General features: G+C 38.8%; 7 protein-coding genes across 7 annotated transcripts; 4 read left to right on the top strand and 3 right to left on the bottom strand.

Moving 5' to 3' along the window:
- Window positions 1–843: 843 nt before the first annotated feature.
- Window positions 844–14,831, bottom strand: LOC145228302 (NACHT, LRR and PYD domains-containing protein 3-like). Its single transcript, XM_080093320.1, has 16 exons — window positions 14,598–14,831; window positions 13,725–14,023; window positions 12,251–13,085; window positions 10,986–11,319; window positions 10,585–10,766; window positions 9,657–9,782; window positions 8,966–9,160; window positions 8,328–8,426; window positions 7,253–7,327; window positions 4,471–6,239; window positions 4,008–4,166; window positions 3,712–3,870; window positions 3,178–3,339; window positions 2,602–2,763; window positions 1,836–1,988; window positions 844–1,389 (listed from the first exon to the last, which is right to left on the bottom strand). Exons 4-16 carry the CDS (start codon window positions 10,997–10,999, stop codon window positions 1,327–1,329), a joined length of 3,318 nt encoding a protein of 1,105 aa, XP_079949446.1. The 5' UTR covers window positions 11,000–11,319; window positions 12,251–13,085; window positions 13,725–14,023; window positions 14,598–14,831; the 3' UTR covers window positions 844–1,326.
- Window positions 14,832–14,907: 76 nt separating this feature from the next.
- Window positions 14,908–22,745, top strand: LOC145228305 (cytochrome P450 20A1-like). Its single transcript, XM_080093324.1, has 12 exons — window positions 14,908–15,173; window positions 15,239–15,288; window positions 15,551–15,720; window positions 16,156–16,301; window positions 17,030–17,197; window positions 18,417–18,483; window positions 19,272–19,457; window positions 20,499–20,616; window positions 20,793–20,904; window positions 21,157–21,221; window positions 21,894–21,995; window positions 22,216–22,745. Exons 1-12 carry the CDS (start codon window positions 15,081–15,083, stop codon window positions 22,403–22,405), a joined length of 1,467 nt encoding a protein of 488 aa, XP_079949450.1. The 5' UTR covers window positions 14,908–15,080; the 3' UTR covers window positions 22,406–22,745.
- A 452-nt stretch (window positions 22,746–23,197) lies between these two features.
- On the bottom strand, window positions 23,198–30,589 carry LOC145228306 (trifunctional enzyme subunit beta, mitochondrial-like). The gene is made up of 13 exons (XM_080093325.1): window positions 30,415–30,589; window positions 29,839–29,974; window positions 29,194–29,308; window positions 28,851–28,968; window positions 28,373–28,494; window positions 28,025–28,099; window positions 27,003–27,183; window positions 26,455–26,579; window positions 25,930–26,009; window positions 25,250–25,385; window positions 24,697–24,771; window positions 24,216–24,380; window positions 23,198–23,399 (listed from the first exon to the last, which is right to left on the bottom strand). Exons 1-13 carry the CDS (start codon window positions 30,473–30,475, stop codon window positions 23,361–23,363), a joined length of 1,428 nt encoding a protein of 475 aa, XP_079949451.1. The 5' UTR covers window positions 30,476–30,589; the 3' UTR covers window positions 23,198–23,360.
- A 444-nt stretch (window positions 30,590–31,033) lies between these two features.
- On the top strand, window positions 31,034–47,383 carry LOC145228118 (trifunctional enzyme subunit alpha, mitochondrial-like). The gene is made up of 20 exons (XM_080093111.1): window positions 31,034–31,194; window positions 31,375–31,416; window positions 31,478–31,545; window positions 32,303–32,436; window positions 32,674–32,812; window positions 33,358–33,445; window positions 34,086–34,220; window positions 34,834–34,959; window positions 35,769–35,890; window positions 36,391–36,557; window positions 36,912–37,082; window positions 37,460–37,595; window positions 38,803–38,889; window positions 40,646–40,786; window positions 41,755–41,904; window positions 42,329–42,443; window positions 43,079–43,190; window positions 43,715–43,805; window positions 44,484–44,538; window positions 46,928–47,383. Exons 1-20 carry the CDS (start codon window positions 31,119–31,121, stop codon window positions 47,074–47,076), a joined length of 2,304 nt encoding a protein of 767 aa, XP_079949237.1. The 5' UTR covers window positions 31,034–31,118; the 3' UTR covers window positions 47,077–47,383.
- Window positions 47,384–50,695: 3,312 nt separating this feature from the next.
- On the bottom strand, window positions 50,696–53,823 carry LOC145228119 (uncharacterized). Its single transcript, XM_080093112.1, has 3 exons — window positions 53,648–53,823; window positions 52,588–52,872; window positions 50,696–52,448 (listed from the first exon to the last, which is right to left on the bottom strand). Exons 1-3 carry the CDS (start codon window positions 53,690–53,692, stop codon window positions 51,096–51,098), a joined length of 1,683 nt encoding a protein of 560 aa, XP_079949238.1. The 5' UTR covers window positions 53,693–53,823; the 3' UTR covers window positions 50,696–51,095.
- A 42-nt stretch (window positions 53,824–53,865) lies between these two features.
- On the top strand, window positions 53,866–70,946 carry LOC145228120 (cytochrome P450 4F12-like). Its single transcript, XM_080093113.1, has 13 exons — window positions 53,866–54,042; window positions 55,504–55,700; window positions 62,449–62,674; window positions 63,228–63,372; window positions 63,651–63,786; window positions 64,837–64,995; window positions 65,453–65,612; window positions 66,084–66,203; window positions 67,395–67,482; window positions 68,385–68,487; window positions 69,268–69,481; window positions 69,889–69,971; window positions 70,614–70,946. Exons 3-13 carry the CDS (start codon window positions 62,483–62,485, stop codon window positions 70,783–70,785), a joined length of 1,572 nt encoding a protein of 523 aa, XP_079949239.1. The 5' UTR covers window positions 53,866–54,042; window positions 55,504–55,700; window positions 62,449–62,482; the 3' UTR covers window positions 70,786–70,946.
- A 2,632-nt stretch (window positions 70,947–73,578) lies between these two features.
- On the top strand, window positions 73,579–92,293 carry LOC145230217 (serine/threonine-protein kinase greatwall-like). The gene is made up of 21 exons (XM_080095601.1): window positions 73,579–73,949; window positions 74,687–74,824; window positions 75,390–75,529; window positions 76,249–76,337; window positions 78,581–78,693; window positions 79,690–79,863; window positions 81,147–81,276; window positions 81,728–81,898; window positions 82,290–82,447; window positions 83,574–83,733; window positions 84,314–84,417; window positions 84,843–85,290; window positions 85,805–85,882; window positions 87,586–87,706; window positions 89,314–89,403; window positions 89,683–90,136; window positions 90,210–90,317; window positions 90,406–90,715; window positions 90,784–90,945; window positions 91,456–91,557; window positions 91,737–92,293. Exons 1-21 carry the CDS (start codon window positions 73,794–73,796, stop codon window positions 91,901–91,903), a joined length of 3,573 nt encoding a protein of 1,190 aa, XP_079951727.1. The 5' UTR covers window positions 73,579–73,793; the 3' UTR covers window positions 91,904–92,293.
- The last annotated feature ends 13,861 nt before the right edge of the window (window positions 92,294–106,154 follow it).

Below are 106,154 nucleotides of genomic sequence, written 5' to 3'. Positions count from 1 at the left end.
GACTTTGCAACCCTGTTACTCTGTATCTAAGGGGCAATTTGCTCTGGCCACTTGTTTAGACAAATAAATGTTTGGCCAAACAGAATGCAGTTGGTGTTATCCCATTTAATCTATTATTTTGCTGTAAAGATAAACTATGACACTTTTTGTGAATGTTTTCAGGTCCATTATAAATCAAAGCGAAGCAAAATCCACCGTCAGTCGATTCAAACAATGTGGCAACTCTCGAAAACAATTTTAACATTCACTTCGTGTCAGGAGATTGTGGAAAAAAGTTCACTTTTTAACAGATGACAGGCCTGCCACTTATCTCAATGTTATCACTGTGCTTTTAGTGGTTTGTGCAATCGCTGTGACTGAAATCATGATTGTGATATTACTTGTTTTCCTCGCATGATAATATTTTGCATCTCCTCGCTGCTGGTGGATTTAAACTCTACGCAACAGGCCATGAATCAGTTGGTGCTACTCTCTGGTTCATTATTTTTATGAATTGTTGAAAAATTATACTTGTAACTTCAAGATGTTATACCTTTCAACCATAAAGAAATTTTTTATGTTGTTGACATTGATGAAAAGAAGGGGAATGCTCAAGGTCAGTTTTCCTGAACAACTGGTCGACATAATTTCAAAAACTGTGACATATTCGGCTACATTGATCTGTTGTGTGTTTTGGTCCAAGCAAGTTATAAATAACAAAAGTAACTATTTAAATCTACTTTATTGGCACAAAAAGCCACAAACTAAAGATAAATGCATTAGACATACATATGTGCTGTTGGCATGGTGACAGTTGACTTTAATTGAGTTCAGTCATGCCAGGAAAATACATCCACAAAAATAGAAAACTTAGTTGGTTTTATTTGTGCTCTTCAAGCTGCAGGTGTCGAAAGAACCCGATTTCAAAGCAAAGAAACAAAACATGCAAACGCAGAAATAATATGCAATTAGAAAAAAATCAAGAGGATTTGGTTTGTAAACAACAAATATACAAGTATTTTTCAAAAATTAATGGCGGGCAACAAAATATCGGGGAAAACAAAACTAAAGATAAATGCATTAGTCATACACTTGTGCTGTTGGCATGGTGACAGTTGGCTACTTTAGTTAGATTATGTCATGCCAGGATAAAACTTAGTTGGTTTTATTTGTGCTTTTTAAGCTGCAGGTGTCAAAAGAACCTGAGGTTGCCCCTGATTTTTTTGTGGTCAACAGAATAGCAGATTTGCGGGGGATAAAGTTAACATTTTGCCACATAAGGTACAGTAGAAATTTGAAACATGGCATCATGACTTTGTCAGTAAATTCAGTTGAAGTGGTGAAAGTTTAACTTATTACACAGCGCTTCTTTGGCTTTTGTCTGTCTGGAAGACCCCAAATGTGGCGATCCTGAAAAGTAACAATATATTTTAACACTTACATACCACCAAGTTCAGTGCAAAATAATCTTATGTTCGTTATTTATGATTGTTCATCCAAAATTACATATTGTAGTGATTTCAAGAGTGACAGATATAGGTTATAGCAAGAATACATTTGATCCATTACCAAAAACAACAAATTCTGTGTTTTAATTCCAGTAAAAAATTTTCAGTAATGAATTTGTTTTTTAAACTTCAGTACAGAAGCAGAAACATATTCTTGTTTAATGGCATGCAGCCAAATGCCTTGTTCAAGACTACGTCTATGCATTGAACAAGAAAATATCTTGTTTATTACCTAATAATAATATAATCCTTTCGATTACGGTACTGCAGTAGTTTTCTTGCAAAATGATTGTTATGTTTTCTCACTTTGCACTTGTGAAAGAAAACAAATGAATAAATTCAACTCACAAGTTTGCGGTTGGCTTTTTGCAAAGCTTCTGCCCCAACTAGTGTGATATCACAATCTGTAACATGAAGGTTTTTAACTTTCTTCAAACAAGTGGCCAGAGCAATTGCCCCCTCATCACCAAACTTGTTGTTATTGAGACTCAAATAAAACATCTGTAAACATAAAAAAGTTTTATCAGTTTTTTTAGCTTGTTGAGGTAAATGTCGCTTGTGAGATGCAAATTACACAACATGTTTTTTTACAATCTTAAAAACAAAACAACAAATGTTGCTATTGAAACAGCATGTTTCACACTAAAATACTGGCTTGTTTGTTTCTGGTTAGGATTTTTAAAACTGTGAATTTTGTACCTAAATGCAACAAATAATGTGTAAAAAAGGAAAAAGTAAGATAAAAAAGTGTTAACCTGGAACAAAGTAAATATTATTCGGGATTGAATAAAAAATGCATTGTGACTGTTTCAACTCAACTACTGCATATGTAGGCTATGGTAAATCAGGGCCGAAAATAAAAAAATTTGAACTGTGAAATATACTTAGTCACATTAGGTTCTCACATTAAGCAGTGTTAAAAAATTTGTGAATATAAACTTCCAAACCTAAATAATTTACAAAACATTTTTACTGCAACATTAGTTGAGTGGTCAATATAATCCCTATAGTGGTGAGGTTAGTGGTTTAAACCCAGCTTGGACATTTTTAAGTCACCTCACAGAAACAAACACCTAAAAATTCTGTTGTGTTCAAATATAAGTTTGCAACTCACTGAGTGGTCCATGTTGAGGATGGCAGTAATCAATGCTCGCAAGCAAGTGATGGTCAAATTGCAATCATTCAACCACAGTTCACGGATGTTGTAAACACAAGATGACACATGATTGACACCAATCAACTCAATGTTGTTTTCTCCCAGAATGAGTGAATTCATCTGTAAACAAATCAGAATGAAAGTTGAAGTGAAAGGTACAAAGATAAGGAAAAGCAACACAAGTGTTTTTTGTGAAATTTGCAAACTTCCAGTTTTCCACATGTTATGACACAGTAACATGATGTAAGCTTATGTTACTGGATTCTTTTGTAACCTTTGTGTAACCAGGTTTAGTCAATCACTGATTATTAGTGAAAAAAAGTTTTGCCAATAAACTCTGCCTTGTGATTTAATATTTTACCAAATAGTACAGTCCTGTGTGTATGTGCAACATCTTGTTAATCACAATTAAAAAAAACAAATTTAGCAGAAAAGCCTGCAACAGTTAATAAAAAATAAACTTATTATCAGCAAAGCCTTTATTTTGCTGAGGATTGAAAAAGTAACAAAATAGTTTGGGCATTAGTAGCTTACTGGTTTTTGCTGCTTGCTGATTTCATGGCACAGTTGTTCAAGACCATCACCTGTGACTGAACATTGTTTCAACCACATCCTATCAAGTTTATGGATGCCCGGTGCAAAACTGTCCAAAGCTTTCTTGGATATCACATTATAACTCAAGTTCAGCAAACTCATCTACAAAACACCAACATGCATCTGTTACCTGGAATATATCTGTAACATTTTATTTGTGTTGAAATACTTTAAATAGACAATGGTTGAACAATGCCAATTGTTATTGCATGACACTCACAATTGTTTTTCATTGTCTTTGTCACAACAGTACTGTCATGTAACAAACATAATACATAGATATTAGGAGCTAAATTATTATATTTCAAACAAGTTGAAAGTTACAAACAATAAACTGATAAATTTTGGAAAACTTTATGTTGATTATGTTGTGATAAAAATTACTTGTTTTTAACTATTTTACAACTTATTACATAAAACCCAACAAATTTCTATAATAGTTTGGATGTTAAAAAGTAAAAACAACAAACTTACAATTGTATCTCGCTTTGCTGTGGCTTCAGCTATTGCAATGAAATCATCTTCTTGCAAGTTGCATTGTACAAGCTGTAATACCTGCATCAAGTGGATGGATTTGACCAGATACTTCCCAACACCATTGAGGTTGTTGTAAGACAAGTCAAGAAAACGCAACTGTAAGACACAAATATAAAATTATTTGGTAAAACACTATTGTCATGTATCTTTGCATCTTGAATACATTAAATCATTGCTCAGATGGAAAAACAAAATTCAGCCATCAATATCCTGCAAACTACAAAATTACATACATGGATGTTGTGTTGTGTGATGACACCAACCAGATTTTCCACCATAGGAATTGTGAAACCACAAGTCTGTAGTTTCAGTTCAGTCATGCCGGGAAGAAGCTCCAAGATAATCTCAAAATCCACTGATAAGTCAACTTTCTCCAAATGCAACTTTGGGATCTGACAAAAAATATTTAAGTGCATTAGGCTGATAACGATAAAAACAGGCCAAAACTAAAGCACAAACTATGCCCTTTCTTTTAATATTGTTTTAGCATATTTACTACTGCTAGGTTTTTGCAGCTGTGTCCTGTGCTTTAGTTATACATAATGATAATATCATGTTATGTGTGGTGCATATAAGCAACATGCAATGTACAAAATTACTGCTTTATATTAATATTCTCTGAAATCACAACAACATTACTGTTGCCTATACATTATAATAAAACATTTTTAAGTCAAAAAAAATTAAATGTTTTACTGTGTGTGTGGATTGCTGAATGGTGCTCAGTAATGTATGTAGACCCCGTCCAGTAAAAGTGGATGGATTAAGCCAATGCCCCACATTAAGTATGTGAGATTCTTCAGCAGCTGATAGGACATGATAGAAACTCATTACTTGGTGGGGAAGAAAATCTCCTGATAGTAACAATGGGTTGGGAAGGGAATTGGCAACAGCCTTGGTTAAATCATCATCTTTGGCCTCATTTGCCCAACTGCATATGTTGGAAAGTGTCGAATCTTTTTCTCTTGATTCAAACTTGTTTAATTGTAAAGCTGATTCTATGATGTCATCATAATATTCCGCTGCAGTAACAGGAATATCAGAAGGTAACTCACTCAAAAGTGGTAAAAGCTTCCTGGCTTGTGTTTTTACAAATTTTTCCTTATTTTTTATCTCCTGGGCATCTGAAAATAATATTTTCAGTTTTTCTTGAACTTTTTGATGACAGAATCCAAATAGAAAGCGGACAACCACCTCCCAGGAACTTTGTTGAAATATCTGTTGAATCTTGGAAGAGAATTCCTCATATGATGCAAACACCATGAGATGAAGTGCAGCCAAAAACTCCTGCCATGTGGCATGAATGAAGAAAAATGTTTTTTCCCCATCCAAAACCAACATACCATGTTGATGTTTAGCATAAGCACACATGAATGGCTCAATAGATTTCATTTCTATGCCATGTGTCACAAAATCTTGGCTGGGAAATGAAAACTGACGATGTTCAACTGCATTAAAAGCCAGTTTGGTTAGTTGCTTTAAATGCTTCCTATCGGTGTGAAATTTTGGGTTTTTCTGCCATTGCTTAAGTTGATTCAGAAATACATCAGAAATTGACAAAACTGGTTTGTTTGACTCCAGGTTGTCAACAAAGTATGGAATGATCAAACTTGCAAAGATTGGAATAAACAACAATGCAGATACATTGGGTTGTTTTTCCAACTCATCTTGGACATCCTTTTGTTGCTCTTCAGTTTTTGAATACTGTTTGCAAAGAAGATTCTGAGATTCTATGCTCAGACCTAAAACTTGTAGCAAAAATACTGGCTTGCATTCTGGGTTAAAGTTTAGAAAAGCATTTGGTCGGGAAGCAATCAACTTTTTCGCATTGGGAAGTAAGCGACAGTTCAGCAGATTCATCAGGATATGGTAAGCTTTTTCCTTTTCATAAAGTGACATGCCATGTGGGTGTTTGGAAAAATCACCTGTTATTTCTGCTTCATCAAGCCCATCAATAACAATCAGTGTGTCTGAAGATTTGTTAATTTCATCTAAAATCGCATCATCTGTTTCTGGTTTGAATTTGTAGCCATGATCAGTGGACACAAGAAGGAACTTTAAAAGATTGCATTTCTCCATGAAGTCAACATCACGTATGGAAATATAGAACACAAATGAATGTGGATGTGACTCAATCCAATGCTTTAAAACAAATTTGCAATATGTGGTTTTTCCTATTCCAGCAATTCCTGTTAGACCGGCCACATTTTGCTGCTGTTTGTTGGTTGTTTCATGTGATGATTTTGCTTTCTCATCATACGAACGTGGTGCTTCATCAAATAAACTTTCTGGCGGTATATTCTTTTTGTCAGTTTGTTTTTTGAACAACCAGCTGCTTGTATTTCCAAATTCTTCTTCACTCACATTCTCTTGTTTTGTTGCTTGCAGAGGGACGCGGTTTGTTATGTCAGCTATTGCTTTAGCAAATTTCAGGCAAAGTTCTTTGAAAGATTGTTTTTCCAAGTCTGAAATTGTTTGAAACACAGTCAGTTACTATCGGTGGATTCTGTTTTTATCTTATCATGACACCAACATTTTATTAATGTATATGTTATGGAACTTGTGTTCTTCTGTTATAATTTATTTTTGTTTTGTGTTGAGGTTAAAATCATACCAAAGTGCAAAAGTAGTTGCAACATTTCACCAGCAGTAGCAACGTGTTGCTGCAGTTTTTTGGAATGATTAGCTTTCAAAAGTCTTGAAAGATGTAATTGGATTTTGAGCGGTTTGGAGTTGAAAGTGTACAGTTTTAAAACTCGAAGATATATGCCTGACATTATGTTGATGATAAAATTTGACACTTGTATCTATTTATGTGGCTGCATTGTGTTTCATTTTAATGTCAGTTAGCAGAACAACACCTGATCACATTATGAATGTTAGTTCCATAAAAATATGACGCTGATTTGTTGAAAGGTAAATTTTCACAGTTTTCACCACTTGATTGTGCTGGTAGTCAATCGCAACAGCATTGTTTTTGTGCTCAGTCGACATAAAAGTGCTGTTTAACAATTTTTAAGCATCAAAATCACATCAGAGCAAGTAATACTGTTTTTAAACAATGATAAGTGGCTCTGTGATTTTCCTTTGTTGTCTTTCCTGACTAACGCTGGAAATTTAGACAAATTTGGTTGTTGGAAAATATAACTTTAAAATTCTCAATTTTAATGGAAAATGGTAACAGAGAGCTCACAACACTTTTTAGCTCATGATCCTTGTAACCCATTGCATTCATTAAATGCTTAAAAATCACATTAGCAATAGCTATGTCATAAACTTATTTAGTTTTGGGCCTTAAAGTAGTTCATTCATTTATTTTAGTTTAGTTGATTTGGTATGATTTTAACCATTTATCCACAACATGAATAATAGTGAAACCAATAAATATATTATTACACGATTTTTATTTTTAAAAAAGTTTTTCTACTCTTCTGGATCAATTTAGTTGAAAAATAAATGCCTAAAAAGGAAGTACAACCTGATATTGTCTCTTTCCAGTCAGATTCAGATGAACTTTGTGAATCTGATTCATCATCACTTGAACATGAGTCGGCTAAAATTAAAAACAACTTCCAAGTAACACTGTGTTTTACCTTTAAACCAAATCAAGCTGGCATTTTTAGCATTCATATGTAAGGATAGGCTGTGGTGGGATTAAACCCACAATAGGAGCTTATCTGTGCTTGGGCTTTTACAACTTAGATACGCAGGCTCTGCAATCACTTTCATAATTTGCCTAGAGTGTCTGTAATTACTACTTGACCACTGTGGCCAACCTGTATATGCTACATTACCACCGTGGCCAGCCTGTATATACCACGTGACTACTGTGGCCGACCTGTATATACTGCATTACCACTGTGGCCAACCTGTATATACTGCATGACTGCTGTTGCCAACATGTATATACTGCATGACTGCTGTGGCCAAACTGTACCTACTGCATGGCCATTGTGGACAACCTGTATATACTGCATTACCACTGTGGCCAACTTGTATATACTCCATGACTGCTGTGGCCAACCTGTATGTTCTGCATGGCCACTGTGGCCAACCAGCATATACTGCATTACCACTGTGGCCAAACTGTTTTTACTACATGACTGCTGTGGCCAACTTGTATATACTGCATGACTGCTGTGACCGACCTGTATATACTGCGTGACTGCTGTGGCCAATCTGTATATACTGCATTACCACTGTGGCCAAACTGTATATACTACATGACTGCTGTGGCCAATCTGTATATACTGCATGACTGCTGTGACCGACCTATATATACTGCATGACTGCTGTGGCCAATCTGTAAATACTGCATGACTGCTGTGGCCAACCTTTATATACTGCATGACTGCTGTGGCCAACCTGTATATACTGGTCACAGTGGTCAAGTAGTATTAACATACACCCCGTTGCCTGTTTCAGTTGTACTTTGCCAAAAATATGCTTCGTTATATGTGTTAATTCATTACAACACCCCTTGCAGACTTAGTCTGTTCTGTATAACTTACCCACAAATATCATGAGGATTTCACAAGTACAAATGAACCAACCTTTAGTTGAAGATCCAGCTGCTTTCAATTCTAGTTTGGAAAGGTCAGGAGCAACAAGCTCAATGTTTTTTAGAGCTTTTGCAACTTTGTTTACAGAACCTGAAATAAAACATAGTTAGTTTCTTGTGTGTTATTGACTTTGGCTAAAATAAGCAATTACATTTTGTATTTTTTCTCGAAGCAACCGAACAACAACCACAGGAAAAGTAGTTTTAACTGGTTTAAAAAAGGGTTTTAAAGTTAACAATTATTACTATGTTTTTTTTGCTTTTACCAAGTTGCAATCATGCGGAATAAAAGTTAAATCCCTGTTAAAGATGTTTCCACCAATTGGGCTTAGACTAAAGACTATTAAAAGCTAAACAGGTAGCAGCTCTAAGCATTATCCGGTCCTCACTGTTTCGACCTATAATGTCTAATTAGTTTAGCAGCTATGGTTAATGCCTAGTTGTGGCATCAAACAGATTTAATCATGGCATGATGTTTCTCCCAACAAACTGGAGTGTGGCTAGATGGCTACATTGGCCAGTTTGACCTATGTCTTGCCATCAGCTGTACTGATGAGACAATATAGGTAAAATGCTTTTATATTCACATGTGATGCTGTGAAAACTGAAAAAGTCAATATCAAATCTTACTGAGTTTGTTTGCTTTCATCCAAGTTAAGACCATGTGATATCGTTGTTCTTTAATGTTTCCCTCATAGTCGTGTTCGATTTGAGTGATTTGATCCTCGTTTAGTTGAAACTTTTGTCGAACGATGTTTGCTTTAAAAAAGTCACCACTTGGATATTGACGCAAGAAATCATATATGAACCATGCTCGGTTGCGATCTGAAATGGAAATATAAAGAAATAATAGATTTTTTAAAGTATTGCCCACACTAGCAAAAGTAAATGTAATCATGGCTTTACAGTGTAAATATACTGCAAATGCTCGTGCCAATCCAATAAAAAGTTTAAAAATTCTTCACAATACCTTACATTGCACTACCCAACAAAGCATGAAACTCTCATGTACTTAATTCAGTATAGCAGATTTTTAAAAAAAATACGTTTTGAGGGCCTGTGGGTGAACCAGTGGGTGATTCTTTAGGTAAGGGGACCCATAATTAGCTACCAGACCTTTTAAAATCTTTTAAACTACAGTTTCAGCATTGCGTTGTGTCATTTTTGGGGGGTTTTCTCCTACACATAATGTAATGCAGTTTATGGTTTAATTTAAATAAAATCTCCACATGCTTATCTAGCAGTCAAGCCTCTTCTGGTTAAGAATAATTGATTTACTTTTTTTATGGTTCAAAACACACTTTAAATAGTTCCAACTTACTTCGGACAACAGATTTCTTGACCCAGTTGTAAGCCAAAATTTGATCAACTTTTTCATTTCGTTGGGAAGTGAATATCTCTTCTGCTGCCATTTTTTCCAGTCCAATAATAAGTCTACCCTGTTCATCTGTTTACACAAAACATAAGGAATCAAATATTGGATTTGAAAAAGTAATACATAAGTTGTTTCTGCCAGGCATAATATCAATTTTAGATAGCTTTTCTGGCAATTGTATTTATGCACCGATGATACAACTTTTATTATCAGGCACTGTTCTATGTGCATTCAGTGTTTTTTACTGTCATGGAGGTGACCTGTATGGAACGTTGAAACATCGGTGCATAAACACAATTTCCAGGAGAGCTCTATAAACTTGATGTCTTTATTCCACTTCCACACAAACAGGTAATTCATATGCGCCGAACACGGGTATAATGCCGCATTATTGTCTCACAAAAACTGAAGTGTCAGCATTTGTAACTCCTTCAAGCAGTTTCGTAATTTAAAGACAATAGAACAATAACAGTGTTGTTGCAAAGAGCAGTACCAGCGCCGACAGATGACAGTCCGACGGGAGCTGCTGTCAGGATATTAATTCGTCAACACCATGATATACAAGTTTAGCCTATGTGAACTACATTAAGCCCAGTGCTGCCACTTTAAGCCCAGTGCTGCCACACTTGTACTGTTCCTATGGTCTTTACAAACGTTAAAAAAACTATCTAGATTTTATAACCACATCTAGATCCCAAATTTTACATCTAGGCTTAACCAAAACTATCTAGATCTAGCTATAAAATATCTAGAGTGGCAGCCCTGATTAAGCGTATACAGTATCTTTGTAAAGGTATTTGGTATGTCATTAAATGATGTCATGTAACATGGCATACCCGGTAACATTCAGGGTCGGCACCTGTGAGATGATTACCTTGCAATTTGATCCAGTATGGATTTAACCTCACTTCATTTTTACTGACACATTGCTCCACAGTGTGATCTGAAAACCCAAGTTTTCTGAGATATTCAGGCCAATTGGCTTGTCGAATTTGTTTTCTTATGTTTTTGATACTTTCTTCAGCTGCTTGATCATCAGAAACTGATGGTGGTTCACTAAAAAACAAAAATTAGTTTCCAGAATGTTCATAGTCCTTCTCAAAAGGCAACTATTACGTGGTAGAAATTTTAACCTACAAGCTTGTGCAAAGATGCTTACAGTATTTACAAATTAATCAAACATTTACTGTTAGTTTAATTTTCCAAATCACTGTAAACACATTTCACCAAATCACTATAAACACGTTACAAATATACATGTATTTAAACATTTACCTTGCTTTTGACATATTTACTTGAGTAATGTTGCAGCATGAAGTGAACTACGTTTGTAGTGCATAGCAGCACTAACAAAGTATTCTTTCTACAAGGAAATACTCTTGATCAGTTTAGTTGATGAATATTACTTCCAGCCTAAGCATCACAACAATGACGGTGGAAACTTTTTTCGAGATCAGACTTGCATCGAATTACAGGAAGTACTAAGTGACTGATTAAGGTGGGGTTAAATGCAGCAACAGCTAACACTATCTTATATGTCATCAAGGAAATTGAGTTTTGCCCATCAGCTAAAGAGGTCTGCTATCCAGCAAAGTGTGGGATTGAAAACCTGCATTAAAATATGCAATTTAATAAAAATGATGAATTGTAGCCAGTGAATGCCGTTTTCATTGCACAAACTAAAGTTCGAACACAAATATAAAGTCCCAATATTACTACAAATTGATTACTCTTATTGCAAATTATTATTTTTCAGAGCAATGCTGTTAACCATGTCTTAGCAAAGCCAGTTCTTCTTTACTTTTTATTGAGATCACTTTTCACATTAACAACATGTACACAGCAAGACAACAAATGATATTGTGACAATTTTGGTTGAAAACAGTTTAACTTGCCAATAACACCAACACATTAAAATAAATAAGACAAGAGTTATAGATTGCAGTGATGTTATGCCATTAAAACTTGTAGTGTAGAAGTTCAATAATTTCAGCATAATTTGAAACCAAAACAACAACTTTTTAAAATTGAAAATTGCTCTTATGTTGCGTGGTTTGTTAGTTTCATCAGAAACAGTGAATAACACAATATAAATTACTTTGAATTAAGTTTTGATTTAGTTTACTTAGAAAAACAAAGCATGGCCACCCTATTGTTGTTACATAAATAACACAATATTTTCGTCAAAAGAACATTAGATTTAAGCCACAGGAACTTTTGTAGTGCAAGAACATCCACTGTGTGTTTTGTATTTAAATAACACTGAAGCTTTCTATTTTTTGAATATATAGTTTTTAATATTAAATAATTAATTAATTCTGTAACTAATTTTATCCTAGTCTATAGAGCTCTTCTGGCAAAAGTATGTTAAATACTTTTGCCAGAAGAGCTCTATAGACTTGATACCATGCCTGGCAGCAACAGCTTATTTAACTTTATCCTAATATAACCCTAATGATATAAAAAGCAGTGCCACTATTCTTTATACTGTAGGTTTAAAATGAAGTCAAGTTAGGCAATCCAACAAAAATAAAACTCACATGCTACAATATGTCTAGCACAGAGTTCATATCCTTCCAGGGGGCATGAGCTGTATTCCAGGGGACACAGGTGTAGGCTCACTATAAACATCCACCAAAAGTAAGTGAGCTATTTTCTTTAAAAATGCTCATAACTCAGTGTCTAGTTCAGATGCTGTTGGTCCATATTGAGGTTTAGTTTGGGCCAAAAACTGATCCTGATAGATCATGGAATTTATAATGTGGTTGAGTTTGCTACATGCATATTTTGGGCAGGGGGGGATTAGGTCCTACGGAGTTTTTTATAGAAGGCCATGAGATCCGAAAGTAACTTTTTAGGGGACCATGGTGCATAAAAGGTTAAGAGCCGCTGGTCTAGAGTAATAATTAAATAGGTGATAATTGCTGATATTGCTAAGAGAACATTTGGTTTTTAAACTGAACATAAGTTGCAATAGTTGTAAAGCAGAAAAATAGTTTGTTAGATGACGGATACATGTGCTACAATTACATCCTGTTATGAGAAATGAAATCACAAGACAGTAACTTTGGAGCATTGTGAGTAAACACAACTATGTTCATGTCAACTGTTTCAACCATCACATGTATTGTTTAGTGAAACAAGAGTTGGTGGTTCAAATCCCAATTCAGTAACTAAAGTTGTGCAGCAGTTAAAACAACTTATATTTAGGGCAACTGATTTGTCACATGCAACACATTTCAACTGCCTAAACACAAATGTAAGTAAAGAAAGTTTACACAAGTGCTTAATATATATCTTTGTATCTAAATCTGGTGTAACCAAACCCCAAGCACAATGGAACTTGAAATCATATCTCACGATCAGCTGCTTTACCTAAGATAAAATATGTATTAAACAAAAGTATTTTGAGCTAAAACAGTCGCCAAACAAAAAATGTGGATTACTGAGAAACAATGACAAAACACAAAATTACATTTTTCAGAAACATGATGAAATCTATGTTTAAATTTTGAAAAAATCAGTGATAAGAGCTTAAAATTTTGCTTAAAGATGTGGTTCAGGCAAAGGTTAAAAAACACTTGTAGAAAAAGCTGTAAGACAAATTGCTATAATTTGATTTAAACTTGGTTATTTAAGATATTTAAAGCAACAGCAAAACTTATTATGACCCAGCATATACTTAACTTTTGATGACTATAAATATTTAGATTTAATAAAATTACTGTTTGTAATTTCAGGTCCGTTACACACTTAATTGTTTAATTTTGCGAGCAGCAAAAACCACACAGCTATTAAATACTCTATCCTATTATTATCTAACACAGTCATTTGCAAACTTACAGGGATATAAAACATAAAAAAACACTTCACATTTTTATGTCTAGGATAAACAAATCTGTACCAAAATGAACTGATTTTGTTGCAACTGTTTAACAAGTTTGTTTTGTGTAAGACAAACACTTGCTACTTCTTATTGTTAATGAAAACCCCACAACAATTAACTATTATTACCTCATCAATTGTACAAAGTTGAAATTCTTTAACTTCGCCGTCAATGACCTTCGGAACAAAATCAACTGGAATTTCAAGGTCAAAACAATACTGGATGTCTGGTTGGATTCCTCTGTTATCTTCGTAAATGTAACTGATCAAACCGACCGACACAACTTTATCACTTTATCAGTTCCAGAGGCAAGCCAGCTTCTTCCTGGCATTCTTTAACGATTGTCTCTTTGATACCGAGCCCACATCCAATCCCCCCTGCCACCATATTGTCGAGTTTGCCAGGAAATGTCGCTTTGGTGTCAGACCTAAAATCAAAATAATAATCTTTGTTTGTCAAGCAATATTTGCAAGTAGTATTAATTGATCAAAAGCATTTTTATTCTGCCTGCTCCAGACAAGAGATCAGTGATTTATTTTGAAAGCTCTCAACAATGGCTGAAGCAACATTTATACATGCAGGCTGCAGAACAAAGGTTTTTTAAAAATAAAACCTGTTGCAGTAACAGAAGTTACAGAACTGTTTGCGTGATAAAACATCTGTGATCACGTCAAAAGCTTAGTGTAAGGATTTGTGAGATGTCACTAAGACTCTCCTTTGAGGAGTAATATCTTCAACCCCCCAGAAATATCAAAAACTGCTCCTTTTTCCAAACAAAAATAAAAGAGAAAAATAATTTACATTTTGATTTGTGTGGCCTGTAGTTGAAACCCAAGAACCACATTTTTGCATCTGTTGCTTACAGTTGTACCAGACGACTTTTTCTAAATTATGTTGACACCTCTTAACACACAAACTGTTGGGTGGTTATTGGAAAAAATAAAAACAAAAACCATGAACAACCATAACCTCATTAGTGGTACAAAGTTTAAATTCTTTACCTTTGCTAGTTGCATCACTTCTGGGGACAAAATTCACGGGAATTCGTAGCAACTTAAAATAATAAAAAACAGTGCTCAATGTGTACAATAACTGACTAGGTGATTTTTGTTTCGTGTAAAGTAAATTTTCCATTTTGCTTCATATCAGATTAAGATTTTATTTAGGGGGTGAACCTGTGGTAAAACCCCTAAGTGGTATTTACCAATAATTGCATTTCGCTCATTCGAATTTATGGAGCATACGTCACGCTCACGCCGTCATTTTGTTTGAGTGTATTTTTTTCGCGAAAAACGTCATTTTGTTTGAGTGTATTTTTTTCGCGAAAAAGGCACAATTGCACCAAAATACTGACTAAGAAATTTAACTTTTTATGGTCAGGTCAAAACTCAGTTTAGAATCAATACTTATGCTTGGTGATTTGGTGTCCAAAACTTTAAAATCTGTCTTAGATTTCCACCTTGCATATAAGCCCACTGATCAGTATGTTAGATGTTCATATAAGCGTCACTGGAGTTGCAATACTCGCCATTATTTTGCTGCTGGTTCTTATTGGTCTTCTCTTTTACTTGTATCCTGTGAGTATGTTTTGTTTATATCTTGCATGTTAGCCATCAGTTTAGTTACTTTATATTATTTTTAGGGTTCAACAAGGCTTACAACTATTCCTGGACCTGATGCTTCAGATGCAAAGTAAGAATAATTTTCCTGGACATTTGCTTTGTTGCATTCATTTAAAGTTCGTTGTTGGGAGTTTTATCCTGCTGAAAGCATAATTTTGACTTTTGCAAATCTTTGTACTCTCAACTTGTAGAAGCAATCAAATTAAGATTAGGACTTCTTCGAATGCAAGATGACCAGATTTTTTTTTCAAATTTTTTTCCAGATTTTTTTCAAGTTGTAGCTTTTGTTATGGTATCATTAGTTTGAGATTAGGTTTATCTTTTATCTGCAGGGAAGGTAACCTGAGTGACCTTGAAAGGTCAGGCTCCTTACACGAATATTTACGAGAGCTTCACTGTGAATTCGGAGATGTGGTCGCGTTTCGACTGGGACCCAAACTTGTTGTGTCGACTTGCGACTTAAAGCACTTTGCACCCAGATCACAAGTATTTGAAATACCAGGTAAGTGAAATAATAAATGTTTTTGCAATTTTCTCGAGAACCCATGTATTGTTTAGTGTCCTTAACTGTTTTACAAAACCTTTCCATCATGACAATGTGATGAAGTGACAATGCAAATGAATTTGACTTGGCTTTGCATGTCATTATTATTTTACTCAAAGTGGAACATACATATGGATTATTGTTCTACATATCAGAGCTCCATGATTCTAATAGTTTTAATGCAGCAAACAGTATTTATTCACTATCATCTAACAATACACTATTGAGCAATGGAAGGTTTTAAAGTGTGCCACAAAATTCAGTTTAAAGAGCACAACTATTATCTCTTGTTGTATAGCCCAATGCCAAAGTGATGTGGAGCATGACAACCTAAAACCCCATTTTAATCTTATACTATTTGATAGCAGTTGATTAATTGTTTTTGTTGCAAAGGTTTTTTGTTTGACGATTGGAAACTTCTCGTCGGTGATCAGAGTTTTTTGTTTGCAACTGGATTAAATGTTTTCAAAAGGAGGGATTTTTTGGAATATAAAGTGAAATCTGTGGCAAGAGAAGAACATGCCAAAACCTTTAGATCAGTAAGTTTTCTTTATTTTTGCATATCATTTTAACTACCAGTTACTTTAGGCTTCAACTTTATTCTGGTAATGTTATTATCAAAACAGACTTGTTCATTTTTTGAAGTTAAAAGAAACCTGATTCACATGAGTTACATTTTCACAATTGGCATCGGGTAACAGTTTAGTCAGTTTCATTACATAAATTATGATTGCACAACAGAGCTCAAATCAGGCCGGTTTTAAAATGCCACTTGCAATGTGTGCTTAGTAATGTTAAATTCTTGAACAGGGGTCGCCAATCTTATGAACGCCGCAATCATTTTACTTGTTGTGTCAAAATGGTAATACCTTTGTATGCCAACACTTTTATGTGTAATAATTAAAGTAATTCGTAAGCACACAAGAAAATTCAGTGTAAAAACCACTAAATCTGTCACTATATTTTATTTGTTTGATAAAAAACAAATGCATTTCGCTATAAAAAGCATCATCAGTGTCTAAAAACAAAATAAAAAGCGGGTTAAAAGCAAAAAATGCAAAAAACACACATCCCCAGACCAACCGCAAAAAACCTTTCCTCTGTCTTACAGGACTGCAAATGCAGACCGGCAGGTATGGCGCTACGTTGTAAGCACAACGATATAAAGAATGTTTACTTTTTGGGTAAAATTCAATTTTCAGATTCAGATAAGTTAGGGTGGGAATTCTTTATGATACTATCCTAACTAGTGTGCTTTATTCTTTAGTTGTCTAAAGAACTTGTCCAAAAGTGGGTGAAACTGCCTGAAGGAGAGCACATTCCCTTGACTCAGCACATGCGAGGTTTAGCAATGAAAGGAGTCTGCTCCATGATGTTCGGTGATCACTTCAGTAGCAACGAGCAAATTATCAAACTGCATAAAACATGGGAGTTGGTAAGTCCACACCAAAATCTATTTGTGAAAAAATATTACTTTTTAACTTTAGTTATCTCTCGATGCAATAATAGCTGTTTTTTTTGAAAAAACATTGGACTGCATAAACATGTTATTAGGGTGTGGTATCCATTTTTTCATATAGGTTTGTCATCATTAGGTCAATGAACACAATCTTTAGGACTTCATAAAGACTCACTTACAAATTTTGAAAGAACACTGCAAACAGTTAATATGAACATACATACATAACTGGGATCAGCCCTGGAGCATCTATGCCAGGGGTGCACAACCTGCGGCTGTACGGCGGCATGCGGCCAAATAAATAAGTTTGTGTGGCCAGGAATATGTTTGTTAAAATATATGTATTGGCAGCATGACGTAAATAAAACTCTTTTGCTAAATATTTTGATTTTCAAACTGCTCTAAAAAGATTTTGTGAGACTGTAAAGAGTATTACCAGCTTAGTAGCCCTATACATTAGACTTTTTATACGCTTATTGTGTGCAAACAATGTTAAAAACAGGCACCACTTGTGTCACAATATAGATTGTGACTTCATAAATAGCTAAGAGTGGTCGTCATACTGTTCAGCTCAATCTGTGCATCACGTTAGAAATTAATCTGGGCTTTTTGGTCCCCATTAGGTGGTTTATATATGTGAGAAAAAACTATTTTTCACATAAGCAATTTTAAAACAAAATCTAGAAGGTAGTTGGTGGCCGCTTGTAAAATAATGTCCTGCAATTCGGTCGTCAGAGCAAAAAGGTTGTACACCCTTGATCTATGCAGACCAGCAATCAAATCAAAATCACAGTATGCCAGGCCCTAATAAAGGCATGATACTGAATCAAGCCGCTCCCAAGCATTGGCAAGGCACAGGCTTGAAAAATCTAACCTATGAGGGATTCGAACCCATGATTGAAGTCTTTTCCTGAACTCGTCTATTAACTTAACTACACAGGCTCAGTGGTGAACCCGCCGAAAGGCGAATCACAGTCACAATGTAATTTAAAACTTGTACATTGCAAGCATAAAGCTTTTCTCCAGTGGTATTTGTAAACATTTTACCATGTCTATCTGTTTAACCACCTGCTTTCCCAAGTTTTTGTATCTCTCACTTACCTTTTAATGTTCTATGTTAAATTTGCTCCCATAATCAAGCAATGCTACAAAGCATAACATTTTAACTAAATTTAATATCTATTTAAATTTTCAGTGCTGGACTGAGGTTTTGGCAATTAGCAAAAAAGAACCAACGAAAGAAAGTAAAGAAATCAAGAAAGGTAGTAAAAGTAATATTGTTGCAGAGTTTTAGGAACATATTACATCATGCTTAACAATTTTCATTCTTATGTCTTCATATTTGCTAAATATCCACATCGTTTGGTGTGTTCTCTTCCTTACGACTCTTGAAACTATGTGGCTTGAAGGTTTTTTTCCTGTCAAACCCCACCCTTTTTCCTAACACGGGTGGTTAGATTCGAGGGCCCCCTCAACTGGTTCTACTAACGTCCCCACAGTCATGTACAATGTGCCAAACTCACTTTCTTAAGAGCCCCAGTCACATAGCGCCTTTTAATACGGTGTAGCTGCAGCTCATTTAATCATGATCCACTAATTGTGCTATCCACAAAGGACTTGGGAACTGCCATGTTGCATTATTACAAAGCTTATATAGACAAAGCCTGCTTTTCGTATTTACTTCATTCTAATCCAATGTTGTGAAGTAAATAAAATCCATTCTTTATTGTAAGCCATATGTGGTTCAGAAATAAGTTTATGTAATGTATGCAGGCAAAATAATATTAAATGTGAATAACACAAAACACAAGTGGTGAAAAAAACAGCATGATATTAAAAAGTGTGCCTATACATATGCCAACCAACAAGCAATCTGAAACAAGCGTTTTCTAGCTTAAACTAGTTGCGGCAACCATTGAAAAACAACAGTAAAAGGCCATAGTATGGTTTTTATTCCTTTAAAATACTTAAATCAGTCTGTGTTTTTTGTTTGCAATGTTACACAGACTATAAATTTAAGTTCTAAGCAAAAACAAAAACTGTTTTCCAGCTGTGAAAGAACTGAGAGAAATTTTTCAAGATGCAATCGACTCTCAATGGAAGAAACAAAAAAGGTCATCTTCCCTAAGCATCATCGATGGTCTGCTTGCTGCGTCAAATGACATTCTCAGCGAAGAACAAATGCTCGCTGATGTTATCACAAGCTTTTCCATTGGAATCCAAATCACTACGGCAGGTGTGTGAAACATTTAAGCACAAGTATTTGTTATTATCAACAAAAATTTTTGCTCTTCTAGCAGTTTATCATAAAGTAACCGACAGAGTATTGTTCTTCTAGCAGTTTTATCAAAAGGAAAATACATTTTAGTGTACCGACGAGTATTGTTCAGTTTTTAATATAAATAACCGACGTTTCACGTCCCATAGAAGATGTTTTTCATTAGGATTATGGCATATCTTGCAAGACAAATTTCTAATATGGCGACTTTTGCATCAAAGCACACAAAAACAGCGATAACTAATATGTGCAGCTACAAACTGACACCAACAGAGTGAAAAAACATAGTTAAATGGTGTAAAAGTGACCAATAATTTATCTACATTAGAATCTCTTTTAACAATCATTGTGTTGGTGCATAAATGGATGTTCCAGGACTGCTGGAAGAGCATTGCTTGTTTGTTTATTATTATGCCTGGCAGGACCAGCTCAATCGTTTTATTGTTTCATTCAAGACACCCTCATTTTGGTAACAACACCCTACAAATTACAAACATATTTTCAGTTGGCACAAACCTATGTTAACAATTGCTGCTTTCCTGCAGTTTACATACAAAGTAACCAATGTTTTGTTTGATGATTTGTTTAAGAAGTGTTTAGACTTTAATACATAGTCCAGTTAGATAAAGGCTTTGAATTTGACAATCTAGAACAAATGTTGCTCACTGTTTATATAGTTAATCTTCATTTTTTTTATCCTCCCAAAAAGCAGAGCAATAAATTTTTGTTGCCCTTTATGGTTTCATCAAGTTAAAATTTTTTTGAAAAGGCTAAAGCGACCTTGGTTAAATAGGTGTTGTCTTTTTATTAGGGGTGGTCCGATAATACTGTACTGTCGTCAATATCCTATTCCATGTGCGGTAACATTAGTCATCCAATACTTAGGCGTATCTGACCAAATAATGACACTTTCATACACAAGTAACCATTCTTTCGCCTGTCCTTTGGGTATCAGGCCAACTTTATTTTTTATAACAACAGCTGTTGTTTTATTTTTAGTGTTATCCTGGATGATGTATTTTATTGCAACAAACGAAAAGACACAGAAAAAACTGCAACAAAATCTTTCTGATGTAAAATCACTGGATTTGATGCCAGACACAATTTTTGACAACAGGTCAGTTTCTAACCTTAACAAGTTTTCCTTAACTACATCATCACATTGTCTTTATTGTTTCTGTCTTCAATGATCAATACATTGATGATTAATACATTGATTAATTGTCACTACACATGTCATGAAGTCAATTGTGGTACTGGATAATGCAGATTTAAATGTTTTCTGATCTGCAGGTTTATGAAAGCTGTACTGAAAGAATCTGTTCGCTGTAGCGAAATGTTTTCAATGGTTGCCCGGCAACAAGACATGGACACTACAATTGATGAGCATGTAGTTGAAAAAAATGTGAGCTACTTGTATTAAATTGAACAAAAAAAAGATTTTGTCAGCAATGCATTGTGTCAATCTTTGTTTAATACAATTGTAAAGTTTTTGCCTTTCATTAGTTGAATGTGGTATCTTCTTTATTGTCATAGTGTTTTAACGGAAATTAACGCAAAATGCTTGACTGAAAAGAATTCTCTCAATGAGCAACAGCAAATTTGACATGACTCATTATATTTTTGTATCAGAAAACAGAACTTCTTCATTTTTTAGACTCCAGTTATTGAAGCAGTTTCTGTTGCAATGAAGCTTGAAAAATTATGGACCAGTCCTTGTCTGTAAGTTGTTTGCCATTAATACACACATAGCAGGGGTGCCATGAGCCCGCTTAGCTGACCCTAAGGCTGCTTAACCCATCTATAGCCTGCATAATCCACAGACAGTGCATGCTCTTTCGACATATAAGGTCTATAAGGTCGAAACAGTGTGCACTGTCTGCAGCTTATCATTTATTGGATCTATGCTTTTACATTGATAATGTGACACTAGCCGTCTTCATTTTGGTTTCCAAGCAGTTGTTGGCCATTGTGAGCCAGTTTTATCTGTTGTTAGCCCAGTTGTGGCATTGCACAGACTAGGTGAAGCATGGGTCTTTACTCTGTTGCTCCCAACAAACTGGAGTGGCGTTGGATGGCTACACTAGCCAATACGGCCGATCTCTCAACACCAGCCGCACTGATGAGAACCTATAGGTCGAAACAGTGTGCACTGTCTGCAGCTTATCAATTATTGGCTTATTGCATGGACAAAGTTCATTTGTTACATTATTCAGATTCTGACCATGTGGTTGTTCCAAAAAAATGCTGACAATGTCATTCTTTCTAACTCAATTTGTTAAAAACAAATTTTGTTTAGTTAGCCTTTATTTTACAATTTCTGAAGAAACTAAAAAGTCTATTACCCTTGACTTATGTGTTCTGTTGCCAACTTATAGTTTGTTGTATTTTTAGTTTTGACCCATCTCGGTATCTTCAGAAGGACACAGATTTGCCCGACCCTCTCACATTTATACCCTTTGCATTTGCTGGAAGCAGAAGACAACCACAAGAAAGGTTTGTGACAGTCTGTGAAGAGTTAAGTATTTTAAGACAATAAAAGAGTTATCCTTACATTTCAAGACTAATTTTCCATTTTCATTTTATCAGGGCGCCCCAAAATTTTTATGTTTCATGACACACCCTTGTGTAAAAACTTTTAGAAACACTGGGTTGGAGAATTTAACACAAACTGGACTTAATTCAGTTTAACAGTTGCAATTTTAATGCTTTACAGCCTCGTGTATCATCTTGCTGCCATCACTGCTGCTTCGGTGTTTTCTGATCTGAGCGTCTCATTGGCCGGAAGCGAGTCGGACTTTCTCGAACCCAGCTACGAAAGCTTTGTTGCCATGCCGACAAAGGACGAAATCTGGATTGCTGTTTCGAAACGAAGTCAGAATGTTGAATCGTTGGGAACAGGCTGAAGAGGCCATATTTTTATGGGGTCAGGATTATGTGTTAAACCTGCATAATATCTAGCTTTTCTAAACATACAAAGTAAATAACAAAAAATATTTGTTCTTTTTAAATTAAGAGCATAACTTTGCAGATTTGGTAAATTTACCTACTTTTGTTATTCCATGGTTTATACCAAAATGAAGCATAAAACATATCAAAACGTATAGAATTGATTATCAACAAGTCAGCTTATATTACGGTGGTATGTTGTTTCGATGATGTCTGTTTTTTGCTTTGAGTTTCTTTATTTCTGACTATAATGAATTTGTTGGTGCAATGATGGAGAGATTACAGAAATCAACTCTTTCTGACAGTGGTTATTAAGCACAATGCTTTCCATGAGTTAAACTTCCCCTGATATGGAGTCCTGCTGGTTGAGACAATACCAAAATATATCTACCATTGAAGTGTAATTGTTTAAAACACATTTTAGTTTTTTAGGTAAATCCTAATTATTAGTGGGTGTGTGAATCTAAAAACACTACTGTAAAGATAAATTCATAACTGGGATCAGCCCTGAAGCGTCTAGCCAGACCAGTGGTCATGGCACACTCATATATAAATCACAGAATGTCAAGCCCATTGAAGACTTAGATTTTTCTGGCCTATGTCTTGCCATGTGGGAATGCTTGGGAGACCATCCGATTCAGTATAACACCGTCAACGGGCCAGGCGTACTGTGAATACCACTGTAATTCAGTTTACAAAATGTCCTTTTACCAAATGATTTTGGAACACTGCTATCCAAGACCAAACAGTTTTGCATGGAACGCTTAATTTATTTTGTGAAACTTCGCAAAACAACATCTGCAAATTGAGTACAGTACCTTATTAGACACTGTATCAATTTTACAAGAGCGCTATGCTCGGCAAAAAAATTTACACAAAATTTGAAAAAAAATCGCTTTGTTTGTGGATGCATCAGTTGTCTGGGTGTCTTTCCATAATCATGGCGTGTCCCTGAAAACAAGTTTAATAAATACAGTATGTTTGCTACAAGTAGATCACTACAGGTGCTGGCTTCCATTATTCTTTCAGATTTAACCTTAACTGGTTTTTGAGCCGGTTTTAACTACTGGGCATACAAGCTAACAGTTTTTTGAAAACAGATGACAATCATAGTAATAGCCTAACAGGGCATAAGCAATTATAATGCCAACATGTATTGTTTAAGTTTAGGTCTTTGGAAGGTGCCACAAACTTGCAACAGATTTCGGGGACCTTGTTATCACCTAATGGTAATGACATGGCCTGTCAAGATTTTGTGTGTACCGTGTTTACTCGATTGTAGGCTACGGCTTATATTGTTTTTTACTGGCTGTTTGTGCGGCTTTAATCGGGGGTGGCTTACAATCGTGGGCAGCTTACATTTTAATTTTATACCGATATTATTTCTACACTCCAACTTTTTAATTGATTTTGGGTTTAAAATTTGTATGCGTGTACAGATTACAGATTATATACATTCTGTTGGGTACAGTTATCAACATAAGTAACAAACTTGGGAAAAGCAATATATTATGTTACAACAGAAACATGTATTATGAAACAATTGTACCTAAATTCCAGCGTGCGGCTTACAATCGAGTAAATATGGTAACAGTGGTTTGTACAAGCTGATCTAAACATTACCCAGAAAACACAAGTGTCAGAGAAGTTTAAAATATATCAAAAAGTGCCTAAATACAGACTTTTGAATCGTGAATCACCTCGCATGCCAACCTATTGCCTAGGGTTTCTGGCTCTTGTCTTACAATAATATGAAAGCCTACTTACAATTCCACCAGCAGCGCATGCAGCAAGCAATGCATATTTTCCGTCTTCTGCCTTCAATCTGTTTGCTGCCGTCGTCACCAAGCGACAGCCAGTAGCTCCGAATGGATGCCCTATGGACAAAGATCCTCCCCATAAATTGAACTTGTCCATAGGGGGCGCCCCAACCTTGAAATAGATTTTTTAATAATTTTGGCTTCTAATTTAGGAAGTGGTGGGATTCAATTTTTTGTCAGCTGGTTCTGTTCCAAAAGTCAAATTTTTCAGCCGGTTCTGTTACAAAAAGTCCATTGACAATAACCAGTAATGCTCACCGGTTCGCTGATCTTATAAAATTTTCGTAACGAGGGCATGAAAAAAACATTTTTCAAGTTAAGCCACAGAGGTTTTCTTTACATAAGTATGAACCAAACGATAAAATAAATCAGATTTTTTACAAGGACTAGACCTTGTACCCTTTATCTCAAATTGAAATCATTTGTACCTTCTTTGGTCGGTTCATGTGTTTTTGAGCAAAATAGTCAGATTCCATAGCAGTAAGATTTGCCAAAATTTGACCCTGGGGGAAAAAAACAAGATTACTAAAGAATGTCTGTAAAACAAATTTGAAACAATTTAATCAAGGTTTACCACAAAACTACAATTTCTGTTTTGTTTTACTGTTATACCATACTGTGTTTTCAACATATGGCAAGCTTTAAGGTTCACTCAGTGTCATTTTTTAGTTTTTTTCTATTTCATTTTACATGATTTAAACCAGTGGTTCTCAAACTCTGTTTTCGGGGCTGCATGCGGCTCCCAACTACTTATATTGTGGCTCGCACCAGACCTGAGAAAATCACCAAACATTGCTATTTTAGCTTTCAAAGTCATAATCTTTATAGATTTTTTCAAAGTTTCGTTTTTTTGCGGCTCCCTACACACTTAAAAGAATACCATTTGACCCCGACAATAAAAAAGTTTGAGAACCACTGATTTAACCTGTTTGATTATATTAAATTGGTTCACGGACTCAAAATAAACAAAGCACTACTTACAGCAAATGCTTCATGAAATTCAAACACGTCAATATCAGCCAATGAGAGACCGGCCTTCTCTAGGACAGTGGGTGTGGCATAGGCGGGGCCCAGAAGCAGTTGGTCTTTAGGATCTTGGGACACATATGTGTAATTCCTAATCAAATGAAAATAAGGATTAGTAATACCAGATTGAAAAGCATTTTGTTGAATGTCTGTATTTATTATTCATAGGTTGATTCAAACAATTTTAAATCAGCTATTTCGACCAAATAGAAAAATGTACTTTTTTTAATTCAAATTGTACTTGGTTGACAATTTCTAGCATTTGAATAAGAAAAACACAGAGTGTAACATAACAATGCTTATACAACACTGTTGTTATTATGATATGTTAACGAAGGCAATTTATAAGATGAATGAGAAGCAGTAACAAACATTGAAAATAGGTGTAGTGTAATACTCTTGAACAATGCCATTGACTTGTTGTTTTTCCACAAAAAAAACTTAGTAATTCGGAACACTATGTACAGATCTGTTCATAAGTTTAATGATGACAAAAACAGCCATAAAGATGTGGCCTTCATATCACTGATAGTGGCTTGAGCATTTCGTTAAACATCTGAACCATAAAACATGTTGCTTTTTATGTCTATTTGGGCCGTTATTTTCATCCGTAAACTCTGTAATGATTTAGTTACCTCAAGTAAGCCTTTGGTTTATATCCCATCTGCTTGGCTTTGCCCTCTTCCATCAAAAGAACAGCACTTGCTCCGTCGCTCTGCGTTAAAAGATAGTGTAAGTCAGATATAAACTGTGCGTATGTTGTAGCATTTTAAGTTACCAGAGACTCAGTACAGTATAAGAGTTGGAGATAAAAAGTCTGTTGTAACTATTCACTGCTTATTTAGGATATTTATATGTATATAGTTTTGCAGTTAGGTACACTATTCATAGTTTTAAAGACTCTAATTAAAAACAAGCAAGGCAATGAAATTAGAACATGACATTTCTACAGAATAGTAAAATTAAAAATGACAAACGAAATTCTCGAAATGGCATGTTTTATACAAATATTTTGGCTTGTTTGTTTTTTATTAGTTCTATAAATGATTATAGTTAGTGTGGTGCAGTATTTGTAAAGCAGTTTGTGTTATATAAGAAGGCGTGTACAGAACAAAAAAATAACTCGATTTATGTAAAGTTGTAAAACAGTTTTAACCAACCAGGAATGAAGCGTTTGCAGCCGTAATTGTTCCATGAGGTTTAATGAATGCAGGTTTGAGACGAGCCATTTTTTCCATGGGTGAAACTCTTATGCCGTTGTCCTTGGTGACTGGATTTGCAACTCCTAGTTCATAAAACATGTTAGGTATTAGAAGTTATATTCTATTATTTTCAGTATAATTGTTCAGCTGATTTGAATTGAGTGTAAGTTAAACTTACAAAGTCCAATAAATACATTTTTTATACAGATTCTTAATATCTAATGTCAAACATTGCACGACATTTTCCATCAATTTTAGCAGCTTGTTTAAGGATATAGATTTTAAAATATTGAAACCACAATCAAAATTTAGGGTGTACACATCAATAGCTCATTGTATACATTTTTTACTTGCTAAGAGATTTAAAACTTCACACAATCATGAAATATAATATTAAACACTGCACTACATTTTCCTTCAATTTTAACATTTAAGCTGTTATTTTGAAAGATGCAGTGTTCAAATATTAAACCATGTATAATGCACATATATTGTATATTTTGTACCTGGAACTTTGTACTCAATTACATCATTAAGTTTTCCTTCGTTTGTTGCATTTTGTGCGAACGTGTGCGACCTAATGGCAAATTCATCTTGTGCTTGTCGCGTAACACCGAATGCCGCAGCCAAACGGTCAGCAGAATGACCCATAACTTCATCACTTGAAAACTCAGCAATGGCTGGAAGCTAGTGCAAAAACAAAATGTTTTAAACAACTTTTCTAAATCTCACTGGATCGAGCAAGAAGTATTACCCACTAACAGTGATTTAAGCGGTTTCCCAAAATTACAAATATGGCTATTTTTTGGTATTTAAATGAAACACTTGAGGTCTCTTAAAACTACTTAGCGGTCACCCAAACCAAACCTTTTTTTGCATAATAAATCCCAAAGAGTTATCGACTGAGGAAATATTTTGGTTAATTGCAAGAAAAGCTAGGTAAGTTGAAATTGTTTTCAACCAGAATTACATTTTTCAATCGTTTTCCTACAAAAGTGGTTTTACATCACTTCAACCGCAAACAAGCTATAAAGCCTTTTGTAACTAGTTACGATGCATAGACTTAATACTGAGATCAGCCCTGAAGCGTGTATGCAGAGCAGCGATCAGTGCACAATCATATATAAGTCGTATCAAACCAGGCCCATTGAACCAAATCAAGTCGTTCTCCCAAACATTCCCTAATGGCAAGGCACAGGCTAGTAAAAATCAAGGCTGCAGTGGGATTCAAACCCATGACAGGAGCCTTTCCATGGCCTGCACTCCACCAACTGAGCTATGCAGGCTCAGCTACGCAACTTTTTGAGCCTATCAAAAAGTTGAATCACAAGCATTGTTGGCAACCAATATGTGTGAATACTTGGTGACCAGCTGATTCAGTAACGCAATCAAAAAGCATGGCATACAATAATGCCTCTTATATGTAAGTAGCATATACAGGAGGTAGTGTAAAACCCTGTACCTCAGCAAACAGCATAAGTGACACTAAGTTGATCTAAACTCAACAATTAGCAAAACAAATTTTTACCTCTGGTGTGAAATACTTGATCGGGTGGGTAAGTACAGATGCAACTTTTCCAAGTAATGCGGCAGTTGACTTGGTCTGCAAAATAGTTTGAGAGATGGTTAAGTTATAAAATCTACAGTGGTTTCCTTGAGCTTTGTGTCAAGTTATGGTGAACTATGTACAGTAAACCTTGCTTAAACCAGATTTGGTAAATCCAGATCCTCACCTAGTTTGGACAAAACTCAAAGTACAAATGATTTATAATGTGGTAAGGCTGGACCTTTGCCTAATACTGACCATTTTTGGGGGCCAATCAGGTCCGGATTAACCAAGGTTGATGGTTTTTAAATAAATTTAAGGTTTTTTCACCTTGCTTGCTTCCAGCATAAGTTTTCTCATTGTCCTGTTAAATCGAATCGGAACGTCTGACATGAAATCAACGCCACCGGCAAGTACCACGTCACATTGGCCACTGGCAATCATGTTAGCACCTTGAAAACAAATAAGGTTTTAAATCCTGTCACAACTTGAAAATGTGGTATTCATACTGAGAAGTATTTGTAAATAAAATGACATTTGTCACACAATGCTTTGGTAGTTGCTCATTGCCTATGGTTGGATAAATGTTGCAATACTTCTGATAGAATCTACACAAGGTGACACAATATTTTTTGCAAACCACAAGGACAACGTGCTGTTTTTAGAACCAGTCCTACAAGCGACTAGAAACGAGCCAACAGGCAACTGGGTTCCTGTGAGCATAAGTTTTTAGTGACCCTGACATAGATGGTGTCAGTACAACAGCAATCTGTGCCAATCTGTAAAAATCAAATGTTTAAAACTGCACCTGTTGTCATGGCTTGGTTGGATGATATGCAAGCTTGGGTCACAGTGTGAGCAGGAGTTTTATTTGAGATTCCGACACCAAGACTGGCCTCGCGAGCAATATTTGCTGTCTTGGATTCCTGAAATGAACATGTGTATGTTAACGTATGTTTTCAGAAACTTGTCATCAGAATTACAAACTAGCAAACACTAATAAATGTGACAGCACTACATAATGAATTAGGTGGCAGAATTTTGAAACACTATACACACAACTACATATATATTTATGATTACCCAATCATTTGCTATTGTTTCTAAAGGTGTGTTTGCTTCAATTATGTATTTGTTAAATATTATATCACCTGAATGACTGTTCCAACAATGACATAGTCTATGCAGTCTTTTGGCAATTGAGTTTTTTTTAACAATCCTTTGAATGCTTCCCTTTGCAAATCATGTGGCATCAGGTTTTTGTATCTGAAATGAAATGCAGATGCCAAATATACACTCAGTTCTAAAGTTTCATGGACATTTTTTTGGAGGGAATCATTTATGTCAGGGGCGTTAACCTGCAGCCTGCGGGCCCAACACGGCTGTTGATTAAAGGTTGTGCGGCCAGCAGAGACTCTTGGATTTCAAATGTACTGGCAAACAAGTCCAATTATTATATATTTTTGAGCAGATTAATGCGCCCGATGCTATTTTTCTGCGACCTGGCATTATGTGGCTAGAATCAAATGCGAATTATACTTATATTTAAGCATATATTTGGTAAGCAACAAAGTAAAATCACCTTGTGTTATATAAAGGTGTGGCGTGCAATTTAATCTTGGCAATAGTATTAGGCCACACAGTGGCAAAGGTTGCACACCCCTGGTTTATGTGACAATATTGGTTGTCAATTGTGTTAAGTATGGATTTTACCAAAATAATATAACCGGGTTAGAAAAGGATCCTATGGATCACAAAGCAATCCCAAATTTTAGCGGTAACTGACATAAACTTACTCTGTTCCTGACATGAGAAATGGAGTTCGAGCCCCTTCTACCAAAACAATGTTTTTTTGATTGGCTGATCCCAGAGTTGCTTTCTGCTTTTTTGCCACATTGTTGGTGTTTGTTACACTTAAATGGCGAACGGCAACTGTTTAAAATAAGTGGTGATATAAATAGTGGTATGATAATGCAATTCAGCTATTTTGCATCTGTGATTTTTAAGAACTACATTTTACTTCAAAGTACAAAATGGTGGGTAAACAATTACCAAGACATTTTTTTGTAAGGTCAAACATAAACTTTTCATGTGGGTATTGAATAAACCCGTTGATAAAAAAATTTCAATCATCTCTAGATGATATTTCTTATGCAAAACAATGTTGTTTAGCAAAAATAATTTTATCTTACAAATAAACATTTAAAAAGCGGTAAAAAAATCACATATAGTTGATAAAAGACAATTAAAATCTTACCAATCACAATAATTCAATATAAAACTAGCAATAAACAGATTCAGTGTTCTCAGTTCTGACAAAGAATGTGAAATACATTAAACCGGGAATCTTAAATTATTATCAAAGGTAATACCTTGTCCAAAAGCAGCAGAATGTTTAATATTGCAAAACGATTTTCCGATGTTGGCCATCATTTTTTGGAGTTAATAAATTCTAAATTAATGAAGAAAACTTAACGCACAAATTTATCTTAAAACAGAAACTAAATGTTCAAGTTTACTTTAAAACTGGTGTCGTAAAAAGTTAAAAGCCAACTAGATAATAAATCACAAATGAAAAAAAGGAATTTGATTTCCAAAGTCATTTGATCTTCGCAAGGCCAAAGTACAGTATATTGCTGCGTCATGTGAGGTCGAATTATTCGGCAGTTTTTCAAAACAAATTTTGTTTATTGTAGCAAGTTTTGCGTAGTGGTTTTTTTACGCACAAAATGAAAAAAGTAATCTAATAATTTTGTGATGGGTATTTATGTTTTAGGAATATAATAAAGCGTAAGAAAAGAAAATAATTTGGCAGACTTTGTGACGTAGCCGGCGGACTTTGATCGTAGAAGATACGCATGACTGACTTCGTCGCACTTACGAAAGTCATTGAAGTCAAATTGTAGATTTGGTTTTTACAAAACCTTAATTTACTTAAAAATATCTCAAGAATAACATTTTGAACAAGTGTTTCTGATTTACCAATGTTTTAACTCCTGTTTTACCCAATCGCTTAGTTTGGTCGTTAGAATAGATTTAGTTTAATTTTTAGGTTAATAATATTCGAAAATACAATATGTCCTTGGCCGTTCGTTGCGCAAAAATAGCGCGTCTGTCTGGAGTTTTCACAAGAACATCTACATACTGCCGCTGTAAGTATTTTTCTCACAAGTAGGTTTATGTGCACACAAAATATTTCATCAAAACAACAAAAATTTGGAGAAGAAAAATTATAAAAGTACTTCCATATTTAAAGCTGTTTTTGTCCAATACCTACCTAACTTTTTTGGCTAAATGTTTTATTAAAAGTTATTCATAAACCTAATTTTTAGATCCAGCACAAAGAATGTTGTCGACATCAGGAATTTTGCAAGGTACTGCTGAAAAAAATGTTGCATAAAAACACAAACTAACTTATATATCAACTTTTTGTAGGCAAGCACCTGAACATGGAAATTAAGGATGATATTGCTGTGTTAAGACTGGACAAAGCTGGTGCAACGGTAATTTTGATTGTCACATACAAATTTACAATTATTGTTCACATAGAAATACGGGTCACGTCTAAAACTGCAGGCCCACTTGGCCCGCTAGGCCCAGCACTTGGCACGCCCGATGCAATGGAAAAAACTGCGGGCCCACAGTGTTTATACTTGCGAGAGATGCGACAAGCACTGGATATAATGGGCCCGCCGTTTTCCCCACAGTTTTTATACTTGCGAGAAGCATGCCAATCGGGCCCGCAATTTTTTAATTGCATGAAGCTAGCCAAGTGATCCAAGTGGGCCCACAGTTTTAGACGTGACCGTAGAAATACTGCATTTTTAAGTCAAACTTCTAGAACAATTTTTGAAAATTGAATTGTAAAACTTGTTTCTTTTACACAATTATTTTCTATACTTTCTCACAAAAGATGATCGATTATTAAGGATGCTTTCCAATAATCAATAACTCTCAAATCATAAAGAATTCTGTTATGTTTTTTGGGGGGTAGACTCTGAATCCATTCGGACCAAATACTTGTCCAGATTATGAGAAGACTGTTTTGTTCTTCTGCACCGCTTACCCATAGCAATATTTTTTTTTTGAAAAAAGTTAAAATATTAAATATATTTAAGCATATCTGACATTTCATCATTGTGTTGTCACAATATCAGGCCCAAACTCAACAATAATGTCTTGTTGGTATTTAAAAATAATAAACTTATTATTTATCTAGTAGTTACAAAAACTTATTAATATTTATTTCGATTATGGCAGATGAATTCTCTGAATCAAGAGGTGTTTGAAGACTTTCAGGAAGCATTTACAGACATCCAAAAAAACAAAAGTATCAAAGGTGCCGTTCTGATTTCAGCCAAGCCTGGTTCTTTTATTGCTGGAGCTGATATAGAGTGAGTTTTGCAACACATGTTTTGTGCCCAAATGATTTTATGCGTTGATTGTTACAATTTTAATCTTAAGTTTAAAACATTAAATTACACGTTAATCACATTTAAGACAATTTTTTTTTCCATGTATGATAAAAACATTTTGCTTTCAATTTAAACAAATAAATAGGCAAATTGTTTTTGTAAAGACAGTTTTTATCAAAAGGTGAATATTCTCTTCTTAACACTTTGCTTTTAAAGGATGATTAAAGCGACCAAAAGTGCCGAAGAAGTGGTTGAGATGTCAACAAATGGCCAGAACGCATTTAATCAACTGGAAAACAGTAAAAAGCCATTTGTTGCTGCAATTCATGGTGTAGCACTGGGTGGTGGGCTTGAGGTAGGTCAGTTTGTTATATTTTATATCAACCAAGACAAAAATGCATGTTACTTGAATGTGCTGGCTTAGACCAGTACGAGGCTTAGTTCAAGTATTCATATTTTCATTGTGCTGCGTTCAACTGTATACATATATACATATAAATATAATGTCATGCTTGGTATACCACTTCACTAAAGTGAGATCTTGTAGTTTGAAAGCAGTTCAAAGAACAGTTATAAAAGCAAAAATAATCAAACCCATTCTTTTTGTAATGTGACATAAGTAAACCTTTCCATATTTATTTTTAAATTTCAAAAAGTAATTGACAAATTAACTGACTTTTTACATCTTACAATGTATTAAAATAGTCTAATAAAAAATTCTAGAAAAATTGTTTAAAATCTATAATATTAAGTGAAATCAAACCAGTTTACAATAACAAAAAGACACAACCATACATAGCTATATTAGGCAAAATTGGATTCAAATTGGATTCGATTCAATGTAATATTCTACTTTAAAAATCCCTACATACTTACATAGCATTTTTGTTGTTGTTCCAGTTTGCACTGGCGTGTCACTATCGTATTGCTACCAACCATCGCAAGACCAACCTTGGGGTACCAGAAGTGATGCTTGGAATTTTACCAGGTATTAATCTGATTTATATAGAAGCTAAATGTTCACACATATGCCAAACATTTGTGAATGGAAAGTACCAAAAAGTCGAAACTCTAGGTATATGTAAGAACTGAGCTAAAGACAATGCAAGCTGTTAAGATCCATAAGGTGTTCAGATGGTGACAATAGATTGGGCTTTTCTGGCTAAGTTATGGCCCTTTAGTTTTTTGGGAGTAACAGGCTGAAAGTCATACCTTACAAACAGTGGTGGGATTCACCCGGTTTGCACCTGTTCTATAGAACCATCTCACGAAATTTAATGAGATCAGAGAACCGGTTATCATTAGTGGTTACTGTCAATGGACTTTTTGTAACAGAACTGACTGAAAAATATAACTTTTGTGATAGAACCTGCTGACAAAAAATTTTAATCCCACCACGGCTTACAACATCTGCACAACAGTGTACGGTCTGCAGTTCACTTCATATTCTAATGGCTCAACACTTCCACAACATTACCCACACAAACAAAGTTACAACTAGTTTAAATGTAATATGAATCCTTTTTCCTTACCTACACCTACTGCTTGAAGAGTAGTAATAGTGGACATGGCATGCCTGCCGTGTATAGTAACATTCATAATATCAACATTTTAACCATACTTTTAAGGTGCCGGTGGAACAACTAGACTTCCCGCATTGGTTGGAATCTCGTCAGCTTTGGACATGGCTCTTACTGGCAAAAACATTAAAGCGAAGAAAGCAAAGAGAATGGGACTGGTTGATCAACTAGTTGAGCCTTTAGGTTGGTTACAATTGTTTATAATAGCACACATATTGTTTTTATTCATGGTTTTTCTGTCTGTATCACCCCAAAACAGTTGGACTGTAAACACCCCCATGTATAAAAAAAAACTGCAAAGACATGTATATATATATATGTTTTACAATATCAGCTTAGGGTTTCAATTTAAAAGTAAACATTTTTTTTGTAATAATCGGGTGTAGTTATTAGTTAGTGTGTAGGATAGGGGTGTACAACTTTTGTCACTGTAGGGCCAAGTACAATTACCATGATTAGATTGTGGGCCACACCTTTATATATCACAAGGCGGTTTTACTTTGTTGCATACCAAATATGCCTAACTACAGGTAAAATTTGCATTTGATTCTAGCCGCATTATTGTCAGAGCACAGTAAAATAGACCAGGCGCATTGATCTTTTTAAAAATGCATAATAATTGGACTCATTTCCAGTACATTTAAAATCCAAGATTCTCTGCAGGCCGAACAACCTTTAATTAAATGGGGGCTTTCGGGCCGCAGGTTGCCCACCCCTGGTCTAGGACTAAACCCATAATGCCTTAGGATAACTTTTACTTTGATTTTGCCGTTCAGTCACACTTGTTTGCTTACAGGTCCAGGAGTTATGGATCCTGAGATCGGAACGATGAAATATCTGGAGGAAGTGGCTATACAAGCTGCACGTGGGCTGGCTGATGGGAGTCTGAAAAAACCTGAACCCAAACGTGCAATGCCAGACAGTAAGACATGTTGCTGGTGTAAGGGCTGCAGCATATTTAAAAATTCCCACTAAACTTCTGGGTTTAAAAATGTAGCTGGTCTCCCATATGCTACAGGAGTATTTGCAGTATAGAACACCTTAGCTGGGGGACACAACTTTTTGCTGGCCACATTACAGGTTTTTATGTCACTTACAATTGCTAGTGTAACCACTGACTGAAGATCACCAGTTACAAATCTTGCGTTTTTTGTCCTATAAAGTCATTACAGACCAGTTTTTAACTGAGAACAGAAGATTTTTTATACTTATGGTCAAAAGTGTCCTAAGGGTGCTATTCATTTAGGTCAGTGGTTCTCAACTGGTGGTCCATGATGACTTTTTGGGAGATCCACAAGATGTTAATTATTTTTGGTGATAAACTCGAAACAGTTGCATATAGTTAAATGAATATTCAGTTTAAAATAGGCCTATCCAAACTATTGACCATTTATTGTTAGCTGTCAGTTATTTGATATCACTCCTCGAAATTTTGTATTGAAAGAATATATTTCAAGTCAATATACTTGTTATGGATGCTTTCTTTATCCTTATTTAACAATGGGCTTGTGGTCTATGGCTTAAATCGAGTTGAGAACCACTAAATTAGGGCATTAAACAGTGATAATGGAACTAATAATGTTAAAAAGTTGCACAAAACTGTGTTTCTTTGTCAAACAAAACTTGCCATTATGACTAGCAAACCATAGATTTTCCATACAAGAACTCAAGACAACTTTCTTATGGTGACTTCGCAGGTCCTCAGCCAACTAATAATTCTATTTTTCATAGAAATCTTATCGTGGTTGCTTCAATATGATTCTGCCCGGGAATATTTCTTCAAAAATATGGTGAAAGCAAAAGTGATGAAACAGACCAAGGGTTTATATCCCGCCCCTCTCGCTATAGCTGATGTAAGTTGCCAATAAAATGATACTAATAAATTTGGTAGTCAAAATTTCCTTTACATTTCATTCTAAATCCCAAATTAAATTACAGTTAATCGCATATTATATTTTGTTGCCTACTGAATTAAAGTTTTGATATATATAATTTAAATGCATATTTTTTTTAAATTATGTTACATTTCATTGCATATTTCATTTTTTTTTTGCATGCTGAATTATAAATGATTTTCTAATAATTGCTTACTTCATTTTTTTACTGCTGAATTCTAAATGATATTCCAGTTAAATGCATATTTCATTTTAATGCATCTTAAATTTCTTACAAAAAACTTGTGGGGCCTTGTTGGTGGTTCGTAAAAAAAACTCTTCATTTTAATCTAAACCCATTGTGTGTCAATCAACCACCTATAGGGAAACTTCCATAATATATCTGCTGAAAACTAAATTGTGCAAATTCTTTCAGGCAGTAGTAGATCTGTGTTCATCACTTCATTTGTGTCTTGCAGGTTATTAAAGAAGGGATCGCCAACGGCAAAGAGGCTGGAGCGAAAATGGAAGCAGAGACATTCGGCAGACTTTCCCAAACTAATGAATCGAAAGCTCTCATTGGTTTATATGATGGACAAACTCATTGCAAGAAAAATCGATTCGGTCAACCTCTAAGATCTCCAAAGTAAGATCAACAAACAATAAAAATACTTTTGAGCCACTTTACAGTTCGCCAAAGAAAAAACTATTGTTAGACTTATGGCTTTTTTAAGACCACAAAAAGATGTTTACATTGTAACACAGGTCAAAATTAATGTTATTGCAGTATAATGAAAATTGTTTATTGGTAAAAAAGTAAACTGCAAACAGTGTCCACTATTTCGACCTATAAGGTCTTGTCAGTGCCGCTGGTGACGAGAGATCGGCCGTATTGGCCAGTGTCCACAGGTTCTGAGATTCTAGTTGCTGGTTACATGTTTAATCTAGTAAACAAAAAGTTTTGCATTTATCTTCAATTGTAAACTTGTATTGTTTACAGGAACCTTGCAGTACTTGGTGCAGGTTTAATGGGAGCGGGAGTTGCACAGGTCAGTATGGACAAGGGATATAATGTTGTCTTGAAGGATTCCTTTAGCGCTGGACTTGCAAGAGGACAGGACCAAATCTACAAAGGATTTGACTTGGCTGCCAAAAAGAAGAAAATCACAACGTAAGTATTTGGTTCATAGATACTCCAATTTTGCCAAGTTTTGTTTTCCATTTTACTCAGTGGCCTTTTCAACAAATTTCTCACTTACAATTTAAAACATTTTCATTCCTTTCTAATACACTACATAGGAGATGCTAAACCATGCAAAAATGGCTTGAAAGTTATATTCCCAGAGCTGAAGTGTCTAATTACAAATCACACATAAAAATTAAAGTAAATTCTTTTCCTTAAGTTTAAAATTCTCCCCATGTTGGGAACCACTGCTTTAACTTGTATTCGTCTTGACAGATGTCATTTGATCAATTTTTCAGGACTGAAAACATTTACTTGTGTTTTTGAGTATAGTCACAATTTTAATGTTTATTTTTCTTGTGTAGTTTTGAAAGGGACCAAATCGTTGCTAACTTGGATGCTACTCTATCTTATGACTCACTTAAAAATGCCGACATGGTGATTGAGGCGGTTTTCGAAGACATAAAAGTGAAGCACAATGTTGTGAAGGAAACTGAGGCAGTAAGTATATGTTGCAAATGCTTTGAGCTTGTATACAATAACAGGGGAATAGCTTTTGTCATTTGTGATGAAATATATATTTACATCAGTTTAAATTGTGTAAAATAAAATGTGAGAGCAATGAAATAGAAGCTGCAAAACAAGAATATGTGCAATTTGGTCTAAATATATATTTGACCACAAATCGCAAACTTGTACATTTTTATTGCACTTGTTAACCACAGTACTGCACAGACAAGCGGTTTTCCTTGTCTCGAAGGAGTGTAGGTGGTACTTTGTCTGTCATTTTCACAAATCATCAGTTAAACCTTATAGGTCGAAACAGTGTGCACTGTCTGCAGCTTATCATTGATTGGCTCTATGCTTTTACACCAGTTAAAATTGTGTATGATATAAAGTGCAAGCAATGAAACAGGAGCCGAAATCAAGATTATATGCAATTGGGTGTAATGTTTCCGTAATATCCACTACTTTTAATCTGGTGTTAGTATTTCAATCTCATCATATTTTATGTATTAAGGCAGTGGTTCCCAACCAGGGCCCTTGGCCCCCCAGGGGGGCCACGAGCTGTGTTCCGGGGGGCCTCGGGCGTAGATTTACAAGAAACACCCACTAAAAAGTCATTTTCACTTTTAACTTTATACCCGAGTTTAATGGACTATTTCACATACTATTTGTTTACAGTGCAGTTTATCAGGCTCATTTACTCTATTAGACCTGTTTATGGGCAAAATCAATACCGCATTCCAACGCGAGATTGCCATCTACATTTTAAGGGGGCCACAGGTCCTACATGGTAACTTGAAGGGGGCCACGAGGCCAAAAAGTTACATTAAGGGGGCCATGGTCCATGAAAGGTTGGGAACCACTGTATTAAGGGGTGTGTTTTGAAATCAACAAACTGTTGGGAAGGCAATACTATTTTTTTTTTAAATAACACTGATACAGAGTTTTTTTGAGTTTTTTTTTTATTAAATGGGCTTTTCAAAGAGCTTTAAAACATTCTGCTACAAAGTTTATAGAGCTCTTCTGGCAATTGTATTTTTACTAGGACGTGGGAATAAAAGTACATTTGCCAGAATAGCTCTGTAAACATGATATTATGCCTGAAAGCAATAGCTTATGTATTCTGCTAATACTTTGTTCTGATTTTACAATTTGGTGACGACTTGTTCAAAAACTGACTTTGCTGTTTAAACTCTTGCAGGTCATTCCTGAGCATTGTGTGTTCGCTTCAAACACTTCAGCTCTGCCCATTGCAGACATCGCCAAAGCTAGCAAGAGACCCGAAAAGGTACTTTTTCGAGCTTGTACTTTTGGGCTCGCCTCCTACTTTCAGGCTGTTTGCAACCCTGAACCGAATTCCACTGTTAGTTTTTTGCACCAAGGCGGGTTTCATTTACATTTTACTTTAGACCAGGGGCGGGCAACATACGGCCCGCGGGCCGGATCCGGCCCGCGACGGGTTTTTGAGCGGCCCGCAGACAGAATCCGGTCTTACATGATAATGTGGCCTGCGGCCACAGTCTGCCGCAACCCCCACTACTTGCTTACTACGTCAAATTATAGTTGTAACGGACAGTAACGCTCCACAATAGCTAAAAAAACTTTCCCGCAGTTGTTACCATTGCACCTTCCGTCCATTGTTACGACATAACTGCCAACCTTGTGTGGGGCCTGCTTTCACGGTTTCCTTTGTTTCCACACGTGTTGCCTAATTAGTAGGGCAAGTTTTTGTTGCACTTAAATCGTGAAAAAGTTGCACTTAATTTTAACAAAAGTTGCAGTAAAAAGTTGCATTAATGCACAAGTTTTTTAATATTGTTAGGGTATGAGATACTCGAAAGGTTCCGTTGTATTACCCAACAGTTTAAGATTTGCAGGGTGTGTGCTTGTTCCGTTTCTTTCTTCGCTATTCAATCGATCATGTACACATTTGCATACATGTTTTTTAGGTTTGAAACCTACATGACAGCATTTCGCTGTCAGCTCCTGCAGAGCTGTCAAATTTGGTACTTTCCCATTTCACGGACGACCGCCGAAATTACACTTTTTTGCAAATCAAAGAGAATAGAACCATACTGGAAGTAGTTTTTTAGCATGTTTTTTAAATCACTCCTTAACATTTTGCGCAACACTTGATAAAAGTTGCATGAAAAATAGAAAAAAGTTGCAACATAAAATTCCTACAAACAGCTCATAACACCATACTACATAAATTCTCAGTATTTAGGAAGCTGTTAAAAAAAGTTGCAAAAACTTGCCCTACTAATTAGTGTTTCAGCAGTATCTAAGTCTGTGGTGTATGCATTAAATTTGTTGTGGTAAATAATTTTATGTTATATCAGTTAGATTGTTTGGACTGTATTGTAATTGTGACGTTCTTGATTGTATTTGGTTTAGAAGGTCAAAATTCCGTTTTAAATCACTGGATAAATACGCGAATCGATTCAGAAATCCGGCCCGCCAAGCACTTCATTTTCCCATATCAGGCCCGCCGACTGGAGAAGTTGCCCGCCCCTGCTTTAGACAGTGCTCAAGAAAAAGGTGCATTTGCACTTGTTACAACTCATAAGGCATCTTTATGCTGTTTTACTGAAAAGCATTTGTTATTTTTTTCAGAAATAAGCTGTCACCAACACCAACTAAAAGGTGATAGTCGATGGCGCCTATATACAATGACATTGCTAGCCTACATTATGCCTTGTTTATAAGTGGTAACTTAGAACAATTACTGTTTAGTCAAAATGTTTACAATACATTACATCCAGTGGTGGGATTCAAATTTTTTGTCAGCCGGTTCTATCACAAAGTCATATTTTTCAGCCGGTTCTGTTACAAAAAATCCATTGACAGTAACCAGTAATGCTAACCGGTTTGCTGATCTCATAAAATTTTGTGTGACGGTTCTAGAACCGGTGCGAACCGGCTGAATCCCACCCATGGGTACATCTTAATATGTGTCCTAAGCAGCCAATGTTTTTAATCAATAGTACTTTTTTAGTGTTGTGATTCTCAATACAAAATGTACATTGATAATTTATTTTCAGGTGATCGGAATGCATTACTTCTCACCGGTAGATAAAATGCAACTGCTTGAAATCATCACAACCGACAAAACGTCGAAAGACACAACAGCTGCTGCTGTACAAGTCGGTCTCAAGCAAGGAAAACTGGTCATTGTTGTAAAGGTGCGAGAAACTAACACAAATATTGTCCATTTTTACTCTTATCTCTTTTTTTACATTTTTTAGTGAATAACTGTTAGGTTGTAAGTTTTTGTTCGGTAAAACTGTTTTATCTCTTTTTTTACCAAATCACTCTAACAAACATATACTTTTTGTGTTTTTCGTTGCAGTAAATTAATCCTACTTCATATTTTCTACCTCATTATGAACTTTATGAGGATATACGTCAATATACCATAAAAACAGTGTAAAAATTCAATCATCTTTCTTGAACGTTTTCGCATGCTTTGAACCACATTAGGGATTAAATGTTTAACCTAAATTTATTCACAAATCCGTTACATTTTTCGGTTTTCAAGCTTTTTCCTGCTAATACAATAATACAGTAAACATTGGTTAATACGGTCCCGTTTGGACCAAAAAAAATCCGGTTTAGGTGAAGGTTTAGTGTAATTGATGTTATTTTCTTGTTTAACTACTAGTGATGGGACGGGTACCCGGTACTCGGTATCGATGGTATCGAACGATTTCAGTGGTATCGATACTCGTACTCGGTATCGAAATATTTTGTCTCAGTTTTCGATACCAACGTGCGAGTACCGAAGGCCGATTTACGCTATAAGAACACTGAAAACTTTGTGCCAATATATGCTTCGGACAGCACAAATTTGGGAAAAAGTTCCGCCAGGTTAGGTATTTTTTTCGCTATCGTATGGAGATTACTTTTTTCTGCATGTGTGTGTGCACGCCTGTACGCCGGCCATGGCAGATAAATTAGCAGGTGATGTACAACTAAGTACAACACTGTACTTAAGTACTCGGTAATCGTACTCGGTACTCGGTATCGAAGGTATATACATGTGGTACTCGTACTCGGTATCGGTACTCGCTTCAAAACCTGGTATCGTCCCATCACTATTAACTGCCTGGTGAGCATAAACTTCCCCTGCTTATCATATTCATTTACACAGGACGGTCCTGGTTTCTATACAACTCGTCTTCTGGCACCAACTCTCTCCGAAGTTATGCGGCTCCTGCAAGAGGGAGTTTCCCCACAGAAGCTCGACAAACTCGCTACGTCATTCGGATTTCCCGTTGGCATAGCAACGCTGCTGGATGAGGTTAGTTCCAGCGGTTGGCCGAGAAAATAAGCACGTTCAAGTTTTTGAACGTTTCAAGCAGGTTTCTAAACGAGCTTGGTGCAGTTAACCATTGCGCTTGTTACATGCACGACTTTGCAAGCTTAAAGCGGGTTTTCTAACGAGCTTCATGCAGTCAACCATTGCGCTTGTTACATGCACGACTTTGCAAGCTTAAAGCGGCTTTTCTAACGAGCTTCGCGCAGTCAACCATTGCGCTTGTTACATGCACGACTTTGCAAGCTTGAAGCGGGTTTCCTAACGAGCTTCGTGCTGTCAACCATAGCGCTTGTTACATTCACGACTTTGCAAGCTTTAATCGGGTTTCCTAACCACTATTTTGGCAAATTTTAAGTTTTTTCATTCAAACAATTCAAACTCACAAGTGTTGATGTTTGATTGACAGGTTGGAATTGACGTAGCTGTCCACGTGTCAGATTATCTTGGTGGAGTTTTCGGGGAGCGCTTTGCCGGTGGAAACGTGGAGGTTTTACGCCGCCTAGTGGACAGCGGATGTGCAGGTGAGTGATGACGTCGTTGGCATTGTGACGTCATAGCTTTCAATTTGCTTTCGTTTGGCGTAATTTTTCAAAGATTTGCATTTCTTTTGTATCTCAAGTAATCTTTTTTTGCCCAATGAAAATTTTAAATTTGTTCAAACGCATTAAAGCAAAATTTTCTCTTGACGTGTGGGAATGCTTTAGTGACGGCTGGATTTGCTACTTTAAATGTGATTCAAATAGTAAATCCTTACTGACAAATCAACATTAAATTACATAATGTTTTTACTTATAAGCTTATATTACCCAATAACCACCGCTATACCTGGTTTAAACCACAAATAAGAACAAAAATAGCGATTGCATAATGGCTAAGCTTTTAATATAGGTATGTTATTAAATCACAGAACGCCGGGCCTATTAAAGACGGTTAATCGAATCAGCCGGTCACCAAGCATTTTAGCCTACGCCTTGCCATATATGAATGCTTGTTGACCGGCTGATTCGGTATAACGCCTTGAATATGCCTGGTGTACTATGATTTATATATGAGTGTGCCATGATCGCTGGTCGACATGAAGCTTCAGGGCTGATCCCAGTTATGAATTTATGTTCATCTAAACTAGTTATTCTATTGTTATTCTTGTGTTTTCTAGGTCGAAAGTCCGGCAAAGGTTTATATGTTTACGGCAAATCCAAGAACAGATCTTTGAACGACAAAGCAACTGAAATTCTTAAAGCTTTCGCGATTGAGCCAGTTGCATCTGTGTAAGAAATTATTCTTTGCAAATTAAATCTGAATTTTTAGGATTCTTTTTTAAAAATCTAAACCTAATGATTTTATTTTATGCCCTTGCTTCTACATCTCAAGTATTTTTCGAAATAAATATATTTTTTGGAATTTTAGATTGCATTTTTTTATTTAATAATTAAACATTTGAATAACTAACTTTAAGCCTAATCTGCATTTAGGTTTAGAGAAAAAAAATTTGGCAGCACGTAATTTTTTTTAAAGGTGTTTCAAAATTGTTTTGAAACTAATTGTCTACGGTATAAGGCCACTAAAAACACTTCTACAACATTGAATTGTTCACCACTGAGCCTGTGTAGCTCAGTTGGTAGAGTGCGGGTCCAGGAAAGACTCCAGTCGTGGGTTCGAATCCCACCTCAGGCTAGACTTTTCTAGCGTACGCCTTGGCATATGGGAATGCTTGGTGACCGGCTGATTCGTTATAACCCCTTCAATGGGTCTGGCTTCGTGTGAACAATATTTTTTATCAATCTTTTCACAGTTCAAGCGACAGTGATATCCAACTTCGACTTATATCAAGATTTGTCAACGAAGCGCTGATGACTTTGCAGGAGGGAATACTAGATAACCCAGTAAGTTGAAGTTATGCTGTAAACCCTGATTCTCAAATTGTGCGCTACTAGAGATTTGTACTTTTTCCCGTAACCCGGTAACTTATGCTGTAATGATTCTGCAAGAGATTTGTTTTGTTTTGCAACATGCACTGCAGTGACCTTTGGTTATCCCGGACCCGTTTGGACCATAAAATGTGTCGGGATTAGGCGAAGATCCGGATTCACTGGATCCGATTTAACCGAAGTTTAACTGTCCAACTTTTAGAAGTTAACGACAAAATGTGTGCCCAGAAACTCATTTTGTTTCTGTTTGTCACCAAAAGCACTCCAAACCCAAAACAACAAATCGTAAATAATCTTTGTAAAACAAAATTGTTTTGAGCCTTTTTGTATGTAACAATCAAAACCTTTTTTTGACTATTTTGTTACCAAACACAATCCCACCCCTATCACTGTAGTAGCATATTGTTTTCTATCAACCATTTTTGTGTGTGTTTTATCCTGAAAAATGTGCCTCAAAATACAGTCAGTCTGTAAATCAAGCTCAAAACATTCGAAAAAACGCCGAGTAAATAAACACAATGTGTCTGTATCTCTTTAAATGTCCATCTTATTTTGCAATGATCAAGGCCTCTTAATCAATAACTGCTTTATTCGGTCGGTGGTCTTCATAAAACTCTAATTTTTCTCTTTCAGTTGGAAGGAGATATTGGAGCGGTATTCGGGCTTGGTTTTCCACCACAGTTTGGAGGTAAGTATTTTGAACTAGCAATTTTTTAGTTGTTTGTTGCTGCATTTTGTCCCCCGATGGACAGAAATACGGGATACGTTGCTTTGCTGCCTGACGCATTCGTTTGTGAAGTTTTTCTGTTTGTCCAAGTTACCAAGACCGACTTGTGATCACAAGGTTGTTGGTTCTAATCCTATCTCGGTCGCTTGTGTTTCCCTGAGCAATAAACTTGAGCGGCAACAAGTCATGATTTTTGAAAACATCAAGTAAAATTGGTTCAAAATAAAACAAAAGATGAAAAACTAGTAAAGACTAAAATAAATCCATTTATTTTGCCCACTTGCGGCGGAAAATGTATGACTTGTACTGTGAAAAATATCCACGGGATGGCGCACAGAAGCGATTTATACTCAAAAGTGTTTGGGTTCCTGTAAAAAGCGCCAACCACATTTTGTAACAATTTTCAGTTGTTGACGTATACTTACACACTATGCACGTCATAATAACATTATAATTACGTCACAAGGTCACACAAATCACATTACGTTAGAAAAGGTCGGAGCCAAAATGCAGGCAAAACGTCGCATTGCAGAAAACATGTTTTATGTAAACATTACTGCACAATTCCTAGACGAGCGATTTTTATTTCAAGTAATAACTTGATGTCGATATTCAGTGATTCTACTAGAAAGACCCCTTCCACACACACCAAACAAATGTTTATTATAAAATATGTTCAAAGTTACGACCATGAGAAAATTTTGAGCCTGGATTTTAATTGCACGTGTTTGCCTTTGACAGTGACGCACAAATACGCGGGTGGGTATTTGACGCCGTGGGTCTAGTTTCAGGAAAACAACACTTGGTCTTGTTGAATACGTGACCGTGGCCACATACTTGAGTATAGGCACGAAGTGTTGACTGACGTTAGGCTTGTTTGCGTGAAAAACCACCAGCTCTGAACCCAAGTGGTTCAACTGAATAATGAGTGTAACTGCAACACTTGCTAAAAGCACAAGGATTTTTTTAGTTGGACGCCTTAAACTGGTTTTCTAACAAGCTTTGTTCAGCCAACCAATACGATTGTTACATAAATCAACACATAAATTTTAAGCGGGTTTCTTAACCAGCTTCGTTCAGTCAACCATGGCGCTTGTCACATAAAATCAATTTGTTTTTAAAGCGGGTTTCTTAACCAGCTTCGTTCAGTCAACCATGGCGTTTGTTACATAAATTAATCTTGTTTTTAACGGGTTTCCCAACGAGCTTCGTTCAGTCAACCATTGCGCTTGTTACATAAATAACTATTAACTTTGCAAGAGGGTTTCTTAACAAGCTTCGATCATTCAGTCCAGGCGTTTATTTCATGCATAGCTTTGACTATAGCGCTTGTTACATGTACGCCTTAACCAGCTTTTTTGGGACGAGCTCAGTGCAGTCAACCATAGCGTTTTTCATGCATGGCTTCGCACGCTTAAAGCGGGTTTCCGAACCAGCTTAAACCTACCAACCTTAAAGTTCGTTTTCTTTACCATTTTGTTAGCTTTGCAATAGCATAGTGCTGTTATAAATAGCTTCAAAAGTCCAAACTTAACGCGGCTTCCGCAAGTCGGCCAACTGTCATATTTCCAAACGTCCGCTCTTTAATGAAGCTTAATGCCAAGGGGGCGGGTGGTGGGCGTTGCCAGCATGACGTCATCACGTTGTGTGCGCCAGATCACGTTTACACAAAAGAGGGCGAGTTTAGTGAATTCGATTTCAGGGATAATATTGGATTTTTTGTCGTTCTGCCTCCTGATAAATGTATCTGTTATTCAGGATGTCAAAATATCGTACTGAATATTTAGGTATTGGATTTTGAGCATTCGAAATAAGTGGAAGCGTTTGTTTTCGGGTTGAAGTGTGTTTACTTGGACAAATATATTTCACCGCAAAACCATGGTCAATAAAAAACAACTCAAAAGGGAGTAAGTAATGAAAAGGTTAAACCTCTATCTCAAACACATCAAATGTTTGTTATTGTTAATCAGCATTCTTTGTCAGAGCTATAACCGGGGTTGCCGTCGACATGGACCCCAAAATAAGGACAATCAAAACATTAAGTGTTCATACCAAACGTAACAAACGTTTTTGAACAAATCTTTGCATTTATACGAGTCATGACATATCATACGCCATATATTTTGCCAAAAACAATCAGTTCGAACAACTCCTCGTTCATAGAAATATTTCGTGCATCTCACGACAGCTCGGGTCTGGGTTTACTTCCACTTGTAGCATGGATTTGACTTGTATTTGTTGAGTATAAGACAAAATAAGGACTCAGGTCCAAAATAACGACAAATCTTAGAAATAAGGGCTGTATGGCGACCCTGGTTATAGCTTAATAACAACCATCATTTTTTTGCAGGTCCTTTCCGTTACGTTGACTTGCATGGCGCAGCGCCTCTAGTGGAAAGCATGCGCCGTTATGAGGCCGCATATGGCGCCGCCTTTACACCGTGTCAGCTGCTGCTAGATCATGCTAATGACGTCACAAAGAAGTTTCACACGTCATAGAGGTCCGGGGATTTTTTTCCAGTATCGAAAGTTTGATTTTTTTGCGTTACTCCTTGTATTTCAATAGTTTCCACCAGTTTTGTTCTGTGTGCTTTGTTGATGACGTGTTCGGATGCATTATGACGTCACTGTGGTGACGTAACGGCACGATGACGTAATTGTAAGTCGCCCTTTGTCGAAAGGTACAACAACACGAATATGAAAAGCGTTTAAAAAGTTCAAATTCTCGATGTTGATTGGCTGTAATTGACACGTGACAAATCCTTTGCGTACGAAGGGAGTCAATAAACTGTTTTTGAAATCTTTAGCCGGAAAAAGTCGATTCAATCAGAATTGTAAGTCGGGCGGGTTCGGGCTTAGGTTTGACTTTACACTCTGTTCTAGTATTTATGGGTCCCCTTCCCTGAAGGGGACACATATTGTTTTTGTCCGTATTTTTTTTTTCTTTTTTCTTTTTTTCTTTTTTTCTTTTTTTCTTTTTTTCTTTATTTCTTTATTTCTTTTTTTCCGTCTAACGCGGATTTGTTCCCACGTTTTGGTCACGAAAGAATGCTTCAAACTTTTTCAAATTTACACACATTACAGATATTGGTCTAAAGATGGTCCATGTGAATTTTGACCCCGTTTGAACCCTCGGTTCACCCACAGCCCCCCAAAACGTGAAATTTTTAGCGCGGATTTGTTCCCACGTTTTGGTCAAGAAAGAATGGTTCAAACTTTTTCAAATTTACACACATTACAGATATTGGTCTAAAGATGGTCCATGTGAATTTTGACCCCGTTTGATCCCTCGGTTCACCCACAGCACCCCAAAACGTGAAATTTTTAGCGAGGATTTGTTCCCACGTTTTGGTCACGAAAGAATGCTTCAAACTTTTTCAATTTTATACACATTACAGATATTGGTCTAAAGATGGTCCATGTGAATTTTGACCCCGTATGACCCAGAGATTCACCCGCAGGCCCCCGAAACGTAAATGTGTCTAACGCTCGTTTGGTCAAGAAAGACACTGTAGGCAGAAGTACCAAGAGAGTAACTCACTGGTTTACGATAGCGGGAGGGCTCAGCTTGACGTCGGACAGACGTTTTACGAGACATCGTTTCAGTGATTAGAAATCAGCTGTTTTGCACAGCAATGCTATGTCGTTTTATTAAGTTATCACTCACATTTTTAGTTTTGGCGAAGGTTTTACACCTATGACGTGATTTAAGCCTAATAACCGTGCTTCGGTTTTTCTATATGTCAAGAAAAACTTTGTTAATAAAAGTTAAGATGAAAAAATTAACTTGACTTTTTTGCCAAATAAATGTTTTTTTAAATGCTCGCTGTCAGGTTGGCCGCCGCATGATCACGGGTTACTTAAGGTCAACTAGTCGGTATTACAAACACAGCTCAGAACTTTCTTCATAACGTAGCGTTTTTTTAACAATCAATTTAGGAGTCAATACTCAAGGCATGTATAAATTAGGCTTAACAGTATTGTTGCACACGAATGACGGCGTGCTATTGAAAACGGTGTCAAAAGGTCAAACAGTCGTTTGGCGTGTGCACCCTGAGAGGTTACTACAGGTCAATGGTACTCATTTTGCGAAACAAAGTTAAATGAAAAACAATTTGTTATGTATACACTTGTAGCAAATTGCTTTTTAATTTAAAGTGTCTGTAACACAACTGTTACAGCTTTCTAAAAAAAATTGCCCGACCTTGGAGGACTATATCTGGGTTAAAGCAAGAGATTAGATTTAAGTCTTTGTTACGTTTTTTTAATGTTTTTGTAATTACATGAATAGTGCAAAAAGAATACGAACAATTTTTTTTATTGTTGGGTTAATGCTTTCTAAAAATTTGTCCTTAAGAATGTAAAAATCACCGCAACATTTGTTTACCGTAAATCCGCACAAACATGCGTGTGGGGACCCATTAGTTTTTGTTTACAAAAACAATCATATGTGTAGATCAAATGATGTGTATAGTAAATTGGTAAATATCGTATAGAATATATAAAATGGAAGTCTATCAGAAAGCCACTCTTCTAGTTTTTGAATAAATTTAACTAGCTAAATAGCCAGTTGTTTGACCTGACCTAATTTCAAACATCCTTAAAACGCCTTGTTCAAAACCAATTGTCTATTTTGTTTGTTCCAAACTATGTTTGTGTTCCAAACTATGTGAAGCCGAACATTTTACCGTGAGTTTTGCCTGTCTGTTAGAATTACCGATGGCCGAAAGATCGGAACAGCTATTTTATGAACCATACATGTAAATAATATATAAGCTGAGATCTTCATACACACGTACTGGGATGAGCCATGGAGCATTCGTGCAGACCAGCCATCACGGTACACTCCTATATGAATCACAGTACACCAGGCCGAGTGAAGGCGTTATACCGAATCCAAGTATTCCCCTATGGCAGTGAAACTCGTTGAGGCCATGGACCAATAGTTTAACTAAAACAATATCGTGTACCAGTCCATTGTTAAGTACAGATAAAGAACCATCCACAACAAGCATATTGACTACTCCTTCAATACATAATTTCAAAGAGTGATATCAGCCAACTAACAGCAAACAATAAATGCCCAATAACTTGGATAAGATTTTTTTTAAACTGAATATTCAATCATTATATCTGCAACTATTTCCAGTTTATCCCCAAATACAATTAACGTCCTGTGGACCACCAATTGAGAACCACTGGCAAAGCAACGGCTAGAAAAATCTAGCCTGCGGTGGGATTCGAACCCTCGATTGGAGTCTTTCCGGGACACATAACAACACATCGAAGACCATTTGATTCGGTACAACGCTGGCATGCTGTGATTTACAAAAAAATAAGCCTATCATTCTCAGTACTCTGTTTAATTACTTTTTACAAAAAATAATTTGACCCAGTACTTTGCAATTCGACAACGAAAAAGCACGTAAAATAGTTTGAACATTTTTATTTGGCCAAGTTAGGACTAACGGACGGCTGATGGTCTGAAAGGGTTGGCTCACGTTAAACAAAACCCAGACGATCAAGAATCATACTTAGGAGTGTCCTGGACTGCGCTCGCTGGTTATTTGCCTGTGTTCGTTCTAAGCAACCACACCTCTTGAAGCAAACAGTTTTTCCCGCCCAAAGCCAATCAGACAAACACTTAACACTCCAAAACGGCTTTTCATTGCTTGTTAACGATGCCGGGCAACCGTACTTGGACAATGGTGATATCGAACAAGTGCCAATACACGCCCATTAGTTAGGATGTTTGTCAGAGGGGTGGACACTTATCTTACTAACTGGAATGTGGTATAGTGGTCTGGTGATTTTATACCCACACAAAATAGCACGGATAATATCATGGTTAAGTCTATGAGAAATGGTTATATTTGGCCTGCTCCTACCATTAAGGGTAAACAACTATCTTATTTACATACCTAAAGAAATCAGCACCATCTTTTTTTAAGACAGCAAAAATAAAATTTAACAAAAAGATGTGTTTTTACTGTTACCCGCTGCCCTAAACTTGTTTAATTTCTGCAAAGATCGCTAGTTCTAGCCTTCTGAAATTTCCTAATTTTTAGTAAGTTATATCGAATCTTTCTAGACTATCTTTGTCTCAACGATCCACAAACTTTTGTACTGCTTTTGGTTTTTATATTTGCAAAAGAAGGAATAAGGCAAGGCAAAAAAATGAACGAATTGGAAACGTGAGAAATAAACAAGGCTTTGTGACGAAACAATCGCAATTGTTACGTCACAGCGCAAGCCAGGAACGGTGCAAAACTTTCCCAGTCAGGGGGAAATGAAATAATGTTGACGAACTGAAACAAGATAAGCCCCCTTTCGGGTAAGACTTTGCACCGGCCCTGAGAGGGAATGAACTCGTAAACATGTACAGTAAGGGATGGTTATACTGCTATTTTAGGGGGGCTCTCTGGGAGAGCGGTAACAGTAAGAAACGGGTTGAAACTGAAATGGAACAAGGAAAAAACGCTTTTTAAAGCGGAACACAGCGATGAAATAAAATGGCATTACGTTGATTTTGACACCGTTAACATAAGTGGGGAGAACCCAGCAGCGGTGGGGGGCAGACTGACGTAAACAGCCTGAGGTTGGGGGGTCGCACCTTCAAGTTTGGGGGCAATTTTTACTTGGCTCCTTGACACCCCGTATGGGGCAGAAAGGGGGTGCACACTGGGGGCTCTTTTCGACATCACGTCAAGGTTGAAGGCGGGCGGTGAGGGCGGTTTTGCAGCTTGTGACGTCACACGATTGATTTCCTGTTGCCAGTTAGGGATCTTCCGGTTTCCGGTGTGACGTTTCATGTGCTTGGTCAGGTGATCACTACGCATAAACCGGCGATCGCAGGACGGACACGCGAATCGCTTTTCGCCGGTGTGCGTCCTTCGGTGACGTGAAAGTTCATCGGAACGCGCGAAACATTTACCGCACCCTTCCCAGTCGCACTTGAACGGTTTCTCGCCAGTGTGTGTGCGCAGGTGCGCCTTCAAGTGGCTACTTTTGAAGTAAGTTTTTCCGCAGTTATCATAGGTACAAATGTGAGTGCGTCGCCGACCGTTTTCCGGCGACAAAACCGGTTTAGGCGATTCTGGGGCGACAGGAGCAGGCGCCAGGGTGTGAAGCTTGGGTGAGCTTGGCGGGGTAGCTTCTTTCAAATCAGGGGTGATTTTAGGGACTGGGGGGGTGTTGAATCTTGGGGCAGCTGCATCAGGTCGCATCATAAGTAAGACAGCGGTGCTGGCCTGCTGCAAGGCTTGTACGTTGCCCATAATCATAATCGGCATGGTGTGAATGTTGCTGTTGCCATGAATAGGCTGCAGCTGGGCTCCATGGGCTTGGGCGATCTTTACACCTTGAATAGAAGACGCAGGGATCATAGCGGATTCAGAGATTGTTGGCAAAGTGAACGTTGGACTCGGCATTTCAACTTTAACCTGCTTCGGATCTACACTGGTTTCACTTCGCTCGTTTTCAATTTCCATTTCGCTGGTCTCAGAGTGCTGGTCTTCGGGTTTTGGGCTCTGGTAGCCGTTGTTCGTGGGTGAGGCCGCTGGAGTGAGGTAAATTGGGGTTTCAAGGCCTGGACTGTTTGTGGAACGCGGGGCGTCCATGCTGGCTGGGGAATTACACTCGCTGGTAGGAAATGTGGGCACGTACCACCCGGGATGAGGCAATTCTTTGTCTACGCAGCAGTTGTCACGAAAGCGCCTGTGGCTCTCGGTGTGCTCGTTGCCATGCACGTCGGTAACCATGGTAGCGGTTTCCTTGCCGCTCATAGCAACGGTGGGTCGAGCGTTGGTTAGACTGGTGACTCCGTTTTGGGCGTCAACTGTTGGTGGCGGAGTGTATGGGGGCGTCAACACCTGAAAAACAGTCAAAAAGTTAGTACATGTTGTTGGATGAAAATCGTATCATTCCAGGCTATGGTTATTTTCCAACATAAATCAAATGTTTGACCAAATACCAAAAACCAAAACTTTTAACCAAATTTTGTAAACGCACCATTCTTGTTCGTTCAGCTTCATTATCCGAATTCTGCATTGCTTCAATCTCCCTCAAATTCTCTTTGTATTGTTTCCTGTATCGAAGTCTCGGCGGTAAAACTGGCTTTCGTTGTGAAGTGGCGGTCTGATGGTGCATGGATAAAAGAGCATCAGCTGCCTCACAGTCGTTACAACCGCCACATGAAGCGCTGTTGTGTCTTGATCGTGTATCAGAATCAGTGACGTCAGAGCGTTGACAATGGTGCACGAACGAGTCCATTGTGTTCGTTGATTGAAACTGTGTCTGTTAAAAAAGAAAAGCGGTTAAATACCATTACTGCAGACCTATGCAAAAAAGTACAGCTAACGCCCCGTTTGCTATCAGCCAATCAGAGCCCAGGGGCGGGGCCAGCGCTCTAACACGCAGGGTATCACGCGTCGCGGGTTAAAAAGTCACGCAGTGAGCATGCGCTTGCCGCGTGCCCCACCAATTGGGTCACGACGGCCAGAGTTCAGTTCGTCTCTCCGAGATAATAAAAGAAACAAGGCTGGGAGGAGTGAGAGGGAAGCGTTATTGCGAACGCTTAGTGATATCTCGACGTAATTGGATTTGTCCAACGCCTCTGGTTCTTTTCTTACTACGAACTGTTTTGAAACTTTGTAGACCCTCGGGGCAGAACTAATACTTGAGGAGCTATAAAAAGTTATGTAATTTTTCGAACTGGCCCAACCGCACATTAGTGGCTATTTAAAATTGTGTATTTTAAACACACTGCCATTTTCAGAATATGATAACAAAGAGTTATTTTCCAAATTAAAGTATTTTAAATGTGGCTTACTGAAATGTCCTAATCTTGAACGTTTTTAATTTATTATGATATCACAGGCAAAAATCATTTATCAAACGACATGCTAGGTTTCTTAATACCGTTTTTTCACATAATAGCATAACACTTGCTGTAATAAGTCTCCAACTTAAAAGCAAAAGCTACTACTACTCCTTCTGACTTGAAATATATTTATTGCGCAGCTAAAATGTAGAAATAAACTAAAAGTAGCAACAAAAAACAAAAGCTTACCTCGTATTCGTCAATCTTAGCTGGCGAAGATGGAAGAGATCTCATACTTTACAAAATAATAATCCTTTTTACTCTCAGCAGCAACGAGTGTAGGTTGCTTGTGACTCTTAGCTGGTCGATTAACGTTGTGTCAGCAGTTGGCTTGAGAAGCGGCACAATAACAATCTCACAAATGGGCGGTGGATCCGTTTCAGCCAATCACAGGCCACCATTGGACCAGTCGGCACAAAGAAGTTTATATCACGCTGTCGCTGCGTGATCGGCGCATGGTTACCGGCGTGTTATTCTTCTGGCATGTGCTGGCCTTGTCAGACGTGTAACAAGGAACCGGCTGATGGCCGAATGGCGAAATCCCACAAAAATAGCGATTTATTGCGACATGCTGAGAAAATTTGGTGAGTCATTGTTTAAATAATACCACATTTAAACCATATGTTCCCACACAACACCTTTAGAAGTTATTAAATTGAATTAATTTCGGGCAAAATGTAAACAACAAAAACCTTGTTTTTACTGAAATTGCTGTCATGTAGAGAACTATCTACGTTTTATAGACGTTTTTTGACTTACAGTTCAATGCACGAAGCTTTTAAAATCCCACGGTTAGAGCTGTGCTACTTACAAACGCTTTTATCACGTAAAAGGGACAGAAAAACAACACGTCGGTTCAAAAACAAACAATTCGTCAACGGTATACATTTTTTCAAATTTTTTTTTTTTAAAACTCTGATTAGGAAATAAGTTGACATTAAGCCACCGAACAAAGTTTAATAAGGCTAAAAACGCTGACAAAAGGGTCATTAGTAGGCAATGGATGGTTTACATAAGCGGCTTGGGAGATCAGCCAGGCTCTTTCGCTACTATGACCAAAGTTCAATTTATATCACGCCTTCAGCATGCGCTGGTTTCAAGCCCTGAGAACCAGGCGGGTGCATACTGCGCTAGCTCATTGCAAATAAAATTAAACACCCTGTATTTAAGAATTTGAGACTAAAACTGCTGTTTATGCACTAATACAGTTTTTTGATTTATAATTTCGATGTTTTAAAAGATTATTTTCGTTGGAAGTATATGAAAAACCCTTTTCAACGGTTTTGCAAATCATTATGCTTATTGCAAAAACACATCGTTTAACCTAAAAAAATGAAAAAGAGATATAATACATGCTTTTATTCAAAAAAATACATGCCTTTTTTAAGGTTGTAACAATAATAACAACTAAATAAGGTTTTGAAAGAATCTGTCTGCAATAAAAAGTTTATCTGTTTAGCACACTGATATTGTTTGAATAACACCCAAAATCCCCACATATTTTTTTTGTGCGACCTTGGGATTAATGGGTTGGTATTGATAGTAGGCCTATGCGTTATTACACTTGCTGGTTGGCTGGGACCAAAGTACAGAGCATGAACAAACAAACTGGTGGAAACGTGGCCTTAACCACGCCAATGTCACGCATTAAGCATCCTGTTTTGGTTGTTGCTTTGAATCAGGACTTCCTCGTGTTTTTGTATGTTTTACCTCACACAAGCAAATTGTTGACTTTCTGTTTTTGTTATATTTCAAAGCAACTCGTTGATTGTTTTTAGTGTACAAGGATTTCGCATACTCGCAAAAAAAGATGTATAATTTATGCGAAACTTAGTTATACATTTTTCTTTTCCTAAATTACGTGGTTTACTGTTTTTGATATTTTACTGTGCGTTTTTCTTTGACCACAAAACCGTAATAACGCAGAAATAGATAACCAATCCTGCTGTTGTTGTTGTTGTGTTTAATTTTATATCTTTGACAAACAACGCATAATTTCCACATCGCTTATGTCGACCCAATGACAATAAAAAATATTTTTGTAGGTCTCAAAGTGAAACCAACCATAAGGTTTGACCGCATAAGGTGACCGCATAAGGTTTGATGACGTGACCGCATAAGGTTTGATGACGTGTGCCCATCAGTCCGCAACAGGATTGTGACGTCATAAGTACGTCAGCATGTGTCTGAAGTGACCAGAAGTTTGTCTGAAATCTTATCCGCCGCCCACGTTTCAAAGAAGGTATTTATTCTATTTTTATGGTGTGCCGGGTGAAAAAAAATTAGCTTGGAGTTAAAATATCTTAACAACACTTTCGTCTTGAACGTTTTATTTTACAAGCGGTTTTTATATGGGTAAAAATTGGCAACTGTTGATTTTTCGCTGAAAAACAATCCCGTGTGACCGAGGCGCGTTTTAAAGCGGTGTTCAAACTATTGTTTCGTTTTTATCAGCAATTTTGCATCGTTTTTTTTGCGCGAAACATCATCGCTTATGTTAATTCCACTCACTTTATGCTAAACCGTGAAAATTTTTGCTGAAAATACTGAGAATACCCACCCTTGAATTATTTATTAGCCATGCATCAAATTTAGAAATATTCATGACAAAGATAGTGGTGTATAATAGTTTAAATGCCACTAAAAAAGCAAAAAGCAATAACAACGGTAAAAACAATGACATTGGCATCAATTATAATTATTTCAAAACAACCCTAAACATTTTTTCCAGTTAAAACATTTTCGTGGTAGGTTTATCCAAACTGGAAAAAACAAAAGCTTGCAACACAAATGAAGTTGTCTGAAATTTCGTTGTTACTGCCAAGGTACAGATGTCTTCGAAACCAAAGGCTGGTTAATGTGATATTACTCATTGTGACGTAACAGTGTATATCTATACCCCCTAGTCGAGGTCCATTTCTTCTTAGTCCTAATTCCCATGAGAGGTGTGTTTGCGTTGAACCATCTACTATAGATCATGGTTTCATCGAATTTCTTAGAAGAACTGCTTTTGATGTCGATTTAGATAAGAATTGCATGTAAAAAGTTTTTTACTTTCGTTTGTCTAACCTACATGCAATTTATAGTCGTGTAACTACATGTAATTTACATAATTAACATTGATATATATATATAAACTGCATTTAGAGCTTAACTTTTTTACATGGTCCTCTTAGAAGGGGTTAAAGGGGTTTAAGTTGCTAAAAAGGCCACGTAAAATTTGCGCTGAGAAAACTCAAATAAAAAAGTTTTAGTGGGGTAGGGGTTTGACTTAAAATATTCAAAGATGAACAAAGAGCCTTTTGCATTCAGTGTTATTTACCCCGATTAAGACGACTTGTATAGGACGTCGAAACGTCGGAATAAAATTACCTTTGCCAGAAGAGCTCTATGAACTTGATAAACAAAAAGCCTTAAAACATGTAACTTATGATTTTTTACACTACAAACTCAATGGTTACTATATTTAAGTCGTTGCAAAACTTCAAACCGCACCCCGGCAAGTCCGCGCTTGTGATTGGTCAGTTCAGACACGCCTCCACGACATTTCCTTTGTGACGTGTGCTACGTAACAACGTAAGTACCGCGTATTGGTCGCAATTTGAGGGGCATGGTGGTGTGTCAAAACGACAGAACATCCTACAAGTGTCATTTGTCGTTGATTGATTATTTAATTGTGAATACTTTCCTCAGCAACAGTATAGATTTCAACACTACCATTTATTTATGTTTTGACTAAAAGTGCCATCATAATTACCAAGTCAAGATATTTCAAAAATCATGTTACTTTAAAATCCTTTTTAATTTTATTAAATTTTTGACCTAGTTATATGTGAGAGGGTGGTCTATTTTTGTGAAAACTTGTTGACGCGATGTGCCGCTTTTGAAAGGCACCACGTGATCATATTGCGATGGCATTTAGTAAACAAACGCGAACAAAGACTTTCACCACGGAGCCGGTTTCATAACCTGATTCTTTGTTGCTTTACATAACCACACCAGGGGTGGTTCCTATTTTCTATTTATATTCCCACCCAACCGGAGTGTGCTCGACTCTGATTGGTCGAAACAGAAAGAAAAGTCGACTGTTAAAAAGTGCTGATTCGGCAAGCAAAGTTCTGCATGCGTGACCATTGCAAGCGAATGCCAGCATGTTTTAGACTACAAAACCGTTTTGAAAATGTTTTGTCGTCATATTTAAGGCTTGCATACAGAGGGGCATTGCGTTGTTAGACCAATTACCGGGGCATTTCAGCATAAAAATGTTTTATCCAAATGTCACTGAACGAACCAATTTCTATTTCGTATTGGTTCTTGTAACGTGATTTGTGACGTCATGTAACTTAATACGTCATGACGAACCTTTATTACGTATAGTCAACTTCCTTCACATACAAACCAGAGTTGTGAACGGGCCTAAAACTGGAGCCCGAACCCGAAAATACAAGCCCGAAACCCGGCCAGGACCCGATTAGTTTTTGAGAAACCCGTTTAGGCCCGAAAGTTTGATTGACTGGCGTAAACATTAAAGCCTTAAAAAACCAAGACAGCCAACATAATAAACAATTGGTCTTAAACAAGGCGTTTTAGGGCTGTTTGGCATTAGGTCAGGTCCAGCAACTGGCTAGTTGGCTAAAAAATTACTGACACAGAGTGTAAAGTCAGGCCCGAATCAAGCCCGTTTTTTCTAAGAAACCCGAACCCGGCCCGAAAACCCCGGCCCGACTTACAATTCTGATACAAACACCAATGTATACAACAAATTTATTTGTTTGCAGTTTATCCTATTTTGTTTTGCTTCAAGTAAAATCCAAGTTTTAATTTTACCATAAATGTTTAAAAGTAATTTGTGAGGCCTGCGAACATTAATTTAAAATCAAAAACGTAAAACATGTTTTATTACATCAATACTGTAAATGTTAAAGGTACCTAAGCTTTAACAAACCAACGCCAACGCCCCAAATAAGGAACCTATTAGAGTCCAGCGAAACACGTCGTGTTCCGAAATCGCTTGCGCATTCATTATGACGTCATATACCTTGTGAGTCCTCTTGTTGCGCAATTTGACGCGAGCTCCCAACCAATCAGAGAAGAGAACCACGCCCGCCCACAAACAGAGTGATACTTCACAAGCTGGGGCTCTTCCATGAATAAATTCAAAGATTGCCCGGCTGAATACATTCAAGGACTCTTCTCTCTCAGAATGACGTCGAATAGTTGTGTTTTTGAAGGGTTTGCGTTTTCATTTGATGCCCGTTGGTAGTTGCAAGTGAAAGTTTGTATGATGAGATTCGCTTCTCATCTGTAAGTGATACCAATGGATCTGTACTTGAAAAAAACTCTTTTTTAGTCCCATTTTGCTGGAGTTGACCCCTAATTGAAACAATACTTCATGCGTAAACACGGTCGTTGGTGCGATTTGGTTTAACACTTTGTCTTCCCTCTCACATGTCACTAAAATATTAATAAGTTTCATAAATGTAATGAATTTCTTTTCATTTGTGCTTTGTCGCGGAATTGATAATTACATAAAGGTGTTCAGTTCCACAAAACGGTTGGAAACGTTGCTGTTTAAACGAAGCGGTTCGACTTCAGAATTTGTTTTTGGGGCGATAGCATGTTGTGCACGTGACTTTCTAACTGCAAATAACGTCACAAACAACAGGTTGCCTCCCGAACAACATGAGAACTAAGCGTCAACACGGGCGGTGCATCGAAATCATCATCAACAAAAAGCGAAAAGTGAACCGCTCGCGGGGTGGGCTGTCACGTGACCTGGTACAGGAAAAAACAAGTCTCTAGCCTTCGTAGCAAACAGGCTGCCGTGTTTTTCAGCAATGCCTTCGAGGCCTGCGTAACCTTTGTTCGCAGAATTCGGTTTGCAGGCTTGATTCTTTCGACCGCCGCGCGGAATTTTGTTGTTCTCTTTTTCTCATCTTGCGCTTTTTCTTGGTTTGTTGTTGATGGTCGTAACGCTTGAAAGTCAGGCTGCACGACACACTGAATCAACATGCATGAACTGTTGGACATTTTAATCGAATCCTAATTTGATGTGGCTCTTGAGGTTTTTGGGAATAAAGTGAATGTTTTTTTACGGAACTTCAGACTTTCACTTTAAACCTTTTGTAAATTGTATTGTTAATAGTTAAGACCGAATTGAATCTGATAAGGTTTATTATGAAATTTCTGCTCTTAGTTTTTATGTTAAAGCCAGCATGGCCAAACATGTTAAATTTAAACAAGAAGCCGAAAATGAATGGTGTTGTTTTGTTAAATTTGCGGCATTGCATCTTGCCTAAAGTCCAAATCATGTCTTACAATGTCCACACAAAATTACAATTGCTTAAAAAATACATAAATGTCGAAAAACCCTTTATTTTATGTCGCAAAAACAGGCCAGTTTGATTTACAAGGAAACAGTCGGTGATGACGCGTCGATGCGTCATTTTTGTCTGAACCACGCCCCCACAGTCACGTGTCACGAAACCAGCACGTGCTGTGCACGCAGTCCAACAATGGTATCACGCCGTCGGCGCGTGATTAGTAGGTGGATGTTATACAACAGGCGGGATGCGCTCCTCCTTCTCCCTCTTTTCTCTTTCTTTCTCTTTGTTTCTTATCCTGAACTACACCTTGTTGGGTGCTGCCCTTCTCGTCTGTCCAGTCTTGCGCTGCCTTTTTGGGATAGAAACCATACAAGAACACCAGGAACAAAAAACGATGCCGTGTTTAACTTGATTTTAAATGTAATTATATTGTCGCGCTGCGTTTTAACCTGATATATCTTTTTTTAACACATTAAAATCGGCAGTTCGGCTTTAAAGGCCTTGTGGTAAAGAAATGCAATATTTAGAATAAATTACCATGCAGTAAGTCACACATCACTTGTGCAATTGACTTACAGCCGTTTGAATCGACAAGAATTGAAAAATTTTGCGACATGAGAACGCTTATAGATCGGATTACAAGCTTTAACGATCTATGGCCCAAATATTTATTTTCAATTCGTAAAATTGCAATAAGTGGGTCACCACGAGCCGTAAACTTTTTGAAATTAACAACTGTTTGACCACAAGCAATTTTGATGCGATAAACTGAAGCCACAACAAGCCTGTTACGTTTTTTACAGTAATATTGAAATTTTCTGTAGCCCAGAGGGGTTAAGGGGCCCGAAATTTAGAACCAACCTTTTTTTAAACAAAGCCCAAATTAAACTGAAAGTTGGGTGTTTGAAAATTGAAATTATGACACAAATGAGGCCGAGTATAAAGTCAGGCCTAAATCAAACCCGTTTCCCGAAAGTCCCCGTCCCACTGTGGCTTAATTATTGTATGAAAACCCGTTTTTTTGGAGAGTAAGAATTGTCTCTCGCTCACATATATATGTTCATAAAAATTGTTCAGGACGGAACTTGAAATTTGGCGCCAGGACTGGTTAATAGAGCTATAGCGTATACATTTATTAACCCTTTCGTAATGATTTTGCAATCAACGTCATGTGACTTGGGGCTTTGTGACGTTAATCAGTGAAGGACAAGCGGGTTCAAATATGACGTCACAAAATGTTGATTCCCATTTAGATTTGGCATCATGTGGTTAAATCGTGTGGTGCAAAATATGTATTGTGTAATGTGGAAAAATGTCACTTGAGTGTCAAACTGGTCTTACGACGCTCTACTGCCGCAACGTGGATAGACGTAAACTATTTGTTGGTTAAACCCTATAAGCGCTTCTTAGTTGAATTGTATGAGTTTATGTTTTTCAAATTTAAGTATTTTTCTCATCGAAGGTTTATTTAGAAACTAAGCTGTGTCATTTAAAACTCCCAAAATGTCCGAAAGCACCAACTGGAAATGCTTTACGAACTAACCTGTTCAAGTGACTAATTGTATTTTTCATGCTTGTTACACGAAATGTACTCAGCATAATTATAAAGATGTGTTTACAAACTGACAGCAAATGCGTATGTGAACAAAAACACCAGCGGGTATTCAATCATCAAAAACATAATCTTTTGAAACTGAAGTGTTGTTTCTATATGTTACACGTCACTAGTTGTTGCGTTGTAACAATTTTGACCAAATTGACGTAATATTTCCAAAGTTTTTAACCACTAGTCAGATTGCTAAAAGTTCTGGGGGAGGGGGTGGGGGGGGTCCTTTGATTTACCTACACATCTTTATCGACTTGATTTGGCTTAACAGCCATTACGCTTTATTTTTTTTACTTGTAATAAAGTTCAAGGATTATGAATTGCGGTGTTTAGATTTTAAGTAACTATGCTAAAGGGTACCGTTTCAATTTTTTTTTCTCTTTCTTGGGACACTAACACTGTAAACATAATGACACACGACACTTACAACACGCAAAGTTACGTCAGACTTTGTCACGTCACGAAAACAAGTAAAAACAGTTCTTTCCTCATAAACATCACTGATATTGTCACGTATGTAGGCTGCGGGCGCCTTGGATAAGTAAGAATAAGGTCAGCCGGTACTTTGTGTACTTTGTAATAGTTACAGCAGTTTGTACTTTTTTTAATGCAAACAAAGTTAGAAAATGTTACTGTTTGGTCGTTACAAAAATATTCATGAAATTCTTATGTACTTCAATAAATGAGCATAAATTAGTTTTTGAAGCAAACTTATGTAGTTTTGTGATACTGAGAACCTATACTCTAAATTCTAAAAGTTGCCTGAAAAACAAATTAAACACATCTCTTTCTGTTTGTTTTGGTTGTGTTAAAAGTTAAAGCCTCATTAGTTTAGATTTAGGGTTGCCTAATGATATCATTACCTTTTGTGAAAAACATTTTTTTTACCTAGATGAACATTAGAACTGTTGTTATTGTTGTTGATAGCAGCATAACTGTACAATTTCACAGTGAAAAAAAAACGCCTAGTAATAATGCGATTAAATTTTATTGTTAATCTTTCACAATTTGCTTATGAAACAAAAGTAGGACAGAAAAGAACAATCTTTTGTTTCCAGCATAGAAATAAAACGTCCATTAAACTTTTTGATCATGACCAGCCAAAGTTTTGTACTGACGAGTGGGTACTTGACCCCATCATTATTCCTTGACGCGATTCTTTGTGTCGTTTCCTATCTCATCTTTAAAGCAGCAACACCCTGGATTAAATCATACAATGCAAACAGACGATTGAGGGTCATTCCAGGACCTAAGTCTCACTGGCTCTACGGACACACAAAAACGGTAATTTTGTGTGACTACATTCATGCTTTGACAGCGGGAAATCCTTTAATACTTTTTTCAGTTAAGCCTCTCGGTCTCAAACGCATTTGTGTTGTCATTCTATGTTGGTGAACTTGTTGTTTCATGCTGGTTATGTTACCGGACTTTCAGACGTCAGTTTGGCCTTGCGAACAATCAGGGTTCGGCCAAGGTTTTAAGGCCTGTGTTTTGCAACTCCACCCTAATTTAGCTGTACGATGAAGTCTGATTTTGCTAATGTGCCACTGTCTGATATACGATTGTCCAATGTATAACTGCTGTCTAATGTACGTCTGTCTAAATTACGACTGTCTAAAGTACGACTGTCTAAAGTACGACTGTTTGTAGTATGACTGTAAGATCTACGTTTGTATAGAATGAACGGCTGTCTTTAATGTACAACTGTCTAATTTACGACAGCAGCATAAGATTGTCAGATCTTCGATTGTATATAACGTAATTTACGAATTTTAGGAATACAATGTGCAACTAATCTTTTCACTATTGTATATAATGTACGACTGTCTTTTCACAGCTTGATTACACGAGCAATGGTTTCCGCAAACGTATAGAGCTGACCTCTTCGTTTCCTAGTTTCTACCGAATAGATTTAAGTCCTTTTCTCTCAAACATTGTTCTTCATCATCCCGAGAACATCAAGGCTGTACTTGCTGACAACCGTGAGTATAAACTATAATCAAGCAGCAAAAACGAGATTATAGTTTATATTATGTGCTGTATACTTGTTGTTCTAATTTATTTCGCACTTAATAATGCCATAGTATACGTCAGGCTTATTGATGCGGTATACCCTTATAAGTATGCCGTGATCGCTGGTCTGCATCGACGCTTCAGGGCTGATCATAGTATGAATGTATTTATCTTCACTTAGGAATGTAATGGTTTTACATTCTCCTTTAGATTTAAAATTACAACTTTGTACTGTTGGTTTTTGCAGCACCTAAAGGCAATGCTTTGGCCAGGTTGCTTCGTCCCTACTTGGGTGAAACCAGTCTCATTATTTCTCACGGTGCGGTATGGCAACGACATCGGCACTTGATGAACCCAATTTTTAGTGTTCAATCCACAAAATTGTAAGTTTCTGATATTTTTTTTAACAGCTGGTACACTCTATATAAGCTGTTGCTGCCAGGAATAATATTAAGTTTATAGAGCTCTTCTGGCAAATGTAATTTTATTCCGACGTTAAAACGATAGGACGTCGAAACATCGGAATAAAATTACATTTGCCAGAAGCGCTCTATAGAGCTGATACATTCGGTATATAGAATAGGTAGAGTTGAAAATAAAAGAAGAATTGGAAATCTTGTCAGTTTTTTTGTGAATCATTTATTATTTTGTGTAATATCATTATACCTGTGGCGTTTGTGTCCGTTTGAATGTAGGTTTCTTTGAAATTGACATTCTGCTGCGGCTTGATCACAATTTTTGGAAAGGTTTTTGGACTCAATTACTTGACAAACTATTGTAACTGATTACATCTGACTGTTGGCAAGTTTGAAAACCCAGGGCCCTAAGACAATTTTACTTTACGCAAAAGACAACAATTATCAACTTTTATACCAGGACACATATTAAACCGAGAGATTTCTAGTGTATTGCGTAAAAAAAGTTTTTTTTGTATTCAGCCTTTATCGAATGCAATCTGTTATGTGAAAAGCGTTTAGTTGGGGATTGTGTATTAGCTTACAAAGTCCCACTGTTGTAGATACTTGTCACATTTGTGGAGCACTATACACTTAAAAACTAGTTTAACCAAAACATCACTGCCTTCATCGACGTCTGCACTAAGATTTAGCACACAAACTTTATACCACAGGGGTCGGCAACCTTTTTAGGCGACGCGTGCCAATTTACTTGTTGTTTCCATGTGTTAATGACCTCGCATGCCAACGTTTTTCTAAATAATAGACGTTTGTGCCAGCAGATATGAATAATAAAGAGAAAGAAAGAGTGTTTTGTGCATGCAAGGCTCAATGTTAAGTTGGCCTGTCATGAAAAAACACCTAGCGTGCCAACCTTGGCATACGTGCCAGGGGTTGCCGACCCCTGCTCTAACAGTTGTTTTTGATGGTTCAATTTTGCTGTTAATATCACTAAAACATTTTTTGATTTTTCAACAGACACCTCAAAGTCTTCAACTCAACTACGTCATACGTGATGACGTGTCTAGAAGATCACGTGACGTCATCCGAGCCGATCAACATGGTACACGTGTTTGAACATATGATCTTCAACAATTTGTGTCAAAGTATTCTCTCGCAAAAACTCCAAACATCTGGGTAAATATAACGTTGTTTATTTATCTTGTGCTGTTTGTAAATTGTGGATTAAATGTCAGTTTGTTTTTTGCGTCTGTCCGGTTGCTTGTCTATGTCTTGTTGTACATTTTGTCAGTGTTAAGGCCTGAGAGTTTTTGTATCTCTGTTGTGTTAACTTAAAACTACCTTAGACCTGCCACAAGAAATAAAATAGACTAACAAAGAGATTATCATGAAAACCTCTCAACAATTTTGGGTTTTCTGTTGTGGCCTTAGTGTAGATAAAGCTAAATTTTAACATACTTCTAACGATAATATAAAAGTATAAATAAGACTTGAACATAAACATACCAAGACAAAAAAATATATTGCGGCCTCAATGGTCAATAAACTGCTAATAAACAACAACCAATTCTCTACCAGATATGTAATGCTTCAAACAAAACAGAAACAATAAGCACATGTATTTACGTTGCAGGAGAACTTCGGCTTTTGTAACTGCAAACATGACTGCTGGTAGCATTGTCATGAAGAGACTATTCAACCCGTTCTTGTGGTCTGATTTTGTGTTCAACCTGACAGAGAACGGAAAAATCTTCCGAAGGTCCTGCGCGTTTATACGTGAAGAAGCCAACAGGGTTTGACGGATTTTATTTAATCTTGGTCCTTTGTTAACTCGAACTATTTTAAGAACCAGACTATGGTTTGTCTAATTGAAGTCGATACGGCCAAATATCGCTCACAATTCGGTTAATTGAAATATTTTCGCCATTTACTACTTGAAGTCGTTTATTTGATATCTTACTTTGAGTGGAGTATTTTCAGCTGAGTCTAACGTTTTTGTTTTAAGTACATACATTTAACTTAATACATAATCCACTCGAAATCGAGTTATTTTGCTATTGTTTCAAATCGAGTCGAGTAGTTACTCGTTTTTAATTTTGTTGGACTTTTTTCGCTTAATTGAATCAGAGTTATTTTTTACCTCTAGAAATATTTGCGTAAAAAAAGTACTCGTTTTAACTCGCTTCAATTAGAGTTGCTTTGCTTTCTTAAACGCCGTCAACTCGACTCGTATCTTTAGTCATGACTCCGGATAACTCTTTCAGCTGATCGTGCAACGAAGGATTCGAGTTAAACGCGGATCAATGTTCGGTTTAGAAGAAAACGATTTTGACGTCATAGAGGAAAAGGCTCCAGACGCGCTCGACTATCTGATGAAAAGCAGAGTAAGATTAAACAAAGGAACTAGACTACAAGGGGTCACAAGTGTGCCTGTCATATCATGGGTGGGCCGTGATACAGAATTGTAAACGGGCCAAAAATTTGAACACAAATCCGGCCCGAACCCAAATCGTTTTTGGGAAGCTTGTTGAGGCCCGAAGGTTTGAATGACAGGCCTATATACAGGGTTGCCATACCGTCCTTATTTCTAAGAGTTGTCCTTATTTTGATGGCCAATGTCTTAGAAAAATGGATTATCCTTATTTCTAAGAAATGTCTTTCTTTTCGACTTACGTCCTTATTTTGTATTCTTTGAACAAGAAGTTGCTGGAACAGTTTATTTCTGGCAAAAATACATTGCTGGGGATATGTCATAGCTTGTTTAAATGCACTGTTTAAAATGTTGGTTTGCATGGTATGAAAAATTAATTTTTCGGTTGTCCTTATTTTGGGGTCCATGTCGATGGCAACCCTGCCTATATATTAAAGCTTTGGGAAGACCAAGACAACAAACACAATAGACAATTGGTCTTAAACAAGGCGTTTTAGGGCTGTTTGACATTAGGTCAGGTCCAGCAACGAACTACTTAGCTAGTTAAACTTATGCAAAAAAATACTGACACAGAGTGTAAAGTCAGGCCCCAATCAGACATGTTTTTTTTTCAACAAACCTAAGCCCGAACCCGACCCGAAACGCCTGGCCCGACTTACAACTCAGCCGTGATTAAATTTTGAACTTAACTTTTCATGTCCGAAGCATTTCCATGAGACTAATAAACGCATTTTTTCTTTTTTAGATACATTTGTTATTATCTCAACTATACACTGAAAATAAACTTTATGCCCTCCCGTTTTTAACTCTTCAAATTTCGTTTTTAGGTTTAACAGTCCTTTATGTGCTGAAATTTTAAACATATGTTTGTGAAACTGATATGTTAATAGTAATAAACTCAACACAACCCAACTCTCATTTTAATTACGGATGCGTCAGTTTTATGTGGTTTTGCGCAAGTGGGAATTAATATCAATTTTCCTATCAATGATTGACAGGTTTACTTTGTACCGTAAAAACAAACACCACTTTGTACAAACACTTTTCTGTTTCTTTTATTGTCAAAATGATTAAAACGAACTTATTCTTAACATTAATATATGGTACATAATGACAGGAGCATTGTACGTATACTTTTTAACAGGACGAAGACGGACGTGGTTTGAGTCGACAGGAAATAATTGATGAGGTTACAACGCTTTTTGCCACCGGTCATGAAACGGCTTCTAAAGGTACGAAATACTTTTAATTTTTAAAAACTAGTATATCTCAAAAACCACTATTGTTTCTTTGGCGTAATTCCACATAGAGTCTGCGAGCGCCTTATGACGGTAAAACTACTAATACAAGAACTCACCGCACGCAAGTTTGCTAAATTCCCGTAGGTGGTGCACTTCAGTATTTTAAATGGAGTTTGTGTGAAAAATGCTTACGGGGCAGGAAATTGGCCGAAGGGTCCAGCGCGCCTGATCCACATACAGGCATAAAAAAAACCTTGATGGGGATTCGTCCCCGGAAGTGTCCTGGGTTCCAACTCCGTAAAACAATGCTAACGGATAGGTTTATTAGGGTTAGCCTGAGGTTGCATAATAACAATAAAATTAACCCAAAAACCTAGTTGTTTGTGTTAAATTTAGTCCCTAGCCTTATCCCATTATCACTGTTTTTTAAATAGCTGCGCTCATTACGCCCTCCATCGGTATTTAGCAAACCGTGTGTGCTGTGAGTTCCTGTGTTAGTATTTCTACCCCTCACGACAGTCAAAAATATTCCTTAACCTGTCATTTCTAAACTTTGAACAAATTGACCTTGTCAAATCGTTTTTGTGGTTTATGCTCTGGTATTTTTTTCTGATAAACTTGTATGTGATAAGTGGTGGGATTCAAATTTTTTGTCAGTCGGTTCTATCGCAAAAGTCATATTTTTTAGCCAGTTCTCTTACAAAAAGTCCATTGACAGTAACCAGTAATGCTAACCGGTTCGCTGATCTCATAAAATTTCGTGAGACGGTTGTATAACAGGTGCGATCCGGCTGAATCCCATCATTGGATGTTTGTTAACTGGCGTGAAATCATAATAGCGATTGAATATATTTAGTCGTTAGTTTTAATTTAAACTTTTTTGTCTGTTTTAGTTCTATCCTGGGTGGCACATCTTTTCGCTGAAAATCCTGAACACCAGGAGAAATGTCGCGAAGAAGTTTTGAGAGTTTGCGGCGATAAAAAAGAGATTGAGTGGTGAGTGTGGGAGGATTTGTGCGGAGCGGAGTAGGATGAAAAGAGCAAGCAGGCGAGAGCTGAAAAAAGTCGACAGGAGAGCAGGAAAGAGAACATAAAAAAAAATTAAGAGTTTAGGCAAAAAAATAGTATAGGATATGGTTATGAGACTTGAACGAGTTAAAAAATGACCAATACAGGGAATAACAGTAGTCAAGATACTAAACGTGCTGATGGAAAAAAGAATTAAAGAGTAAGAAATAAAAAAATAGTATGTAAAAATCAGAATGTGTAGGAGTATAAAAGAGAAAAACAAAAGAAGAGGGAGCAGAAGACACTTAAAGGTTGAGGACGGATAAACAAAAAAACTTGCGGGGTTATATGGAACAAAAATGTGTCAATTTCGGAACCCGAAGGTATTTGGGCCCACCTATAGAGTATTCCCCACGACCAGAAAGCTTTACAACAGAACCAATAGATTGCAAACCGTTGGTATGTATGTAAATCTAATGAGATTATACATTAAAAAATATATGAGCGGGAGGGTATAATATCTTTAGGTCAGTGGTGGGATTCAGATTTTTTGTCAGCCGGTTCTATCACAAACGTCAATTTTTCAGTCGGCTCTGCTACAAAAAGTCCATTCACAGTAACCAGTAATGCTAACCGGTTCGCTGATCTCATAAAATTTCGTGAGACGGTGCTATAGAACCGGTGCGAACCGGCTGAATCCCACCACTGGCTATAATACCTTTATAGGTACCTCAAAAGCCTAGTTAACTTTATATTTATGTCTTCTAGGACCGACTTGAATCAGCTCACGTACATGAACTTGTGTGTGAAAGAAACCTTGCGCCTTTACCCACCCGCTCCAGGCATCGCGAGAAAACTTGCAAAACCCGCCACGATAAGGGACTCGTATTCCGGCAGAGAGTACGAGCTTGAGCCGGGGACTGTGGTCACCCTTCTTATCTACGTGCTGCATCATCACCCAGACATATGGGAAAATCCAGAGGTACAGATTATAGTTAGGTTTAGGTGGTGAATGTTATTTCTGTGTTGTGTTCCGGTTTCCTTGTTCCCTTTGGGCTTATTCGTTTTCTACGTTTGTGTTGCAGATACCTTGCTGTATTTTTACTTTAATAAAGCCAGAGTTACATTAACTCCTCAATGGTCATCACAATTTATTGGTCATTAAATGGTCATCAATTTTTTTTAAGTAAAAACGATTTTTCACAATGGAAAAGCAGCAACGTCTTCACTGTATTGTGAATTAAATATGTGAATACGAAGATGCAAGTTACGAAATAACTAAGATTTTGAGAATATCTCCTATGTTTTGAAAAATATCTGCTATGTCGGGCTTGATATATGATGAAAAGTTGACTTTAAAAGATAGGAAAACCTTGTTTTGGTTTACAGAAGTTTGATCCGGAAAGATTTACCCCAGAGAGATCAGAAGGGCGCCACCCTCACGCATATATTCCATTCGGTACAATGCACAGGTCTGTAGAAATAAACGAATTTGTACCCTTGTTTGTTTAAGCAATTATTCCAGGGGTTGCCAACCTTACGTAGTAAAAAAACTATTTATATATTCAGCAGGTTTGTCGCTCCCACGTGCATAACTTCTGTTCAAATTTTAATTTTGAAATCCGTTTTTAAAAGTTTCAATTGTGAACTTAAAGAGCCATCGAATAACACCTTATTTCCGTTTTAGTGTCAGTTTTTGATAGTGGCTTTATTTATTTTTCTAACTTTGAGAAGTTTGTAGACCTCCATGTTTAATACCCTCTGTTTTAAATTAACTTTAAAACTCATTTTTGACATTTTTGTTCGCGAACCCATTCAATGAAGAACTAGGTATTGGTGAAACCAGAGTTGCAATACTCGTGTTGGCAACCCACGTCTAGATAAATGTTTAAAAAAACTATGTATAGAACAATGTACAGGAAATCTATGTTCCAACATTAAATCTAGGTTCATATTTTGTTGCAATGTGCAGGGATTATACAATGATCTCCACAAAAAACAGTGGTAGTAAAGAAGCTAACATCTCTGTTCCTGTTTTAATTCATAGAACTTAAAAACAGTGTAGGCTATGCTAAATAGTATGCGTTAAAACATTGTTGTTTCTTTTTTCAAAGAATATGCATTGGAAAAACATTCGGGCTTAGCGAAGTGAAAGTTGCTCTTTGTCATATCCTGCGCAAGTACAGGTTTTATAAAGATCATACAACTCCAAAGACAAAAATGAGTCCCAACATGTTTTTGGGATTTGTCAACAAGGAAATGTTTGTAAAAGTAGAACGTGTGTGAAGTGTTGTTTGTCAAGTTTAAATCAATATTTTAGATTGAATTGTCGTGTATGCAGAAGACCTATAGATGTTTAACATGTTGTTTTTCTTGCCTTAACGTTTAACTGTGTTTTTATCACCTTGTGTCAAACGCTTTATGTGTAATAAAACAATAAAACTCGTGAAAACAGAAAAGTGTGTTTTGTTGAATAATACTAAAATAATAATAAACAATTGCTTCAAATTAAAGCAAAGCTGTAAATTGCGATAATTTACTTTTAAATTGTATGAAGACTACCGGTATTTAAAAAAAATCAAAAAATACGGATCTAGACCGTAGGATAAAATTGGAAGCCATTTGCAGCGGGAAAATTTAAGGGACTGTTTTTTGTTGTTGTTTTTATCCAAAGCTTTTTGAAAGGAAACGTTGGCTAATTTGGCTTGAAGTATTTTTGTTTAGTGTTTCAGTATTAAGCATTATCTGCGAGGAAAACTCTTTATTAAGTGGTAATCAGTTAGCATTTGAAAAAGGTGAAAACAAAGACAAAAACGCTTCGGTTTGTTTAATTTGCATTATAATTGTGAAAACTTAAAACAATGGTTGCTAATTGGTATCTTATGAGAATATGAGTATCCTAAAAAAGAAACATTTCTTATTCTTAAGCGTTTTAGCAAATGTTTATATTATCAGAAGTGAATTTGTTTTAATTTTATTTTAGAAGTTTTTGCTACAGTGTTAGTGTATAGGTGGGAAACACAAACGCAAAAGTACATTGCTTATTTTGAAGCATGTGTTTAGGAGAAGACTCTGTCAGACATTTTATAGAGTAACCCTGGCGTTATGACGTTCATAACGATGAATATTAATTTCAACACATGCATATTAATAACTAAAATTTTTTTTTTTCGAATTTTGTGCTCTGAAAAGCTTTAAAAGCCTAGAATATTGTGTCAAAATTTCAGTGCCATATCTTTTTTAGTTCTAGCGCAATAGCGATTGCTCACTAGCTTCACTCTGGTGCAAGTTGGGACTGTAGGAAAATGCTTCTTGGTGGCCAAACCGCAGGAATCTATTGTACATCAAGAAAAGCCATGATTGTGATGCAATAGTAAAGCTTGTTTTATGTTAGTCTTTACTAGTTAGCGAATGTTTTCAACATTATAGCTGTATTATTATGCTATAACAGAAAAAAATATGCTTGATTATTTAATAATATAGGGTGTTTTAGGATGTATTATGCTGCACTACCAGCTATCAGTGAATCGTTCCCATTAGTTAGAAAGTTGTTACATTAAAAGAATCGTGACTGCACTAGTGTACTATATGAAACATGGGTTTTGCATTTTTCCTATAGCATTCTTTGATTTTTATAGGGCCTCGAAGTATCAAAATACTTGCAAAGGGGCCACCTGGCAAATTTTTAGAAACGTTTGGGAACCGCTGCTAGAGATTCTGGAGAAATGAATGTTTAGTTTCATCACATTAGCGTTCCTCTATTTTTTTTTTTTTTTTTTCTTGAGAGAAAGTAAAAATCTGTTTCTCGAGAATCTGGAGAGAATCGCAACTTTTTTGTAAGCTGATTTTCTAACAAAAACAAACAAAAAAATTTCTGATTGTATGTTTTTTCGCTTCTAGTAGCGATCACAAGTAGTGATTCACTAGCAAACCAGGAAAAAAAAGAAGCGACTGTGTGACTACTGCCTGGGAAAGGTAAAAGTTTAGCGGCAACGGATGCTAAAAATCGCTGTTTCGGAAGCAAAATAAGAAAGTTATGTGTCCAGTCCACTCTAGAGGCGAGTTGAAACGAAAAATACACGTAATAAGAGGTGTCACATTTACTTTTTGTTTAAGATATGTGATGTAATTTTTCTTGAAATTTTTTTATTTATTTCTCGAGAATTGAGACTTTTTTCGAGATTTTTCGAGAAGGAACTCTACATCACATGGTGTCACAATCTGACATAATAAAATACTACATATTTTTCTGCTGCTAGGTAGGATTGAGATTATAGAAGCTTTGCACAATGCAGTTCTACCGCTAAGGCCTTTTGCACCTGGTACATGTTTGTGCATGATGGCGGTGACATTACATTGCACACGCCTGACCTGCCATAAACTTTTCACAACCTGGCGCAACACTATAGTTTTTTAGACATTTTTCTATAACGCCTGACTTACCTTACATTTGTTGTTGCCAAAGAGTGGACCATATTTGCATAATTTAGTTCCCAAATGCAAAACTTGTTTCTCCCGTGGTCGGCAGCGCCACCCTGCCAACCTGTGTAAGTGTGCACCAGTGCCTGTACCTCTCCACGCAACAGCACTGTTGTGCTTTTTACCATGCTGCAATAGTTTAATCCCCAATGCTGCTTGAGGATGTTTCACAGTAACTTGTAGTGAATGGCATTCAAGGGTAACGGGACAACAGCTCGATTAAAATTAATGTTGTTTGTTACATATTGGTTAAAAGATCAGAATAATTTTTAAAAAGCACATAATGCATGATTAATGACTAACGTTGGTCCAATTCTCTGGTATGCCTGACATACCCGTGCACGGCGCCTATGATTTTGTGTGTTAAAAGCTGAACATATAATTATATTTAGGCTTGCCAATTTAAGAGTGAAAGATAAAAGGCTGCATTTTTGATGTGTTGTCCATATAACATTACAGAAAAACATAGTTAAAGGAGTTGGCATTAGTTTTTAACAGGTGACAAATTTTATTGCAAAATGTTACAAACATATCCAGAACTTCTTAAAGAAATTCAGTGTTGGTATATTTTGGTAAATATACATTAAACAATTATTTTGTTTTGTTTATGTCTTAGATTTTTAGAAGAGTATGCAAAAAACATTCTAGTGCAATGACATTGTACTCTGCATAAAGTGTTTGTTTCGTTATCGTGTTGTTAAATAGTGACTACCAAAAATATTTCATCAATGGTGGCAGCAAAGCAGTCTCATATCTAACTGTGTGCATATGGGCTCTACACTGACACCTACTGTTCAAGATCAAACATTTCAACAATGAACACTTCAACAGAAGATGCCGATGTTTCAATTCCCATCCCGAAGCCCCCTGATGTGAATGACTTCATCATTATTAAACCCATCAGTCAGGGTGCTTTCGGTCAAGTTTATTTGGGAAAACGAAAAACTGATAGTCATCTTTATGCAATTAAGGTATATATAAATGGGCTCAATTAACCTAGTTTGATATTTACTAGTGTTTGTTTTTAAATTTGTTGTCCACAGCAGCTAGTTTTTTTTTCACATAGGTTTTTTCACATCGCAATTCTAAATAACTGGGATGTTTTCCAAACTAGCAATTGGCTACGTCCATCACTATTCTTTTATATTTCATGGGGTTCAGCATGAAATATAAAAGAATAGTGATGGGACGATACCAGGTTTTGAAGCGAGTACCGATACAGAGTACGAGTACCACATGTATATACCTTCGATACCGATTACCGAGTACGATTACCGAGTACTTAAGTACAGTGTTGTACTTAGTTGTATATCACTGGCTAATTTATCTGTCATGGCCGGGGTACAGGCGTACGCACACACACATGCAGAAAAATGTAGTCTCCATACGATAGTGAAAGAAATATACGTAACCTGGCGGAACTTTTTTCCCATTTTATGCTGTCCGAAGCAAATATTGGCATAAAGTTGCCCGTATTCTTATGGTGTAAATGACCTTCGGTACTCGCCTGTTGGTATCGAAAACTGAGACAAAAAATTTCGATACCACTGAAATCGTTCGATACCATCGATACCGATTACCGAGTACCGGGTACCTGTTCCATCACTATAAAAGAACTTTGATTCACTAAAATTGTCCAAAATTTAATGCAAAAAAATGTTTTTAATTAAAATCAAACGGTGTTTAGTTACAATAATTGCTTTTTCAGGTTATGAAGAAAAGTAAAATGGTGAGGAAAAACATGACGAAAAATGTTTTGTGTGAGAGGAAAGCGATGGCCCTGAGCAAAAGTCCATTCATCGTTCATCTGTTTTACTCACTCGAGACACCTTTGGATATTTACTTGGTAATTACGAAGCATAAATACATATATATCCGATATCTGTGGGTCCCAAACTTTTTTGGGCTATCCAAATACTTCAGAAATCAGTTTTTTTTATGATACAGTTACATATATAATTACTGTTTTGGTTGCATTTTTTGTGTGTAAAAGAGGAACATTTTTTAAAAATTTGGTTTTGATAAAAAATTACTATGTCAGTTTAGAAATGTTTTGTTTGTTGGACCCAACATTCCCATTTAGCCTGAAAACGTTTGAACTAATTCATTATCAGCCAGACTACACTATACCGTGATCTATCAACTAATCTATGCAGTCACAAACATTACCTACCATTACACACCAAAGAAAATTTCTGTAAACTCATTGCACAACTGCTCAAAGCTTTGGCAATAAATGTTAAGTTATAAAGTTAAGAAGTGAATTGCCTCATTACTAAAACAGGTGACCCAAAAAAATCTCACAACTTTGGGTTGCAGCACATGTGCAATTGACAATGTTAACAATCTGGTGTTCTGTTATACATGACATTTGTGTTGATGCAGATGCAAAATGACCGACTTGTTTTTAGATTATGGAATACATCATTGGTGGCGATGTCAAGTCGTTGCTGGCAGTACTTGGCTACTTTGATCAAAGTATTGCAATTTTATATGCAGCAGAAGTCACTTTAGCACTTGAGTATCTCCACAAACATGGCATTGTACACAGGTTTGAAACTGTTTTTATTCTTACATGTTTATGTTGCACTCTGTAAATTTTTGGTTTAATACATGCTTCCTTAATTTGAAGTTAATTTGAGTACCTTCTCTCCTAATGAAAATGGACATACCATATTACTCGATTGTAAGCCACATGTTGAGGTTTAAAAAAAATAATGTAAGCCGCCCTCGATTGTAAGCCACATGCTCAGGTTTTTTTTTAAGGTTTGGTTTGGGTGACCGCTAAGTAGTTTTAAGAGACCGTTTCGGTCCCCCAAAACACCTTAAAAAAACACTGCACATGCTGGAATTTTATGTATTATTGTTTCATAATACACTTTTCTGTTGTTACATAGTATAACTATTTGCCCATATCTGTAAGTTACGTTGATAATTGTACCCAGCAGAACGTATATCGACGTATAATCTGTAGATGCATACATGTTTTGAACCCCAAATAATTTAAAACGTTGGAGTGTAGAAATTATATCGGTATAAAATAAAAATGTAAGCCACCCTCGATTGTAAGCCGCCCTTGATTATAAGCTGCACAAACGTCAGGTAAAAAACACTATAAGCTGCAGCTTATAATCGAGTAAATATGGTACACATCAAAACTATAACCTTTTGGTTGACTAATCGATTTAAGAGTGATTATGGAGTTAACTTCTTTTAGTGGTTTCAGTGACTACTTACATCGTGTTTGAAATATCAGTTCATTTTCCACAGAGATTTAAAGCCTGACAATATGCTGATCACTGCACAAGGACACATCAAACTCACAGACTTTGGTTTGTCATCTGTTTCCCTTGATCGAGGTAATATATTACATTTGTACAAAAGCATCGAGCAAATAAATGCGAAGCTGCAGACAGTGCACACTGTTTCAACCAGGGAGTCGAACCGCTTGTCATACGGGTTCAGGTTCGGTTCGCATTCACTTCGTTTTGTTTTTAAGGGTTCGGGTCCGGTTCAGGTTTTTAAAAATGTGTATTTTCGGGTTCGGGTTTTGTTCCGGTTTGGGCAAATTATCCGGTCCGAACCGGTTTGCGGTTTTTAAACTGGTTCAAACTTTCATTCGTTTCAATTTAATTCTACCTATCAACTTCCCCGCTCTTATCAAACCCCACAAGATTTTTGACAGTTTTGACCACATTTTGTTATTTTTGACACGCCCTGTAAGTGTTATCTTGCGTATTCTTAAGTACGTTATTTTGAAAAAAAACGCAAAATATAAAACAGACTGCATTGTTTACTGGTTCAGTTCCGGTTCGGGTCCAACGCCAAACAAAATATAGGGTTCAACTCCGGTTCGGGTTTTTAGAAAATCGTAATTAGCGGTTCGGGTTCGGTTCGGGTTTAATGAAATTAACCGCTCAAACCGGTTCGCGGGTTCGGGTTAAGTTCCGGTTTGACTCCCTGGTTTCAACCTATAAAGTCTTATCAGTGCAGCTGGTCACAAGAGACTGGCCGTATGAGCCAATGTAGCAATCTAACAGCATTCCAGTTTGTTGGGAGCAACAAGCTGAAAAATCATGCCTCACCTACCCACAACTGTGCATAATTGACAGATGAGACCTTGTGGGTTGAAAAATATGTGCTTTTTGATTTAAGAATAACCTAATTTTGGGTGCCAATATTTATCATTCTACCGATTATTGTTATTAGGGGTTTGCCTGGTCACTGTTGAGTTTTACAGCAATTTGACACTTAGTTGCTTTAACATGGATTTTGTTTTATTTATAGTTTTATATGTATAGCAAAGTATGAACCTGGAATAAGTTTTTTGGGGGGTATTCTGTCCTACTGCCAACTCCAGTTAGCATTTCAAACAATCTTTTTTGCCCTTGAGGTTTAAATAGGGTTGGGCATTTGACCGGTCAAATAAAATCTGGTCAATTGACCGGTCAAATACTTGTCAAATAGGTCAAATATCGGTCAAATACTATTCCCATTATTAAATTGCAATTTTAGTTAAAAGTTGGAAGTTTAATCTTCTTCTAAACCATAAGTAATGGAAATGAAGGTTTCAACTCATGTAAATTTGTTTGTGAAATAGGAAATGTTCAGTTTATATTATATTACAGACTTTTCCGACTGCATTGCATGCTTCATTTCATCAATGGCCCCATCTGTGTGTCTGTAATTTTCATTCAGTAATCACATTTGTGAACTGGATTTTCATAATATTCTATATACATCAGATTAAAGTCTAATTTTGACTGAGATTTAACTGCAAAACTCGCTTATCCTGCTTAAAATCGTAATTTATGCTGTTAAGCTGTTGTCCATTCATGACAAAAAAGGAATATACAAAAGCTTGATATGTACGTACTTTATCCCAATAAGTACTGAACAGTAACTTATCTACAAAAATCTATTCTGGGCAATTATAAGCTAAATATATAGCTACAAACAATTTTTGGATCAACTATAGAAAAAAGGACTGTGGGCCTACAAGTTTACACAGATGGTTTAAATTACTTAGATTTTTTATCTGTCAGTAATAATGTGCAACATTTGCAAAATGCCTAAGTAAATACCAATGAACTAACTTCCCCTCATGGACCTATCACACTCAAATTTATTAAGATAAAACGGTGCTGGAAGTGATCCATGTTTTTTAATTGCATTGGAAACCTTGCAAAGTTTGCCATAACGTAAATCAGATCTTAATTTCAAATGAAAAATATATCCTAATTGTTATGGGATTTTTTTCAAATGAACAAAACACATCTACATTAGCTTAAAAATCACTTATTAATACAAGAGTATGCCCTATACTGTTCTACCTGAGGGTTATTAGAAATAAATTACCCTTTTCAACAACCAAAAAGCAAGTCCAAGAAAATTTACCACATTTTATTTTTGAAATTAAAAATAGTATTTGACCGGTTAAATAAAGTGCTGTCAATTGACCGGTCAATTGACCGGTCAATTGACCGTATTTGACCGGCTTATTGTCACAGTATCAATGTAAAAGCATGTGAGCCAATAGATGATAAGCTGCAGACAGTGCACACTGTTTAAACCTGGTATAACATTGTTTCTTATTGTTTAGACTTAAACATGTCAGATGTTGTAAAAACACCTTCAGCGACATCGAAACCCAACAACAGAGAATATTTTCGAACTCCCGGTCAAGTCCTTTCCCTCATCACCAATTTTAACTTCGTAAGTAACAATTGAAATATTAGTGTTGGCAATCTTAGTAGTTGTGATGGGACGATCATAGATTTTGAAGCGAGTAACGATACCGAATATCATGTATATATACCTGACCGAGTAGCACTGACCGGTTATATTTGCAGTCATTATGCTGCAACAATGTTGTGTAAAAACCATGGGACACAGTTGCAACAGTTAATCGTATAAACTACTGATTTAAACTAGTGTTATGCACTTAAAGGGCTTCTGAGTGATGTTTTAATTCAAACAAAATCCCTGGCCAACTTTTAGTGCAAGGACTTTCTAATTTTTTGCCATGTTAATTTTTGATGATTTGCTTTTCAAACTTGCTTTTATTTTACACGTTGCATCATTTATCATGAAATGGGCATAAATGTGACTGGAAATAACGGAAATGAAGGCAGTGGTTCTCAACTTTTTTCAATTAATTCCTCACTTTACAATTTTAAACATATTCATTCCTCCCTAATATACTACATAGTAGATGTTAAACCACATAAAGATTATTTAAAGTTTGGTCTTACTCTTTTATTAACTTTACAGGTCATATACCCAGAGATAAACTGTCTATTTACAAACCACGTTTAAAAATTAAAGTAAATTCCTCCCCAGGTGAAAACCTTTGCACTAAGGCAGGGGTCGGCAACCCCTGGCATGTGTGCCATGATTGTCATGTGGTTTTTCATGACACGCCAACCGATTTTCGTGTTTATATCGAAGTAACAATTTAACTTGTTACATTGCTTGTTCATAGTTTTTATCATGCCATTGTCTGAAAATTCTGTCTTGCATGCACAAAACACTCTGCTTTCTCTTTATTATTGATATCTGCTGGCAAGAACCACTATTATTTAGAAAAATGTTGGCATGCAGGTTCATTACCACATGAAAATAACAAGTAAATTGGCATGCGCCACCGAAAAGGTTGCTGACTCCTGCACTAAGGCTTTTAGTAACAAACAATATTGTAATTAATTGCAGCAAAACTCCCCATCATCTCGACACCTGGCAAGCCCAGCCTTCACCGGTCGCCGTAGCCAAGCTCTACGACTTGGAGCCCGGAGATTTTCTTTTGATGAGCTACAATCCGGGAATAAAGGCTATCTGCCTTCAGTAAACAGTCCACTGATTGCTGGAAAAGAAAACACAGCACAGGTACACATTGCTTTGCAATAAATTAGGCCAGTGGTGGCCAAACTACGGCCCGCAGGCCGCATCCGGCCCCCAGTCCTGTTTAATCCGGCCCGCCAAACACCTTGCCTGGTTTTTTTCCAAGCACCATATTTACCACTGTGAACATATATAAACCTTTTATTAAATACAAGTGATAAACAAGATGGTGTTATTTATTGTTATTCTACTACAATAATATATATTTTAATAAAGATGGCAACCAGTTGCGACAAATTTTACGTAAATCTCATTTAATCCGGCCCTCCAGTGGCAAGACAGTTGCAAATTTGGCCCTCTGGTAAAAAAGTTTGGCCACCCCTGAATTAGGCTGATTGATAGTGGGAGAGATGGCACACAGTCATAAGATTCAGTCGGTTCGCACTGGCTTTATAGAACCATCTCACGCAATTTTATGAGATCAGCGAACCGGTTAGCATTACTGGTTACTGTCAATGGACTTTTTGTAACATAACCAGTTAAAAAATTGACTTTTGTGATAAAACCGGCTGACAAAAATTTGAATCCCACAACTGAGCACACCATTTCGAAGTCTTCAGTGCAGCTTGTGAAAAGTCATTGGCCCTTTAGGCTAATGTTGCTGTTTGGGAACATTTAGTCTACAATGATCTCAGATTGTAAAACAGTGAATTTGCCATATGTTTTCATCTTGAAACCTAATATGCCGTAAAACTTGGTGGGCGACAAGTTGCGCAATTGACTGTTACAATTTAATGAAATCAGTTAACCTAGTGTCTATGCTTTGTGATGTTATAAACAGTGGGAAACAATGTAGTATAACAAGTAGCAAACAATAAGCATAAATCACTATGTAACTACAACATGGTTTGATGTACAAATTTTCTTTTGAAACTTGAAAAATCCGAATTAGGAAATATGGAAAGAACACTTTTTCTCCGGTTTTTCTAAAATAATCTAAATAAACCGAAACTTTTTGTTAAGAAAACATTACAAATCATTTGTACCTAAAGTTTTATCTAAATTAGGGGAAGATACAGATTAACAGAGACGGGTTTACCTGAGGTTTACTGCATTCATATCTTGATATATATTGAGTTAGAAAATGCAACTAAGATTTGTGTAGTGTGATAGCCAGACATAGTCATCCAAAGGTACATATGGTCTGTGAGCTGTAAGTTTCCAGCCCCTACATTACCACTGAAACATGCAATGTTATAGTACCTAGAACTCCAATGCCCTTGACTATTTGTTTTTGACAAAACACATTAAATTCTCCATTTTTTTAGGGTTCCCAGGCTGCAATGGATGAAAACGGATTAACAGAAGCCGATAAAATTACGCCGCCTGATTCAAATATAAAAGATGAGCAAGCAATAACAGATACTCCAGCCAGAATGGTGTTGGCTCGGGAAAGAGGTTTGGATTTAAAAACTATGTAAACTGCAAAACTCGCTTGTCCAATAACAAAAGTTAATTTAACAAATTTGTCATTCAACTGGTGTAATTGTAAACAGAATACTAGTTGTTTTTTCAAGATCTTGTATTTGTGCTCACGTTTTACCCACCAGAACAGTAGGGCTTCTTCAGGGCAATGAATGAAATATTGCGAGCACACAAGCAAAAATGCGTAAAAGAGAGTGATGTGATTAAAGTGCAAGAGGTAGAGCAATGCGAAACAGGCGTTTATAAGGAGGCAATGGCGCTAAATAAAAAAAAGTAAATGGCTTCAATGCGCATAAGTGAACATGGTAGTGAGGTCGCTGCAATATATACTAAGTTTTAATTTTATGTTGGACAAAATCTTGTGTCCAACGGAAAAAAATCATAGTAACCTAAACATTTTTTTACAGTAACACTGTTTTTTCAGGCATAGGTTCAATGTCGGGGTCAATTACTTCTGTACGAGATTTGCTTTCCCCTCTTGAAGAGTCAGAAAAGCGGAGTCTTCTTATGCAAACTCCTGGAAGCCTAAAAATGTCGGGGAGTAAAATGAAAACTTGTGGGAGACATTTTGCAGCACGACATAACAATATACTGAGTAAGTTGGGCTCTGTTTTATTCCCTTTAGAAGTTTTTAGAACCCTTTTGCAAGAGATAAATCGATTATTCAGAACTAACACTCTCAAACATCAATCACATATGGTTAATTTTTTGGTAACTCACAATGCAGGGGTCATTGCATACGGCCTGCGACCGCATTTTTTAGTTTGCCAAATCGTATGTGTGCCAAAATTATGATATTCTCAAAACTTGAGTCCAACTATACAATTTAACAGTCGCATCACCAGAATTTAAGTAGGGGCATGTAAACTATGCGGCTTATCCTGCCGCAGTGAAAAATGTTTGGTAACCCCCAATGAAATGACAAATGACCCAAACGACCCCATTTTGCATGGTAACAATTTAATTACTGTGTCACTGTTTTTTAGATTACATTTCCCCTACTTGCCTCACTCCCACAATAAATGCTGTGTCGGGTGACTCATCAGTTTCTTCAGACGGGCGTCGTTCGTTTCACAAACACTTAAGTGTTGCTGCTGCCGACACATCAGGCTGCACTGAGGCTACCCAAGATGATGTATTTGAGGTGTGTTACTCTAAAAATTCATTTGGTAGTAGGAAAGCAAACAGTTAGGAATAAAATCTCTGTTGTGTTTCTTATGTCCTACTGGTAAATTAATTCTAAGAATTATACCCTGTTCTATTACCTTTCTTGCAGCGATTTCCATCTTTCATTATGTGTAAATCACAAATTGGGAAATATTTATTTCCAGGTTAAAGTCAGTTTACAATCTTATAAAGAACAAATTTATTTCACAAAAAAGCACCCTCAGTGTCTAAAAAAAGCAATAAATGGGATTGAAGATAAAAAATGCGTAAAAGGCGAAAAAAAGCACACATGTGTCTTTGCTTTTTACGTTTTTTATCTTTCATGCGTTTCTTATCTTTTATTGGGTGCTCAAAGTCGGTTTAGTCTGTTAGGTTTTCAGTTGAGGAATGGTCATGTTTGTGAAGAAACTATTAGCCTTTTCTAATTTTAATCTATTTTATTGCCCTTTATAGATGCTCTAATAGTGAAATATATTTTCTCTTTGTAAGATTGTCAACTGATTTTACTTGGATATCAAAAATTTCCCGACTTGTCTTATGCCTTACATGCACAATGCATTTGCACTGTCTGGTAACAAATCCCTTACTGACTGGCATCTACTGACCCCTGATTCTACCAACAGGTGTTTCTTATACACCCTGTATAGCTTGGAATGGACAATACAAACCTTTCCAGAAGCATTCTGAAATAGTTAATGTAATTTTTTTTATATTTTTGCATTCCATAGGCTCTATTTAAAATTTGTACCTGATTAAAGCTATTCTAGTTAAAAAAACTTGGAATAGCTAAGGATTGAAATTTCCCAGATTTTGCTATTCTAATTTCTATCTCTAAACAATATGTTTAGCTGCAGACAGTACACACTGTTTCAACCTAATAGGCCTCATCAGTACAGCTGGTGACAAGAGATCGGTCGTATGAGATAATGTAGCCTCCTTTGGCACCCCAGTTTGTAGGGAGCCGCTTACCAAAGAGACATGTCTTACCAACTGATATCTTGTCACCAGCTGCACTGATGAGACATGATAGGTCGAAACAGTGTGCACTGTCTGCAGCTTAACATCTATAGGCTTAATGCTTTTACAATATTAATGTTGTGCAGCGTAAACCATCTGGCAATATGGATAGTCCTTCAGCGATCTGTCGCAAGCAGAGACGGCATTCCTCCGGGGATGAAAAGAATTCTTCGAACATGAGTATTGATGAACAGGGCGCTTACAGACATTGTTTCTCGGAGGGTGGTGAAATTGCCCACAATTCAGGTGACTCAGCTTTCTAAGAGATAAAATCAGACCAGACATACTTAAGTTTAAAGCAGTGGTTCTCAACTTGTGGTACGTGTTACAATAGTGGCATGTCAGAGCTTTTCCGGTGGTACAGGACTTTCTGTTAAACCCATTTTTAGTCATATCTAAAAATTGCAACTGACCCAACAGTTCAGTCCTGAATTTGGGCGAAACTCTTTTCTTGGGCATTCTTTTCAATTCGCTAACCTTGCTGGTTTCCCAGATATGCCAGACTGGTCGAGAAAAATAGATTTATCTCTTGGTTTACCTACTTAAACAAGGTTTAGGTGGAATTGTCTTTTGGTGGTACGTGATCCATGTAAGATTGAGAACCACTGGGTTTAATTAAATCGGACTGGATTCAGCCCTTGCTTTAGACTCAGCCTCTCTGTGCCTAAATCACTATGTCATTGGTCATTTGGAGACTTTTTAGAAAAAAATAGCGTTTAAGCTTAAGTTTAAAACTTTAAATAAAAAATTTTGGTTCTGAAATGTAATTTTTAAGGCAGGTTTGTTGCATCACTAGTTAATCATATTTTGCTGGGCAATTTTGCAGATCATGTCAAATATCCGTTCCATCCTTCGAAACGACGCAAGGTCCAATCATGTCGACATTCAGGACTCACAACAGACATCGATAACTTGTGGCTAACTCAGCAGGTATAAATTAAAAAAATTCTGCACTTAACTAAGTTATAGGTAGAATGGGATATGTAAAGGTAATTTATTGACACTATAATATATACACATAAACAATAAACAAAACAACAAAGTACTCACTTTCCATTGGGCCCATGCAATAAAACTCTTTTCATTATCGTACAACGATTCTTATTATTACACAACAATAAATAAGGCAAATAAAAGCTATTTACAGTCGTTGTATTAAACCATTGATTTAAGCAAAGTCTATTTATTGATGTTCTAGTACCGGGGTCGCTAACCTTAACCACTTCGGGCAAGTTTCACATAGTAAAAAGAACGCTGGTAGCCACAAAGCTGTTACCAAATTTAAAATAAAATGTCATGTATGTATTAAAGGTAGAGAACCATGTCTTTAAACACAGACACTTGTTATGTTGCAGAGCAAACATGTACAACCAGTTTTTGAAAATGCCGGGCTCAAGCAAAACTTGTCACCGGAGGTCGCTCACAACCAATCGACTGTACCTCGTATTCGTTTGAACTCGGTACCAAAACCCGATCTGGGACTTTTAGAAACTTCTCAAGTCAATTTATCTTTAACATCACCACACGGAAAGTTATCAAGGTCAATGTCGTCACCTGACCTTGCACTTTCGAGTTCATCTGATCTCAAAACTCCATGCAAGGATGATTTAAGGGAAAAGGCTAAAGGTGACAATGTAGTTTCAGCCAATCACGATGCATCGTTTGCATCGTCGACCAATCAGCACTCGTTTCACCGCCATTCCACTTCATTGGAGAAAAGCATATCTGACATGGACATGAGTTTGAAGGAGCTTTCATTTGAGGACAAGATCAAACAAGGTTCAAACCACCACGACAATTCAGGTACTAAAATAGTAGGTTTATTTTAAGTTGTGTACCATATTATAATATATAATAATAGGGATGGGCCAAAACTGCAAATGTTTTCTTTGGTCGAACACTGAGCATCTCACATTAGTGCTCGGTGTTCGACCAAGCCTGCTTGGTGCATTGTGATGTCACAAACACTTTCAAATTTCACGTCAGTTTCTAGCTTGCGTTTTTTCCCCAGCTAACGCATTTTAAAAACAGCCAATCGTTTTGAAAATCTTTTAGACTAGTTTCGTAGATTAGCAGGAGGAGATAAATATGCAAATTTAATGCTCTGTCCAGTTCATGCAACTACTCCACCGAGTACCGAGCATCAAAAACATCGATTCTCAGTGCCGAGTACTCAGGTTCAAGCTTGGTACGGCTCATCCCTATAACAATACCATCAGTTTTGATATTCTGTTGCCAAACTGACTGTCCCTATTCTATTAGTATTACAAATAATTCCATCCGTTTACCACAGTCTTTCTATTTCATTCTTTTGCAGCTGACAACAGTGCCTCCGATTTTGGAAGTATTTTAAGCTCGGAAGCAGAAAGTTTATCACCCAAGCAACCTGCCACAAGTAAGTGGTTTCTGAATTCTGATAAACAATTAAGGTTTGTTCTACCCTAAGGTATCGGATGAACCTACTGTTTGTGGTTTTAAAGCGGTGTGCTTACAATGAAAAGTTACCTGCAGACAATGCACACTGTTTTGACCTACAATATCTCATCAGTGCAACTGGTGACAATATATTGGCTGTATATGCTAGTGTAGACTAGCTATTGCACTCCAGTTTGTTGGAAGTAGCAGGCTAAAGAGTCAATGTCAAATCCCATTTGTTCAACCACTTTGTAATGTGGTCCACAATGTTATGATTCATGAGAGATTTGACTCTTTTCTAGATATTAATTCATTATTTTTCCTGAGCCACTCATACAATGACAAATTAGGATCCATGTCATTAAAAATTCTAGTTTTGTTCTCTTTAGGATTATGTAGCTGTGCTAATATGCTGCAAGAGATTTTAAATCCTGTTTTAAACAATGAAATATGGATGTGCATGAAAACATTATAACCTCATAAACATGGTAGAGCTACTAACACCATAACTCACATCAGTCGCACATTTAGCTAAATTTAGATGGCATAGGAGCTGAATTATTTTTTTAGCAGGTAAAGCAGCGGTCCCCAAACTGGGGTCTGCAGACCAAATGGGGTCCGCACAGCATTTACAGAGTGTCCGCAGTCAGAATTAGTTTTCAAAGCTTTAAAGCAGCTTTAGAGGGTCCGCAATGTACAGCAATGATTGTGATTCGATAACAAAGCTTTCTCGGGTGTAATGCCTGCTTTGTATTAGTCTTTAGTTAGCGAATTTGCTTTTTCTTTTAATGGTGTGGTTTTTGTATTTTCCTATATAGTAGTCTTTGATTTTTATAGGGCCGCGAAATATCAGAATAATTACTAAGGGTCCACCAGGCAAAAATTTTAGAAAAGTTTGGGAACCGCTGAGCTAAAGAGTGGTAGGGTTGGAAAAAAAGTTTAAAAATTTGGAAAATTTAAATATTTTGCATTAAGAACTAAATTTCATTGAATCTTTATAGTTAATACCTAACCCCAACCCTAATAGCCCTAACCGTCAGCATATTTTGAGATATACCGTTTTCAATAGGATTTGTGCTCTTTCCGCCACCTATAGAAAATTAGCTAAGTATGCGGCTGACATGAGTTATGGTGTTAGTAGATTTTTCCATGAATACAGTATCAGTGCCTATTTCATAAACTTTCCTTTTCATTTAACAGATGAACACATTGAAATATTGGATGTTTTGTTAATATTTCCAAGTTAAACAAAGAGGAAAGTTTATTAAAACCTCATTTTGATGCTTATTTGTTACCGAAAACAATCTCTTAAAAAAATGACTAAGAATGTAGTTTAAACTGCCTATATAATTGACCAAAATTGTTTAAAATGTCACAAACAGGCATAAACCCAGTTATAATATATGCCGTGTTTACATGGTACAAAGTTTAAGCAAGATAATATAGTGATTTGTGCTTTTGCAAAATTTGTGCTTTCACCCCATCAAAATTTGATGTGCCCTGCCTATGTGGTGTTATAGATTTTCAAATTATTTTTTAAACAGTGATGGTATAAATATAATGTTTTTATGTGTTTTACCCAGCCTATTTTTTACACCAATCAAACTAGCCAATGAAAGCCAAATAAAGTCAGTGATTTTGCTGAGAAATTTTATGAAAAAAATCCTGTTTTTTTCCACATAGGAATTTTTCACTCCTCGCCGGAACAGACTCGGATTCATCACTCTACTCCGGCACATGATGAGTCGATTGAACTAATCAGGGGAAACGGAGATGAGTCTTTCATATCTCGTCCTCAGATGAGGTATATAATTTTGATTGTGATTTGATATTTTAATTAAGTCAAAACTTTGATTCTGATTTAACCAAGTTCCTATATATTTGGAACACTGGTGTCTTGGTTTTCAACATACTGTTAAAATCTAGAGCAGGATCTAGACTCTAGAGCAGTGGTTCTTAACCTTTTTGGTGTGGTTTCCCACTAAAGTCAACCACCAACTTCGAATTTCCCACTCTGTTATTTTTATACTGATGTTTTGTGCCCTACGTTAACGTAAAAAAAATTTCTTTTAATGAAATAATTTCGTGAAGCGATTTGGTCTGGAACTCCAAAGGTATACTACAATCTTATTTAGTTTAAATAGTGCTTCTGTGAGAGATTAAAGTTTTTGGAATATTGAAGAGTCTCCTCTACTTGCAATAGGCATTTATTGCATCACAATGAACAAAGGAAAGGCTTTTATTCGTGCACAATAGCAAAGTCATTGATACTTTAGTCTTGTCTGTGATGTAACAAACGGCCTTTGGATTTATATGTGTCTTGTAAGCCTTGCTGAAATTAATCTTACATGTTTTTGCTGAAAAATATTATTAAAGTAACTTTCAACGATTAATTCAAAGCCGGGTTCGACCCGCGGGACCGAGTTTGGTTACCTGACTTAGATAATTTCCCACCGAAAACATTAAATTTCCCACTGGTGGGAAATTTCCCACCGGTTAAGAACCACTGCTCTAGAGCATCTAGAGTAAAATCACATACATGTTTGGAGATTTCCATATTTCGTCCACATGCTTAGAGTGTCTTTATATTAGAAACACTGGTGTCTTGGTTTTTAATGTGCTGTTAAAATCTAGAGCAGGAGTATCAGTTACATTTATTATACAATCCAATGTTTTCTGGTAAATCGTTCTTATAACCGGTCCGCATTTATATTTTGTTTCGGCAATAATGTTACTAACTGTCCTATAAAGTTACATATTCCTTTAAATTAAGGTTTGCTCAAATATGTTAAACCAGGGGTGTCCAAACTTTTTTTAACAGGGGCCAAATTTTACCAGGTAAAGACGCCCGCGGGCCAACGTTTTTTCAGAATTAAGACACAAATTTACAGGATTTAAGGAAATTTTGTGATTTTGTTGAATCAGCACCTTTCTTTTTACCGGTAAATGAAGTTCCATGGAAAGCTTTTGCGTGATGTAGCGTCGCCCAAACCCAAAAACTTAATCCAAAGTTCCAAACTATGGCGGGCCATACGCAACACAATTTAAAAAAAACAGCCCCGGGCCACTTAAAATGCCGTCGGGGGCCGCATTTGGCCTGTGGGCCGCAGTTCGGACACCCCTGTGTTAAACTAACCAAGTGATAAAAAATGGTCTTTTTGATTATTATTTGTTGTTCCCAGTTTACAATCCAACATACATTTAGAAAATAGTTTAAAATTGCTTGTTCAAAATGCATTGGAAGTATGTTAGACTGGGTTTCTAAACAGTAGTGGTCAAAAAATGGAAGATAAGCAATTCCTAACAATAAAAACATTGAAGTACTGGGCTACACTCTACAACAAGCCCTAATAAATCTATAAATCGTTTGTCTGAATATTTTTGCTGATAATTCTTTGTTTTTTGCCTCAGTGATTCATCATTCCTAGATGAACAAAATAATGAAGCAGTGCGTCGTGGAACTAGTATGGAAAGTGGAATAGTGGGGCTCGATTCAACTGGGTAAGTGATACTGGCACTTGTGATCAAGTTCATAAAACCCCAACTGTTCTATGTAACCAAATCCATAATGTCAATTCAAACCATGTGTTTAGAACTACTTACAAATAAATCATCACTATTTAAGTTGTTTTATACTTTTTACTTGATCATAATCTAAAACAAAATATATTTTTTGCCATATATTTGTTTTGTTAACTGCCATTTCATTTCAAGTAATACAGGCAATTACTCATGCCTCTTAAGCTACCTGATCGTAAACCACATCATTGAACAACGCAGATTCAGTACCTCGCCAAAATCCCGAAACACATCGATTCACAAAGACCAGGCCACCGGAAGTACAACCGACCATTGCATAATGGGTAACATCTCACCGATAGCGGTCCATCCCCCCATGAAGCTCGATTACGTCACAGACACGACGATAAACAAAAGCCGGAGAATTTTGAGTCCCGTTTTGGAACACAACTTTCCCGATTCGCTCAGTCCCAAAGATCACCACCGCAAACCATCCATGCGTAACGCGGCTGGGTCACGTGCTGGACTGTCACGTGGGTCGCGTTCAGTGAGCTGGAACGACCTGACGAAGGACGATGCGGTACCGTTCACTCCTAACCCACACGACGCGTCGCTTTCGTCACTAGAGAGCGACGGAGAGCTCGAACCCGTGCCGTTCGGTTGCCATAGCAACGCGAAAGACGGCGAGAATCGTGTTAATGACGTCAGTGTGCAGGTAGAATCATGTGACAACAAGTTTGCTGCACGAGTCGCAACTTTTTTTCGACGCCATTTTGTTTCCTCTGCAGAATCACGGCAACGTCGAGGGAATTCCCCTTTCCATGATGACCTCACACGGAAACGGGGAAAACCCGTCGTTGGGTTTGTTAATTTCACGTACCCCTCACAGGCACGGGGTAAGCTCTCTTGTTTTTACGAGTTTTAAATCTTTATTCCTTCCTTGTTAACACTCAATATAATTGTTTTTTTTTAAATGTTTTTCAGACAGATTCCCAATTTTTAAACAAATGCATCACCCAATTTCGTCACAACACCCCTAAAACGGTCCCATTTCATCCCCGTACCCCCAAACAACTTCCCTTTCCCCCACATACCCCCAAACAAGCGACCCGGTTCAATTTTCAGCCCTCCCCGTCGATTCGAACGTCACTGTGCACCCCTAAAAACCGCCTGCGTCCCCTGGCTATCACCCCCACAGCTAATAGACTATTCACCCCCAAACCGACCCCACTTCGGACCCCCAGAAGTGTAAGAAGACCCAGAAAAAACTCCCAGATGGAATCGAGAATATGGGGTGAGTTTTCTGCATCAATTGACTTTGTTTCATAACAATACCACTCAGCCTAACCCACTGTCCTGCAGGTACCCCGGACTATTTGGCCCCCGAATTGTTGCTACGGCAACCCCACGGCCCAGGGGTGGATTGGTGGGCCCTCGGTGTTTGTCTCTATGAGTTTATGGTTGGTGTAACCCCATTTTCTGACGAAAGTCTCGAGAAAATTTTCTCCAATATCCTGAAAGGCGGTAAGAGCTATGGCGTTATGCATGTTTTGACTGGCAGCGTATAAGTTATAAGCTGTTTTTTTATACTTAAGCCTCAATCTGATATTTTTTGCAACGTAGGCCCAAATTAGGTCTGTATTTTGCGACATTATCACCCCACTCCAAATCGAAAAAACGGAAAGGCTATAGCCTTTGATTTTATTTTAAAATCAGGTAAAAATGTCAGATTTTCATTAGCGGTATAGATCGGTTTGAATGGTCGTCAGAAGGCAGAAAACTACTAAAAAAAAGTTTAGGGCCTGCAAGCCATACTAGCTAACACGGCCGATCTCTCGTCAGCAGCTGCACTGATGAGACCTTATAGGTTGAAACAGTGTGCACTGTCTGCAGCCTATCAAGCGGCAAATGTACTTGATTTATGGACATGTTATAATTTTGACGTCACTGACTTTTGATTGGTTGAATGCTTCTTTGTTTATTTCAAAATTTTTTACCATCCATTTTGTTGCAAATTTGTTTTTCTCGTTGTAGACATCGAGTGGCCTGAAGGAGATGAAATTCTACCAGACGACGCAGTAAAATTGATTCGTCATTTGCTAACGAAAGATTCCAACGATCGAGCAGGCTCAAAAGGTGATTTAAAATAAACTACAACTTCACATTATTTATCAGGTATAGGTACCGTGCACCGCGGTTTTTGATGCTCGGTACTCAACCAAATCTTATAATCATAATGATGGGCAAATATGTGACAACTGAACACACATTTATGAATTTAACATTTCACAAACTTATCCTTTGATTTTCCGAAGATATCCGAAGCAATCCGATGTTTTCCGATCTTCCCTGGCACGATTTGTTGTCGGTTCAACCCGAGTTCGTCCCTCAACCCGACAGTGAAACAGACACGTGCTATTTTGATCCGCGCAACAATGTACGGAAGTCAACCGCAGCACACGCGCCACATCCGTTGCCATGACGACCCGGAGAGAAATCACGTTTTACCCTTTGTTCCCATGGCAACGGTGTAAGAACCGAATTCTTAACTTTTGCTGCCAGAGCTCGACATTTTTTTACGATTTCAAATCTTTCACAACAAATGGACAAAGAGTAAATTGCTTAACATTTTCCCCACGGTTTCTACCCTTAACAGAGCCACGTCGTTTGTCTGCACTAAGGCGCTGAAATTAATCTAATTATTCTAGTATAAATCTATCTCTATGCCAGGAGTACATTGTTTCGTGTATATGTCTCCCATCTACTTGGTATCTTGCGCTAATTTGCTCTTCAACCGTTTTCCCCCTTGAACTTTTAATGTTGTTTCTGTCTTCGTTGTCCAAAATACAAAGCTCCAAATGGAACTAAACAATTGTCTGTTATTCCACGTACTTGCATCACAGGTTTTTATTTCACGAACGTGCTCTAAAAGTTCTCTACACTGGGTCGCGTGCGTTTACTTGTGAACATGTAATTGAACCCCTTTCACAATCTAAACTCTGAGCATTTTGAACCAAATGACCATAATCTCCGCAAAGCAACCAATTATTATCTAAAATCTTGGCGGTACATATATTATAATACTTTTGTGGTCGACCGCTTAAATCGCGAATTGCACTTAAATAAATGCAGTGATGTAAGCCTACATTTGAAATATCAGATCAATGTGATATTTTGACGATTTCGATTGAACGTGATTTAAACATGAGGTAGGAGGCAAAACCTGTGAAAATTGAACATTCCAGCAACAAGCCACTCAATATCGGGTAACTAAAAACATTGTTAGGCTTCAAACAGGAAAAAAGTCTATATTTATTCAAATATTGTTCATAAAAAAACGGTATGTAGAAATCTAAGTTAAACAGAAACTAAAATGGACGATACAGATTGAATTTTATCAAATATATCAATACCTAAAAGCAAAAAAAAGAAATTTTTGAAACAAAAACTCGTCAATAATGATTTTTAAACATATTGCATTTCTATTAGCACAGAATTATGATGACATTGGGTTCCTTTAATGCTCTCAAAATAGGGAAAACACCATTCGGTGCTATTACCTATCAATCAGCGGCAGAGTATGAGGCAATGAGCTGAAATAAGTCCAATTAAGATGGAGCAAAAACAGCGTTTTGTTGTTACGTCGCTCGTCTTGCTCCTCCCACTTCTCTTCTGGGTTAAGAGGAGCGCGAGGTTGCTGGAAGTCGATGTGTTTGCCATGCCAAGTCGCATTTTTGACTGTTTGGGGTGAACCCACACCACCCACAAACACAAAGTGTCGCGCAAGCGGGTGGTCTTCGACGTCCAGCCGATGCTTTCGCCGATGTTCAGCTCTCAAACCAAGGCCGGACGTCGAGGAATTCTCCCGTTTGTTGGGCGCCCTTGGTCGCGACTTGTGCTTCGGTGCTAAGTCGTCTTGACCGATGACGCCGCAAACGGAAGGACCAATGCCCGCTAGACGGTCGTGTGGGGACGATGTCTAGTTGTGGCGACGGTTTGCGTTGGGCGTGCAAGAGCGCGCGCCCGCCCGCCCGCTCAATTGCGACATCTCGTAGTCGTTACACTACCACTAAATGCCACGTCGATGCATGTCTCGTTTCCTATTATTTTCTGACGAAATAAAACGTTTTATGTACGACCAATTGCATTAGGTTCTGAAAAACCACAAACGGAAGTTGGGTAAAGGGATTGAAAAAGGGCAATTTTTAGTCTTCTGTTAGCTTTAGGAGGTGAAGTCTTGCTGCTTCAGGCGGGCTCGACGCGTCACTGCTGATCAGGTGCTTTGCACTTTGCTTAGCGGTGACGTAGAGCTTTCGGTGCGCAAGTACCATCGCCTCCTTATAAGCTAAGGACCAGCTCCGCTCCTCTTGGACGAGAGAGGTTGCATTGCTGGGGCTTTTGCTCCAGCGTTGCTTCCCCCCTCTCTTGTTTAAGAAGCTGCCACCTTGCGGGATGTTTTCGCTCCCGCAATTGCCGGCTTTGAGCGGGCTCGGTTTGGAAAAAAGAGCTTTGGGCTCTTTTTCACTTATCTCTTTTATTTTTCATTCGCTGCTACCTGTGAAATAATTACTGATCGTCGTCGTCGATGGAGCAGCGGCGCAGCAGCAGCAGCAACCAGCAGGGCAAAAAAAAACGATCGTATATATTTAATCCTTCTCTCCACGCCCACCTGGGCACGGGCAACGACAACACCTCGACTTGCGAGAAGAGAGGAGCGGTGCCGGGCACAAGGCCTAGCACCGATCCTCTCGAGCAAGGCGAGAGGCCGACGCTGCAAACAGAAGCCAACTCGACTTGTCCCCATTGCTACCGCCGAAACAAAATGCCGCCATTGCTCGGGAAACCGGCGGTGAAACCGACTCCCGAGCTCTGACGTCACCTGTGACGGAGCTGGGGACGAGCCAACGTTCCGTGTGTCGAAACACCCAGAACGAGCTTCACTCGAACCCTGAAATTTGGGCTATTTCAATAGATGCACCCAACTTTCGTTTGTGGGTTCGTGTGTGTGGGTACATTGCAATGCGATCACGTGGTCACAACGTTTGACATGGTCGAATAGTTGGCAGTCACGTGAGCTACATAGAGGTGTGGCAAAGGATGGGTCTAGTGCTTGCCTCGATGTGGGAAGCTGCCATGTGGAAACCCACAATCGATGAGCAGTTCGCACACCACAAGACTGCTGGACGGGACAAAGTCGTCAGATTCGACCTGCTACGTTGCTCGTCTTGCTCCTCCCACTCCTCTTCTGGGTTAAGAGGAGCGCGAGGTTGCTGGAAGTCGATGTGTTTGCCATGCCAAGTCGCATTTTTGACTGTTTGGGGTGAACCCACACCACCCACAAACACAAAGTGTCGCGCAAGCGGGTGGTCTTCGACGTCCAGCCGATGCTTTCGCCGATGTTCAGCTCTCAAACCAAGGCCGGACGTCGAGGAATTCTCCCGTTTGTTGGGCGTCCTTGGTCGCGACTTGTGCTTCGGTGCTAAGTCGTCTTGACCGATGACGCCGCAAACGGAAGGACCAATGCCCGCTAGACGGTCGTGTGGGGACGATGTCTAGTTGTGGCGACGGTTTGCGTTGGGCGTGCAAGAGCGCGCGCCCGCCCGCCCGCTCAATTGCGACATCTCGTAGTCGTTACACTACCACTAAATGCCACGTCGATGCATGTCTCGTTTCCTATTATTTTCTGACGAAATAAAACGTTTTATGTACGACCAATTGCATTAGGTTCTGAAAAACCACAAACGGAAGTTGGGTAAAGGGATTGAAAAAGGGCAATTTTTAGTCTTCTGTTAGCTTTAGGAGGTGAAGTCTTGCTGCTTCAGGCGGGCTCGACGCGTCACTGCTGATCAGGTGCTTTGCACTTTGCTTAGCGGTGACGTAGAGCTTTCGGTGCGCAAGTACCATCGCCTCCTTATAAGCTAAGGACCAGCTCCGCTCCTCTTGGACGAGAGAGGTTGCATTGCTGGGGCTTTTGCTCCAGCGTTGCTTCCCCCCTCTCTTGTTTAAGAAGCTGCCACCTTGCGGGATGTTTTCGCTCCCGCAATTGCCGGCTTTGAGCGGGCTCGGTTTGGAAAAAAGAGCTTTGGGCTCTTTTTCACTTATCTCTTTTATTTTTCATTCGCTGCTACCTGTGAAATAATTACTGATCGTCGTCGTCGATGGAGCAGCGGCGCAGCAGCAGCAGCAACCAGCAGGGCAAAAAAAAAACGATCGTATATATTTAATCCTTCTCTCCACGCCCACCTGGGCACGGGCAACGACAACACCTCGACTTGCGAGAAGAGAGGAGCGGTGCCGGGCACAAGGCCTAGCACCGATCCTCTCGAGCAAGGCGAGAGGCCGACGCTGCAAACAGAAGCCAACTCGACTTGTCCCCATTGCTACCGCCGAAACAAAATGCCGCCATTGCTCGGGAAACCGGCGGTGAAACCGACTCCCGAGCTCTGACGTCACCTGTGACGGAGCTGGGGACGAGCCAACGTTCCGTGTGTCGAAACACCCAGAACGAGCTTCACTCGAACCCTGAAATTTGGGCTATTTCAATAGATGCACCCAACTTTCGTTTGTGGGTTCGTGTGTGTGGGTACATTGCAATGCGATCACGTGGTCACAACGTTTGACATGGTCGAATAGTTGGCAGTCACGTGAGCTACATAGAGGTGTGGCAAAGGATGGGTCTAGTGCTTGCCTCGATGTGGGAAGCTGCCATGTGGAAACCCACAATCGATGAGCAGTTCGCACACCACAAGACTGCTGGACGGGACAAAGTCGTCAGATTCGACCTGCTACGTTGCTCGTCTTGCTCCTCCCACTCCTCTTCTGGGTTAAGAGGAGCGCGAGGTTGCTGGAAGTCGATGTGTTTGCCATGCCAAGTCGCATTTTTGACTGTTTGGGGTGAACCCACACCACCCACAAACACAAAGTGTCGCGCAAGCGGGTGGTCTTCGACGTCCAGCCGATGCTTTCGCCGATGTTCAGCTCTCAAACCAAGGCCGGACGTCGAGGAATTCTCCCGTTTGTTGGGCGTCCTTGGTCGCGACTTGTGCTTCGGTGCTAAGTCGTCTTGACCGATGACGCCGCAAACGGAAGGACCAATGCCCGCTAGACGGTCGTGTGGGGACGATGTCTAGTTGTGGCGACGGTTTGCGTTGGGCGTGCAAGAGCGCGCGCCCGCCCGCCCGCTCAATTGCGACATCTCGTAGTCGTTACACTACCACTAAATGCCACGTCGATGCATGTCTCGTTTCCTATTATTTTCTGACGAAATAAAACGTTTTATGTACGACCAATTGCATTAGGTTCTGAAAAACCACAAACGGAAGTTGGGTAAAGGGATTGAAAAAGGGCAATTTTTAGTCTTCTGTTAGCTTTAGGAGGTGAAGTCTTGCTGCTTCAGGCGGGCTCGACGCGTCACTGCTGATCAGGTGCTTTGCACTTTGCTTAGCGGTGACGTAGAGCTTTCGGTGCGCAAGTACCATCGCCTCCTTATAAGCTAAGGACCAGCTCCGCTCCTCTTGGACGAGAGAGGTTGCATTGCTGGGGCTTTTGCTCCAGCGTTGCTTCCCCCCTCTCTTGTTTAAGAAGCTGCCACCTTGCGGGATGTTTTCGCTCCCGCAATTGCCGGCTTTGAGCGGGCTCGGTTTGGAAAAAAGAGCTTTGGGCTCTTTTTCACTTATCTCTTTTATTTTTCATTCGCTGCTACCTGTGAAATAATTACTGATCGTCGTCGTCGATGGAGCAGCGGCGCAGCAGCAGCAGCAACCAGCAGGGCAAAAAAAAACGATCGTATATATTTAATCCTTCTCTCCACGCCCACCTGGGCACGGGCAACGACAACACCTCGACTTGCGAGAAGAGAGGAGCGGTGCCGGGCACAAGGCCTAGCACCGATCCTCTCGAGCAAGGCGAGAGGCCGACGCTGCAAACAGAAGCCAACTCGACTTGTCCCCATTGCTACCGCCGAAACAAAATGCCGCCATTGCTCGGGAAACCGGCGGTGAAACCGACTCCCGAGCTCTGACGTCACCTGTGACGGAGCTGGGGACGAGCCAACGTTCCGTGTGTCGAAACACCCAGAACGAGCTTCACTCGAACCCTGAAATTTGGGCTATTTCAATAGATGCACCCAACTTTCGTTTGTGGGTTCGTGTGTGTGGGTACATTGCAATGCGATCACGTGGTCACAACGTTTGACATGGTCGAATAGTTGGCAGTCACGTGAGCTACATAGAGGTGTGGCAAAGGATGGGTCTAGTGCTTGCCTCGATGTGGGAAGCTGCCATGTGGAAACCCACAATCGATGAGCAGTTCGCACACCACAAGACTGCTGGACGAGACAAAGTCGTCAGATTCGACCTGCTACGTTGCTCGTCTTGCTCCTCCCACTCCTCTTCTGGGTTAAGAGGAGCGCGAGGTTGCTGGAAGTCGATGTGTTTGCCATGCCAAGTCGCATTTTTGACTGTTTGGGGTGAACCCACACCACCCACAAACACAAAGTGTCGCGCAAGCGGGTGGTCTTCGACGTCCAGCCGATGCTTTCGCCGATGTTCAGCTCTCAAACCAAGGCCGGACGTCGAGGAATTCTCCCGTTTGTTGGGCGTCCTTGGTCGCGACTTGTGCTTCGGTGCTAAGTCGTCTTGACCGATGACGCCGCAAACGGAAGGACCAATGCCCGCTAGACGGTCGTGTGGGGACGATGTCTAGTTGTGGCGACGGTTTGCGTTGGGCGTGCAAGAGCGCGCGCCCGCCCGCCCGCTCAATTGCGACATCTCGTAGTCGTTACACTACCACTAAATGCCACGTCGATGCATGTCTCGTTTCCTATTATTTTCTGACGAAATAAAACGTTTTATGTACGACCAATTGCATTAGGTTCTGAAAAACCACAAACGGAAGTTGGGTAAAGGGATTGAAAAAGGGCAATTTTTAGTCTTCTGTTAGCTTTAGGAGGTGAAGTCTTGCTGCTTCAGGCGGGCTCGACGCGTCACTGCTGATCAGGTGCTTTGCACTTTGCTTAGCGGTGACGTAGAGCTTTCGGTGCGCAAGTACCATCGCCTCCTTATAAGCTAAGGACCAGCTCCGCTCCTCTTGGACGAGAGAGGTTGCATTGCTGGGGCTTTTGCTCCAGCGTTGCTTCCCCCCTCTCTTGTTTAAGAAGCTGCCACCTTGCGGGATGTTTTCGCTCCCGCAATTGCCGGCTTTGAGCGGGCTCGGTTTGGAAAAAAGAGCTTTGGGCTCTTTTTCACTTATCTCTTTTATTTTTCATTCGCTGCTACCTGTGAAATAATTACTGATCGTCGTCGTCGATGGAGCAGCGGCGCAGCAGCAGCAGCAACCAGCAGGGCAAAAAAAAACGATCGTATATATTTAATCCTTCTCTCCACGCCCACCTGGGCACGGGCAACGACAACACCTCGACTTGCGACAAGAGAGGAGCGGTGCCGGGCACAAGGCCTAGCACCGATCCTCTCGAGCAAGGCGAGAGGCCGACGCTGCAAACAGAAGCCAACTCGACTTGTCCCCATTGCTACCGCCGAAACAAAATGCCGCCATTGCTCGGGAAACCGGCGGTGAAACCGACTCCCGAGCTCTGACGTCACCTGTGACGGAGCTGGGGACGAGCCAACGTTCCGTGTGTCGAAACACCCAGAACGAGCTTCACTCGAACCCTGAAATTTGGGCTATTTCAATAGATGCACCCAACTTTCGTTTGTGGGTTCGTGTGTGTGGGTACATTGCAATGCGATCACGTGGTCACAACGTTTGACATGGTCGAATAGTTGGCAGTCACGTGAGCTACATAGAGGTGTGGCAAAGGATGGGTCTAGTGCTTGCCTCGATGTGGGAAGCTGCCATGTGGAAACCCACAATCGATGAGCAGTTCGCACACCACAAGACTGCTGGACGGGACAAAGTCGTCAGATTCGACCTGCTACGTCGCTCGTCTTGCTCCTCCCACTCCTCTTCTGGGTTAAGAGGAGCGCGAGGTTGCTGGAAGTCGATGTGTTTGCCATGCCAAGTCGCATTTTTGACTGTTTGGGGTGAACCCACACCACCCACAAACACAAAGTGTCGCGCAAGCGGGTGGTCTTCGACGTCCAGCCGATGCTTTCGCCGATGTTCAGCTCTCAAACCAAGGCCGGACGTCGAGGAATTCTCCCGTTTGTTGGGCGTCCTTGGTCGCGACTTGTGCTTCGGTGCTAAGTCGTCTTGACCGATGACGCCGCAAACGGAAGGACCAATGCCCGCTAGACGGTCGTGTGGGGACGATGTCTAGTTGTGGCGACGGTTTGCGTTGGGCGTGCAAGAGCGCGCGCCCGCCCGCCCGCTCAATTGCGACATCTCGTAGTCGTTACACTACCACTAAATGCCACGTCGATGCATGTCTCGTTTCCTATTATTTTCTGACGAAATAAAACGTTTTATGTACGACCAATTGCATTAGGTTCTGAAAAACCACAAACGGAAGTTGGGTAAAGGGATTGAAAAAGGGCAATTTTTAGTCTTCTGTTAGCTTTAGGAGGTGAAGTCTTGCTGCTTCAGGCGGGCTCGACGCGTCACTGCTGATCAGGTGCTTTGCACTTTGCTTAGCGGTGACGTAGAGCTTTCGGTGCGCAAGTACCATCGCCTCCTTATAAGCTAAGGACCAGCTCCGCTCCTCTTGGACGAGAGAGGTTGCATTGCTGGGGCTTTTGCTCCAGCGTTGCTTCCCCCCTCTCTTGTTTAAGAAGCTGCCACCTTGCGGGATGTTTTCGCTCCCGCAATTGCCGGCTTTGAGCGGGCTCGGTTTGGAAAAAAGAGCTTTGGGCTCTTTTTCACTTATCTCTTTTATTTTTCATTCGCTGCTACCTGTGAAATAATTACTGATCGTCGTCGTCGATGGAGCAGCGGCGCAGCAGCAGCAGCAACCAGCAGGGCAAAAAAAAACGATCGTATATATTTAATCCTTCTCTCCACGCCCACCTGGGCACGGGCAACGACAACACCTCGACTTGCGACAAGAGAGGAGCGGTGCCGGGCACAAGGCCTAGCACCGATCCTCTCGAGCAAGGCGAGAGGCCGACGCTGCAAACAGAAGCCAACTCGACTTGTCCCCATTGCTACCGCCGAAACAAAATGCCGCCATTGCTCGGGAAACCGGCGGTGAAACCGACTCCCGAGCTCTGACGTCACCTGTGACGGAGCTGGGGACGAGCCAACGTTCCGTGTGTCGAAACACCCAGAACGAGCTTCACTCGAACCCTGAAATTTGGGCTATTTCAATAGATGCACCCAACTTTCGTTTGTGGGTTCGTGTGTGTGGGTACATTGCAATGCGATCACGTGGTCACAACGTTTGACATGGTCGAATAGTTGGCAGTCACGTGAGCTACATAGAGGTGTGGCAAAGGATGGGTCTAGTGCTTGCCTCGATGTGGGAAGCTGCCATGTGGAAACCCACAATCGATGAGCAGTTCGCACACCACAAGACTGCTGGACGGGACAAAGTCGTCAGATTCGACCTGCTACGTCGCTCGTCTTGCTCCTCCCACTCCTCTTCTGGGTTAAGAGGAGCGCGAGGTTGCTGGAAGTCGATGTGTTTGCCATGCCAAGTCGCATTTTTGACTGTTTGGGGTGAACCCACACCACCCACAAACACAAAGTGTCGCGCAAGCGGGTGGTCTTCGACGTCCAGCCGATGCTTTCGCCGATGTTCAGCTCTCAAACCAAGGCCGGACGTCGAGGAATTCTCCCGTTTGTTGGGCGTCCTTGGTCGCGACTTGTGCTTCGGTGCTAAGTCGTCTTGACCGATGACGCCGCAAACGGAAGGACCAATGCCCGCTAGACGGTCGTGTGGGGACGATGTCTAGTTGTGGCGACGGTTTGCGTTGGGCGTGCAAGAGCGCGCGCCCGCCCGCCCGCTCAATTGCGACATCTCGTAGTCGTTACACTACCACTAAATGCCACGTCGATGCATGTCTCGTTTCCTATTATTTTCTGACGAAATAAAACGTTTTATGTACGACCAATTACATTAGGTTCTGAAAAACCACAAACGGAAGTTGGGTAAAGGGATTGAAAAAGGGCAATTTTTAGTCTTCTGTTAGCTTTAGGAGGTGAAGTCTTGCTGCTTCAGGCGGGCTCGACGCGTCACTGCTGATCAGGTGCTTTGCACTTTGCTTAGCGGTGACGTAGAGCTTTCGGTGCGCAAGTACCATCGCCTCCTTATAAGCTAAGGACCAGCTCCGCTCCTCTTGGACGAGAGAGGTTGCATTGCTGGGGCTTTTGCTCCAGCGTTGCTTCCCCCCTCTCTTGTTTAAGAAGCTGCCACCTTGCGGGATGTTTTCGCTCCCGCAATTGCCGGCTTTGAGCGGGCTCGGTTTGGAAAAAAGAGCTTTGGGCTCTTTTTCACTTATCTCTTTTATTTTTCATTCGCTGCTACCTGTGAAATAATTACTGATCGTCGTCGATGGAGCAGCGGCGCAGCAGCAGCAGCAACCAGCAGGGCAAAAAAAAAACGATCGTATATATTTAATCCTTCTCTCCACGCCCACCTGGGCACGGGCAACGACAACACCTCGACTTGCGACAAGAGAGGAGCGGTGCCGGGCACAAGGCCTAGCACCGATCCTCTCGAGCAAGGCGAGAGGCCGACGCTGCAAACAGAAGCCAACTCGACTTGTCCCCATTGCTACCGCCGAAACAAAATGCCGCCATTGCTCGGGAAACCGGCGGTGAAACCGACTCCCGAGCTCTGACGTCACCTGTGACGGAGCTGGGGACGAGCCAACGTTCCGTGTGTCGAAACACCCAGAACGAGCTTCACTCGAACCCTGAAATTTGGGCTATTTCAATAGATGCACCCAACTTTCGTTTGTGGGTTCGTGTGTGTGGGTACATTGCAATGCGATCACGTGGTCACAACGTTTGACATGGTCGAATAGTTGGCAGTCACGTGAGCTACATAGAGGTGTGGCAAAGGATGGGTCTAGTGCTTGCCTCGATGTGGGAAGCTGCCATGTGGAAACCCACAATCGATGAGCAGTTCGCACACCACAAGACTGCTGGACGGGACAAAGTCGTCAGATTCGACCTGCTACGTTGCTCGTCTTGCTCCTCCCACTCCTCTTCTGGGTTAAGAGGAGCGCGAGGTTGCTGGAAGTCGATGTGTTTGCCATGCCAAGTCGCATTTTTGACTGTTTGGGGTGAACCCACACCACCCACAAACACAAAGTGTCGCGCAAGCGGGTGGTCTTCGACGTCCAGCCGATGCTTTCGCCGATGTTCAGCTCTCAAACCAAGGCCGGACGTCGAGGAATTCTCCCGTTTGTTGGGCGTCCTTGGTCGCGACTTGTGCTTCGGTGCTAAGTCGTCTTGACCGATGACGCCGCAAACGGAAGGACCAATGCCCGCTAGACGGTCGTGTGGGGACGATGTCTAGTTGTGGCGACGGTTTGCGTTGGGCGTGCAAGAGCGCGCGCCCGCCCGCCCGCTCAATTGCGACATCTCGTAGTCGTTACACTACCACTAAATGCCACGTCGATGCATGTCTCGTTTCCTATTATTTTCTGACGAAATAAAACGTTTTATGTACGACCAATTGCATTAGGTTCTGAAAAACCACAAACGGAAGTTGGGTAAAGGGATTGAAAAAGGGCAATTTTTAGTCTTCTGTTAGCTTTAGGAGGTGAAGTCTTGCTGCTTCAGGCGGGCTCGACGCGTCACTGCTGATCAGGTGCTTTGCACTTTGCTTAGCGGTGACGTAGAGCTTTCGGTGCGCAAGTACCATCGCCTCCTTATAAGCTAAGGACCAGCTCCGCTCCTCTTGGACGAGAGAGGTTGCATTGCTGGGGCTTTTGCTCCAGCGTTGCTTCCCCCCTCTCTTGTTTAAGAAGCTGCCACCTTGCGGGATGTTTTCGCTCCCGCAATTGCCGGCTTTGAGCGGGCTCGGTTTGGAAAAAAGAGCTTTGGGCTCTTTTTCACTTATCTCTTTTATTTTTCATTCGCTGCTACCTGTGAAATAATTACTGATCGTCGTCGTCGATGGAGCAGCGGCGCAGCAGCAGCAGCAACCAGCAGGGCAAAAAAAAACGATCGTATATATTTAATCCTTCTCTCCACGCCCACCTGGGCACGGGCAACGACAACACCTCGACTTGCGACAAGAGAGGAGCGGTGCCGGGCACAAGGCCTAGCACCGATCCTCTCGAGCAAGGCGAGAGGCCGACGCTGCAAACAGAAGCCAACTCGACTTGTCCCCATTGCTACCGCCGAAACAAAATGCCGCCATTGCTCGGGAAACCGGCGGTGAAACCGACTCCCGAGCTCTGACGTCACCTGTGACGGAGCTGGGGACGAGCCAACGTTCCGTGTGTCGAAACACCCAGAACGAGCTTCACTCGAACCCTGAAATTTGGGCTATTTCAATAGATGCACCCAACTTTCGTTTGTGGGTTCGTGTGTGTGGGTACATTGCAATGCGATCACGTGGTCACAACGTTTGACATGGTCGAATAGTTGGCAGTCACGTGAGCTACATAGAGGTGTGGCAAAGGATGGGTCTAGTGCTTGCCTCGATGTGGGAAGCTGCCATGTGGAAACCCACAATCGATGAGCAGTTCGCGCACGACAAGACTGCTGGACGGGACAAAGTCGTCAGATTCGACCTGCTACGTTGCTCGTCTTGCTCCTCCCACTCCTCTTCTGGGTTAAGAGGAGCGCGAGGTTGCTGGAAGTCGATGTGTTTGCCATGCCAAGTCGCATTTTTGACTGTTTGGGGTGAACCCACACCACCCACAAACACAAAGTGTCGCGCAAGCGGGTGGTCTTCGACGTCCAGCCGATGCTTTCGCCGATGTTCAGCTCTGAAACCAAGGCCGGACGTCGAGGAATTCTCCCGTTTGTTGGGCGTCCTTGGTCGCGACTTGTGCTTCGGTGCTAAGTCGTCTTGACCGATGACGCCGCAAACGGAAGGACCAATGCCCGCTAGACGGTCGTGTGGGGACGATGTCTAGTTGTGGCGACGGTTTGCGTTGGGCGTGCAAGAGCGCGCGCCCGCCCGCCCGCTCAATTGCGACATCTCGTAGTCGTTACACTACCACTAAATGCCACGTCGATGCATGTCTCGTTTCCTATTATTTTCTGACGAAATAAAACGTTTTATGTACGACCAATTGCATTAGGTTCTGAAAAACCACAAACGGAAGTTGGGTAAAGGGATTGAAAAAGGGCAATTTTTAGTCTTCTGTTAGCTTTAGGAGGTGAAGTCTTGCTGCTTCAGGCGGGCTCGACGCGTCACTGCTGATCAGGTGCTTTGCACTTTGCTTAGCGGTGACGTAGAGCTTTCGGTGCGCAAGTACCATCGCCTCCTTATAAGCTAAGGACCAGCTCCGCTCCTCTTGGACGAGAGAGGTTGCATTGCTGGGGCTTTTGCTCCAGCGTTGCTTCCCCCCTCTCTTGTTTAAGAAGCTGCCACCTTGCGGGATGTTTTCGCTCCCGCAATTGCCGGCTTTGAGCGGGCTCGGTTTGGAAAAAAGAGCTTTGGGCTCTTTTTCACTTATCTCTTTTATTTTTCATTCGCTGCTACCTGTGAAATAATTACTGATCGTCGTCGTCGATGGAGCAGCGGCGCAGCAGCAGCAGCAACCAGCAGGGCAAAAAAAAACGATCGTATATATTTAATCCTTCTCTCCACGCCCACCTGGGCACGGGCAACGACAACACCTCGACTTGCGACAAGAGAGGAGCGGTGCCGGGCACAAGGCCTAGCACCGATCCTCTCGAGCAAGGCGAGAGGCCGACGCTGCAAACAGAAGCCAACTCGACTTGTCCCCATTGCTACCGCCGAAACAAAATGCCGCCATTGCTCGGGAAACCGGCGGTGAAACCGACTCCCGAGCTCTGACGTCACCTGTGACGGAGCTGGGGACGAGCCAACGTTCCGTGTGTCGAAACACCCAGAACGAGCTTCACTCGAACCCTGAAATTTGGGCTATTTCAATAGATGCACCCAACTTTCGTTTGTGGGTTCGTGTGTGTGGGTACATTGCAATGCGATCACGTGGTCACAACGTTTGACATGGTCGAATAGTTGGCAGTCACGTGAGCTACATAGAGGTGTGGCAAAGGATGGGTCTAGTGCTTGCCTCGATGTGGGAAGCTGCCATGTGGAAACCCACAATCGATGAGCAGTTCGCACACCACAAGACTGCTGGACGGGACAAAGTCGTCAGATTCGACCTGCTACGTCGCTCGTCTTGCTCCTCCCACTCCTCTTCTGGGTTAAGAGGAGCGCGAGGTTGCTGGAAGTCGATGTGTTTGCCATGCCAAGTCGCATTTTTGACTGTTTGGGGTGAACCCACACCACCCACAAACACAAAGTGTCGCGCAAGCGGGTGGTCTTCGACGTCCAGCCGATGCTTTCGCCGATGTTCAGCTCTCAAACCAAGGCCGGACGTCGAGGAATTCTCCCGTTTGTTGGGCGTCCTTGGTCGCGACTTGTGCTTCGGTGCTAAGTCGTCTTGACCGATGACGCCGCAAACGGAAGGACCAATGCCCGCTAGACGGTCGTGTGGGGACGATGTCTAGTTGTGGCGACGGTTTGCGTTGGGCGTGCAAGAGCGCGCGCCCGCCCGCCCGCCCGCTCAATTGCGACATCTCGTAGTCGTTACACTACCACTAAATGCCACGTCGATGCATGTCTCGTTTCCTATTATTTTCTGACGAAATAAAACGTTTTATGTACGACCAATTGC

The sequence above is a fragment of the Phallusia mammillata genome, chromosome 5 (assembly GCF_965637545.1).
Source record: "Phallusia mammillata chromosome 5, kaPhaMamm4.hap1.1, whole genome shotgun sequence".
In the NCBI taxonomy this organism is placed as follows: domain Eukaryota; kingdom Metazoa; phylum Chordata; class Ascidiacea; order Phlebobranchia; family Ascidiidae; genus Phallusia; species Phallusia mammillata.
Note: the sequence above shows the minus strand (reverse complement) of the source record. Positions and strands in the feature narration are given on the sequence as shown.

Excerpts from the sequence above, each read along its gene's own strand:
- LOC145228119 (XM_080093112.1), bottom strand. The coding sequence starts at position 53,692 with ATGAGATCTCTTCCATCTTCGCCAGCTAAGATTGACGAATACGAG. Across the intron at positions 52,873-53,647 it reads CTAAGATTGACGAATACGAG|ACACAGTTTCAATCAACGAA; the intron begins GTAAGCTTTTGT and ends CTTTTTTAACAG. Across the intron at positions 52,449-52,587 it reads AAGCTGAACGAACAAGAATG|GTGTTGACGCCCCCATACAC; the intron begins GTGCGTTTACAA and ends ACTGTTTTTCAG.
- LOC145228306 (XM_080093325.1), bottom strand. The coding sequence starts at position 30,475 with ATGATGGCCAACATCGGAAAATCGTTTTGCAATATTAAACATTCTGCT. Across the intron at positions 29,309-29,838 it reads TTTCTCATGTCAGGAACAGA|ATACAAAAACCTGATGCCAC; the intron begins GTAAGTTTATGT and ends ATTTCATTTCAG. Across the intron at positions 24,381-24,696 it reads ACATGAACCGACCAAAGAAG|GTTGGGGCGCCCCCTATGGA; the intron begins GTACAAATGATT and ends ATCTATTTCAAG.
- LOC145228305 (XM_080093324.1), top strand. The coding sequence starts at position 15,081 with ATGTTAGATGTTCATATAAGCGTCACTGGAGTTGCAATACTCGCCATT. Across the intron at positions 15,289-15,550 it reads CCTGATGCTTCAGATGCAAA|GGAAGGTAACCTGAGTGACC; the intron begins GTAAGAATAATT and ends TTTTATCTGCAG. Across the intron at positions 20,905-21,156 it reads AGCATGTAGTTGAAAAAAAT|ACTCCAGTTATTGAAGCAGT; the intron begins GTGAGCTACTTG and ends TTCATTTTTTAG.
- LOC145228118 (XM_080093111.1), top strand. The coding sequence starts at position 31,119 with ATGTCCTTGGCCGTTCGTTGCGCAAAAATAGCGCGTCTGTCTGGAGTT. Across the intron at positions 32,813-33,357 it reads CACTGGGTGGTGGGCTTGAG|TTTGCACTGGCGTGTCACTA; the intron begins GTAGGTCAGTTT and ends TTGTTGTTCCAG. Across the intron at positions 37,596-38,802 it reads TTGTGAAGGAAACTGAGGCA|GTCATTCCTGAGCATTGTGT; the intron begins GTAAGTATATGT and ends AAACTCTTGCAG.
- LOC145230217 (XM_080095601.1), top strand. The coding sequence starts at position 73,794 with ATGAACACTTCAACAGAAGATGCCGATGTTTCAATTCCCATCCCGAAG. Across the intron at positions 78,694-79,689 it reads TCATCACCAATTTTAACTTC|CAAAACTCCCCATCATCTCG; the intron begins GTAAGTAACAAT and ends AATTAATTGCAG. Across the intron at positions 81,899-82,289 it reads ACGACATAACAATATACTGA|ATTACATTTCCCCTACTTGC; the intron begins GTAAGTTGGGCT and ends ACTGTTTTTTAG.
- LOC145228302 (XM_080093320.1), bottom strand. Across the intron at positions 7,328-8,327 it reads AGCTGGATCTTCAACTAAAG|CCGACTCATGTTCAAGTGAT; the intron begins GTTGGTTCATTT and ends TTTTAATTTTAG. Across the intron at positions 4,167-4,470 it reads TTCAGCAATCCACACACACA|ATCCCAAAGTTGCATTTGGA; the intron begins GTAAAACATTTA and ends ATTTTTTGTCAG.
- LOC145228120 (XM_080093113.1), top strand. The coding sequence starts at position 62,483 with ATGACCAGCCAAAGTTTTGTACTGACGAGTGGGTACTTGACCCCATCA. Across the intron at positions 63,373-63,650 it reads GGCTGTACTTGCTGACAACC|CACCTAAAGGCAATGCTTTG; the intron begins GTGAGTATAAAC and ends TGGTTTTTGCAG. Across the intron at positions 65,613-66,083 it reads TACGTGAAGAAGCCAACAGG|CTGATCGTGCAACGAAGGAT; the intron begins GTTTGACGGATT and ends TAACTCTTTCAG.